This window comes from Eucalyptus grandis, chromosome 7 (genome assembly GCF_016545825.1).
Source record: "Eucalyptus grandis isolate ANBG69807.140 chromosome 7, ASM1654582v1, whole genome shotgun sequence".
Classification (NCBI taxonomy): Eukaryota; Viridiplantae; Streptophyta; class Magnoliopsida; order Myrtales; family Myrtaceae; genus Eucalyptus; species Eucalyptus grandis.
In genome coordinates this window covers 13,311,067-13,429,831 of record NC_052618.1, presented here as the reverse complement: position 1 = coordinate 13,429,831, position 118,765 = coordinate 13,311,067, and the positions used below count along the sequence as shown (strand labels likewise).

At 38.5% G+C, this 118,765-nt stretch overlaps 3 protein-coding genes, 1 long non-coding RNA gene and 2 pseudogenes across 5 annotated transcripts; 1 reads left to right on the top strand and 5 right to left on the bottom strand.

The window, feature by feature from the left end:
• Window positions 1-35,888: 35,888 nt before the first annotated feature.
• On the bottom strand, window positions 35,889-39,289 carry LOC120295290 (annotated as a pseudogene).
• Window positions 39,290-41,070: 1,781 nt separating this feature from the next.
• LOC120295864 lies at window positions 41,071-42,938 on the bottom strand (annotated as a pseudogene).
• Window positions 42,939-47,855: 4,917 nt separating this feature from the next.
• On the bottom strand, window positions 47,856-53,648 carry LOC108953844. 2 transcript variants are annotated; one of them, XR_005552662.1, is made up of 6 exons: window positions 53,193-53,648; window positions 52,677-53,020; window positions 52,016-52,176; window positions 50,740-50,961; window positions 48,866-49,032; window positions 47,856-48,502 (listed from the first exon to the last, which is right to left on the bottom strand). It is a non-coding gene; the product is annotated as an uncharacterized LOC108953844 (long non-coding RNA). The 2 variants fall into 2 exon arrangements; XR_005552663.1 differs by having other exon boundaries at window positions 52,677-53,017.
• A 14-nt stretch (window positions 53,649-53,662) lies between these two features.
• LOC120295863 (disease resistance protein RPS2-like) lies at window positions 53,663-61,203 on the bottom strand. The gene is made up of 4 exons (XM_039317469.1): window positions 60,934-61,203; window positions 60,102-60,818; window positions 54,966-55,448; window positions 53,663-54,049 (listed from the first exon to the last, which is right to left on the bottom strand). Exons 1-4 carry the CDS (start codon window positions 60,946-60,948, stop codon window positions 53,663-53,665), a joined length of 1,602 nt encoding a protein of 533 aa, XP_039173403.1. The 5' UTR covers window positions 60,949-61,203.
• Window positions 61,012-74,841, bottom strand: LOC120286284. Its single transcript, XM_039317468.1, has 8 exons — window positions 71,974-74,841; window positions 68,198-68,786; window positions 68,038-68,102; window positions 65,016-65,604; window positions 64,843-64,907; window positions 62,347-63,048; window positions 61,209-61,655; window positions 61,012-61,089 (listed from the first exon to the last, which is right to left on the bottom strand). Exons 1-8 carry the CDS (start codon window positions 74,839-74,841, stop codon window positions 61,012-61,014), a joined length of 5,403 nt encoding a protein of 1,800 aa, XP_039173402.1.
• Window positions 74,842-117,666: 42,825 nt separating this feature from the next.
• On the top strand, window positions 117,667-117,987 carry LOC120295862 (antifungal protein ginkbilobin-like protein). The gene has a single exon (XM_039317467.1). The coding sequence runs from the start codon at window positions 117,667-117,669 to the stop codon at window positions 117,985-117,987; it is 321 nt and encodes a 106-aa protein (XP_039173401.1).
• Window positions 117,988-118,765: the final 778 nt, after the last annotated feature.

Below are 118,765 nucleotides of genomic sequence, written 5' to 3'. Positions count from 1 at the left end.
TACAAGGAAAGTCTTATCATCTGAATATTCAATGGAGTTTTTGGCAATAAATCATGTGTTGTTAAAAGTAAACCTATTTAGATGATTTGGATGGAAGGTGGCCATCTTCTTAAAGTTCATTATATCTCAAGAACTTTGTATTCAAGACTCAAGCTTTTAAAAAGTCTCATGTAGAAGTTGGTCTGGTCAAGTGGATAGAGTGAATCTAAATTCAAGATCCTTGCACTCACTAAATTCATCTTTTCTTAGGAATATCTTGCACTCGCTAAATTCATCTTTTGTTAGGAATATCTTATCTTGTCAACAAAAATTTATCATCTTTAGAATCTTATGTAACGGGATGCACTCATGATGTTACTAAAACATATGGGTTCCACAAATTTAGAAGTGTGCTTAAGATATAAGAAATACCTTATGTTGTCCGCAAACATATAGGACAGGGGTTCTAGTTTTCTATAGTATTACAATAGGACAACACGACGACTATGAAGTGCACCGGTGTATTCAAAAATACAGTAGAAAATGGTGCACTAAGGAACTAATGTTATTTTTTTTTTTTTTTTTTTAAATTGAATTGATTTTTAGAGTTTGTTGAAGATGAAATAGAGAAGAAAAGTTCAATTGTGTGACACGTGTCCATAATGGAGAGGACCTCTTGTCAAATTCTTATTGATGTTGCCAAGGAGTAGCATTAGGTTAGATTATGAATATATTTTGCTGTCAATAGAATACTGTAAATATTTTGTAACTCTAGGTAATAGCATATCTTTATGCATATCCACAAATGAAAGTATACGTAAGATATTAGGAATATCTTAATGATGTTGACAAACTAATAGGTAAGGGAGATCATGTTTTCTATAACATTATAACATGACATGATATACAATGGATATGATATTAGTGACAACTTTAAAGAACAAAGTAGAAACTAAGGGAGAGCAGCTATAATCATACCCTCCCAAATGAAGAGTGTGCTTCTTGATTTGAGAGGTCTTGTTGATCATCTCTTTGAGCCCAACCATTCATGGATGCTGCAAAGGATAACATGTTCAGTTTGTCATAGTGAGTCACTCATAATTCCTTTAGTAATGGCCAATTCAAAGTGGGCAAGTTAAGACAGAAGCTCTTGAGTTGTGGCATGTCATGTAACACCAAAGAGGTTAGTTTTGGGAAAATATCTTGAGTAGTATTGGAGTGAGGAGTGTCATCCCCACTAGCGACTATTTCCTCGATCTCACAAGACTCCACTTGAAGTTTTTCAAGTTGGGTTAAACTTGTAGCCACCCAATACGGAAACAAATTTTCAAGGCTCTTACAGTTCCAAACCTCTACTATCCATAAACAATCAAAAGTCAAAGTTTCTTGAGGACCATCGGTCCATATTTTGTTTAAATTGTCCATGTGGGAGAGATCCATTGACCTAAGCTTAGGAAATTGTACTTGCCATATTGAGAAAAAAAATGACATAATGAATGTGATTGCATTGAGTTATGACCTTAAAGAATGAATTTCCAGACTTCCCTTGTTCTCACAAATCATGAGAAGTCAAGATTTTGTTAGTAACATAAATAGGGAAGGGTTGATTGATGCTTTTATACAAATTGACTGATGACTAAGGCAAGGATATTGCATTGCAGCAAGCATGGAATTATAAATGCATTTATAAATTAATAGTACGTTCAGCATCGACTTTTGAGTGGCTTAATTGACAATTAAGGGTATGTAGATTTTGCAGTAACAAGACAATGTTGACTTTTCTTGATTACTCGGCAAATCATAAGAATAACTTTAAAGTCCAGAAATTAGTCAGACAAGCCCTATGCACGTGGAACTTGGGCTTGTTCAAATTGTTGCTAAGCAAGTCTCCCAAATTCCGATTTTGTACCTTTCAACTTCATCTTAATCCCCCCCTCTCAAGAGCATCTCATTTTTTATTTTTTATAGTAGCTCTTGCATCACAAGAGAGAGAGAGAGAAGGGCTATTTCCAATTGGATGCAAGAGCATCTAAAGCATAAGAAAACCTACAATGCAAAAGTGAGAGAGAGAGAGAGAAATGATAGCCCTCCTATTTATGTTGATGCATGAATGGAGCCATTGACTAAATATCAATGACAGCTCACTCAACTGTTTCTCTACGCAATTAAGTGAGGACAAAGGTGAAGAAGAACAGAATTTGAATCCCGCAAAACAATGTTGATGCCATGGAGGAGTGACAAGTTGTATTTTTGTAATGAATAAGCACGAAGACCAGCAAAAAGTTTAGGGAGCTTGCTAGGCAGTCCGATAGAACTATTGAAAAGAGCAACATTTAGATTCATCGATACAAACTGAAAATTTCCGTTATGTAAATTTCGTCGGCAAAGATTGGTTATGTTTTAGATTTGTTTGCTTCAAGGTGAACATGCATAACAATTAGAGAAAAGCAAGAGCATGGTGATGATGAGCCAGTCAACTAAGGATATGAATAGATGAAACTAATGCTTGGCTCAACATTATTTCCTTTATTTACTATGGGAATTGCTACTTATTTATACTAAATTGCGAACAGTACTTATGAATCTTCTAATTAATATAGTTCACTAAAGAGAAGAGTCATGAAATTTATATGGTGAACCGGATATAAAAAAATATAGTAACTTCAATTGTTCACAACCTTCTTCTTTTTATGTATGGAAAATTTTTGTATTGGAATTTTTTTTTTTTAATAGGCATGGGCAACATAACGACTTGAATAAATAACATAACGTTATGATCTCAGCAAAAGCAAGTTGGGTCAATTTACTAGTTTTACATTGGACCATTAATAACATCCTTGAAATAATATTTATTCAAATTTGAGGTGGAAAAATAAAAATAGAATCTTGTGGTGTACCGAGTGATACACCCCTTGGCAAAAAGTAGGTGTGCACTCGCTGATCACATTTTGTTTGTATGGAGAAAATCAAGAGTGTTTTTTTTTCACTACATCATGACCTCTGAGGAATTGTCCATTGAAAAGCAAGTATTGATATTTTTCATTTGGTTATAATATAAATAATACAATTATGACTTGTCACCAAAAAAAAAAAGAGGCTTTCCACACTTCCTTAAATCTATCAATATTCTTAATTGAAGATTTTGATGAGTTTTTGAAAGTATCTAATAATGTGGGAGAAATCAATTATTATATGATAGCTCATATTTGACACTAAAATGAAATTAGTGCTATCACAATTTGTCACTACCAAAAGATTAAATGACTATTTTCATACTTCCCTAAATTTATTAGTATTGTTGATTGAGTGTTATAATGACTTTTTGAAATATTCTTAGAATGCGGGGCTAGGTATTATATAACAACTTATACATGCAAATGACATTATAAATAAATAATTAGTGATAACTCTTACAATTAAAAAGTAAACAAATGTGTAGATACTTGTTATAATTAAACATTATATTTGCATAAAACAATAGTAAGAATTGTGCAAAAGTATTAGAATAAGAAAAAAAAGCATTTCCTCAGTCACAGAAAAAAAAAAAACCAAACTTTAATGGAATCTGTAATAAAAAAAATGATATCGCGCATTTTCAAGTGCCTTGGGTTTGAGCCAAAAAAAGAAGTGCGGGAGGAGTTTGTCATTTACTGCGTTTAATCTTCACATGAGGAGAACTTCCTGAAACGGAATGGAGGTGTTGACTGGATGATTGATTCCTATTATTTTTAATTTTTTACGTAGCTACGACATTGACTATATATTGTTCTTTTTTTGTTAGATGACTAAACATAAAAAATCTCAATCCACCTCACTTTCCTTCTCCATCTACGCTTTCTCCTCCATCTCCAGCCACATTGAGCCCAACCTTCTCGCCTCCCTCCACTGTCGCCGCCAGCTGAATTGCCGACTCCGCGTCCAAGGCGACCATTGCCGGGCGTCCAACCCTCTCCGTCGTCTTTGTGGTTTGCCCGTTCATGACGCCGCTTGTCCATGGCTGCGTTCAAGCTCCGACCGTCTCGTCCATGGCCACTCTTCCCTGACATCTATTCGTCTGTTTTTTCTTTAACGGTTTGACCTCATAGTCCATGGCCGTCGGGATCTCAAACTAGACATCAAGGCTCATGGCTATGGACAAGTTGCGGTCGCCAAATCTGTGGAGGAGCCTCCTCACGAGCCATGGACGATCTAGGATTGCGTCCACAGATGATACTAGATCTGGAGGCACGACTCCGTTCTAGATTTGGACGGGCAATGACCACGATCGGCTGTGACGATGGAGGGGTGGCCCAGCCATGGATGGGGCTGACCACGAGCTGCTTGTGGGCGGCGACGGAGGGGACAATGGCAGTCCATAAGCCATTCGTTGCTCGATAGGACTTCCAGATCTGCAGCCATGGCTTTAGTGACAGTGGCTTGTCCATGGCTGCGAGTGATGGTGATCGACTTCCAGATCTGCAACTCCGACGCTGCGAACAACCAAATTTCGAGATTTATGGAATGATGAGACAGAAAAAACAGAGGAAGTCGACTGTGCTCATCTTGGACATAGCGGGGGTTAGCCTAATCAAGGCGCTAGTGACTCCACCATCGGCAACAGCGGAGGAGGGGGCGAGGTCGAGCGGGCGTGGACAAAGTAAGAGGGAAAGAGGGCTGAAGATAATATTTTTATTTTTTATTTTTCTTCGCGGAATCAATGCCCGACCAAATCGACGGAAATCACTTCAGCATCGAGATCCACTTTGACCCGCCATAAACAACAAGCTCAGTTCGCATAATCACTCGGAACCCATGGAAGCACGCGCACGGAGAGGAGGCAAGCTTTAGAGAAGCGATTCCAAAGCAGATTCAACCATCGGACATACGACCCAATCAATCGCCCCCAAAAAAAAACAAAAGGTAAGAGGATGAGGGGAGGGGAGGAAGAAGTGTTATTGTTACTTGACTCTATAGATTTAGTTCACTTTCTTTTTTTCCCCTTTTTCCCTCTCGCGTAAAGAGGAGGATCAAGGTGAAACGAAATGACTAGAGTGAACATTTCTTAGAGGGGGAGAAGCTAAATCATCAAATAGACTTTGTCTAATTTCTTCCTTTTTCTGTTTTCTTTTCTTTTTCCTTTGTCTAATGGCGCACCACAACAGCCTTTCACAACAGATGGAGGCCAAGGCCACCGAGGAAGGAAAGAAAGAGAGAGAGAGGGAGGAGCAAAGCCACACCAGAAAAGAAGAAAAGAGCTTTCCAACGGGCGTTATTGAAGGGAGGGGAGCAAATATTTTGATCGCTCACTGGCGGTAAGTTCGGCTTTACCACATGTCGATTTGCACACTTATCGGTTGAACGATCAAAATATTTGCTCCCCCTCCCTTCAATAACGCCCGTTACTAGAAAGCTCTCTTACCTCTTTCGGTGTGGCTTTGCTCCCTCCCTCTCTCTCTCTCTTTCCTTTCGGTGGCCTTGGTCTCCGTTGCGAGTGCTGTTGTGGTGCACTCACTAGACAAAAAAAAAATAAAAGAAACCAGAAAGGAAGAAATTAGACAAAGTCTATTTGATGATTTAGCTTCTCCCCCTCTAAGAAATGTTCGCTCTCAGTCATTTCATTTCACCTTGATCCTCCTCTTTGTGACGAGGGAAAAAAAGAAAGTGAACCAAATCTACCTTCTCCCCTTCCCCTCATCCTCTTACCTTTTTTTTTTTTTTTTTTTTTTTGGGTGATTGATTGGTTGTTTTGTCCAATGGTTGAATCGGAAGTTTTGGAATCGCTTCTTTGAAGCTCGCCTCCTCTTTGTGCGTATGCTTCCATGGGTTTCAAGTGATTACGCGAACCGAAGCTTGTTGGTTATGGTGGGTCAAAGTGGATCTCCCATGTGGAAGGGATTTCGGTGTCGATTTGATCGGGCCGTTGATTCCAGCGAAGAAAAATTAAAAAATCTTCTCTTCAGCCCTCTCTTCCTCCTCCTTCATCCACAGTCGCCCAACCTCCGCCCCTCCTTTGTTGTCGCCAACGGCGAAGTTACCGGTACCTTGATTAGGCTAATCCTCGCTATGTCCAAGCCAAGCATGGCCGGCTTCCTCTGATTTGTCTGTCTCATTGTTTTATAGATCTCGAAATTTGGCCGTCCATAGTGACGGAGTTGCAAATCTGGAAGTCGACCATCGTCGCTTGCGGCCATGTACGAGCCGTTGTCGTTGGAGCCATGGTTCTAGATCTGGAAGTCCCGTTGCGAGCAATGATGACTTATGGACTACCATTGTCCCCTCCGTCATCGCTTGCGGTTGGCTCATGGTCGGCCCCGTCCATGGCCAAGCCACCCCTCCATCGTCTGGCGCTCGTGGTCATTACTCGTCCGGATCTAGACTAGAGTGGTGCCTCTAGATTTGGTTTCATCAATGTACGCAAGCCTAGCTTGTCCATGGCTCACGAGGAGGCTCCTCCACAAATCTAGTGAATGCAGCTTGTACATGGCCACAAGCCTTGATGGCGAGTTTGAGATCCCAACGGCCATGGACCGTGAGGTCAAACGGCGAAAGAAAAACAGAGGAATTGATGTCAAGGAAGAGTGGCCATGGACGAGACGGTCGGAGCTTGAATGCTACCATGGATGAGCGGCGTCATGAATGGAGACCACAAAGATGACGGAGAGGGTTGGATGCCCGGCAATGGTCGACTTGGATGTGGTGGCAACTCCGCCAGTGGCGACGGCGGAGGGAGGTGGAAGGTTAGGTTCAATATGGCTAGAGATGGAGGAGGAAAGTGAGGTGGACTGAGATTTTTTATATTTAGTCATCTGACAAAAAAAAAAAAAAAAGCCCAATATTTAGTCAATGTCCTAGCTACATAAAAAATTAAAAATATTAGGACTCAATCGTCCGGTCAATACTTCCATTCCGTCTCATGAAGTTCTCCTAATGTGAACAGTGAAGGCAACAAAAAACGACCTCCTCCGGCACTTCTTTTTCTGGGTCGAATCCTAATGCACTTGAAAATGCGCGATACCGACCAAATATGATTTTTTGGCCTTTTCTAATATAGATTCCATGCGAGTTTCAGTTATTGTTTCTCTTTTTTGGTGACGGAGGAAATGCTTGTGTTTTTTCTTATTCTAATACTTTTGCGTAATTCTTTCTATTGTTGCGTATAATGTTTAATCATGAGGAATATCTATACATTTATTTACTTTTTTATTGTAAAAGTTATTGCTAATTATTTATTTACTTCTAATGTCATTTGTATGTATAAGTTGTCATATAATAATAGGTATCCTCACATTTAGAGGATATTTCAAGAAGTCATCATAACACTGAAGCAAGAATACTAATGAATTTGGGGAAGCATAAAATTATTCATAAGATTTTTGGTAGTGACAAGTTGTGATAGCATTAATTTCTTTTTATGTCAAATATGAGCTCTCCATAATAATAGGTTTCTCCCACATTGTTAAATAATTTCAAATACTCATCAAAATCCTCAATTAAGAGTATTAATAGATTAAGGGAAGTGTGGAAAGTCATTTTGTTTTTTTTTTTTTTTGGCTACGACAAGTCATAGTTGCATTAATTTTATTGTAACCAAATAAAAAATATCAGTACTTTGCTTCTTGGACAATCCGTCAGAGGTCATAACATAGTAAACAAAAAAATAAAACATAGTTGATTTTCTCACCTCCGTACAAATAAACATCAATGTACATGCTACCTATTCACTTTTGTTAATAATTTTTGGATTTTTTTCTAAATATACTAGAGATGAAAATGGGAAGTCAATTTCTTTTAATTGATAAGATATATATGTAAAACCAGCTTATACCCATCGTTGGAGCATCATAATCTTGCACCCATCTGCGCGGCATTGAAGCCAAAGTAAGGAAGAGCGAAGGATGATATGTATGTATATCCTCATCGGATTGCAATATGAAGCACGTGCATCAAAGCTTCTTTGAACTGTGCTTCAGCTACATTCATTCCTTGAACCAAATAATTTTAAGAAATTCTTACCTTATCTAATGTTGCATTATCAAAAGATCAGTGCAATCAACTTTGATAATCATCAATGTGAACAAATTTGAAAGTTCGAGAATCCAAGTATTCATCATTGAACTTTCCAAAATTAAAGGGATAAGGCATTGCTAGCATAAAATGTCAATTGAGGCACTTAAAAGTCGATGCTCAACGTATTATTGATTATAAATGCATTTATAATTTCATGCTCGTTGCAATGCAATATACTTGGCCTTAGTCATTAGTAAGCTTAAATGAAAGCATCAATCAGCCGCTCCCTTTTTTGGTCACTAACAAGCTCTCGCATTCTCATGATTTGTGAGAGTAAGGGAAGTTTAGAAATTCTTTCTTTGAGGTCATAACTCAATATAATCACATTCATTACGTCATTTTTCTCAATATGCCAGGTACAATGTCCCAGCTTAGGCAGATGGTTCTCTCCCATATGGACAATTTAAGCAAAATATGGAGTGACGGTATACTCCAACAACCTATCAAATTACCTACCCGTATTAAACAACAAATATTAACTCTGAATTATTATATTGAGTGATAATTAGTGTGATACTGTGCACAATCTATGTTTGGCAAGAGAAAATGCAGATTGGTTTTTCCATAAAAGAAATGGCAAAAAAAAGGAAAAAATAAAAGAGAGAATAGGACAGCTGGACAATAAATAGTAGCAATTCCGTGGGTGGTTGCCGGCATTGCGGGTCTAATTTCATTACTAGATCACAATATTTAATCAATGTCCTAGCTAAAATAAAAATTTTAAAAATCGGAATAAATTATCCAATCAACATGTACTCGAATCAAATAGTTGAAAGTTTTCCTGAATATCTCATTATAGAAAATTAAAATTATTTAAGAAAGTCGATGTATTAATCTTGTGGGAGTGCCCATTTTTGAAGCCTCTTTGGCGGCATAAACAACAGTTTAGGTGAATGGCCTAAATTGCTTTTAGTTTAGTCAAAGGGAACTTGCTTGTAAATTAGTCTATTTCATTTTCCTCTCAAATGTTCTTCCCATATTCACTTTTTTTTTTTTTTTGGTCAGATTCCCATATTCACTTTACAAGTCAGATGGTTCAACCGAAATGGATGATTTGTGAAGTGTATTTTATTTCTTTAGCAAGAGTTTCATAAAATTGGTCTTGTGGTTCATGTAAGAACTAAAAGTGTGATTTCGAAGCCCGGACCTTAGAGATCTTTGCTCGGTTTAGCAACCGAGAGGGCTTAGATTCCTTATGCTGGTACAATTGAAAGAGAGTAAAGCTTCCTTCGAAGGAAAGAGAGAGAGAGAGAGAGAGAGAGAGAGAGAGAGAGAGAGAGAGAGAGAGAGAGAGAGAGAGAGAGATCTTGTAAGTGGTGCAAATGAAATCAAGTAAGCATCTCAAAGGTCCTTCGTCTCAGTCTCTCAAACCTTACTGCTCACTTTCACTTTGTAGATGTGTGCGATGCCTGTCCCATACATGTGAGGTTGATGAGAGTTTTGAGTTTTTTTTTTTTGGGAACATTAGAAAGCTTTTAGAGATCCTATTTGGCAGTCATATTACCATTCATGCTTTTTACAAGTATGATAAAAGATGTTCAACCATCTTTATGGAAACTATTTATAGAGAAATTAATAGTAAGAAATTACAACTCATACATGTCGTTGCAACTCAACACTTATACTTATACGACACTCATTTTCTATTAAAATATTTTAACCAAAATATACATTATAAGTAACTAAGTTTCTATCTTGGCTATGCTTGTCTCCAGTATATTTAATATTTTGACATAATGTTAATCGTGTACCTCTTGATTGAAGAGTGTAGTGGCGCGTGATCTAACGCAATCTTGACTTTGACTTTCTCGTGCACCTGTCATCGGTATTTCATTGGATGAAAAGAATATCACCAATTGCATTGTAGAGATGAATATATTTACAAGACAATCTTCAATGATAAAACCAAAAAACGAATCTTACACTTTCCATGAGAGAAGCACAATTGGTTAACATCAAGACAATCTTCAATGAATATATTTCTTTTGACCATCAACGACCCTAAATTGATAGATTTGTGATAAATTTATCAAAAACTAACTTTTTGAACCTCAAAAACTCTAAATTGGTACATTTGTGACCAAATTATTCTTCCATAGTTTCTGTGAAATTGAATTAATATCACAAAAAGTGACAAACTGGTACACATGTGATAAAAAGAGGCTAAAAACAAAACTAGTACAAATGTGATAGACAAAAGGTAAAAATCTAAATTGGTACACCTGTCAACTGTCATATATTATTTAATAATTTGAGGGTAAAATTTAACGTAAATTAATTGAGGGTAAATTTATCACATGCGTATTAGTTTGGAGTTTTTCATTTTGGGTAAATTTATCATAAGTATATCAGTTTGGATTTTTTTTTTTTTGTCATAGAAGCAACATTATAACTAAGCAAATTATTATATTAGAATGTCAATTGTAATTGTAATATTAGACGTAACTTCATATACAACTGTTAGAGCAAAAACTAAACTAGTTTACTTTTTGGAATAATACTACTCTTTACAGGACACAATTAATGTGGGAAACAATTGAAGTCGCCAATAACATTTTAGATCAAAACTTCTAAATAAACATTCTAAACCGGTTTACTTTTTTTGAATAATGCTACTTTTTATGGGACAACATTAATATGGGAAACAATTCAAGTCACCACTTATATTGTTTTGTGCTCTGTCATTTCAATTGGAGTTTTCCCCTTTTCTTTCAAATGCGTGGATCTATTTTGGGTATTTTATTTTTAAGATTTATTTTTCAAATATTGCAATTATCACAAATCGATTTTAAAATTTTACAAAAATATACACTTATTGATAAATGAAGTTATGTGGCTTTTGATAATTTATAACCCTACTTTTTGTTTCACTTTTAATTTTTTTGAAGGACGAGAGTGTTGAAAAACAACAACATTTTGCAATAAATGGCTGAGTTCTAATACTAGCTATCCGATGATTTAGAAATTTAAGAATGACTCAAAAACCCAAGGAAGAAAGAGGAGATAGGGTATGGATGGAGATCCACTTGGGAAGTTGAGTGGTAAGTAGATTGCCCCCATGTCATCACTGGCCAAAAGAAAAAAATAATACAAAAGGGCCTCTATATGTCGGTTGCCTCCATCAAGACGAACGATATATGTCTTATAAACAACCCAGTGATAGATATAGATGACTCATAAAATGTAAATATATATACATAATTGATGATTTTTCTTTTTTACATTTTATTGTTCCTTGATCAATTCCCATCACTAATGTCCAAGTCTCCACCTCCTTTCTTCCACTGCTCGTGGACAACCATCCAAATATATGAAAGATTGCTTTAATTAGGGTAAGTTGTGGGAGAGGGAGAGAGAGTAATAGAGGGTGGTTGTAAAAGTTGAGATGGATTCCTGCATTTTGCTATTCCTTTCCTCGACTAGTCCCCATTGCCAATGTCTACCTCTACGTCCTTTGGTCCATCGCTATTGGACAAACATCTAGGTATTCGTAAATGCATGAACTCACCAGGTGCCCTCACTTGTCTGGCCTCTTTCCTTTTACAATCGACAAACATTACTTCCCTACTTCACCCCTCTTGAGGCAACGATTCATTAAGCAAAAGAGTTGTCAATTATTAAGCTAAAACCGACAACTCTCTTTATAAGGCCCAAATGAACAAACTTCTCTCTTCACTTCAGTCAACCCTTATTGCATGAGGTATGTAATGTACCTTTTAGAGTTCAAAAGATGAGTGATCTTATGGATTTTCCATTATAGAGATTATATATCGATTAGCAGTTTTTGATAATGTTCTCCTTATTGACACATTAGACTTTGGCTAACTTAGATCCTTATGTCTAACTAATATTAACCATTAGTAAGTCTTGACTTTTCATGTATTATCTTTGCAGATTTGTTGAAAGAAAGCCCTCTAGGCATCCCTTTAAAAAAAAAAAAAACTCAATTCACAAAATAAATTTGAAGTTATCTAATTTTTATGCCCATCCTAATTATTAAATTAGAATGTGAAATAATTATCATAAAATTGCCATATTTTTAATACCTCTCTATTCTTGCTCTTTCAAAAATTACTTATTGATATGATTTTAATGTATCTATATCTATTATTTTCAAACGCTAGATTCAATTGATAATTTCCTTTAACTTTTCTTATGAGAAAGAGAGAGCAAGTCTCGCACCAATAATGGAAAGTGGACTCAATAATGCACGCCTATGAGGCATTGTGCAAGACAAGATGCCTTACACAGCACCCACAGTGAGGCAGTGAGGTGTTTCTATTCACTCGAAGTATTCATTGAGCTATCAAAACTTTCGTCCTTTCCTCTTTCAAATGGATAGACGAGCTGTTCCATTTCGCACACTACAATAGTCTATCCTGATGCATCCACTAGAATCATATTATTGATCTTTTGAATGGACTCGATGCACTTGGATGGTCGCACCTTTTGAGGAGTATACAAACATATCTTCTTCGGCGAAGACTAATAGGAACTTGATGGTATATCAATGGAGCTCAAAGGGACATGTGTTGGCATTGGCCCACAAAGTAGAGGTAGTTTGCAGACTCAACGCATCATGCATGAATTAATAGGGTGACATGTGAAATAAAAGAAACGGTTTTCATTCATTGCATTTTCCAAAAAAATAGATGATGGCTCAAACTAGATTTGGAGCAGGATTTGATAATTAATAAGGAATTTAGGCATAGTAGTAAGTGAATTTTTTGCGAAAATTGTCGGTAGGTCTTTGAACTCTTTTTTCTCGGTCAATTGTGCCTGTACATTGTGTATGTGTGTGTATATATATTTTAATTCTTTCAATCCCTTTTTAATACATGAGATGCAAATCATCTACTGCAGAATCCTCCCGCATCGTGTCTCTACTGTGCCATCAGGATGATAGAAGTAAATAAATCTTGTGATGTCCCATTAAGAATTAAAGAGATCGGCGATCTCGACGACATGCCAATGTAGAGATTATATATTAATAGCAATTTTGGATAATGTTCTTCTTATTAATACCATATGTTGAAAATAAGTATTGACTTTTCATGTATTATCTTGACTTTTAATGTCAAGTTAAATAATTGCTTCTTCTGGGCCTAAGCAACATGCAAATATATTCTCCAACGATAGAGCTCTATAAGACAAAATAGTACATATGGACCCCACTTTTGCATACATGGTTCAATCTTGGACTGGGGAAATTATGCATTGTAGCCTTCTCGGAAATAATAACTTTAATAATGATGCCATAGAAAACGAAATTATAGAGTAAGAGAACTGAATGCCATCATCAAATCATGTGACATAAAATGCTCATCGTTAATAGGGTCTCATATTTTTAAGTACTTGTCATTTGTAAAAGATGCGATTTAACTAAAAACTATGTCAAAAGATAGCAATACGAGAAAAAAAAAACACGGCTTATAAAAGTACAAGAGACACTACCAAACTCTCATGATTATAGTTGGTAGAGAATAAGGTAAATATAATTCAGTCCTCAACTTTTTGACAAGATGTGATGGACCTTCGGCTCCATCATGCACGATTTGTTTAAATGCCTAAGAGTTGCAATTCGATTATTTTTTTAATAGATTCCTTGAATAATGCAAAGAGAATTATCTGCCCACATGCATATTTGAAAAGCAATGTATAAATACAAAAAATCAAAATATAAACACAGACGATGAGAAAAATTAGATAAAATGAAAAAAGATGAGCTATTTCAACTTAAACAATTGTAAAAATAAGAAAATAGAAAAGATCATATTGAGCTTGGCAGATGAGTGAAGGATGTTCCTTATTCCCATCAGAGCCAAATTTTGCAAAAACAAAATGGTTTTTTAATTGCATGAACCCTATCCTCCTAAGCCCAAATGATCTCACACTTTCTATTATGTGATCTTCACTTGAGATCCATATGATAAATGTTGAAACCCAAATATCTTCGAAACATCACTTTATCTAATTACATTAATAGCATAGAGTTTTTCACGTGTGGAAATAGAGTTTCACGATCAAGGGAGGACATCAAATTAGACGATCAAAATTGACAAGAGCAAATTATCAATTTATTTGAGATATTATGAAATCTACGAGGTTAAGATTGTGTCACGATCAATATGAAGACATACACAAGAATCTTCTATTTTCATCAAATTCGAGGTACTAGTGTTTTGGTATGCTGAGAAAATTGCACAAGCAGTATTAAACATATTATATGGAATGTAATCGAGTTTTAAACATTTCAATTGAACCAATTTAATCTTAACTCTTTGAGGAATAGTGTAATCAAGTTCTCTCGGCCAAGTTTTGTCTCATTTGTTTCACATGTCAATCTAATCATGACCGATTATCTTATATGTAAGGGTGATGGTGTGATGTGAACTAAAATTACATGAAACGAGGCTATTTAATCTTAGATAAACGTTATCATTGTTTGGTCGGGCAGCTAAAGCCTCGAATTATCAATGGATGAGGTAGTAATAGCTCAAGCCTCGTCATTATCAAATGTGGACTCGACTGGGAGTGAGGACACCCCAATATCTAATTTCAGTCAAATTATTGGATCTCCTAAACATGAGCCACATGCATAGCTTTTTTCCAATGACCAACAAACGAATACATATGGATCCATTTTTGCACAAATGGTTTAATCATGGCATTGGGGTAATAATGCATGGCTGCTTTCTCAAAAATTTATAACTTTAATAAGGATGTTATAGAAAATGAAAGTATAAACTAAGAGTATTGAATGCTGTCATAAAATCAAATCATTCGCCATGTGATACTTATCGATTAATAGGAACTCATATTTTCAAGTGTCTACTACTTGTAAAGATGTCCTTCAATTCAACACCAATTGAAAGATCGGATGCAACAAAAAAAATGGCTTATAAAATTACAAGTGGCACCACTAAACTCTTGTGATTGCATCTCAGACTTGACAGAGAATAAGTTAAATGTAATTTAGTTCTCATCTTTTTGACGAGATGTAATGGATACTTGGCTTCACGATGCACGATTTGTCTGAACACCAAAGATTTGTATTCAATTATTTCCCTCAATATATCCATGCAAAATTGCAAAGAGAATTGGCTTCCCGCAATCATATTTGCACAAGCAATATATAAATATGAAAGACCATAATATAAGCACATAGAATGAAATTTGAAAGTATTTGCTAAATTTAGGACTTATAATCTGCACCCTTAAGCGTGCATCATTCTAAAGTCATCCATATTAACCTGTCAAAATTTGTGCTCTCAGACTATACATTCAGTACACAATATAATCTCAAGTCTTATTCGTAAAAACATTATCCGCACTGTCGGCAAAGGTTTTTTCCAATATGGTTTGGGCTCCATCACTGTTGTTCATGAGTTTTCGCAGCGTTGGCGGATCGATGACGCTGATGTCGCCCAGCATTCCAACGTCGTCCTCCAACATCCCTTCGACGAACAGGTTACCTTCTCTCCTGCATCTCATCACCATCTTCCCGTCACTCCCCACGACGTGTCTCCCTGCAAATGGATAGAACTTGACCAATACTGCTATAGAGGAAAATAATGATTAGACTCCACTTAAACAAGCTTTCACTACGCACTCTCTCTCATCCCCATGCTCAATTTTTGTCCTGGTTTTCGTGGAAGTAATTAATCTGACCATTAATGTTTAAGGAGTTTCATACCTTAGTTATTGTTTAGTTTCAAAATGCTTCGTGGGTATCAAAGCTAAAGATGAGTTCGCAAGAAGATGGAGGAGTAACAATTCAACAAAAAAATTTCGGTAATGCCAATATAGAATGTAATTTTGATTCCTATACTATTAAATTTGACTAATCTTAAGGAGGGAGGGCCTTTTTCTTTTTATCCTTAATTATTATTTTTGGTTTTGTGGAAAATATTTACAAGGAATGTGTTAATCAATGCATAATACACTTGTTAAACAACAATTTTACAACAGCACTGAGTTTTCCATGGCACTAACTTTAGTGTTATCACATATGTTGTCTACACCTGAATTTTTATCAACAACTCAAGCGTCCGTCCTTGTAAAATTACAAAAATGGAAAATAGCAAAAACAACAAAAAGCAGTTAAAAAGACTGGATAAAAAAATAAATGATAAACTAATTAAAAATAAGAACTCTTAGAAAATGATGGGTGTTAAAAAAGGGGCGCTCTTCTGGTTCGTGGCCCAACTCACTTAGCTCTCCCTAGATGAAATCTCATTGTAAGTGCATCAAGCTTGGTCGGCTATAGCCCCCTTGGCCCACCCTATTTGCTAATAAGGCCACAACCCATTCCTAGCCGAAGATCGCTTAAATCAGAATCCCATCATTTCCTATGCCATCAGTCGTCGTACGCCATTAACCGGAAATGACAATGGGTCAATTTTCCAATGATAGGAAATTTAATTTGAAATCTCAAGCCAATAGACCTGTGGAAATTAAATATATTTCTTTGGAATTGAAATTATGAGAAAGAAAAGTGGAATTTTCCTTTCACAAGTGATATTAAAGTACGGTTCATTCAAGCTAGAACAAGTCACAAGAAGCATACTCTTATAATTTATGAAAGCGAATTTTAAGCTGCAAATTCATTATACGAGCAATCAAAAGTGCCTTCCTAACAATAAAGGGGACAAGAACATCCGACATAATCACCACCAAGGATGTGTAGGAGGGACAGGGTGATGGAAGCTCGGCGATGACCGATAGGGGACAAGTAAAGAGAGATCGATGCATTCTCGATTTTGAGTTGTGATTGATTATTGATGAAGTTGAGAAAAAAAAGGAGGAAAACCACTAAAAATCCTAAAATATGCCCACTGCGACACATCCATCTTAATTTTTTTTATGCCACCAAAGATTCCAAACTATATTTATATGATACATTCATCCTCTGTCAATGGGTATCGTTAAAAAAAAAAAAAAACACTACCTAAATGAACAACGAAATGTAAATGGTGTTGACGTCAATGAAATAAGAACAACTTCGACCAAAAAAATAAAAATATAGAATTCATAAGACAAAATCTTGACATAAGATAAATATATCATATTTGTACAAATTAAGGATTTTTGACATCATAAGAACTAGAGTAAATATGCCATATACATCATTTTGAGCTTTTGCGTAACAAAAACAAAAATAAATGCGACAAAAATAAATATAATTTGGAGTTTTTTGCCGACTTTTTCGGAAACGACGGTGGGTTCATTTTTCCTTTTATTCTCTTTTATTTTCAAATTCAATTCCTTCTTCATCCAAAGAACAACCACTAGCTTCACTCGTTTGCCCCGTTTTCCCACAAAATCTGAAACATCTCCACCCACCCCCTCGCTTCGCTTCGCGCCTTTTTTTTATTTTTTTATTCTCCGTCGTTTTTTCTTCGTATTCACCGCTGCCAATCTTCACGCTCGGCATATCTTCTCGGATGATGACGACTCAGATCGGCCTCAACCGCCCGGTTGAAGGAGCGACGTTGACCGGTGGAGGTGCCGAGAGCGAAACCCAAAGAATCTCATCCTTCGAATCGGCGGATCGTATCCAGATGATGATGATGATGATGATGATGATGATCCATCCAACCTCAGCCTTGGCAATCGGATAAAAGGCTCTTGTAAACAGTGAACACCACCCGGCTTCCCCCTTTCCGCGCGGCATAGATGGGCGAAATAATGGCTCATGATCCATCCAACCTCAGCCTTGGCAATCGGATAAAAGGCTCTTGTAAATAGTGAACACCACCCAGCTTCCCCCTTTCCGCGGCATAGATGGGCGAAATAATGGAATTCGAAAGGCGGCAATGAAGTGGGAGCGAGCAGAACGAAGCAAAGAGTCGACAAGACGTATGCTGGAGTGAATTGGAATTTGACTTGGAAGTTCAATCAGACATGAAATGGTCCTGTTGATGGTTCAACGGCGATGGCTGCGTAAGCCCGAGATGGCCCGGCCACAGATAAATCTGGTCCAAACATTGGCAAGGATAGGAAAGCGAGGACTTGAATCAGAGTGGCCGCAACTCGAATGTGGAATCTCATGGTGTGGTTTACTGTGGGGATGATCTGAATTGTTGGAGATGAATCAGGGGAATACAAAGCTAGAGAGAGATGCGAAAAAAAAAAAAAAATTGGTTGGAGAAAAAATCCGTCGAGTTTGCAAGGAAGGTGTTTGATGGAATGACCAAGCTGGACTCTGTTTCCAAGGATACTCGTTCGAGAGAGAGAGAGAGAGAGAGAGAGAATTAGTGAGCTTTATCTGGCAGTGGGGATGTCACGCCCCGAACCCCGAGCACGTGCACATCCCATTGCAGTCGATCAAATATGTGACATCCCAGATACGTCGCCGACCCATTTATTTCTTTACGCATGCGGAAGCGAAACAAATCCCCTGACAACATTTAACTTGGGATAAAAAAGCAGGCAATCAATCACAATAGCAAACACTCATTTACAAACACATAGGTTTAAATACAATACTGGATTGTCTACAAAATAGACCAACTCGACAAAAGGGGAACTATCCTGAAACCAACAAGTCGGACACGCTCTCCAATCCTTATGACTTCACCTCTACAACTCCTCAAGGCCAACCAAAGCTATCTAGCCGCTCCGTCCACCAAGGACTTGAAATTGTAATCCCCAAACCGGGATGAGACAATGTCTCAGCAAGTTCAACCCCCTAAACCCTTATTAGAAAGAAAATACGCCCAAGGGTGGCCTAGCCACATCACACAGAGAACTTACCTCACCTCAATTCCTTCCTGCAGGTCAGCACAATTTGTATAATTCAACCACGTGCAATTATGATAACCAAACAATTGTGGTACAATCACATCATCATAACAATTCAACCACTTGGATCGTCTCAGCGATCAATCGACTCGGCCGATTATATGTTATTCTAGCAAATCAATCATTTCTCTCAATCACGGCCCCACTCAGCAAAATTAGAATTAGTGGCATAACAGCCCCACTCGGCACAACCTTTAAAAGGTGATAGATCTCGGCCCGATGGGCACGACCTCTAATAGGTGGTAATTCACGGCCCGGTTGGGCGCGACCTTTATCAAGTGGCAATTCACGGCCCCACTGGGCGCGACCTTTATCAGGTGGCAATTCACGGCCCCACTGGGTGCGACCTTTATCAGGTGGCGAATCACGGCCCCACTGGGCACGACCTCTAATAAGTGGTTAATCACGGCCCCATTGGGCATGAATTCTAATAGGTGGTTAATCACGGCCAATCTCCCATCAATTTCGACACTTGGGATTTTATAAAGAATCCCTATTTATCGCAATCACACTCAATTTGCCATAACCAATCATCAATTTCAAATTCTAAATGCACAGCAGTGATCGGCACGAAATTCTGCGCAACCGGGATCAAAAATAATATTTCTGTTTTTTTAAAATAATAATATTTTAATAATTTCGGATTAAATATAATATTATAATTTCCAGAATTTCGAAGCAATTAAATAATTCAAAATTAAAATCCTATTATGTCCCATCAAGGTTTATTATTAAATAAACTCTCTTAGCCTTTAATTAAAATGCTTTAAATTAAACAAACATCTTAATCTCATTCACAATTAAATAAACTAAACTAATTACCCAAGCTTACTTAACTTAGGCTAAGCACACTTAAGGCATCATTAACCGTCTAATCAAGGTTTAGTGAGCTAAACTCACCCGATTAGTGAGCTGAGCAAGCCAAAACGACGGGGATGACGTGAGGATCAACTTTCCTTAAGGCGGGCCGAGCATCCGGGCTCGGAAAGATGGCCAAAACGGGCCAAACACGGGCTGCCATACCCATTTTCTGCAGCTGCTGTTCACGGGCGGAGGAGGGCCAAATGGCAGCTGGTTCGGGTCGGAATGGGCGGAGGAACGGCGGAGGAAGGAGGCGGTAGCTCGGACGGGCGAGGCGGCGGCCAGGCGAGGCCTCACGGTGGCTGGGACGAGCTCCGGTAGCTCTTGGAACTCACGGACAGAGGTAGACGCAGCTGGGCGTCGGCCAAGCGCGGGCGAGCACAGTAGTGGCGGAGTGCGAGACGACGAGCGGCGACGAGCGACGCGAGGCGAGGATGGCGTGCGGCGAGCGACGGCTCCCTCGCGACGTCGGCTGCTACTTCTACCCGGCGTCCTACCAGATCCGAGATCTCGAGCAACAGACGGTGGGGCCGAGCGAAGGAGAGACGGTCGCAGTGGCTGGCGGGCGCGGGATGACGTGGCGGCAACAGCGGCTCGGCACGACAACGACGGACGGCAGGGAAGCGCACACAGCTGGCTGGTCGACAGCGAGCCCCTTCGCCGGCCCGCCCCCCCTCCTCTCTCTCCTTCCCAAGGTTGAAGATGATGGTGATGGCCTCCTTTTTAGAGATTAAATCCCCCACCCTCCACTTGTCAAGCCCTCAATCCTTGGCTTCAATCAGCATGACATCACCCGCATGATGTCATCTTCCACTATCTCCTCTCCACAACATTCTTCAATGGGTGCAATATCATTTCCGCCGGGGTCCAAATCCTTATACATCCAATTTCTTCAAATTTTCTTTCAATTGAACCAAATTGAAATCCATAAAATTAATCAAATATCAACACATTTCAATTTACGTAATTACTTAACCATAGAACCAACTTGAGTCCCAAAAGTACAACCAAAAGCGGGCCTACTAATTTCTCGAGCCAAATTAGCCATTCTCTTTGCTGAAAAACTCGGCTTGCATGAAAAATCTTCCGAAGATTAGTCAATATTCCTAAAATGATTTGTGACACACCCAGACTCACCATTTCTGAATTCGATCTCAATTCCACGGTTAATTTCACTTTGGCACGATGCTAGTGCGGCCCAACCTACCGGGTAGCCTTTAAAAAATTTCCTGCATTTGACCTGTGGTTGATCATCGCAAGCCACAATGTACATCTTTGAAACATTGGTGTCTTTCAATTGTCGGGGTAATCTCAAGGTTTCAAATACGAACACAGGGTACCCAATCGATAAAAAAGTCGGTCCAGTGCCGATCGACAAGAATTGTGCAATCCGGTGGAATCACCCACACCTGATCACATGCCTCTGTCGAGTCGACCTATCTCCGATCTCTAATCGATTTTTAATTGTGCCGTAATGACCATTGCAGATTAGCTCGGTCAAAAAATCGCTTCCTAGTCAAATTCTCGAGTCTGATGCATTAGAATTTCTTAACGGCTTCACCCGATAGACTAGTTTTCAAATGAGTGGCCGACTCAAGGAAAGGAACTATATGTGTGCCAACGAAATGCTCGTCTCAATTTATTGAAAATAGAATTGGAAAATCGGGATGTCACAAGTGAGAGCAAGTTCGAGTTCAAGAGGGCATGATGTTGTCGACTCTAATATGAAAAGCCACTGCTAGAGGCTTGGAAGCTGTGTTGTCGAGAGAAAGGCTGTGGAAGAGTTGTGCCACAGAAATGCCATTACGTAGTAATGCTACTGCAGGCAAATAGATGATTGTGAGAGAGGCTATGAATGCTGTGTTTGATGAGGAAATGTCTGCAGATCCTAGAGTCTTTCGATGTGTCTAAAGGTTCTTTTCTTTGGTAGAAGTATGGACCTGAGAGGGTTGTTGATACTATTATCACAGAGGGTTGTTGATACTGTTATCACAGAGGCTGGCTTCTCTTGAGTTAAAGTCAGCATTGCTTTCTATGGTCTCAGGCCTGTCGTGGATTTTATGACCTTTAATTTCGCTATGCAGGCGATTGAACACATTATAAATTCTGCTGTAAAGATGAACTGCATGTCAACTGGTGATATATCAGTCTCTATAGTTTCAAGAGGAGCTGCAGCAAGAGTCGATGCCCGACTCTCCCAAGCTCTATGAAGATGTCGCAATCCCAACTGGAGGAAGCTTTGCCGAATCCAGCCTCATGAGATTACTCATCACCCTTAGGGTCTATGGAACGTGAGAATTGTCCATGCCATGTGACATGAGAGTCGCTCATGAGCGGTGTGACATCTCCGGTATGTCCCTCCAACCGGAGTTCTTCCTCTTCCTCTGCTTTTTCCAGATTTGCAGTCACCAATTTCTTAATGTGTGTTAGTTGCATTATTTGAAGGCCTTCTCGTCAAGGAGTGGATAGGTTACGTGGTTGCAAATCTAATTGACGTTTACTCAAGTCTCCTTTTCAGTTGAGAATATGACGGTACCATCATGACCCCTATGCTCAATATAATAATGTAGGCCATTGTTATTACACTGATCAACTCAGCTTGTAATGTTTGGTATTAGCCTCAGGAGGCTTCATGTCTCCTTCATCCTTTTCCTGCCTTCTTTTGTTTGACAACGTAAGCAATCATTTGCAAATTCTGGACATGCTTGTCTTGTTCCAAAGTAGTAATTGCTTTTGCTATTCAATGACACTCTTTGCCCTCATAAACTTTGATCGGTGACCTATTGTTGAACTGCTATTCTTTAAATTAGTCCATGATTCAGTCATGTCAAATTCGATTTATTAATTACGTGCGCTGGTGTTCTAGGGATTGAATAAATTTTTATTTGGGTCTGCTTTGCTTCATGGTTATTAGTATTAATACTATGTGTTGCTTCATTCTGTAATAATGTAGTGTATGAAAGTGGCGAACTCCTCAAGTTCACTCCTAGGCAGCATTGTCATTGATGATAGGCCATTTGGGGCATTTGTTTCTCTTGTATACATGTATCTAGTGACATCAGATTAACATAAAGGCTCTCTGGAAATACAGATCATGGAGATTCAAGGAAGTATCTTTGTGGATTTTTAAGCTGCTTCTGATGTGAAATTGAGGTCTCGAAATTTGACATTTGTTGATTTACTTTCGACCGAGGCTAGATTCAATGCATTTATCATTTTTTTCCTACTACTTTTACATGGTGATAATGTTGCTGCAGGATTCGCCATTAGGGTTGCTACAAAACCGGAGTATCAAATCAGATCAGTTGTGCGAGAATTATTTTGTAGCTCATTTAAGTGGCTTCACACACAAACCATAGCGGTTCCTGATCTTATGTCTAGGCTTGTATTTTTTTATCCAATTTGATGCAGAATCTGTAACTCTTGAATTATTCTGCCACCCACCAAGGAATGTATCCATTGTGGAAATGAAATATCATAGGATTTTCACTTTTTAGCTTTAACCAGCTTGTGTTTCATTGTCTTGATCTAGGATTCTAGCGAAATGAAATCTAGTAGGATTTTCACTTTTTAGCTTTAACCAGCTTGTGTTTCATTGTCTTGATCTAGGCTTCTAGCTACACATTTTCATCATCATTTCTCGATATGTAAATTGTGTATATTTAGAAATGTTAAGTGATGCAATTACTTTTGGAGCTAGCTTTAGCCTTTCAAATTCCTGGTTAAGCTCTTTCCAGTTCAACTTGGTGACCATTGAGTTGTCTTCCACACTGACTGGTTTTAATATATATATCCTCAAGTGCTAAGTTCCACAACAACTGTAGAGAAAAATAACAATCAAAGGACTCCACTTAAACGAGCTTTCGCTACACATTTCTCTCTTCTCCTTATGCCCCATTTTTGGCCCATTCTTTGTGGTAGTAAGTAATCTGATGATTAAGTATGTAGTTTCATTCATTTGTTAACTAGTTAACGGAGCATCTGTTGTTTTAGCGAATTTTGATTGAACTTCTCTGTTCGTGGCTTTTCAAGTGTAGGATGGAAATAGATTGTTTGTGTGCTTTAGTAATGTATATCCTTTAAATTTGATACCTTGTCTTTTCTGGTTCTAATGGAATAGTATGGTAGTTTCACTTTTCCTGTATTGGCTTCCCCTCAACAGTATCCATAGTTGTTGTATTTGGTGGGAATGTAGTTACCATTTTCATGATTGCCATGCTAGGCATTACAAATAGGAACAAACCAAGAACTTGTGGGGTATGTTTTGGTTCTCCATGAGTCTCTTCAACCAAGAGGTTGTATCATATAACATTGTTTATGTATATGCTGTTGTGGGGTTTGATTGCTGATGTAGTCAAATCAGAATCATGACAAATAGGGAGGTTCAACGATCCACCAAACATTTTAAGTGTGTGCATTAGGCATATAGCTCATGTGCCTATATGGGTTCTTTACCTTCCTAACATGGCATTGTGGAAGTTATTAATGTCTTTTGACCAACTTGATAGGAACCAAATCACAGGCGAGGCATGTTCTACTCAGCTAAGCTAATCATTCAGCTTTGTTGTCCATCTGAGGCATGTTCGAGAAAGCAGTTTTCTATGTGCTTCCAATCCTCTTAGCAAAGTCTCTCATTTCTTGATATAGCTTTCCTGCTAAACACTACATATTACAGAGGCTTGATTATGTTTCCTTCATGGCTTTTCAAATTTTCTCGGTTTGCAGTCTAGGTGAGTTGCTTAGCTATGTTGATTTTACCTCATTCAATAATGCTGCATTTCCTAGATATGTCTTCCGTAGTTCTCTTCCTTCGCTTTGCAGGCGTAATGATACTCTTTTGGCCTTGAAGTGCCATTGTGGTTTCTTCTATATTTTAAGGATGTCTCTTTCATGTGTAGTTTTTGGATTGCTTCTTGAGGAAGTACTGAGAATACTAACAATGTAGGTATGACGAGGATTATACAAATATCACCAGCAAGAGTGACCACCCCAAGGGCTATGATTTTCTTCATGCTCATAAGTCTATTCTTGCTCAGTTTCAAACACTCTTAAATTAGAAACTGATATAAATAGGAAGAAAAGCAAAGAACGGGGTGGGATTCCACAAGGAGAATGATACATTGGGTGGGAGCTAACGAAATAAAGGAGGGTGCATCACTTTTGTTCATGCAAAGAAAAAACGCACCAATAGTAGCAGCCACCCACGCATACAAGAACCATGGAAAGAGAGAATGAAGTACTGTAAGTTTTCTTAAGCTACTTCTGATGCAAGATTGACGTCTTGGAATTTGACATTTGTCGATTCACTTTTGATCGATGCTAAATTCAATGCATTTATCATTTTTTTTCCTTCTCTTCTTTTAAGTGGTGATGACGTTGCCACATGATTTGACATTAGGGTTGCTGCGAAACCGAAGTATCAAATCACATCAGTTGAATAAGAATCGTTTTGTAGCTCATTCCAGTGGCTTCACACGCGAGCCATAGTGATTCTTAATCTTATGTATAGGGCTGGATTATATTATTCAATTTGATGCAGAATCTGTAACTCTTGAACTATTATGCTACCCACCAAGGAACGTATCATATCCATAGTCGAAATGAAATCTCTTAGGATTTTCACTTTCTAGCTTTTAACCAGCTTGTGTCTCATTGTATTGATCTGTCCTTCTAGCTACATATTTTCTCATCATTTCTTGATATGTAAATTTTGTATATTTAGAAATTTAAGTGATGCAATCACTTTTGAGCTAACTTTAGGGCCAATCATGTGATGCTTTTGCCTTTCAAATTTATAGTTAAGCCCTTTCTAGTTCGACTTGGCGATCATTGAGTTGGCTCCCACACTTACTAGCCTTAATATATATCCAAAAGTGCTGGTTTCACTATAGAGAAAAATAATGACCAAGTTCACACTTCTCTTCATCCCTGTGCCCCATTTTTGGTCCAATCTTTGTGGAAGTTAATAATTTGATTAGTAATGTTCATGTAGTTTCATTCATTATTTAACTAGTTAATGGAGCATCTATTGTATTAGTAGATTTTGATTGAACATCTCTGTTTGCGGCTTTTCAAGTGTAGGATTGAAATAGATTGTCCGAGTTTGTTATATATCCTTCAAAATTTAGTACCTTGTCTTTTCTAGTTCAAATGGAATAGTATGGTAGTTCCACTTTTCTTGGATTGGCCTCTTCTTAACGGTGTCCTTAGTTTTGGCATTTGGTGGGAATGTAGTCACGAGTTCATGATTGCCATGCTAGGCATTACAAACAGGAACAAATCGAGAACTTGGAGGGTATGTTTTGGTTCTCCATGAATCACTTCAACCAAGAGGTTGTATCATATAATGCTAGTTACTAATATGTTGATCTCGTGCTCGGCTACCGATGTAGTTATATTAGAATTATGACAAATAGGGAGGTTCACCAATCTGCTAAACTTTTAAGTGTGTGCATTGGAGATCTAACTCCTGTACATGCACGAGTTCTTTATCCTCCTAACATTGCATTGTGGAAGTTATAAATGTGTTTTGATCACTTTTGATCAGAATCGAATTGTAGAAGCATGTTCTACTAAGAAAAGCTGATCATTTAGCTTTGCTGGCCATCCAATGCATGTTTGAAAAAGCAGTCTTTTACGTGCTTCCAATGCTTGGAGCAAAGTCTCTCATTTCTATATATTGCTTTCCTGCTGAAAGCTTCATATTATGGAGGCTTGGTTACAGATCATTCGTGGCTTGTCAGATGTTCTAGGCTTGTAGTCTAGGTGAGCTTCTTAGCTATGTTGGTTTTACCTCATTGAATATTGCAACATTTCCTAGATATGCCTTTTATAGTTCTCTTCCTTCTGCTTTGTTATATATTTTAAGTATGTCTCTTTTATATGCAGTTTTTTTACTGCTCCAAGAGGAAGTACTGAGTGTACTAACAATGTAGGTATGAAGTGGATTAGGCAAATATCACCAGCAAGAGTGACCACCCCAACGGCTATCACTTCTTCGTGCTCTAAGGTCTGTTCTCTGTTAGTTTCAAATACTCTCAATAGAGAAACTGATATAAATAGGAAGAAAAGCAAAGAAGGGGGTGGGAGTGTAGAGGGAGAAGGATACTTCGGGTGGGATCTAATCGAAGTAAATGCGTATAACTTCTGTCTATGCAAAGATAAAGGCACCAAAACCAGCAGCCATCCACACATACGAGAACCAAATAAAGAGAGATTGAAGTACTAGCACATACAGTCCGCATGTTGCAACAAAATTAACATTTACTAAAATGATAGGTATGAATAGTAGATACCCACCAACAAAGCGCTTAATTTGATACAATGCAAGAAGTGAAGTGACACTAAAAATTGAAGACTGCGGCTGTATCAACACGGTAGAAGACAGCATTTTGATCCAGCCAAATAGGAAGAGAAAACAAAAAGAGTTCGTCCACGGCAGTTCAAGTAACATTTAAAGAGACATTGATCAGAAACAAGGAGACAAACATAATCACAGAAAACAATATAAAAAATGAAGGATTTTAAAATGATATAGAAAGAAAAAGAATGCTAGCGAATCTCCATTCATGTTCTACTTTAGCTTGATAGATGTCAAAATGAGAACATGCTGTGACACCTTCTTTGAGGAGCCACCGCATCCTGTATCTTGTTTCTTGTAAAAAAGTAGCAGTTGGAGCACCTATAAGAATATCATGATGGCATACCAAGGAATTGTATGTATCACTAGCCCTTTCCTCTTACGCACCACAACAAGTTGTGCGGTAAACACTACACGACCATGTCGAAGATAATCTATAGTGGGCAAAAGTATTTCCCGTTGGGTCCATATGCAACTATAGTGAACATCATCCTAAATCTTGAGTGCTAAGACGACGAGTCATGAATACACTTGCTATACCATGTATATATTGAATCCACTACAGCGTTTTGCACCGATAGAGCATGCAAAGGTATACTTCAACACCCAGGCTATGCATTGCTAGAAAATCAACTTAAGCACAAGTTCAGGGACGTTATTGGCGCTCAAATTCAACTCAAGGATTGTAGAGTTAGGTACAAGGACTATTATTTCACTGAATGACGTCGCAGTATTGCATAAATAAAGGATTGTAGTAGAGTTCGGGGTAAAGTAATTCATTGGTGAGATGATGGAATGTTGTCCCTATTGACACTTGAATTTTTGCCGGCAAGTCAAAAACGCGTTATGGTAAAAAAAAAAGAAAAGGAAAGAGATGATATAAAAATGTTTAAAAATAAATAAAAACCCAAATAAAAAAGAGAACTAAAAAGAGGGAAAAAAGAAGAAGAAAGTAATGAAAAAAGCTCCAATTGAGTCATAATCGAAAGAGCTGTGTCCGGTCTGTTGGGCCTAATCCACAAGTGCGGCCTGACCATTCGAAGCCCATGGGAGTAAACCTTGGCCGGTCAACCCATTCGCGCCAGACCACATCAAGCACAAGCCCATACACAATTGTTAGGTCCTTGCCGTTGCCATTTTCGCTTTGCTGTCAATTGAAAATTAGAAGCCTCAATGAAGGGAAGCCGACCAGCGAAACCCGACCAGCGCACTTTTTTTAATGAAAGGCGCATATATATGTACGTAGGACACAACCGCAGTGAAATTATGTAATACGTAGTACAATACGCATTCAGAGGCCAACGAAAGGACAAAAAGAAAATAGACGAGATGTAAAGTATTCACTTTCTTTTGTTGCATTGTTGTTTTTCAATATGATGAGAACCCAGAATCATGTGAATATGATAATTGATTTGTTGGAATATAAGGAGATGTTCAAGTCAATAATTGAATCATTTGTGAATATGCTACATAAGGAAGAGATGCAAACAAGAAAAAGATTATGAATTGCAAATTAAAGGACATAGTTGAATTATACGAATCCAACAAATCAAAGGACATAATTGCATAAATTGCAATTATGTTCAATAATGGAGTAATCTATCTCCTTTTGTATCCTTCTAGGGAACATTTGTAAGGCAGATATGAAGTGGGGGACCTCTAATTTTTTGTCTTCATTTTTTCGATGTCTTTTCCAAATTGCGAGCACATCGGCGAAATTAACTTTGTGAGAGAGTTTCAGGGGGTTTAAGATCATGTATCAATCTCTGATGGGAGAGAGATGAGCAAAATGGGCAAATTAATCTTTACCACAACCAAGAGATTGATTGAATAAATGCGGTACCGATGTACCGAACTTTACAAAGAGGCTAGTCTAGATAAAATGAATATCCAAAAAAAGAACCTCGACTCAAGATGAAATGAGGCGTGATGTGATGAAAATGCTAATCTTGATAATGGTGTCATATGATCCATTTAGCCAAACGTAAATTACAACCAATATCTTTACACGAGCTCGTAAAGGAAGAAGGGAATGGAGGCTTGTGATGAATTCATCTCTAGATATCGACGGAATCCCCCCCCCCTCTCTCTCTCTCTCTCTACAGAATCAGTTTCATCTCTGCGCGCATCACATATAGGCATTCTAGACCGTTTCTTCATCGATTTTCCCTTCTCCATCGTCCTCCAGACACCGTTAGCCACCACTGTAGCTCTGCCATTGCCAAGTTCGTTGCAGCAAGGCCTCCTTTCGTTCTGCTCTATTTTCCGGTTAGGACGCCCGAAAGTGCAAGGACCCTTGGTCGTTCCCCCTTCACTGACCTCGATCATCGACGTCATTGCCTTCGTGAACTTTTTCTCTTATTTGATCACTGACCGAGGTCAAAAATTCACTTTAATCAAGGTAAATTCCACACACTGTTTCTGCCGCTTATGAATGAAACAGAGCCGGTGAGCTTCAACTACTAATGTTTGTTACTAAATCAATTGCCGTTGAAACTCGATTAACAACTTGGACCTGTACTGTTATTGTCATGATGATCTGAATCATTGGTTTGTATTCTAAAAGTGATAATTGTCGCAATCACCCAATTAGACGAGATAAGACAAGTAACCTCAAGTTTATGGATATGTTTTAACATAAATTGCAGTTGACGGTCTTGATGCAATAGGTGCAATTATTCAAGATCATCATCAAGAATGAGCTTGCACCTGAGTTTCATGGCTATCAATCATGGGCTCGGCTTGACATATGTTTGGAGGACGGATTCACAATCTCGAATTTTCAAGAGTAGAATTGCGTTCTTCAATGGCAGAGTTACAAGAGCGATCACAGCAACTTATTAGATTTACTAAAAATCTAAAAATGATAAGATTGCAACTAGCTCTAAAAAGAGAACAAAGACAATGACATGCGGCATATTGGTTTGAACTAATATGCGGCATAAAGCGATGCTTTCAGTGTTCATCTCAATTCATGGGGGTAAGAGTAGAAAAAGATCACGTGCCGGTCACGAGAATGAAGAAAGTCAAGGCACACAAGGATATTCAACTAAATGTCAATGAGCCTATGAACGAAAATATATGGTTCGGCGGTGAAGGAAGAAACTATCATGCATCCAAATATCAGAATGTGCAGTTATTCCTTTGCCGGCAAGTTGAATATGCTTTTTGTAAATATAAATAAAAAAAGAAATAAAAAAGGAGCTCCAACTCAGAATTGAAAGGGCCTAGTCGATCTGTTGGGCCTGAGGCACAAGCGTAGCCCAGATCACACCAAGCCCATCAGATTAAAGCCTTGGCCTAGACAATTTCTCTCGCTAATCGACACCAGAAATCTACCGTTGCCGTCTCCAATCACCAAAACAGCCACCGTCGACCACCATGGACGGCCGCCACAAGTTCAGCGATAACACAACAGAACGCATACGCTGAAGCTGACGAAGCAATTCTCTTTCTCAGGAATTCTAGAGGCTTCTTCATCGGTTCTCCTTCTCCGTCATCCTCCAGACAGTGTTAGCTACCACCGTAGTTACTCCGATCGCCGTTTTCACTGTAGCAAGGCCAACTCTTGTTCTGCTCTGTTTTCTGGTCAGGACGCTCGCAAGTTCACGAACCTTGGTTGTTCCGCTTTCGCCGGCCCCGATCATCGACGTCGACACCACCAGGAGCTTTGCTAGTGATATTATCACAGTCCGAGGTCAAAAACTTAAATGTCATCAAGGTAAATTCCACACACTCTATTTCTGCCGCTTATGAACGAAACAGAGCCCGTGAGCTTTAGGTAATAATGTTTGTGAGTAAATCAGTTGAGATTGAAGCTCAATTAAAAACTCGGACTCGTACTGTTGTTGTGAGGATCTGAAAGTAAATCGTCGGTTTGTATTTGCGTATGAACTCCTTGATCAAAATGCGTATCAGGTGTTCGGTGAAATGCTCGAACTAGATCAGTATGTAAATTCGATTCAATCCTCGAACTGCAAAATCATATTACATAACTTCGATTTGTTCTCAACTTATCGAAGCCTTATTATGGCCGACTTTGTCGGAATAGGATGCTCATTTGTCAAATGGTGTTATGATTCTCGTCTCGTATGCTCGAATAATGACCTGAAAATTGCTGTCTCATGGCATGCTGATCTCTCTGGTTTGAGTTAAAAGTGTTCTGTATGAACAGAATCGAGTTTTGAATGTGTAATCTGTTGTAAAGGAGCGCGAGATCTGCGTGTGCGCATGCAAAGAATAGAGTGTCAGAATCGCCATTGCCCCAAACTTGGACTGGATTTTAATCCTTTGGCGATGACCTTTTCTGATGCTGTGGTTTTCATTTCTTATCTCAAATTTGGACGACATTTGTTTTGTCGTCCAGAATGGACTTGCAGACTTGCTGATAGAGCGGGCCCCATAGTGCCACTTGTCGTCCATTGAATCGACAAATGTATTGATGACGTGGCTATCATTAGTTTACTGAATATTTTCTCGCGAAGACATTAGTGAGACTAGTTCCAGCTTTTGATCCGTTAAGTCTCAGTCGCCACCTTAAACGAGCCACCTCAATGGTGCCAACTTCCCTCCCTCCCTCTGGTCTCATCTCCATCCCATATGCATACGCAACCCTCCTCCCTCCTCCTCCTCCTCCTCCGTCATCGAATGCTCCAGTTTCCCCCATTCTCCTTCGTGCGAATTCCTATTCTTGTCGATCCTTCATTCTCATCTTGCCAAGCGATTGTCGTGCCCCTCTTCAGTTCGATAGGGGATCGATTTCGGCTGAAGCCGATTCCCATCAATTCGTTCCCTGTGGTTAGCGATGGGAGAACTTACGCTCACGGACCTATTGAAGACGGCAACGTCGGATTTCCCCAACAAGAGAGCCGTCTCCGCCTGCGAGGAGCTCGACCTGACGCACATGTGGCTGCAGGAGATTGTCAACCACGCCACCACGCTCATCACTGCCTCACACCGACACCGTCGCGCTCACTTTCCTCAACAACATCGAGGTATGTTTGTGTCATCTCGGTCTGTTTGCGAGTACGGATGATGCTGTTTAAATTCGAGAACACAATATCTGGAAGATTGCGGTGACGATAAATTTTTAATGATGAGATCGATGACTTGCGAAACATCGACTGGGAAATAGCTTGGGAAAGAAAGAGGTAGATGTTTCTTGGAGTTTTACAGTATTTCGAGAACAGAGAGACGGAAATGGCATCGATTTCTACTGAAAAAAATTGCATCTGAGGCATAAAATTTCTGCGAGCGCATGGTGCAAATTGAACAGGAACAAATTGAAATGGGAAAAGCATGAAGAGAATTTTCTGTCGGGTCCAAGGGTTGTTTTCTGGGACGTACAAGCACCGATTCATCGTAAAACAAAGTCAACGCTTATCAAAAGGAGATGGATGGTTTTAATGAAATTAAACGTTGACAAACTAGTTGTCTGCATATCCTGCATATGTGTGTGTATCTCCAATCTGCAGGGACTGGTGTGATAGTTTTCTTATTGGAAAATGTGTTCGTTTTGCAGTTTGTGATCCTGTTTCCAGCGGTAATCCATTGCCGAGCCACTGCAGCTCCGCTCAATCCCTTATACACAGCTAAGGTGCTCGAGTTCTACCTTTCCGACTCAGAACCGAAGCTCCTATTGACACTGCAAGAAGGAAACCGACGGGCTCAATCCGCTGCTTCCAAGCTCAACATCCCCCACCTAACCGCCAATCTTCACTCTGCCGATACCAAAATCACTCTCTCTTCGACCGACGTAGAGTCGAGCCGAGCCTCGACTCGATGTCCACAGTTGTCAATGATCCCTCGGATGTAGCTATGTTCTTGCACACCTCCGACGCTATGGGTCACCCCTCCCCAATCACATGCTGCTAACTCAGCGCAATTTGGCATCATCAGGTGGGGTACAAACTAACGGAATTAGACTACCGTGATTGTGCTTCCGCTGTTCCATGTGCACAATTTAGTTGCTAGATTATTCAGTTGTTTCTTATGGAGTTCTGCCTCAGCTTGCAGCTTCTGTTTTCCTCTTGCAAGCTCAGAGCTTTCTCCTTCTCATTCCTCAAGTCCCTATCGATCTTCTGAATATCCAACTCAACTAGGTCCACAATCGACCTTATATTGTGCTGGAGCTCGCGCATAGGAACATCACTCTCCCTCACCTTCTCTTCCACGTTCAGATTCTCCAGGCTTGCTAATACCCTAACCTGAGGTCCACGCATGTCGTGTACGTTTTGCACAACTTCAACACCCTGTTCCTGCTTGTCGCGACCTACCCTCGGGGGGAGGGAACAGGTTTAGGGGTATTGCCTAAAGGACGGGCCTAAGGCCCATGATTAGGCGCGAGCTCTCCCAAGCCCATACCCCGCGTGACGTTGGGATATTTTTCATGAATTTTGCACAAAAGGAGTCGCCACTAGCCTATTGGGGTCGGCTAGAAACCAAGTGAGGCATGGGAGCGTGCCTCACTTCCTACGCAACCAGAGAATTTAGGTTCGGGGACTTGATTACACTAATTAACCAATTAGTGCCCTTTCGGTACCTAATCTTGTTCATTTTAACAAAATGATTTTTTTGTGCAATTTGGATTGATTTCATATTTATCCACTAACATGTGAGGTGATCATGCAGGTGCGCAATCATTAAAATAAATCATAACTACCAAGATCTTAATTGCAGTAAAATTAACACATACCACTAAGCAATTGCAAACATACTTAAACAAGTGAATTAAACATGCAATATAATCAATATACAAGCAATTTAAGGCCTAAATACACTATAAATGCAATACATGGCCATTCCTAAACAAAACCTACATTTTTTGGATTTTCGAAATTTTTTAATTTAATTTTTTTAAAAAAAAATTTTAAATTTTTTTAAATTTTTTTTTAAATTTTTTAAATTTTTTTAATTTTTTAATTTTAAATTTTAAATTTTTAAAAAGGGCGGACCAGGTCGGGTCCGGTTTGACCCGACCCGGTTAGCTCGGATCGGGTCCGGTCAGAGACCGGACCCGGTTCGGTCCAAATGGAGGGGGCTGGCCGAACCGGCCCGTCCGAAGGACAAGGTCCGACCAGCCTTCGGGCCTTTCTTTGATTCGGATTGGGCCCAACCAGCGGGCCCAATCTGGTCCAATCTCTTTAATTTTTAAAAAAGAAGTCCACAATAAGCCCACAAGTCCATAAATCCCTAAGCCCACAAGTAAAACAACCAAACCCGGCCCGAATAAGAACAAAAACCCTACCCGTTTCTGCCTCCTCTCTAGGGTTTCTTGCCGGCGGCGACGACGGCAATGACGGGCTCGACGGCGGCGGCGACACAACGAGTGGCTCCGACGACGCGGCGGGTGGCAGCGGCAACGGGCCGGTGATGCGACGGGGTTGGACTGGTACTGCGGTGGCGACGAGCGGCTGCGGAAGTGGGTAACGGCGGCGTCGCGGCTCGGACGGCGTCGTAGGGGCGGCGCAGGGCGGCAGGAGGAGGCTCTTGCGCAGGGTCGCGGAAGCTCGGGCCGCAGGGCGAGTCGGGGCGCAGCGGTGGTGGCGCGGCGGCAGATGATGCGGCGGAGGGGAAAGACTCCTGCATCTCGATCGAGCGTGATCGATCCGGGCCTTTGGCGGATCTCCGGCCGCGACGGGGCGGACTGGTGCTAGCTGCAGAGCGGCCGAGACCGGCGGAGGGCGCGGAAACAGCGATGGCGCGGGCGGAGCTTCGCACGGTTGCGGCGGCGGCGGCGCGGCGACCGGTTCAAATCTCGCTAGTGTCGGGGGCGCTAGCGCAAGCGCTGGACAGCGTTGCTGTCACGAGAGAAATGAGCAATGGCGGAGCGGCGACGCGGACGGAGGGCAGCCGCTTGGACGGCAGACGGCAGCCGCCGCCGCCGCCCTCCTCCCCCAGAATTGGCTTGTTCGCGCAGCAACAGCGTCGGCTTCGCGAGTTGCTAGTGTTGCGAGGGGGCTCGGTGACCAGTTCGAGCTACTGGCGTCGGGATGCAGCAGCGGTGAGACGGGCGAGGTCACGAGCAGCGAGCTCGGGGTCGACGTTTCGACGCGGTAGAGCGGGTAGTGGCGGAGGTGGTCCGGCCGGGACGGAGGCGGCGAGCGTAGAGGCTCGGCCCCGGCGACGGAGGGGCTCCCCTCTCCAGCCTCCTGTTTTTGGCTCTGTTTCTCCGTTTTCTTTTTGATCCTCCCCCCTCTCTCCGTCCGGTCTTCCCTCTTCTCCCCGGCTCTCTCCTCCCCTTTCTCCCCGTTCTCTCTCCTCCTCTCTCGTCTTTTCTTCTTTTTCTGCCCCCGTCTGCTTTTCTCTTTTTGCGGGTTTCATGTGCGAAACAAGCGGAGAAGGATAGAGGCCAACGGGGCCGGGCCAAGAAGGAAACGGGCTCGGCCCCTTCCACGTTTTCTTTTCTTTTTTTTTCTTTTCTTTTTGTTGTTTTTGCTTTTGTTTTTTTTTTTTTCTTTTTTTTGATTTAGTGACTAATTCCTAATTTTGCACATAATAAAATTGTAAAATTTAGGTGTCAACTTCGCCAACAGCTCTTTTGCTGTAATGTGTTTCGCTTTGTTTTTCAGCATTGTCTTGTTCGCTTGCTTAGACAAAAGCTTCTCCTTACCAGGCACATCAGGTGATGGCTTCTTTTCCTCTGGCTCCAATGAGGCAGCAGGCGCCTTTGCAGGGGTTTCTTTGGTAGTCGTTGAAACCCATACCCATATTCTTAGGACACAACTTTGCTTCGATGGGTGTCATAATCCCTTGCTGGTTCTTCCCAAGGCCCCCAAGCCCCGCCTATCCTCATCCATAGTGGATATAATTTTGAAATTCTGACATCACAAAAAAAAAAAAAAAAAAAAAAAATCACTATAGATGTGTCACATTCTTAAGCCAGATACTCAGCAATTGTGACCGCCACTCGTGGAGTGATGATGCATTCAACAGTTGGATCATTGGCCTAAAGAAAATAGCAAACTTCGTAAAATGAAATACAGGCATCCGTACAACCCTTTAATCAGCAAGGATATATGTCACGAATTGAATCTACGAACTTGCAAAAATTGCCAGAAAGAAACAATCTGCGAGACAATTAACTATTAGCTCATTAGATATTACCAGATTAAGGAAAAAGGGCCACTCTCTCCATTGACCCATTTTCTTCCAAGTCACGTTTGAGATATTGTGCAGTTTCCATGTACACTCCCATAGCAGCAAATACTATGGCAACATTGTTGGCAAAATTGTCCTCTTCGTCATCCTACATAAATTTGCAGCACATTTTCATAAATGATATTGAAAGAGAGTGTTTGGAATAGAAAGATGAAGACTCATAGCATCGAATTCTCAAAAAAACAACAAATAAAATAAGATCAAAAATCTTCACAAAGAATGCATTTAGCAATTGAGAAGTCTAGCATATAATAGTGGAGCTAGTTAGTCAAAGGATAAAATACATTGTAGGTGAATTCTGAACCTGAACTCCAAAACCGTAGGAAAATTCTGTAAAACTAATGGTAGTTCCTTAAATTATCGAGGCAATAAAACTCATAGAGCAGGGTATTATAACATTGGTATACAACAAAGATGCAACATATATCTTGGTAATACCATCAGCCTTCTCCAATCGCTTCACAAGACTAGCCTGGCGGAAATCTGAGTAGCTATTTTGTTATGAGGAAGACCAGCAGCAAAGAAAGGTGGGATCTTTTGTCCACAAGCTATGGAATTCGTTACATCAATGGAGGAAATTCCTGTTTGTATCATCTCTTCCAGGTAGGTTCTTTCACTGGGATTTATAGAACTTCCTAAAAAAGAGGGAGTTTATCTATTATATAAGACACCACAAGAAAGTTCTTGGGATTGCCATAGGTGCCATGGAGTATAAATGGCTCCATGGCCAATCAAAATTACTATCACAATGACACAACTCACCAGAAATATCCAGGTAAGCCTCTGGCAGAATTGGAGAGCCATTATCAATGGGCTTTCTAGAACCATTAAATATGAACCCAAGAGTATCCAAGGACACAAGTGTTTTCAGAACCTGCATTAAAAGAAAAATGTGATAACTCCACAATAAATTTCTAAAGGTTCTCTTATTTATCCAAGATTAAAGAGAGTAAATGCTGACACAGCTGAAGAGATTTGTAAAGGTAGGAAAACAATGCACTTTTGACAGCCTTTCATGAGGCAGGCCAAGACATATGCCAAATTATTTCTCATGCTACAAGTGAAATCTTGTTGCCAACATGTAGGAGCATTTAGTTCCCAAATATGGAAAAAAAAAAAAACAAATCTAACTCTTTCTTTCTACAGAATGATGAAACATTGTTTTATTAGGAAAACAAAAACAAACAGCATGCATAATTACCTCGCCAATGAATTGCACAATGGTGTATTTGTTTTCAATCCCAGAAGTACCTTTATAAACCTAGCGACAAGAGAGTGAAACATGGATGACCAGAAAGCTTTACGTACTTGAAGTCTAAGATGAACAACCACCGATCACACAAGCATGAGTAGAATACTTATATTTAAATTTTACTAAGATGACAGAGAAACTAGTGAATAACAGAACCTACAGAAGTTTGACAACAATTAGAGACATATAGGAAAGATTATTAGCCTTTTGCAGAGCCAAAATAACCCACACCATGACTAGACTTCCATCACTCGAGAGCAGAGAGGATCTATAATTGCCTAAACGGAATGCTAATTAGACTCTTAACATTGTTCTCAAGAAATTCAATCACATTTCAATTATCATCCCATATGATGTTCTCACATTTCATCACATATACCTAAGATAATACTCTTCATGTTCTGCTTTTTCTAATGCTTGCAATGAATGACAGAGAATTCACTGGGTCATCAGCTGAAAAGTATTGCACACAAAGTTGACCCAAGTATTGCAGTCCAAACAACAAAAATGCAGTATCAAGAGAGCTAAAGGAAAAAAGAAGAGGCTGGCAACTGAGACTGAACCTGCACAGCAACTTTCTCTCCATCAACTTCAAGGACTTGCCCACGTCTAGTCGTTCCATCACCCAAGCGGATATTTACTATCTCTTGATACTTTGGTCCCTGATATACAATAAAAGTAATCCAACATGTTAGCATAGGAGTCCACTGAACCTCATAAAATTATAACCAGTGAAATTTACCTTGACTTTGTCGAGTGTAACCAACGGCCCAGCAACACCAGAGACGGTCCTATCCTCTGCAAGCAGCAAAGCAATTGTCTGAACAACTGATAACTAAGACCCAGCGACTAAGGCATGCTAAACATTTGACTCGGACAAGAGCTAAATCATTCCTCACCTCTCAGCCAATATATATGAAATGATAGAGATTGTGTAGATCTAAGTAATAAATGTATTAACCGTTGTCATAACAGGGGCAGCATAAACTTTTCAGAAACGAGAAAGCTATATGGAAAGCCTCGAAAACAACAATATCCCATGACTAAAGTTCTGATTCCAAGCACGGTGAAATTTAGATGGCGAAAGACATAATAAGCCACGAACAAGGAGACAAAGCTACTCCCCACAATACAGACAAAACTTAATTACGAGATTTAAGCATCCCAGCAGATTTTTATTGTCCGTAGCTCCAAAAAAAAAAAAAAAAATTTGGAAAGCGGAGAGGGCCGAAAGCTCACCCATGCCGATCTCCAGCGTCCCCTCTTCCATGTCATAACTCATCGGTGCTACTCCCATCTCCAAGTCCCAAGCCGCTCGGAAATCTATACAGAGAAAAGCGTTAACCGAAGGACCGATCAGGAACGGCTAGCGAGTCACCCTCGCACCACAACTGAATCCAGAAGTGACTATATAATGCCAAAAAATAGAGGAAAACCGAACCACTGTTCGACCGAGCTTAACTCTGCACAACTTTCGCTCGCTGCGGCGATTTCTCAGGACGTTTTCAGTTCAATCATCGCTCGTTTCCAAGTGGTCTCGGATTCACGGTCGGAAACAAGGAAAAAAAGAAAAAAATCCGACATGAACTCCATTGATGAGCAAAACGACAATAGCATTAAACATCACTCAAGGACACCAGATTCAAACCTCTGTCAAAACACCTAAGAATCCACAAAACGAATGCATGATTCGAACCGGAAGAAGGACAGGAAAAGAGAGAGAGAGAGAGAGGATCACCGAAGTTTCTAAAGACAGCGAGCGACGGAATCGATCACGAGGCGAGTAGATAGCGAGGGTGATGGTGGAGCGACTCGGAACTCACTGAACCGGGGAGCGCATCGGGATGGAGGGACAGATCCAATAAAGGTGCTTGAAGCGAAGAGACGCAATGGCGTCCTTGATAGCGTAGTTTGGAGTTTTTGATGCCTTCTTCAAGGAAAAGAAAAAGAAAATGATGGCTGAGTTATGGGATGAATCTTCCTCTCAAGAATTCCATCTTTTGTGCAAGTCTTTGCTGCTTCTTGAAGCGGCGGGAGGGCCGAGAGTGAACCCAAAGAATCTCATCCTTCGAATCGGCAGATCCTATCCACCAGCCAGACATCCCCATTGTGTGCGGCATAGAGAGACGAAACGAAGGACGCGAGCAACGGCATTTGAAATCCGAAAGGCGGAGATGAAGGAAAGCAAGAATCGACAGAACGTATACTGGAATGAATCGAAATTGGACTCGGAAGTTCAATCGGATAGGAAACGACCCTGATGGAGGAAGACTTGCTGAAAAATGAAGATGGACATAGGGAAGGTGTTCGTTGAGTTGCCCCAAAGAGAAATCGAGAGTGAGACGATTCTGTAACAAAAAGCGGAGGTAGGAAGATCGACCCATAAGAAATATCCACGGAAAGCCGGTTCGTCGCTGACATTCGGACAATGATGATATCTGTCAGGTCAATATTCGTACTCACCACCGGGTCATTTCATCTCCCATTCGACTCTAGAATTAATTTCGATACATACTTACTACGTCTATTGATATCTATTTCATTTCGTTTTTCTCCAATTCTCTTTTCTCCAATTCTCTCGCTGTCTTCCGAATTCCCATTGCCGTCGATTGCACTGTGGAGGAGGGATCGAGTTTGCAATGAAGGCGGTCGATATAATGACGAATTACATTTTTCGTGCAAGTCTTCCTTTTGACCGATTTCTCATGGGCTCTCTATATTTTCCTTTCGTCTTTTATTTCTTTTTCTTTTTATTTATTTATAAAATTTCAACACTTTACTTCCTTCTCATCCAAAGAACCACCGCCGGCTTCACCTTGTTTGCCCCGTTTTCCCCACAATCCCCACGCAAAATCCGAATCATCTCCATCCACTTGCTTCGCTTCGCGACTTTTTATTCTTCCTTGTTTTCTCTCCGTGCTCACCACCGCCAATCTTCATGCTTGGCGTATCTTTTCGGATGATTTTGATGACTCAGATTGCCCTCTGTTGCGGTTGGTTGATGAAACTACGTCGGACCGGCAGGAGTGCCGAGAGTGAACCCAAAGAATCTCATCCTTCGAATCGGCGGATCCTGTCCAGATGATGATGATCCATCCAACCTCACCCTTGGCAATCAGATAAAGCTCTTTTAAGCAGTGAACACCACCCCGCATTCCCTTTGCGCGAGGCGTAGATGGGTGAAACAAAGGAATTCGAAAGATGGTGATGAAGTGGGAGCGAACAGAAAGAAGCAAGAATCGACAGAACATATTTTGGAGTGAATCGAAATTTTGACTCGGAAGTTCAATTGGATATGAAACACCCTTGATGATGGTTTGGCGGCGATGGCAGCATGAGCTTGAGATGGCCCGGCCACATATAAATCTGGTCCAGACATGTGCAAGGACAGGAAAGCGACGACAAGAATCAGAGTGGAATTAGTGTGGCCACGACTCAAATGTGGAATCTGATGGTGTCGTTCACTGTGGGAATCTGAAGCGAGATAGATCTGAATTGGCGGAGATGAATAAGGAGAATCCGGAGCGAGAGAGAGAAAAGATGCAAAAAAACATCTGGTTGGAGAAAATCTGGAGAGAGAGAATCCAACCGCGAACGGAGTACCCACCAACGATTCATCGAGACTGAGCTCTCTGACGATTGTCGCTTCCAGCGCTGATCGAAGCACAAAAAGCGTCGCTACCGGTTTGAAGATGCCGCTCGCCTCGCTGCCGTGGCAGCGGAACTTGACCACGGAGTTTCCTCAATCAACAGTCAACAAATACCGGGACGTTCCATCTCCGATTGAACTCTAGAATTGTCTTCGATTCATTCCAAATTTCGTCCGTTTGATTTCCGTTTTGCTTTCATTTTCTCCCATCCTCTCGCCATCTTCCAAATTTCCATTGCCGTTGATTGCACTTTGGAGGAGGTATTGAGCTCTCGCAAGGAAGAGAGATACAAAGAGAGAATCAGCGAGCTTTATCCAGCAGGGAGAGCAAGTTTGAGTTCAAGAGCGCCGAAGCCACTGCCGGAGGCTCGGCTGCTGTGTTTGTCGAGAGAGAGAGACTGCGGAAGAGTCATGCCACAGCTACGCAAAGATGCCAGCATACTTGCTTTTGTCATGCATATCAACATTCAGTTAATATGAAAAAAATAAATGAATTCCAAATGCCCTTCACTTGAAAAGAAACTGACAAACTTGAATTTGCGCCCACATGCGAGAAACTGATCACAAAATCTTCAAGAAATCGAAGCATTGGTTCCGGATCCATTGCCTTCCAAGTTTTAATGCCTGATATTCTCACAGCAGGCAAGACAACTTCTGAAACCAACTGGGTATAAGGGGATCCCAAATCCCATATATCAAGACATTCCTGTCCTTGCAATAGAGATTTCCACCGTGAAACAACTTCCAACCCATGTGAGGGATTCCAAAGAGGATCCCATCCCTGAAATACTCTGATAAACAGAGGGAGTGCAAATGAGCAAGCAATGTAGGATAAGTTACAAAGTTTATAATCATCAGGAAACCTTCTTAGCATGTCACCAAAAGACTTGGCTAGCGTATTCATTATTTCCTTCATGTATTCAGTTCTTTCTTCTGGAGTTTTGCCTCAGCTTGCAACTTCTCCTTCTCATTCCTCAGGTCCCTATTCTTCAGGTCCCCATCGATCTTCTGAATATCCAACTCAGCCATGTCCACAATCGACCTTATATCGTGCTAGAGCTCGGGCATAGGAACATCACTCTCCCTCGCCTTCTCTTTCGTGTTCAGATTCTCCAAGTTTGCTAATACCCTAACCTGAGGTCCCCGCATGTCCATTACCTTTTGGACAATTTCAACGCCCTGTTCCTGCTTCTTCCCAACAGCTCTTCTGCTGTAATATATTTCGCTTTGTTTTTTCGGCGTTGCCTTCTTCGCTTGCTTAGACCAAAGCTTCTCCTTACCGGGCACGTCAGGTAATGGCTTCTCTTCCTCTGGCTCCAACGAGGCAACAGGCGCCTTTGCAGGAGTTTCTTTGTAGTCGTTGAAGCCCATACCCATATTCTTAGGATGCAACTTGCTTCAATGAATGTCACAATCCCCTGCTGGTTCTTCCCAAGACCCCCAAGCCCGGCCTATCCTCATCCACGGCAGCGGACTCGTCATCCTCATTCTCCCTCTTCGAGTTCTCATCAATCTCTCTGTTCGGCATGACCGTGCCGGTGGACACGAAATCATGGGCTTCGACAGATCGGCCTTACCTAGGAGGTCCCTGTTCTTCCCCGCTTCCTCTTGGAGGAGTCGTCGTAGTCCGAATCGGAGTCCCCCGACGCGAAGACGCCGTAAAGCACGTCGTCCTTGGTCTGGGCGCTTCTCCCTCCGCCGGCGGTAGAAGAACTCCCCGTCGATCCGCTGCCCGTCGTCGTAATCGTTGTCCATCCCGAACCTCTCTATCTCCTGATCCTCGTCCATCTTCGAGCAATCCCGGAGAACCGAAGCGAGGGACCTAGGTTTTTCTTTGGTTGGGGGAGGGGAAGGGGGAGGAGGAGGCGGAGAGAGGGGCGGCGCTGCTGCCAAATGTCGAGGTGGCCCGGCGGTGTAGATGCAGTAGTTCGGAGGCCGCAATACGGCGGTGCAGCTCGGCCCGAGGGTTGGGGGGGGGAGAGAGAGAGAGAGACCAAAGGCAAAAAGAAAGAGTGACCGTAAAATGCTTGAAACGCAAAACTGGAAAGTTCGAAGGGGATCTTTCTTCTTCTGCCCTTTCTAATTTCTCAGATGTAAAGAATTGTTGATATTTTATTTATTTTTCCTATTTACTTCAAGGAGAGGAAATTCATTTATCATGTTTTTTTTTTTAGTTTATGTTGATGATATATATTGATAATTGGGAATGAAATTTGATTTTTCGGCTAAAAACTTGGGAAAAAAAAAAAAAAAAATTCTTAGGATTTTAAGTTGCAAAAATAATAGTGAAACTTTCCTTACAACAATAGGAAGTTTTTGTTAAAAGAGGGAATGACGCAACGCAGATTTAATGATTTCCCAAATAATTTCAAAAGTTAAAATTATCAAGAATCTTTTTATGTACATTCCGAGTTAATTTATGAAAAATAAACAGGAGGATATTTGATATTTAAAATTTCTTATTGGTCGAGGAATTTTGCTATTGTCAAATGGTTATTGAAAATTAAAGGGAAATTGTGACAAAAATTGCAGCAAAAGCCCAGTTTTCAATAAACATTACCAAGTACATGGAACTTGAGTGCCATTTTATCGGATAGAAGTTACAACAAGGATTTGTGAAGCCAAGCTACGTCCCATGGATAATACAGCTAGGACTTCGGAAAAGTGACTTTTGAAGATTTCCTACATTTATTAATGTTCACTTACTTTTATCATATGACCTATCGGTTAATATAGGGATTGAAAATTATAGTGGGATTGAAACTTGCGAAAATCATGAGTGCATCTTGAATAATGAGATTTCCCAACAATAACCTTGCACTCGAATTTTGCACGTTAGAGTTCTTAATCGCTTTAATGAACACGTTGACTCCTATTAATCGAATTGGATGTCAAAACGGCTAGCACCTAGGGGTCTAATCAAGCCACTATAGTGCCAAACTCGAAATCGGCTCAACTCCTTACTCAATGTTTGATTTGAGCTTGACCAAGTATTAACTTCATGCTTATGCTAGAGCTTGATTCATACGAAAAGTCGATACACTAAATATACTTGTGTGTGGATGAGGATGTCTATGTATAATTATAAAACAATCAAATATTTTGAATTAGGCTTACAAAATTTTAAGAGCTTGACTAGATATTAAGCTTTCAATTTGCAAGATGCTCAAGTAGCTCGAGTTAGAGCTTGACTAGATATTAATTCTCGAAAAATCATCAACCCAAGCTCAAACAATTCATGAATAGAGTATGCACCAGGTGAAAGTAACAATTTTCCCAACTCGATTAGCTCGATGAGGGATCATATCTTGTGCTAACACTAGTTGGCTATGATTTGTAAAAACATCAACAAATTTGTCAATTCTTTAACGGAGAGGTTCCTCTTATGTCTCTCAATTTAAATTAACTCAAAAACCCAATTATCATAATAACTCCAATTAAATTTTAAATGAATTCGGGGGCGATTCTCGTCATTTTGTAATTAAAAAATGAAAATCGTCAGTTATGGCCACTCTCTACTGCTCTCCACTGCTCTCCACAATCTAAACGTAACTAATTAATTGTGAAACAAAAATAATAAAAAGGTAATTGCATCTTTTTAAAGAGGGACTATCTATTATTTAAAAATTTAAAATAAAAATTTCAAATAGCATGTACAAAAATCAAAAACCATAAGACATCAAAACAAGCCAGTAAGGCCAGTTTTCTACTAGTAGAGAGCGAGGGAGCGTAAGGGAGATCAAGATGCGAACAAGCATAAAAGGGACTGAGGGAGTGAGTGAAACATATTAGACGGAGGCCATATGGCGAGTGCTGGGGCTTGACCGCGGCGACGATGGCAGCTTGGTGGCAGCCAGATCTCGATCAACGTGAGAAACGAGCGAATGAGAGAAGTTGAGCCCTCAACAGGTGAAAGGGAATTGACATAGGGGGACATGCATATGTACAGTTTCCGATCTATGAATCGGGTTGGTTTTGGCAATCATTCAGGTCCCAAACTCATGGATAGTTTGAGGCCTAGTGGCCGGGCCGGAGACTATTTGAGCCCAAAATTATCAGGCTGGTTCGGGTGGTTCAATCCAGGTGTTTGGGCTTCTTCTTTTTTTTCTTTTTTAATAGACTCTGAGTAGTAGTGTTAGCAGCAACAAAAGTATGGTGTTATTTGGATTATAAAAGCATTACAAACTCCATTAATTACCTGACCTAAGTTTACAATGTTACATATAGAAATATATTCGAGACTCATATGTGAAGCAAACACGTGTGTGCAAAATAGGAGAAGAAAGAAGAAAATAATAGTGAAGTGGGTCATTTAGGGTACTCGCATGACAACAATTTTGTTTTTCTATTTTGTTATTTTTCTGTTATAGGAACGAGTTCGGAAAAAAAAATCTATTTGATAACGTAATTTCATTTTTCAAATTCCGAAACAAATTGTTAGCTTAGAAATACTAAATGAGAAGTAAAAATTTTATACTTTTTTATTTCTGAAAAAAAAAAAATAAAAAATAAAAGTGAAATGGTTTGTTTAGGGCCGCCACCTGCTAGTTGCTTAGGAGGGAGAAATTTTATGTTAAACGAATTTCTATTTCAGAAACTTTATGTCGTTATCAAATGCGTATTTTTGCTCGGAAATTCTTCCAAGGAATGGCGAAAAATTGAATTCTAGAACAAAATGATTATTATTCACTCCCTTATCGTAGCGTAAATTTATTTCGTAAACTTAGAGGATCTCAATTTTGAATTTTCATGCATAGTCAGAGAGAGAGAGGGAAATATTTCTTTGAAAATTATGAGATTATGGTTTGTGAGGATGGCAACAACAAAGTACATTAATGGGTGAGTAATCCATAGAAACAGCCGTTGAAGTTATTAAAAAAAAAAAAAAATCTACGTGACGTCATAAATGACTAAAATTGGGACTGACTTAGCCCAAGAGCAACGAATAAATGGAGTGCGCCATGAAGACGAACCCTTATCATAGCCAAACTCAATTGTGTGTCTCTCTGTAGCAAACCAAAGAGAGCCAAAAGGAGGAAAAAAGGGCTCTAGGATGACCATGGCCACATCACATGCGCTCACCCTTATGTTCACGGGGCTTCTGTGGGGGTCCAAGTCTTGTAAGAAGCAACCCGGACGTGACGCTTATGTCCAAGATATGCAACGGCGTCCGGTACACAGATGATTACGCTTGGATCAAGTCTTGACTAATGTGAGGTCTTAACACTACAACCTGGGGATTTAACTACTGCACCAGTTTCGACCAGGGAGCGTGGCTGGCACAGTCGCATTGCATTGCTTGCGGAGATTTCACTTATGGTCATATTAAAGAGTTGACCATAAAATTGTCGCTATCAATGAGCTCAAACACACGGAAACCCCTTCATTCAGACAAGCTTCTCTCACAAACGTGGGCAAAACCACCAGAGATGTTTGCTGGATAACAGATGTCTTGAGCTGCGCCAACCATGATTTGTTTAAATACCTAAGTCACAATTTGCTGGTTCTTCTAGATGTATCTCTTTATGAATTGGCAAGGAACACTCTTGCCGAGGTAGATATCTGTGAACCAATATATGATGAGGAAAAGAATAAATACAAACGAACAATAAAGAGAAAAGGCAAACAAAATGCAAATAAATGCTTGTATTTACTAGCTTCAGGAGTTTCAATCAACAGTCTTAACTGATCCTCAACCGGCAATCTGAAGTCAAAATGTCATAGGACAGAGCTCATAGACTCTACAATTGTATATACTATATTTGAACTCTCATGATAACACTTCAGGAGTTGCTAACACTGATCCTCTCAACCACATCCTCTTAGCCTATGAATAATAGTGATCTTCTTTACACCTGATTAGTATTAAAAAAAAATACAATCTTTTATTTTAAAATTGGTAATCTTAAGAATCCATAAATTAACAAAATGAAATTTCAAAACCAAAATTTTACACATGTAGCCATTTACACTTAAAGGAAAATAACATCCATGTGATTCCAATGACTAACCAAAACAATTTGGGAAAACAGTGGACTATAGGGCAAGATGTATATGGAATTCACTCTCTGGGTTTTCAATTTCATCACTACTTGGGGATAATGTATCTATATAAACACTTTTATCAAATATAATTACATGGGTATAGAGGCTGTCTCTCCCATATTTGAAAACTATCAAGTGACCATGAGGGATGGTATGCTACATAAATTTCCACATCCTTTCTAGAACTAAAGCACGTCACTTTTGACATTCTCTTGTAATACAAAACCAGGTTCAGTAACCAGGGCGAGTGCTGAACCAGAGATCCTTTCCAAAAAGGCGATGATAAAAGCGCGACAAGCTCAAGAGAGATACCTAAGGTAGAAAATGTGTTTAAGCCTAGAAATGATAAGATCGTAACTAGACCTGAACAGAGCACGGTTACAAATATAAGTGCACTTTTATCCGGTTTCATCACAACAGAATAGTGGCAGAAATTGCTTTCAACTAGTAAAGTGACTTCCAAAATACATCCCAATTCAACCTAAACATTGTCCCTATTAGTGAGCTCAAACACGTAGACATCCCCTTCACTCAAGACAAGTTTGACTCACAAACTTGGACCAACCAACACAGAAGTTCGCTACAACATCGATAGGTCCTTATGGTCACCGCCACAATGTGTCCGAGCACCCAAGAGTCACAATTCGCTGGTTTTCTTGAATGCATGTATTTATGAATTCATAAGAACACTCTACCCATGAAGACATTTGACCAGCCAATATATGATAAGACATAGGAATGTAAGCATACACTAAAGCGAAAAGGCAAACAAAACGTACATTTATGCTAGTAGTTGTTAGTTTCCAAAGTCCATATTAGCAGTCTAAAAGACATGATGAGATGGCCTTTAATCACAACTTGCAATCTGAAATCAAAATATCACAATCCTGTGCTCTTAGATTCTACACTAAGTACGTGTAATCAATATAGAGACAAGTTGAATCTGGTGAATACCTGAGTCACCAATCTTACATTGCGATATGCATTGAATAAACATGAAAAGCTACACATAGGGACCTAAATGGACACACATGCACAGAAAGTAAGTGATCTTCTTTTGCCTGGCCAAAAAGAAGTGAGCTTCTTTTCTTCTTTTCATACCATCGAGTTGGTGGCACTAATTTTTGAGGTCTAGGCCACATTGCCTTCCCTTCATTTTCGATTGCAAGTTTGAACCTGCTTGCAATGGTAGCTCTTGTAAACCATTTGTTGCCAGGGAGCAATATCTGACTAGTGTTGCCATGCTGTTGCAGTGAGCTCAGTCATGCCAAGCCTAGGCCTGTTGCAGTAGCTATGGCTTAAGCTGGACATTTCGTGTCACCTCTTCTTCCCAAGCCTAGGCAGCCTGAGAAAGTACCAAGTAGTCATCTTTGGGAGGAACTTATACTTCAATTAGAAACTATTAAATTGCTAACTTATGGTTGTTATTGCCTTTCCCAACCCTCTGATCCTGTCTCCGCACCCCCCTGTCATTAGGTTATTTCCTGATTACTGTCCCGGCTTATTGTTTTTCCTAGTCCCTTTACTCAGTTGTTAAGATTCCTGTTTTAAACATATAACCATGATCACTTCACGAAAGATAATATGTCCTGTGTTTCTATAAAAACCAAATTAACGTGGGAAAATTTTGCACAGTGGGGCGCATATATAGAATAGGTGGCATGCATAATTGAGACATGTCAGTTATGAATGGAGATCTGGGCCTTACCACCACTTCTTTCTTAAGAAAAGATGGCCACATCACTGTCTGGAAAAGGGATACTCCAATTTGAATTCTCTAGCTTTCTCAAGGGCAGTGAGAGGCCTCGAACACTTGGAATCATGAAAAAATTTCTTAGGAGGGCTCACTGGATATTCAGACTTGTCTGTTCTGACCTGGACAAAAGAAAAAAAGAGAATTCTGATAAGACTATAAGTAGGTCAAGAAAGAGAAGCAAAGCCAAAAGTAAGTGCACTTTCAATTGATTTGTTGCAACTGAATAAGTGAGGCAGGAATTGCTTCACTAATATACAGCCTCAAGTGATGCGTCCAATGTTCATCTCAATCGACCTAAATGAGGTCCTTACAAGCATGATTGGAGATGGAGCCTTTGACCATAAAATCATCCATATCAATGAGCTCAAACACGCAGACATCCCCTTCATCCAGATAAGCTTGTCTCACAAACATGGGCCAACCACAGAGATGTTTGCTAAAAAATGGTGTTGATAGGTCTTGAGTTGCACTGGTCGTGATTTGTTCAAATACCTAAGAGTAGCAATCTAATGGTTCTTCTGAATGTACTTCTTTATGAATTCACAAGGAACACTCCGCCAATGTAGCATGATGAGGAAAAGATTAAATACAAACAAACAATAAAAAGACAAGGCAAACAAAATGTTAATATATGCTAGTATTTACTAGTTTCAGTAAATTCAATTAACAGTGTTAACTGACAAATAGAAGTCTTCAATCCCAACTTGCAATTTGAGGTTAAAATGTCACGATACAATGCTCATAGACTCTACAATAGTGTACACAATTTTTGAACTCTCATGATAACGCTTCAGGAGTTGCTAACACTGATTGTCTCACCACATCCTCTTAGTCAATGAACAAAAGCAATCTTCTTTACACCTGAGTAGTGAGAAAAGTACAATCTATTATTTAAGAATCTGTATTCTTCTGAATCCATAATTTAAAAGAAAAAAAATTCAAAATCAAAACTGCCCTAGTTTTACACATAAAGCCATACACATTTCAAAGAAAACAACATCTCCAATAAAAAGCAAAACCACTTGGGAAAATAGTAGACTACAGGGCAAGATGTAGATGGCATCACGGTTGAGATATGCCGATTATGAAAGGAAATAGGCCCTTACTGCAATTCTCTTTTTAATAAAAGTGGCCAAATCACCAATTTCAAAAGTGGATGCTCAAATTCAAATTCTCTAGTTTTTTCAAGAGCAGTGGCTAGCCACGGACACGTGGAACCATACAAAACCTGCTCAGGAGGGCTACATGACATTTAGACTGTTCAGATCGATAGGCACAAAAGAAAAAAGAGAATTCTCATAGGTACCACTGTCAACATTGTATTGAGTTACAATGATCTACACATCAGTACCTGTGATCATGGTACTAATGTCTACATGTTCTGCATGTTAGACATAACTGATTACTACCCTTAGCACCTCCTAAATCATAATGCCACAAAATCAATATACAAAAAGCTTATTAAGAGAATTTCACAAATTTTGAGAGAGAATAAGAAAAAGAATGTGTTGTTGTTCACATAAACATAACTTAGAAACCAACAAGTCACGCCTCTCTAAATTCTCATGATGAGCATTTCAGGCTTTAACTTTTGCTCTAATCTTGAATCACATCCTTTTTGGTTCATTTAGATTTGGGATGCAGATTAATAAGTGAGCATCTGGATTATTGCGAACCTCACAAACACAACGGGAATGGAAGAAGTATACTTCATTGATTCACCAAGACCACCAAAGAAGAAATGACGATGAATACAGGATTTATTTTGGATGAGCCAAAATGACACTTCCATAGTTCATTTCAATCAATGTAAACCAAGTCCTTACCAGCTCTAGTGGAAATGTAGACTCTGAACACACATCCTCACTATCAATTAGCTCAAAAATACAAACATCTCCTACATGCAGATGAGCTTCTCTAGCAAATGTGGGCCAACCAGCAGAAAAAAAGGCCCCCTGTGTCCACGTCCATGGCTCCTGAGTTTCAACGTCCATGACTTGTCTGAATACCTGAGAGTTGCAATTTACTTTTTTTCCAGATTATGTTGCCTGATGAATTGAACAGGAGCAGAGTCCCCATTTATGGTCAAAAACCAACTTATGGTGAAGAAAGACCAAAACATAAGCATACACTAATGAAAGAATCTAATCACACAATACGAATTTAAGGCAGTAGTTGCTAGTTTCAGGAGTTTTAATTGAAAATAAACCATATAATACTAGTAAACAATCTCAACTTGCAACCCAAGGTCAAATGTCAAGATATACGCCCCTGGAGTGCGATAGCGTACATAACTAGAAAAGGCCTTCCATGTCCTATGTATATTTGAGACCATGAATTTCAGCCACACAAACCACAAGTGCAGGGGAAAAGGCAAAGACATCGATGACTGGAACATGGATGGAAGTGAAAATTTCAATCTAAGCTGTTCAATTCTTTCAACTGCAGCTCGAATTTTATCAAACTACTGATTCAATTCGACAAAGTAAACTCATCTATTTTTTTCATCAAATATCTTATTAATATAACAGAATAAAACAGTATCTCCTGTTTGACATTAATAATAAGAGTCATCAAGATCTACGATCAAACTTCAGAATCATAACTAGCCACCCTTTTATCTTTTAGGTCTTTCCCTTGAGCCACGGAGGGAGCAACATTCTTTGCAATTTGATTGTCCGTATCAACTGGTCCCCTTGTATGATTTATATAATTACTACTTTTACAGCATTGAATAACATTGTCAAATTTCTCCATATAAGAGTACTTGGATTCTAATTATTAACACTTGCTCCAGCAATTGCTTTCCAAAACATCTATCCACAAAAAAGGAGACAATTGTTATCTTTTCAAACCTTGACCACCAGCTTATGTCCCGATAACCGTCCTTTCATTCTTTTCCCTGCTTCAACTACTTCATTGTTAAGATATATACCTGGTTTTAAACATACACCCATGAACAATTCAAGGAAAATAACATGTCATGTGGTTTATTACATTAAGTCAACTTGGTTATAAACCAGAGTATAAGCTAAGATATAAACAACATCCATATGTTTGATTTTCAGACATGAGCTCGACTCAACAAGCTTGGGATCATACCAAGCCAAACTTAACATAAGAAGGCCTCATCACCACCTTTGGAAAAGGGATGCTCCATTTGAAATTTGTTGGCCGATGTAAAAGCAGTGAGAGGCCTTGGGCGCATGGGACCATAAAAACCAGCTCAGGATGCCTCAATCTGCTCGAATGTTTGGACCAGCCTGTACTTAAAAAATGACAACTTTAGAGACAGTTTTAAGTACACTTCATTAGTTTGACTTGCTATGAAAAGATTTTAGCATAAATTGGAGATAAATTTTATCCTTCCAGCATCACTTAACCAATCAAGATTACAAGTGATTTCTCAGACAGTCCAGACTATATTACGATCAAGCCGTAAAAGTGACTTTTCAGAATTTTGACAACGCATAAAATTCTCGGAATATTTTCAAGTTCCATGATTTCTCCCTTTTTCCTGATAGAAATTTGTATATGATGTTACCGAGATATCTCTCCCTAAAGAAATTTCAACATGAGACCTTCAACACGCAGAAATCTTGCCAACGCTCGGGAGGGAAGCACAGAAGATGTAGATTTAAGGGCAATATATTGCTTGTTTGAGTAACTCCTGTTTTTAGACTCGAATGTGGAACGAATTTGAAGAAGAGAGCCCTAATTCACGCACAATAATACACCAAAATCGGAAGAAACATGAACTTACGATTTGTCGGATACAGATGCGGAGAGAGAGTGTGATCTTCTTCTTCTTTGATGAAGTGAGTGGACGACTAACTGTCCAGACTCGGTTGTGCCACCTCCGGCGGTGACGACGGCGACAACGACAGCGTCTGGTTGAATCTACTTGGCTCCGCTCCGCTAATTGCAGCTTCGCTTCTCGCAGTCCTGGCAATTCCTGATGCTTCATTTTTGCTCCGTCCTTTGTGAAGGCAGCAGAGGCTTCCCCCAATTTCGCTCCACGGAGGAGGAAGAAGAAGAAGAAAGATGGAGAAAGAGCCTTTGGCGTCAAGAAGGAGAAGGAGAAGGAGAGACCCGCTTTGCTTCCTACTGTTCAGTTAAGGATGAGCCGAGATCCATCGATAGGGTTGACGGTGATGTTGATTTGACGAAATCAATAATAGAAAAGTCACAAAAAAAGAAAAATTTTAAAAAGTTGCGGCGCTGCCGAAAGACTAAAAAAAAAAAAATGGATGAGAGAATGACATCAATTGGATCTTACCAATTCTATGTGCATTGATTTATGCTGCTAACTTCTGTATGGTTGTATTGAGATCATCACCCTTCTCCCAATTCCCTTCCCACTTGTATCTGAACAGTGACACATAAGATAGTTTTGGTGTGCTTAGTGTACCCTTAGAAAAGGTCTTCATTTTTGGACACTCTTCCACTTCAATATTCCATAAGGATGGGAACCTAAAGATGCAACTTGGGATGGAAGAGAAGCATTCTAAGTTTGGCAGATGTTCAAGTGTCAACCATTCTAGCTTTTCAAAAGAAATCACTTTTCCTTCTCTGTTTCCATCGTCGGCCACTACTTCTTTCATTCTTTCACATCCTATTATAGTCATATAAGTGAGATGTACCAAATTTGTGACTGCTGAAGTCGTTACTAGATGTACCAATCCAGAGGAATTCTTCACCACTAAATTTGTCAGATTCGGAAGGATGTCTCGGTTGGAAATATTGTTGTCAAAACAAGGGACAATCCCAAACCTCAAATGTTTCGATGCTCTGAAGAATTTTCGACACTAAAGAGTCTTCTCTCCACACACACTTTAAGTTGTGTAGCTTGTTCAACTTAAGTTCTCTTAAATTTTCAAGCACCGGATGTTTCCTTTCTTCAACAAGCCCTTCGTTCGGGAATAAATCTTCAAAGGAGCTACAGAAGACTTCAAGGCTTTGTAAATTCTGAAATCTCTCTAGGAGGAATATGGAAGGAAAGGCAGCCTTTTTATCATGAAAGCATGCTAGTGTTAGTGCTTTTAGCTTACTAAACATGTCATCCGAAAAATTTCCATCTTGTATCATCTGAATATTGTTATTGACTAATAAAAGTCTCTCCAAGTTGGGAAAGTCCTGTCGAATTGCCAATACAACAAGAGAAGTAAATTCAACAAAGTTTCGACAATAAATCATGTGCTGTAAAAGGTAAACCTATTAAGATGATTCGCATGGAAGGTGGTCCTCTTCTTAAAGTTCATTATATCTCAAGAACCTTGTGTTCAAGACTCAAGCTTTTAAAAGTCTCATGTAGAGGTTGGTCTGGTCAAGTGGATAGAGTGAATCTAAATTCAAGATCCCTGCACTCACTAAATTCATCTTTTGTAAGGAATATCTTATCTTGTTGACAAAAATTTATCTTCTTTGGAATCTTATGTAACGGGATGCACTCAAGATGTCACTAAAACATATGGGGTCCATAAATTCAGAAGTATGCTTAAGATATAAGAAATATCTTATGTTGTCTGCAAACTTATAGGAAAGGGATTCTAGTTTTCTATAGTATTATAACAGGATAACACGACGACTAGTGTATTAAAAAATACAGTAGAAAATAGTGCACTAAGGTACTAATGTTATTTTTGTTATAAAAAAAATTGTTTGAATTGATTTTTTTAGAGTTTGTAGAAAATGAAATAGAGAAGAAAAGTTCAAGTGTGCAACACGTGTCAATAATGGAGAGGACCTCTTGTCAAATCCTTATTGATGTCGCCCAAGAGCACCATTAGGTTAGATTAGGAATATATTATGTTATCAATAGAATACTGTAAAAAAATTTTGTAACTCTAGGTAATGGAATATCTTATGCATGTCCACAAATGGAAGTGTACGTAAGATATTAGAAATATCTTAATGTTCTCGACAAACTAATAGGTAGGGGAGATCATGTTTTCTATAACATCATAACGCGACATGATATGCAATGGATATGATATTAGTGACTGCTTTAAAGAACAAAGTAGAAACTAAGGGAGAGCAACTATAATCATACCCTCTCAAATGAAGAGTGTGCTTCTTGATCTGAAAGGTCTTGTTGATCATCTCTTTGAGCCCATCTGTTCATGGATGCCACAAAGGATAACATGCTCAGTTTTTCACAATGAGTCACTCGTAATTCCTTCAATAATGGCAAATTCAAAGGCAAGTTAGGACAAAAGCTCTTGAGTCGTGGCATGTCATGTAACACCAAAGAGGTTAGTTTTGGGAAAAGATCTTGAGTAGTATTGGAGCGTGGAGTGTCATCCCCACTAGCGACTATTTCCTCGATCTCACAAGACTCCACTTGAAGTTTTCCAAGTTGGGTTAAACTTGTAGCCACCCAATATGGAAACAAATTTTCAAGGCTCTTACAGTTCCGAACCTCCACTTTCCATAAACAATCAAAAGTAAGAGTTTCTTGAGGAGTGTCAATCCATATTTTGCTTAAATTGTCCATGTGGGAGAGATCCATCGACATAAGTTTAGGAAATTGTACCTGCCATATTGAAAAAAAAAAGACACAATGAATGTGATTGCATTGAGTTATTACCCTAAAGAAGGAATTTCCAGACTTCCCTTGTTCGCACAAATCATGAGAACTCAAGATTTTGTTAGGGACATAAATAGGGAGGGGTTGATTGATGCTTTTATACAAGTTGATTGAAGACTAAGGCCAAGGATATGCATTGCAACAAACATGAAATTATAAATGCATTTATAAAAAAAATAAATATAGTAACTTAAGTCCGGGAATTAGGCTGATAGGCCTTATGCACATGGAACTTGGGTTCGTTCAAATGGTTGCTAAGACTGGTTTTGTACCTTTCAACTTCATCCTAATCCCCCTCCTAAGTCCTAAGTTTTTTTTTTTTAGTAGCTCTTATGTCACAATCACACAGAGAGAGAGAGAGAGAGAGAGAGAGAGAGAGAGAGAGAGAGAGAGAGAGAGAGAGAGGCGCTATTTCCAGTTGGATGCAAGAGCATCTAAACCATAAGAAAACCTACAATGCAAAATTGAAAGAGAGAGAAATGAGAGCCCTCCTATTTATGCTAATGCATGAATGGAGCCGTTGACTAAACATCAATGATAGCTCACTCAATGTTTCTCTATGCAATTAAATGAGGACAAAGACGAAGAAGAACAGAATATGGCAAAACAATGTTGGTTCCATGGAGGCATTGTTAAACCTTTTTCTTTTTTATGCATGGAAAATTTTTGTATTGAAAGAAAATAATTTCTTAATAGGCATGGGCAACATAACGACTTAAATAAATAACATAATGTTATGATCTCATCAAAAGCAAGTTGGGACAATTTACTAGTTTTACATTGGACCATTAATAACATCCTTGAAATAATATTTATTCAAATTTGAGGTGAAAAATAAAAATAGAATCTTGTGGTGTACGAGTGGTCCACCCTTTGGCAAAAAGTGGGTGTGCACCCGCTGATCGCATTTTGTTTGTATGGAGAAAATCAAGAGTGCTTTTTTTTTTTTTTGGCTACATCATGACCTCCAATGAATTATTCATTGAAAAGTAAGTATTGATATTTTTCATTTGGTTACAATATAATTAATGCAATTACGACTTGTCACCAAAAAAAAAAAAAAAAAAAAAAGACTTTGACACTTCCACATCTTCAATATTCTTAATTGAGGATTTTGATGAAATCTATCAATGGGAGAAATAGTATTATATGACAGCTCATATTTGATATTAAAATGAAAACAATTCTATCACAACTTGTCACTACCAAAAGATTAGATGACTATTTTCATACTTTCCCAAATTTATTAGTATTGTTGATTGAGTGTTATAATGACTTTTTGAAATATTCTTAGAATGTGGGGCTTGGTATTATATAACTTATACATGCAAATGACATTATAAATAAATAATTAGTGATAATTCTTACAATTAAAAAGTAAACAAATGTGTAGATACTTGTTATAATTAAACATTCTATTCTACTAGTATAAAACAATAGAAAGAATTGCGCAAAAGAATTATGAGAATAAAAAAAAAAAATTTCCTCCGTCGGGGAATAAAAAAAAACAAAACTTGCATGGAATAGTAATAAAAAAAAAAGTCAAAACAAAAATGATATCGCGCATTTTCAAGTGCCGAGGATTCGACCCAAAAAAGAAGTACCCGAGGAGGTCGTTATTTATTGCGTTCAGTATTCACATGAGGAGAACTTCATGAGACGGAACGGAAGTGTTGACTGGATGATTGATTCCTATTATTTTTAATTTTTTATGTAGCTACGACATTGACTAAATATTAAAAATCTATAAAAAAATCTCATTCCCCTCACTTTCCTTCTCCATCTACGCTTTCTCCTCCATCTCCAGCCACATTGAGCCCAACCTTCCCGCCTCCCCCGCCATCGCCACCGGCGGAGTTTCCGCGTCGCGTCCAAGGCGACCATTGCTTGGCGTCCAACCCTCTCCATCGTCTTTGTGGTCTACCCATTCATCGCCCATGGCCGCGTTCAAGCTCCGACCCTCTCATCCATGGCCATTCTTCCCCGACATCTATTTCTCTCATTTTTTTTTCTTTCGCCGTTTGATCTCGCAGTCCATGGACGTCGAGATCTCAAACTCGCCGTCAAGGCTCATGGCCATGGACAAGCGGTGGTCGCTAGATCTCGTGGGGAGCCTCTCGCGAGCCATGGACAAGCTAGGCTTGCGTCCATAGACGAAACCAGATCTGGAGGCACGACTCCAGCCCAGATCAAGACGGGCAACGACCATGGCGGTTGCCAGACGATGGAGGGGTGGCTCGGCCACGGGACCACGAGCCACCGCGGGCGGCGACGGAGGGGACAATGGCAGTCCATAAGCCGTCGTTGCCCGCGACAGGACTTCCAGATCTGCAGCCATGGCTCCAGCGACAGCGGCTCGTCCATCGCTGTGAGCGACGGTGATCGACTTCCAGATCTGCAACTCCGTCGCTATGGACGGCCAAATTTCGAGATTTGTAGAACGATGAGACGGACAAATCAGAGGAAGTCGGCCATGCTCGGCTTGGACATAGCGAGGGTCAGCCCAATCAAGGCGCCGGTAACTCCGCCGTTGGCGGCGGAGGAGGAGGAGGTCGGAGGTCGGGGGTGTGGACGAAGGAGGAGGAGGAAGAGAGGGCTGAAGAGAAGATTTTTTTTTTTAATTTTTCTTCGCCGGAATCAACGCCCCGACCGAATCGACGCCGAAATCGCTTCCGCATCGGAGATCCACTTCGACCCACCATAACCAACAAGCTCCGGTTCGCGTAATCACTCGGAACCCATGGAAGCACGCGCACAGAGAGGAGGCGAGCTTCAAAGAAGCGATTCCGAAGCTTCCGATTCAACCATTGGACAGACCACCCAATCAATCGCCCCAAAAAAACATAAGGTAAGAGGATGAGGGGGAGGGGGAGGAAGAAGAGTTATTGTTACTTGACTCTGTAGATTTGGTTCACTTTTTTTTCCCCTCGTCGCGAAGAGGAGGATCAAGGTGAAACGAAATGACTCAGAGCGAACATTTCTTAGAGGGGGAGAAGCTTAAATCATCAAATAGACTTTGTCTAATTTCTTCCTTTTTCTGTTTTCTTTTTTCTTTTTCTTTTTTTCCTTTGTGTAGTGAGCGCACCACAACAGACGGAGGCCAAGGCCACCGAGGAAGGAAAGAGAGAGAGAGAGAGAGGGAGGGAGCAAAGCCACACCAGAAAGAGGAAAGAGAGCTTTCCAGTAACGGGGCGTTATTGAAGGGAGGGGGAGCAAATATTTTGATCGTTCAACTGATAGGTGGGCCCGGCTTTACCACATGTCGATTTGCAGATGATTCAATACGGATCCTACATGGTGTATTTAATGCACCTAATATTTTCTTTTCAGTAGTGTTGTTGATTGATAATTTATTACGATTTTTAAAATTTTTATTTTAGCTAGGACATTGACTAAATATTGTCATCTAGTTATGAAATAAGACCAATCAATGCAATAACCACCACCGGAATTGCTACTATTTATTATCCAGCTGTCCTATTCTCTCTTTTTTTTTTTTCCTTTTTTTGCCATTTCTTTTTGAAAAAGCAATATGCATTTTCTCTTGCCAAACATAGATTGTGTATTATCACACTAATTATCACTCAATATGATAATTTAGAGTTAATATTTATTGTATAATGTAGGTACGTAATTTGATAGGTTGTTGAAGTATAGCGATTCAAGTATGATTTACGAACAAATATGATGGACAACTTCATGCATATTGGCCTTTTTATTTTTGTTTATTTTGTTATCAAGAGCTAGCTCAAGCATTGGTGATTATTAAGAAAAAAAAAAGTTGATTGCACTAATCATTATCGAAGTTTAGAGCACTCCAATGAAAAGAGCAATTCTCTCTAATTCCTCCAATTTCATTGATTGGGAAGATGATTATGGTACAAAGAGCTGTAATAGCTAAGCAATTTGTGAACTAGGCTTTTATAATCATGTTTAATAGAACAACGCCAATTTGCTTGTGCACAAGAAAATATGAGGTGGACGATACTTCATATTTTTTTACCATTTTTAAATGCTATTCTATGTTTACTGTTTTGTTCTTTATAGTTGAAATTGCAAAAAGTAAATGTTTTCATATGGTTATTGTCATAACTTTTTTAAAATCCCTCTATAATCAATTTTGAGGTACTGCACACAATATGATTTTATGAGCTCACAAAAATAACACTTCTAAAAATATATGGAGATGGACAATTAATAGTTATATTTGCTGAGGATTAGAAAATTTTTAATCTTTTAAGTAAATATTAATAGATTATGTACATAGATCTGTATAATTAAATGATTTTAAAACCACACATGGTTATCAATGTCTGAATTGTTTTGCATTAATACTTTATGGATGTGATCATGGATTATTGTGGGAAGGCAAATATTCTAGTTATCTTTGTTTAGGTATGAAACATAGAGTCCCGGTCAAATTTGAGCAAAGCATTGATGATTGATATTACAAACAATTATATCTAGCACTTTTGTCTACATACCATGCATTGTCCAATTATACTAGCACTTTTTTTCTGCATACCATGATTGTCCAATTATACACGAATGAATATATTCAAATGAAATGCCATAAATGCATTTGTTTGAGAGACTGACCTGTGGAGTGAAAAGTGAAGGGGTGCCATTGTCAATCTCCATCGAAGATTGCCAAGTTAGACTTCTCATCTTGGGGCAATGGGCAATGCTCAGCTTTGATAAAATAGGGCATTCTAGCGTATGATTCTTCCATGAGAGGAAACTAGTCAAATTGGGCAAGCATTCCAAAGTTATCCACTCAAGATTTGGGAATGTAATCTCCTCCACCGTGCTTCCCTGCCCTTCTTCGTCTGCAATCACTCCTTCCATTTGATCACACTCCTTTATTTCCATCTTCTTTAGATTGGGAAGGCACCGAGCCATTGATGGAACAAAAGCATGTCTCAAGTTGCTGCATTTATAAAGGCTAAGATGCCCTAGAGAATTGAAGCACATTGTTCCTTGGAGATCTCTATTCCATAGTTGCCTCAACTTTGGTAGATTGACCAAGTGCAGATATTGTAGCTGAGGCAACACTTGAGTGCAATCCACAGCCTCAAGCCCTTCAAGATTGAATATTTCTTCCAAAAGCTCACAATCGTGCACTTGCAAGCTTGTCATTCTCTCTAAAACAAGCATCAAACTGGATGGAATAGCGTTAATAAATGATGGACATTTATCCACCACTAGTGATTCTAATTGCCAAGATGACGTGATGGGATTAAGTTCACTATGCCATTTTCCAATCAGCTCCGGGAACTCAGACAACCTCATAAACTTAGTCCCAGCAAATGTAGCCTATTAGAAAATGCATCATTAAATGTAAAATTCTAGTTAGCAAAAAAAAAGCAAGTACTTCATTTGTGATTGAAAAAAAAATCAAATTGCACAGAATTTAGTAATTGAAGCATACCATTTCTTGAAACATATTTTGGATGGTGTGTTGAGGTTTCCCTTCCTAAAATATTGGTACTTTGTTGCTCCATACCTTTCATTCAAACTTGTTTGTACTCTCTCTAGCTTTGGCGCCTCCATTGGTCCCTCGAAGAAGAACTTCATCTTGGGACATCTATTCACAATGATATCTTCCAAGAGAGGGAACATCAAAGTGTATCCACCTGAGCTGAAACATCTCAACCTAGTCAACCCATCAAGCTCCATATACTTCAATTGATTGAAAGTCACTACACACCCCTCCTCACTTTCCTCATCACTAATGACTTCTGTCAATATTCTACAATTGCTTATCTTCAATTTTGTGAGTGCCACCAAATTTTCAGCTATTGTTGGTGTGAACATATTTGATAACCCATCACAGAGTGACACATCTAGAGTTTGCAAATGTCGAATATATCTTGAAAAGGGTAATATCACTTTTAGCTCATGACTTCTGCCTTCTATGGCTTCTTTAATGCTACTTGGGTCTTCTAGATAAGATTCACATACAACTAGCTCTTCCAAGTTGGGCAAACTCTCAACAAAACATGATGTGGATATTGAAGACTCCTGGGAGAGATGACGGAGCTCAAGAAATCTAAGCTTGTTGAAGAATTCTCCATCATGAAAATGCCTATGCCATATCTCCATCCGTTTGGATAAATCCAATTTTAATTCTTGGAGGCTAGGGAATGCACCCTGAGAAAATAGTCAAATTAGAACCTAAAGCCAGCTTAGCTAAAAGAGTATTCATGTATTATGATATAAATCCTGCATATTGAGCTATATTTTAAATTGTTGAGTCTCATGTGATTCAATGGAAAGATATGTGCCTTCAAGAAACAAACATTATCGCTAATATTTTATATTTGACTTGTATCCATATTTGAAATTGATTAACTCCTTAAAATCACTTTCTAAAGATATATCCCTTGTGAAAATAACTTTTGCATCAATTACAGTCACAATTGCATTAATTTCAGTTTTTAACATCAACAATAATGTCCCCTTTTTTCATTGTTAGCATAAGATCAACACTCTTTATAGGGTTCAAATTAGACAACACACTTGTGCCATGTAAGATCACACCACATACCACGTGTTTCCGATCTTTGTGGCACTTAAGAGAGAGCTAAAAAAATTGGAATTAGCCTCTCTTTTTTTTTAAAGGGATCAACAAGTATGCATTTGTTACGCTAAACATTGACAAGAATGTTCACTCAATACTTGAAGAACATATGATGTTTCAATGTTGTAATATTTCTATGGATTCAAGGAGATTTGTATAGTTTATATCTTCGTATGTAAAAGCTACTTGTATGAGATGCTTGGCTTAATCATTAGTTCAAATATTCACCATTGAAGCAAAACAAATAATCTTGCATCGTACCTTTTCTATGAAGAAGAGAGGGTGCTTATGAAGTGGCATCTCATTCTTAGGTTGCGAAACAAGTATCTCCACTTTGTTACAGCCAAGGACCTCCAAGGTCTTCAACGCCGGCCAATGTAAAGCATGTCTTTCGGTGTAGATGCACTTTAACTCTATAAGAAGCTCAAGCTTGAGGGAGGTTAGCTTGGGGAAATCAAACCTGGGAACCGGTCCTTCTTCCTTCTCAATGAGTTCCACAATGCCACATTCATAGATCTCCAACTCCTCAAGTTGGATTAGATCTCTGGCCACTAAGGTTGGAAATAGGGAGGTGAGGCTTTTGCATTCGGAAACACTGATAGAACATAGACATTGAAATTTAACTTGACGGTGTATTTCCTTATCCCATATACACTTTAGCGTTGGTAAATTTGAGAGCGTTAACTTTTTTAACAAAAGAGCAACATGATGTCCATCTAGAGGATTTGGTGGTTGAAGTTGGAAAACAACTTCAAGTGAAGCACATGCTTTTACCGTTAAACTTTCCAGGCACAAGAGCCGTCCTAGAATGTAAGAAGGAACAACGGTCACAAACTTATTGCATTTATCCACAAAAAGAGATTTTAGCTTGGGGAAAGAATTTGCAATAGCTTGATTGTCCCAAATCATCTCAATGTTATCCATGTCATTGATATGTAAGGTCTCCAAGCTAGGAAAAGCAACCTGCAGGTAATTGCTCATGAAATTGGTGATTCAGTTAAATTACAAATTCATAAATTTTCAAGATGTAAATATGGATGAGTGGCAAGATAAAAATTATGAATTCACAGAATTGATGATTCTTTCTTAAGTTGCACAAAAGGACAAAAAGAATAAAAAAAAAAGTTAGTAAAAAATATCTCCGTACTAATATCGATGACTCTAGGATGAGAAGGCCATTGGAATTACTGGAGAAAAATAAATAAATAAAATTAAGAATTATGGTCTAGCCAAATTCTATTGACAATGGACAAAATAGTAATTTGGATATGCTCATATAATAATCATACAATCACATGTCTCCTGTGGATCCCAAAATTAGATAAAATCTCTCCCTCTCTTCAATTTAATTACTTCCCTAATATAATGAATTAGCTAGTATACGTGGCAATAGTTAAATCACTTAGAGAGGAGGAAAATTCTATTTAAAGAAACAAGAATCACGTTAAAAGGGTAATTAACGTTAGAACTTGTAAGTCACTGAATTGATGTGGTAAAAGAAAAATGCAGCTGAGGATCGCTTGAGGAAGAATATTAGCAATTAGAAAGAAAATGATGGAGAGATTGAGATTAAAAAGCCAACCAATCATCCATTGAAAGGTGCAATACAGTAGGAGGTGTGATTTTATCTAATACTAAATGCCTCAAATCAATATTATATTACTCTAAAGCAATTATAAAGTGAGGCTAAGAAAAAGGAATTGTTTGGGTCAAACGAACAAATCTTACTTACATCATTCCCCACTTGAAAGAACTCAATATACTTAATCGATTTAATTTTCCTTTTAAAATTCAGTGATCTTTTATCCATGCTAGAGGATCCAATAGTTAGATACCAACGACAGATTATACAAAAACTCAAGTCAAATAATTGAAGGTTTTCCTGTCTATAGAAAATTAAAATTATTTAAGAAAGTCGACATGTTAATCTTGGGGGAGGGCCCATTTTCGAAGCCTCTTTGGCGGCATAAACAACATTTTGGGTAAACGTCCTATATTACTTTTAGTTTAGTCATAGTGGACCCGCCCATAAATTACTCTATTTCATTTTCCACTCAAATGTTCTTCCAATATTCACTCGACAAGTCAGATAGCTAAGCTGAAATGGCTGATTTGCGAAATCTATTTTATTTTTTATTTTAACAAGAATGGTCTTGCAATTCATGTAAAAACTAAAAAGGGGTGATTTATGAAGCCCTGGACCCCAGAGGCCTTGCTCAGTTTGGCGACGGAGAGCTCAAGTTCCTTTTGCTGGTACAATGAAGAGAGAGTAAAGCTTCATTCGACCAGGAAAAAGAAGACAGAGAGATCTTGTGAGTGCAGATGAAGTCAAGTGAGCGTCTCAAAGGCCCTTCGTCTCCAGCCTCTTGAACCTCACTGCTCACTTTTCTCTCAATTGTTTTTTCAATCTTTTTCAATGTACGTGCGTGCAATGTCTAAAAAGGCTGTACATGTGAGGCTCATGAGCGTTCTAAGTTTCTTGTGAATATTAGAAAGCTTTTAAGGATCCTGCTTGGCAATTTTACTACCCATTCATGCTTTGTGCATGTAACATAAGAGATGTTCAACCATCTTTATGAAAACTATTTCCAGAGAAATTAAAAGTAAGACATTGCAACTCATTCATGTTGGCAACTCTAAACACTTAATGCTTGCACGCTACTCATTTTCTTTTAAAATATTTTGGCTATGCTTTGTCTCATGCATATTTGATACTTCTGTAATATTTGATATTTTGACATAACGTTAATCATGTACCTGTCGACCGAAGAGTGCATTGGAGCTTGATTTGATGTAGTCCTGACTTCGAGCTTCTTGTGAATCTATCATCGATTTTCATTGGATGAAAAGAATGTCACCATTTGCATTGCAAGGATGAATCTATGTACAAGAAGATCTTTAGTGAGGAGAACAAAATAAATCAATCTTACGCTTTCCACAAGAGAAGCACATCAAACTTTCCAAACGTTGTAAGTTTAAGTTGGTCAACATCGGGAATGCCAGAGTTTTTGATGTTTCCAATCCCGACCCTTCTTCCTCCATAATGATTGCCTCCATTTTCTTGCAACATTTTACTGTTAGATCTCTCAAGAGTTCAAGAGATTTAACCATGGTTGGGAAAAACATAAACCTAAGGTTGGGACAGTTATGCACCTCCAACTTCTTTAAATTATGGAAACTCACTATTCCACAAGGATTCTTGTTCCATATGCATCTCAAGCTCCCTAGTCCCCTTAAATCAAAGGTGGTCAACTCAGACAGAGTCTCAACATCTCCACTAGCGCTTGGTCTGTCAAGATCGAAAATTTCTTGCACCGAATGGCAATTTGATATGCTTAAATTGTGTAACTCATGTAGTTTTACCAGCGACTCAAAGCTAATAACCTTTGACAAAGATTTGCACTGCACCACTTTAAGAGATCGAAGATTGCTCAGCCCCAATAGAGATTGATCACTCCATATTTCTTTTATATTGGGAAGTCCTTCCATTGTCAAGGACTCCAAGGATGGGATTGAAATCTAACCAACAAACCCATCAACATTAGCATTTACACATATAAAGGACAGTCGGAAATTTACGCAATATAACAAGTATTATAAATGGTTGTCAAAGGAAATTCACAAGCAAGATATGTACAACCTTTAGTATAATTTTTGCATGTACGGAAATCTATAACAAACGAAGGCTAATTTCCAATCCAAAAAAGAATTTTACGACCCTAAAAGAGAACAAATGAACTTTATCTTTTATTTACAATATAACAAGGGATGCTACTACGATTAGATTTTGTTTGCATTTTACTAGCAATATCAGGAAGTGCAACCATCAAGAATTAGCACTCGTTCCGTTTAAAAATGACAATCAATTAATGCATGAAATATCTAATTGGCAAATTATATTGATTAGATGGAGATATATACAGCTCATGTTGCATTAGTCAAGGCGAGATTGGGCCTTCTATATCTATATATCATCTTGTTACAAGCCCAACTTAAAAAATAAACCTTGGGCAAATGATGACATATGAAAAAGACTTATGGCCAGAGAGAGTTGATAGCCGAACATGACATAATTCCTCATCCATCTAGGTCGGGAGGACTTTTTTTTTGGGTCATAAGGTCAAGAGGACTTGTCACACACTGAAATTGTCTGCTTCTTGATATAATCCTACAAGACGGGCATTTCTTTGTCTTTTCCTTCTTAGATGTCTTCAATTTCTTCGAATTTATTAGGCAAAACGCAACTTATTTTCCCACAAAATAACCTGAAATTGGACATGTTAGCAGTTGTGATATTGCAATAACTGAGTATTGGACTTCTTTTTCCTTATCTTTCATAAATTATCTCAATTATCCCTTTAAATTCAGAGGCATATGTAACGTATCCTAATTAATTATCCTTGTTGCCATAATTTCCTTAAGGTGAGTCTAAATCCACAGTCAAAATGTCTGAAACTATAACATTTGAGGTGACGGGATCCAGCTGTCCTTAATGACAATGGAAAACTTTAATTTCTTTTTCTTCTGTTTTTCCCCAAAAGTTCATTGCTATATAACTCTAGAAAATCCTTCATCTGCCATATTGTTCACAATCTCCCATTTATATCCCATTTATATTGCCGTCACCCTCGCTCCCACCCATACAACAAGTTTTTAACTTTTTTTGTGTTTTGTTCATTAGACTATTGTCATCCCCAACAAACCAACTTTAGACTACTACTTTTGTAGGCTGCCATTGCCTTATAATGTCGGAGGAAATTTATTATAGGTTTAAGAAGCATTTTATAAACCCATAGATCTTTGCATACGTAGGTTTTACAGAAAAAACAAAAATATTAAGAAGTCCTAAATCAGGAGTAACTCTTTCATAAAGGTTTAGAATCCTAGAAAGTTAAAAGCCCCAAAGACTACCGAAAACAAGAAAAAAGAAAAAAAGAAAAAGAAAAGAAAAAGCAAAGCCACAAAGGCGTCCCTAGTTCCATTATTATTAGAAAGCCAGCTCTCTCCACAGGAGCTCAGGGCATGGGTTGAAGAAAAGTCACACTGTGGATATCACAAACTTGTGGGACCCACCACTTATATCTCCACCGCTCTTTATTAACGGGAGAAACTAACGTATAACATGAGCCTTGGGCCCGCGCCACTGTAAAAGAGCAATCTTGTCTAGCCAAATAAAACACTCCAATTGCAGCAGTTTTCCCCCATATAAAATACAGCCGTGAGCTTTCCCTAATTAGGGGCATTGTTAATCCTTAGTTTACTAATTCTCTTTCATGTTAGTAAATTACTATCAATGACCAATTTAACAAGTGGAAAGTTTTTTGTTTTAAATTCAATGACTGATGTTGCATATGGGATTAGTCTCGTAGAAGTGCAGATAGAGGCCATATAATTTATCTATGACGGCGTAACATCACTTTCATTGATAATAACAAATAACAAATCATTTTTCACATGTAATTGCTCCCCTTTTTGAACTTGAATGATTTGTTATCTTCTTTAAGGCTATTGTAAAGATTATACCAAAAGGATCTCCTATTAAATGTTATGGCTAAAGCTAGTTAAACAGTTAACTACGTTTCCACCTACTGGTCTAGAATTTAATATACTACAAATAATTGCCCTCAATTTCAATTGAATGCCATTAATTTTATTGTGATGAGCTAATTTATTAACTTTGCATTCAAAAGTTTTTCAATTACATAGCGCTTGAGACTCTTTCTAAGTCGGATTTCTCGAGATGACAAAAGTTTATTAATCAAAATGATTAATTTTTCATATTATGAATGTTACAATCCATCATATCTCAATTGCCATTTCACATGCTCGAGTATCAACAACATCTTGGCATTATGCTTCTAACTACGGGTTGAGATTTTGCTATGCTTTGTCTCCTACATATTTAATACTTTCATTATATTTAATATTTTAATGTAAAAGTTAATCACATACCTCTTGATTGAAGAGTGCGGCAAAGTTTGATTTGACATAGTCTTGAGTCCGAGTTTCTCGTGAACCTGTCATTAGTTTTTTTATTGGATTTAAAGAATGTTATATGGATGAATCTATCTACAAGATCTTCAAAATTGAAAAAAAAAAAAATCAATCTTACACTTTTCAAGAGAGAAGCACTTCAAACATTCCAAAGAAGTTAAGGTTAAGTTGGTTAACATGGGGAATGTCGGAGTTTCTGATGCTTCCAATCCCAACCCTTCTTCCTCCATAATGATTGCCTCCATCTTCTCGACATGTTGTACCCTTAGATCTCTCAATTGTACAAGAGATTTAACCATGGATGGGAAAAACATAAACCTGAGATTGTCGCAGCGATCCACCTCTAACTTATTTAAATTATGGAAACTCACTATTCCGTAAGGGTTCTTGTTCCATATGCACCTCAGGCTCTGCAAATTGACTAATTTCAAGGTGGTTAACTCATACAAAGTCTTAACATTTCCATTGCCGCTTGGTTCATCAAGGTCAAAAATTTCTTGCACTGAATTGCAATCTCTTATACATAAACTATGCAACTTGTGTAGTTCTACCAACAACTTGGAGTTGATAACCTTCGAGAGAGATTTGCATTGCACCACTTCAACAAATTGCAAATTGCTAAGCTCTAGTGGAGAGTCATCACTCCATATCTCTTTCATATTGGGAAGTCCTTCCATTTTCAAGGACTCCAAGGATGGGATTGAAATCTGACAAACAAACCCATCAAAAATAGCATTTAAAATTACAAAGGACCGTCTATATAGCAGGTATTATAAATGGTTGGCGAAAGAAATTTACAAGCAAGATAATGTACAACCTTTAGGATAGTTTTTGTATGTACGGAAATCTATGATAAACAAAAGCTAATTTACAACCTCAAAAGACAACTAATCAACTTTAACTTTTATTTACGACATAACAAGGATGCTGTCACGATTAGATTTTGTTTCCATTTTACTAGCAAAATCAGGAATTGCAATGAGCAAGAATTAGCACTCGTTCTGGTTACTAATGACAATCTGTTGATACAAGAAGTATTTATCTAATTGTCAAATTATATCGATTAGATGGAGATGTATGCAGCTCATGTCCCATGAGTCCTGGTGAGATCGGGCCTTCTATATCTATATATCATCTTGTTAGGAGCCCAACTCAAAAATAAACATTGGGCAAACGGTGGCATATGAAAAGACTTATGGTCAGAGAGAGTTGATAGCCGAACATGACATCATTCCTCATTCACTTAGGTCAGGAGGACTTTTTTTTTTTTTTTTTTCGGTCGTAAGGTCAAGAGGACTGGTCACACACTGAAATCGTCTCCTTCTTGATATAAACTTACAAGACGGGAATTTCTTTGTCTTTTCCGACTTAGATGTCTTCAATTTCTCTGAATTTATTAGGCACAATGGGACTAATTTCCCCACAAAATAACCTGAAATTGGACATTTCAGCAGTTGCAATATTGCAATAACTGAGTACTATTCCCTATTCTTCACAAATTATCTCGAGTGTCCCTTTAAATTCAAAGTCATATGTAGCCTATCTTAATTAATCATACTTGTTGTCATAATTTCCTTGCGGTGAGTCTAAATCCACAGTCAACATGTCTGAAACCATAACATTAGAGGTGAGGGGATCCAGTGTCCCTAATGATGATGGAAAGCTTTATTTTCTTTTTGTTCTTTTTTCCTCCAAAAGTTCATTGCTATATGACTCTAGAGAATCCTTTTTCTGCCAAGTTGCTCACGATCTCCCATTTATCTCGCCGTCACCCTCGCTCCAACCCATACAACAAGTTTTTAACTATTTTGTATTTCATTCATTAGACTATTCTCATCCCCGACAAGCTAACCCTAGATTACTACTTTTGGAGGCTGCCAGTGCTTTATAATATCGGAGGAGATTTATTATAGATTTATGAAGCATTTCATTATAACCACATAGATCTTTGCATATGTAGGTTTTACACAAAAAATAAAAATAAAAATAAGTACTAAGGCAAGAGTAACTCTTTTATGAAGAATTAGAATCCTAGAAAGATAAAAGCCCCAAAAACTGCAGAAAAAAAAAAAAAAAAAGCAAAGGGTCAAAGGGTCGTTGCAAAATTTCCCAATCTAGCTCCATTATTTTTTTAAAGCAAGCTCTTTCCATGGGAGCTCAAAGCATGGGTTGAAGAAAAATCACACTTTGACATTGCAACCTTGTGGGACCCACCACTTATATTTTCACCACTCTTTATTAATAGGGAAACTAACATATGGCATGAGCCTTGGGCCCATGCCATTATAAAAGAACAATTTTGAATAGTCAAATAAAACTCTATTTACAGCATATTTCCTCCATATAAATTATAGCCATTAGCTTTCTTTAATTGGGCAATTGTTTATCCTCAGTTTACTGTTTCTCTTTCATCATAATAAATTACTATCCGTAGAAGTCCAGATAGGACCATCAAATATATCTACGACAGACTAACATCATTTTCATTGATAAAAACAAATAACAAAGAATTTTTCACCTGTAATTGCTCCTCTTTTTGAACTTGCAGGATTTATCATCTTCTCTAAACTTGGTGTAGATATTATACCAAAAGGATCTCCTATAAAATGTTATCACTAAAGCTAGTTAACTATTAACTACATTTCCACCTACTAGTCTATAATTTAATATACTACAAATAATCACCCTCAATTTCAATTGAACGCAATTAATTGCTGTTGTAGTGAGCTACTTTATCAACTTTGTAATTGCTCCCTCTTGTTGAACTTGAATGATTTGTCATCTTCTTTAAATTCGGTATAAAGATTATACCAAAAGGATATACTATACAAGATTACGATGTTAGGGAAAAAAAGAAAAAGGAGGAGGAGGAGGAGCAAAGCTGCAAAGGCTTTTTGTAAAATTTCCCCAATGAAGTTCCAGTATCTTTGAAAGTGCTCTCTCCATGGACGCTCAAAGCATGGGAAGAAGGTAAGTCAGACACTAGTGTGTGGGACCCATAACTTAAATTTCCGCAACTTATTGCTGACGGAAATGCTAATCTTTTGTGTGAGTCTTGGGCCCTACGATTAACTCCAGTGATAATTGCGTCACTATGAGAGGGCAATCTTATCTAGTCAACTAAAAGGCTCCACTTGGCGGCAATTTTCTTAGTTGGGCAATTGATCATTCTTAGTTTACTAACTTCTCTTTAACGTTAGTAAATCATTATCAACAACCAATTTAACAGTATATTAAACACAAATTATAGATTTGCGTTTGTGATGTCCAAAGTACATAAAAAGATATCTATGTATATAATATGCATGCATGAACATGCAAACATCTCTGTACTTTCATAATTATGGGTTCTATGCAATGACTAACGGCTTATTTAAACATGATACACAAAACACATGCATCAATTAGATTAGCATAGTTGCTTTTATTTAAAAACCCAGTCCTCCTTCCCATTCTTGTTATTGGTTTTTTAGAGTCTCCTATATCATACATTTTGTGGATAATAACAAAGTCTAATGAGTAAATTCAATAGAATCCACATCAAAAGGATAAGAATTACTAATGGAATTACTTTAGTGCTAAAATTCCCTTAAGTTTTGCTTTATGAAACCCTATTGATATAGATATACTTGCAGCATGTAAATCAAAAATAACTTAGAACCAATCACAAAACTAAATTTACATGGATTTCATACAATTAGTTGGATTTGAATACAATGAAGAGAACAAAAGATTGCTTTATCTAATTGCAGAGAAGGCATTAACGAATAAGGTAATTAGGGAAAAAAAAGAACTGAAAATAACAAAATAAATAAGCATCATAATATGCGTAGCATCTAATTAGCAAAGGTAGGAAAAAGTAATACATATAATATTGTTTTGATAGAAAGTTACCTGTTGCCCATTGAAGAATGCAACTTGAGTGCCAACTTGATCATCTAATGTACTACTCGAAGGAGTTGTCCCGGCGGTGAAAAAGTTCTTGATATTTGGCAAGTGACGCAATTCCAATGCATGCAAATTACACAACTCCACTTTGCCACAATCATCAGCTTCTACAATACTGCGCATTAACTTGCAACCTACAACTTTGATCTCTTCTAGCTGTGGAAGTCCTCTTAGTAATGAAAGAGGAAACAAAACTTCCATCTTGTCACAACTTTTGACTTGAATTACTTTTAATGTACTAAAGGACTTGGAGGAGGAAATATGGCTATAGCATATCTTCTTCAAGTTGACAAGATTCTCAAGAAGTAATGACTCCAACATCTCAAAAAAATTAAGAGAACACCATCGAAGGATGTAATGGACAAAGTGACTGTTTTGGACCAATAAATGCTTTAATTTTGGAAAAGCTTGCGGAGATAATGCACAAATACTTTGCTCACTTTTGCTCAACTTGTCCAAAAACAAATCATCGGTTTTGCTTAAGATACTTTGTATGCATCCTGTTCGAAGAACATCGTTTATTAGATCCAACTTGAGGTCCAAAACCCTTGATCCTTTGTGCTTTCTCAGGCGCATTGCATTACCTATTCGGATTTTGTACTTGGTCAATTTCTCGACATCTAGGTCCTTTGGGAGCATACTTGGATCGGGAATGGAGATATGTAGAGTGCAAAGATTTTTCAAGCAATTCAACTCAATCAAACTTGCATTAGTTGGTTGAGTTTGCTCAATGGCATTCCATTGATCAAAGCTATTCTCCATATACAATTCCTCCAATTTGATCAATCTTTCAAGCACACCTGGTTCAATTATTTGAATATGTGAACAATGGTTCAAGTCCAACAACCTCAGCTCCGTTAGTTGCCCAATTTCTTTCGGCAATCGTTGAAAATTGGAGTTCACAAAGCTGAGAACTTGTAATCCTTTTAACTTGCTAAGAATGGCCACATCCTCTAGGAAACAACGCTGAAGACACAAAGTATGTAAGTTCTCCGAGAACTGAAATGACGTCAATGAACGAGTGAGATGAATGCTAGTAAGATTTAAGACTGCAAGTTTCTTCATAGAGTTGAAAAATGAATCTGGAATCTCGAGAGGTTCGTTGTTGGTGAAAAGCAAAAACATGCGCAATTCGGGGCAATCTAACTCTTTGGGAAGCTCCTTTATGTCAATATAGGGAAAGCATATCGCCGAACAACTTTTGAGCCTCTCATTTTGCAATTGTGTTGCCAAGATATCTTTATCTTTCAACACGAGAAGAGGGCGATCTCTTAAAATGAATTGGGCAACAAAGTCATGAACCAAGTCATGTATCTTGAACCCATCTGCGCCTCCATTGTCTAACAAAAGGGATGAAGCTTGAAGAGTGTGGATATGTGTGCTCAACCTATCCCTAGCTTCATTCATGCTGCTATCTTTTCGAAATATCCCCAAACCATAGCCATACCTCACCAAGTTTTCAAGAGAGGGCTCAGAGACGCCATAAGCAACGCACAGTTGTAGCAAACTTTTTGCCTCTTCACTTTCTAAATGATCATAACTTAATTGCAACATCTTATTTATCACTGCACTTATTCCTTCGTTTGAACACCGCTCAATTTGATTCAAAACATCCCTCCATTCAGATAAACCAGCATACTTGAAACGTTTCGCCACTGTGACAATTAGCAAAGGCAAACGTGCGCACTTGCGGAGTGCTTCGTCCACCAAGGGTCTGAATTCGTTCTCGTGAACTTTGTCTCCCACCATGCTCTCAAACAATGTTCTTGCCTCATTCTCCTTCAGCCTATCGAGTGGGAACTCCTTGTCGCAGCCCATTTCCCTTTGCAAAACATTTCGATCTCTCGACGTCAATAACAACTTGCATCCTATGACTTTGTTGTCATGTCCGCAAGGAATGCCGACTGATTTCAAGTCGAGCCGTTCCCATAGGTTGTCCAGTATTATGAGGACGTTTTTTTTCTTCCCATCAGCTTCCAACCTCTTGCATAGAAGCTTCGCTCGCACGCTGACAAACTCTTCGTTCTTGAAGTCTAGGCCCAACTCGTGTGCAATCTCTTCTTGAATCCTCTTGATGTCTGGATTTGCCGACACGTCGGCCTTGGCGACCAAATCGAACAAGGTCTTTTCCCTTATTCTCTTTTCAGCATCCACCAAAAGGGTGGACTTGCCGACCCCGCCCACCCCGTGAACTCCGACCACACTATTGCTGTTATTGGCAAGAGCGTCTATGATGTCCTGTATGATCGAAGCTCTAGATTCAAAGATGCCATCATCCCTCAGCTTAATTGACTCCGAGGCACAAGAAGCGGAGGCCATCATAGTGGTCGACTGGACGGCATCTGTGCCTTCTCTCGTAGCCGGAGTTGGGGCAACGACATTTCCCGGAGCAGGATCGCTGAAGGAGATGTCCCTGAAATCCCTGCCTTCTTGAGCGAGTTGCAGAATGTCCTTGATCTTGTCCTTGGCCTTCCTGCTGAACTGATAGTGGCAACAGGGGTCGGGAAGAGTCCCGTGGCAGCAAGTCTTGCTCGACTCTTCAAATTCGCCCAACAGGTCTCGTGCCTCCTTCAAGGCCTGCTCAGCACTTGCCTCCCACTCCATGACGTGACTGTAGACATTTTGAAGATTGTTTCTGGCCACTTCGGCAGCATTGTGGATCCTCTCAGCTTCGTACGCCAGCTTCCCGACTTCCTTCTGAAGATTCTGAGCGTAGCTCTTGGAGGATATCACGTATCCGAATTGACGCTTGATGGGAACAACTACCATCTTCAAGACATCCCATACAATTGCAACAGCGGGATCGATCAACATTTTCTTTGATTTTTCTTTTCCGAGAAACAAAAAGCAAGAAGACGATCGGAAGAGATTTGAGTGCAAAGAAGATCGCCGAAGAGCAATCAATGGAGAAAAAACACAAGTGACTTTTTACTGGAAGATTTGATCATCAACGGTCGAGATTCAGAACAAGCAAGCTAACAAACTATGGAGTTCGCCTGAACTAAATCCCAATCTATTCCTCAGAGATCCGACAGCTTAAAGTCATCACTAGGCAACAATAACAATAGAAAATGACCGCTGGGAACCTTTTAAACAATCGAGTCATAGAAATAGGTGGCGTGCACATATGTATCCATATTATAATACATAAGGGTTTTTTTTTTTGGTAAGAGATAATACATAAGGATTAATACCATGAAAAACCCAAACTCATACATTTATGATGAATTTATCAAAAATTAATTTTTTTATCACTAAAAACTCTAAATTAATATATCTTTCATAAATTTACCATAAACTAGTATACTTGTGATGAATTTACCCATGTTAATTTCTGTTAAATTTTCTTTGCCAAATTAGTAAGTTGAATGAAATGTGACCAGTTGATTAGTATATCAATTTGCGGTTTTACTCTCCATTTGCCATAATTATATAATTTTTATGATTTTTTGTGGTATTAATCTAGTTTAATGGATGGTATATTTATTACAAAATCTGGGTTTAGAGTTTTGACAAATCAATAAATTAATTTACAATAAATTTATTACAAGTATATTAGTTTGTGATTTTTTATGGTCAATTGAGATAAATTTATTATAGATATATTAATTTGAAATTTTTCATAATTAAAAATTAATTTGAAGTGATTTTATCACACATATATTAATTTAGAGTTTTTTAAAAGCTTTATTTTATTTTTTTTATTTTTTTTTAGCAAGCATTACCCCAGTAGAGGAATGGATGATTTCCTGCATTTTGCTTTATATAAACTGTAACCCCGGACAAGAGGACAAATAAGGACGGCTCCACCCACGTGACATCTACTTTGTACACTCTGCCATCAACTCAATTTTAATGTGGACCGCACACCAAGGCGGAAGCACATGTGGATGCTTGGAATTCGCAGAGTACTTAAGAAAATACGTGGAAAGACACTTTATTATTTCTTATTATAATAATATTTTTATCGACACTGCACGTGAACGCTTGGGTGAATCGACACGGTGCCAATTAGAATTTGAAATGCGTATGCCACCGTTGCAATACCTAGTTGATTAGACAATGTTAGCATTCAGCAATAGAAGTTCTAATTGGTGCCCGATGGATATTACCCTGACTTCGGTCGAACTAAAGTCCAGATACTTTCGAAGGTATTCGTGCAACGCATGGTAATCTAGGAGGACTTGGAAAAAGTATATATAAAAAAAAAATCATAAATCTATTACATTTGTATTCTTTTAGTTCTAAACATTTTAATTAGACAAATTTTAGTTCTAGACTTTTCACATTAGTACTAATTGACTCAATTCGGTCAATTTATGTTAGAAATTCTTTGACATAAATGTAAGAGTCGTCATACACGGGCGATTGAGGGATGTGGCGACATCTTATATAATTTTTGATTATTTTTTCACATTTTTTATTAATTTTTTCATCTTTCATTTTCTTTTTCCCTTCTCTTTTCCTTTGTTTCTTTTTTGCCTTTCTTATTTTTCTTTCTTTCTTCCTTATCTTCCTCCCCCCACCTTCAATCGGTGGAGGTTGTTGGCTATTAGTGAGGCCAAGGGTCGGGACACCCTCGCTGGCCATAGGCGAGATCGGTTGTCGCCAACCTTTGGTGAGGGCCATCGAGGGCTAGGCAAGGCTGCCCCTCGCTAGATTCATCAAGGGGACCCTCACCCAGCCTTTGCCCAAGGCTAGTGGGCGCTAGGAAGCCCTTGTGCAACCTCACCTGGATGAGGTTGCCCTTATCGCCAGGTCCTCTCTCTAGCTAGTGAGGGGCCTCATCTAGGCGAGGCTGGTGAGGGCTTCCCAGTGCTTGCCAACCCTTGCCACCCCTCGCCAAAGGTCGATGATGACTAGTCTTGCTTGTGGCCGATGAGGGCATCCCAATACTCACCCTCACTCACAGCCAGCGACCTTTGTTGATTAGAGGCGGGAGAGGAACATAAGGAAGAAAGGAAAAAGGGGAAAAAAAGTGGAAAAATAAAATAAGGGAAAGAGAAGGAAAAAAAAAGAAAAAAATAATGAAACATTTGACAAAATAATTAAAAATATATAAAAATGTCCGCGTTAGTGCCACTCATGCCATGTAGGATGATCGGGATCCAAATCAGCAATTTCCAACATTAATTGGCCGGATGGACTCAATTAGTACTAATATCAAAAGGTTTAGAATTCAATTGATACAATTAAAATGTTTATGATTGAATTGATACAAATGTGATAAATTTAGGATTAGTACTTTTCCCATGAGGACTTCTCATGCTACTAAACGTCATATATCAAAACACTTGAATAAGATAAAGCCGCAATTAATATGGATGGCTCCTTATATGTTTGGTATTGTTTATGTGTAAATTCTCCTAGGCCAACAGTTGCCCTTTAAGAGCACGCAAACTACTATAAAAGTGAGTCCTTGTAGACTTTTTAGGAAGATTCTCCGTGATTATGTCGACTTGTTTTTAGTTATAAGAAAGAGATGGATTACCAACTCTTTCCGGAAAATGCAGTGCAGTAATATTCTCTACTCGAAAAAAAAAAAAATATCAAATGTATTGTAAGATCTTTTACTAGGCGAGTTTCTTGCTTATATTGAGAGCACCTCACAATTTGATTTTTTTTCTTTAATCTCACGTAAGACTCACCATGTCAAAATTTGTGATTGACCCGAATACATAACATGTTTTTTGCTATTGAGCATCCTCATTGTATTTAGATGATAGACAAGCTGAGTCATTTAATTAAATTCATTTAATTAGGAAAACATCTATACATATGATAAACTCTCTTGAGGTTTGTCGTGACCTTCCCAAGTGTAGTCTTCCCAAAGGGGAGCAGGTTTAGTGGATTGTTGAGCGGAGTTGAGGTTTACTTGATCTCACTCTGCATAGATTTTCCCAAACTCTTATCCATGCGACGTTGGAAAATTCAAATTCAATTGATCAAGAGATGGGATTGTATCATGTAAGAGAGTAGCCATAAACATGTTGGGATTGGCTAAGAGCTAAGAGCTAAGTACAACGTGAAAGAAGGTTCTATTTTCTGCGAATCAAAGACTTTAAGGACTGGATCATACTAATCGTCTAATTATTGCCATTTCCATACCTAAACTTGATTGTTTGCCTATAAGTTGGTTCATGTGTCAAATTATGGAATCCTAAGATTCTTTCCACTAAGTGTTCTTGCACAATTATTCAAATTCATTTGTTCCTAAAGTGGGTCATACTCGCTGAAAGAAGCTAAAGAAATCAAAGCGTAAAAACTATATAAGGAATTTAAAACAACACATGGAAAGGATAATGAAAGACAAGTAAGAGTAAAGTAAGGAAAAGTAAACCCAATATGAGTTGCGCAAAGATTATTACATGATCTTGTTATTAAGCCCCGAGACAGGAACCTCTGTAATGTAAAATTAAAGCCTCACGTCACTCAAACATGATGAAATAACAAGAGTATAAAATGTGGTAAAGTAACCCAATATGAAATAGGTAGAGAATATATACTATCTTGTTATTAAGCCTCGGGACATGAATCTTTGTGAGATAAAAATTAAAGGCAAAGTCTAATTTCGGCTAAAGAGAATTCCCTACTAAAAAAAATTGTCTAACAATATTAAAGACAAAGACATCCATATATATATATATATATATATATATATATATATATATAATCCTATTATAAACGCAAATTAGATTTATTTATCTTTTTTTTCTTTTTCATCCTATTATCTATTTATCTAAAAGAAAACACAATCTAAAAGCATATTGATTCTGATAGTCACTTTAACAAGTCCCTAATTCTTAAGCATATATTTTTTGTGAATTCTATTTTGCACTTTAGCAAATCAGTTTTGAAGATCACTTTAACATAACTCTATATATAGTTCTTAGAAGAGCTTAACAATGCCTAAGGAAATTGTCCGATTAGTCCCGATCTTATTGAAATTGTCCGATTAGTCCCGATCTTATTGATCAGATGCTAATCTAGTTCTAAACTTTCATAATTTGTCAATTTAGTTATAAATTTTTGCCCAAAATTCCAATCGAGTCTTTTCAGCCAACTTTCCTAGGAAACCACTGATGTACAATGTGCCATAAATGATGGCAACAATAACTAGATTACCATGTAAGTGATTTCTAATGAAAATTGACCGGGAGGACTACCTTGGAACTTGGCATAAAGCTTTTGGACTAAATTGGAAAAAAATTAAAAGTTTATGATTAAATTGGCAGAGTTGCACAATAAGTTTGAGATTGATTAGGTAATTATCTCCTATAGATACTCGTCATTAAAAAAGGTAATTTAATATCTCTAGAGAGAGAGAGAGAGGGGGGTGTTTTGGACTGTAGATATTTCAAAAGATATAAATAAATATGTAATAACTTATGAATTTTATAATTAAATAATTGCGTGGTTCCTCATTATGACAAAATATTTTGTTGTATTTTACAAGTAAATCATTAACATTCGATAGAGAGAATACATAACGTGATAGACCATATTTAACAAAATGATGATATAAACATTAATCAAATCTCTGACAAATAAGAGGCTTGATGTCCAAATATCTTTTATGACATAATTATCCATATTTGACAGTAAATGATGGTAGCAAATTAAAAGAAGTATCTGTCATCATAAAAACAAAATTATGGTACATGCTTTGCAAATAAATAAATTTTAAAAATTAAAAGAAACAACTGATAGCAAATCAATAGGATAAACAATTATACATTACTAGAAAAAGTCCATAAAACGAAAATAATAAATTTGTATAGGTCAAATAACACGATGATGCATGTATCATAAATAACTGTAACTAAATGCATAATTGTTGATGACACCTTACTTATGGTGTAGAAGTCAAGTAGCATCACAGCATGCAAGGCATGAAAGGTTTACAACCTTCAATGACGAGAGTTTAGCCTACATAGATACCTAAATGAACTTAGTTGTTGTTGGATACTAAGCATTTTAGTCATTATAACAGTGAAAGTCGAGTATCATGCAATACATGATGAGTCCATAACCTTGTGCTTTCATTTGAGAATTTAGCCAATGGATATATTCAAGTAAACTAAAATTTACAATTGGCAACTGCACAAACAAGTAGACCAGCATATATCATTTAATGTGTAATACATTGTTCTGTAATTTTAGATTAAAGACTGTATTTAGATCACATGCTAGTTACTTAACTATTGAATTCGATTTGTTTGGCCAAATGTAAAATTGTTTACATCGAAAAATGACCAAGTCTTTGTAAAAGAAATAATGTCAATATAATTGGGTATGGAGTTTGTAACGATTGATATGGTTTCCGGTAAGTTAACAATAATAGAAGCGCTTATCAATGGCTAAAAATATAGATGACTGAGAGATACAGCTGCGGACGTACGATACGATGTTGACGATTATCAACTACTAAATTCTGCTAAATGTTGGACAATGGGAAAAGAAGAAAGGAAATAGTGAAGATGTCGATTGAAGACAACGGCACCAAGAAATGGTTACCCAGTAAAGATTGTAATTGCTTGTGGACAGGATCCATACGCAGATAGGAGGCCTAAAATCTTGAGAATGCAGCTACGACTGCATTTGGAATAGTTGAGTCTTAATGAGCGGTTAGGGCTATGTAATTATTGCAAAGGATTGTCATGATTACTTTTTTTTTCCTTCTATGACCTTTATCAATTTAATGGCAACTCCTGTTTAAGATCGCCACTACACCGCTTCCATTAAATTCAAAGATATATTCTTTGGTGAAATGTAGTTTACTGCTCAGGTTAGAACCCATTTTGAGTTAAACAATAATACAATTTGTGGATGATAATTTCCAACATGATTGATGATATCGGACGTAGACTAATCCTAGGACATATGGATCAATTATAAAATTGATTTTTAAAGGGATATGAGAAGCTAAGCTGCAACATTCATAGCTCGTTATACCAACAATAAATAAATAGTTCACATATCATATTTTATGGATCTGAGCAAGTCCTTAAAAAGTTCAAGAGAGAAGAAATAGACAGAGGACCCGCCTTGAGTTGAGAAATCATATCCCCTATTTTCACTCATCTAGGAAGAAAAATAAAGGATGGGAATTGAGGAGGAGGGGTGGGCGGGAGTGGCGTTTGGGTACCGGGACAATTAAATAAGGCGTTGGCTTGGCTGAGCGCTGGGGTCTTCCCAGACTACCGCAGGCAACCACTCTAGGAGCTCGCTCCCTGCTTAGTCAACCTGTTCTTCGCACAGTTGTTGTAACCAACTTGCTGACTGGGTGCCCTTGCCATAGGGATCGATTATAAAATTGATTTTTAATGAGATATGAGAAGCTGCAAGATTCATCAGTCGTTATATTAACAATAAATAGGAGTCCACATGTATCATTTTTTGAAGTAGGTTCTTTTACTGGGAAGGAAAACCCAACTTGCAAGACTCATGAATGGTCCACTAGTCACGTGGACAACAAACTATAGATCTTCGTAAAATCTAATCTTAGTTGAGGCCTTAATTAAACACTATAAATTCCTTAATTAAGGCAATTAGCCGTCGCATCATAATTGTGGAGTAAATTGAATTATACGAATACTTTATAAAGTAAAAAACAAATTATTACCAACTGCTAAAGTAACAAAATGATCTGACTTGAATTATATGAATACTTTATACACTCCGTCACATTGATATAACAAAATGTAATTAAGAAAGAGCAACAAATAGAAAGATAGGTGGCACCCACGTGATAAGGACAGGCCACACCCACCCATGCACGCGATAAGTAGCATCTTTAAACTTTTTCATAATATTAATATTTTCATCGATATTTCTGTGTGGGCACTTTTGTGAATCAACACGGAGTGACAATTAGAATCTGAAAAGCATATAGCGCCTTCAATCAACACGCAATTATTAAAATGACTGGACTTAAATCATTGCTTATGAGCGATAGCTACCTTATGTAGTTTGTCATTCTTCGATATAGAACATGTAATTAATGAAGAGAACAAAAGGACGAGGACATATCAAAACCACGCGACCTGTAGTTCTATCTGGAGGTGGCGATATGTGTTAGAAACCCATTTTCAACTCAATTTTAGTCTCACGGGGGAGTATATAAGACGCTCTAAATTTTTTAGCTAGTTGAAATGATATTGAAAAAAAATCATATTTTGATTCCATGTGAGTCTAAGTGGGTTTGCACCAGACTCATTTTCAACCCATTGTGAGTCTAGCAAAATGAGCAAATAAATTTGTTACTAATATCATGGGGAGATCTCCTTTCAGCGTCCCCAAATAATTTTTAATTAAAAGTTGAATATGGTAATATAAATGGTTTTCTTGTTTCTTTACCTGACTAGTCATCATCACCAGTGTGTAACTTTCCACATCCTTACCTCCACCTCTACTAGAAAAACATTGATAAAGTACTAGTCCTAAATCTGCTTCTTGTGCGAATCAATGAAATCACATTTAAAATATAGAAATTATATTATAATTAATCAAATTGATAGATTATAATGTCAAATGTAATCGTTCCATTATATGTAACTTCAATTGGAATTGTTAGATTCAAACTTATAAGTAAATTAAACATTTTCCATTCTTTATTAAAATTTTAAATTAGTTTACTTTCTTAAGTATTGCTACTCTTTACGGGACAAAATTAATATGAGAAATGATTCCGAATCACCACTAACATTATTTCGTGGTCTCTCATTCTTATTGGAGTTTCCTCCTTATTTTTCAAATGCTTGGGTCCATTTGGAGTGTTTTACTTTTAATATTTATTTATCATATATTGGAGTTATCACAAATCAATTTTAAAAATTTTCAAAAATTATAATTATTGACAAATAAAGTTATGTGGCTTTTGATAATTTATGACCCTCAATTTTCTTTCTATATTAATAATTTGGAAGGATGGGGAGCATCGAAAAACAGCAACATTTTGCTGGAAAAAATTTACAATAAACGGCTGAGTTTTAATACTGGCTATCCAGCGATTTAGAAATTTAAGAATGACTCAAAAACCCAAGGAAGAAAGAGGAGATGCAGTATGGCTGGGAGCTCCACTTGGGAAGTTGAGTAGTGAGCAGACTAGCCCTGCGTCGTCGCTGGCCAAAAATGAAAATACAAAAAGGCTGGTAGGTGCCGGTCGCTCCATCAAGACAAGATCAATAATAGACTGATACACCATTTGATCATAGAAATAGATGACTCATAAAAAGTATATGTATAGAAATGGATCATTTTTTTTTTGTTACATTTTGCTGTCCCTGATCAGTCACCATCACTAATGTCCAAATCTCCGCGTCCTTTCTTCCACTGGTCATGGACAACTATCTAAATACACGAATGATTGCTTTAATCAGGGTAAGTTGTGGGAGAGGTAGAGAAAGAATAATTGACGGAAGTTGTAGGAGATGAGATGGTTTCCTACATTTTACTGTTCTTTTACTTGAGCAGTCACCATCACTAATGTCTACCTCTACGTCCTCTTGTCCGCCGCTACTGGACAAAACATCTAGGCATTCGTAAATTGACCGGCTCCTCTCCCTTGTCTCGTAGTATTCATTGAGCTGTCAAAATTTTCGCCCTCTTCTTTTTCAAATTTCCTACCGAGCTGCTCCATTTTCCACTATTGATGGATCCGCTAGAATCATATTATTGATCTTTTGAATGTACTCGATGCGCTCGGATGGTCACACCTTTTGAGGAGTATCGGACAAACGCATCTTCTTCGGTGAAGACTGATAAGAACTTGATGGTACATCAACGGAGCTCAAAGGGACATGTGTTGGCATTGGCCCACAAAGTAGAAGTAGCTTGCAGACTCTGCGCATCATGAAGGAATCAATAGGGCAACATGTGAAATAAAAGAAACGGTATTATTTTTTTTTTTTTGGGTAAAGTAAAAGAAACAGTATTCATTCATTGCATTTTCCAAAAAAAATAGATGATGGCTCAAACCAATTTTGGAGCGGGATTTGATAATTAACAAAAGATTTAGGCATCATAGTAATTGAATTTTTTGCAAAAATTGTAAGTAGGTCTTTAAACTCTTTTTTTTTTTTTTTTTTTTGTCCATTGTGTCCGTACATTGTATATTTTTTCCATTTTGTCAAACATGCAAATGGAGTTCATGATGTAGATAGTCTATTGCGAAATGCACCCACGTTGTATGTCTACTGTGCAATCAGGATGATAGAAGGAAATAAGCTTTGTGATGTCCCATTAAGAGCTAAAGAGATAAGTGATCTCGATGATATGCCAATGTAGAGATTATATATTAAATAGCAAATTTTGATAATGTTCTTCTTGACACATTCGATTTGGGCCTAGATCCTTATATCTAATTAATATTAACCATTTGTTGAAATTTCATGTATTATCTTTTGTAAATTTGTTGATAGAAAGCTCCTCTAAGTGTCCCTTTGAGCAAAAAATGTTTTTTTCATAATATATGAACCTATTTTCTACCAATTTTAATTTTCTCAAGGAAAAGCAAAATGCAGAAAAATGTTTTCTTTAATGTAAGTGCAAACAAAGAGAACTAGAAGTTGATAAAAGTGATGATCAAACATCATGTGGAATCTTTTCAGAATCAATCTTGTGTAAAAAAATTAAGTAATCGATTGAAAGTTCTAACTCACAAATGAATAATTTAAGATTGTAACCGGTCCTCTCAGTTCGATTCCCAAATTCCAGGATTGAGAGCTGGACCAACTAGTCTTGGAAGCAGGAATTGGACCGATTGACCCAATTGGTAAATTTACTATTTTGGACCCCAAAAATGAGAAAAAAATAGGAGAAATTTAGAGGATTTAGAATTTTTCTTAAAAAAATTATATATATAATTAATCGGTTTGGAACTGGACTGACTAACCATCGATTCCAAAAGCCAAAATCGAAAATTAGACTGCCCTCTTTGAGAACCACTCAAAACTAACCAGGCTGGTCCGGTCCGAGCGTTTCGCGGTGCAGACCCCTACCAGTCATAGATGATTTTCTAGCAAACGCCCAAATCACAGGGAAAAAAGAGGAAATCGGTAGATGCTACGGAGCCCATTAACCTAACTTTAGTTAGGCCTTAACTATACACCAGTCAATTCCTAGAGCATGAAAATGTATGGTTTTCTATATTATTGTTCCTTTACTGACAAGTCACCATCACGAACGTCCGTATCTCCATCATTTTCTCCATTGCTAAATGGACAAACGTTGATGGGTTATCCATCCTTTCCTCCTTTCCCACGGCTGATGTACTAGTCTTGATCCATCGTTTCATCCTTTCCTCCATCATTAATGGAGAAACACAAATTAGGTACCAGCCCTAAACCCTCTCCTGCGGGGAATGAAAATCATATTTTAAGAAAATTAATATAACGAAAAATCTCAAATAAATTAATTATTAATTTTTTTATTATCAAAAATATCAAATTAATACACTTGTCATATATTTATCTAAAGCTAACTTTTTGACCTCCAAAAATCACAAAATAATACATTTGTGAAAAATTTACTTTAATTAGTTTCTTTTAAATTTGATTAATATCATGAAAGACCACAAATCAATACACATATAATAAATGGAGGGTAAAACCTCAAACCAATACGTTCGTTAACTACCACGTGTTATCTAACTTAACGATTTGGTAATAAAATTTTAACGGAAGTAATGAAGAATAAATTTGTCACGTATATACTAATTTGAGATTTTATTTGGGATAAATTTATCATATGTGTACCAGTTTATGGTTTTTTGTGATATTAACCATATTTAAAATATAAAAGTAATACTATAATTAGGCAAATTGTTAGATTAGAATGTCAATTGTAATTCACATGAGATGTAACTTCGTGTAGATTTGTTAGATCAAAACTTCTAAGTAAATTAATTATTTTAAACCAATTTATTTTTTGAATAATGCTGCTCTTTACATGACACAATTAATATGGGAAAAATTCGAGTCACCATTGGCATTGTTTCGTGGGCTCTCATTCCAATTGGAATTTCCCTCTTTCCTCTGAAATGCTTGGGGTCTATTTTGTGAGTCTTTTGCTTTTAACATTTATTTTTCAAATATTGCAGTTATCACGAATTGGTTTTAAAAATTTTCAAAGCTTACAATTATTGCCCAGTTACGGGGGTTTTCATAATTTATAAACCCAATTTTTCTTTCACTTTTAATTTTTTTGAAGGACGGGAAGCGTCGAAAAATAACAACATTTTGCTCGAAAAGTTTATAATAAACAACTGAGTTCTAATATTAATTATCCAACGATTTAGAAATTTACGAATGACTCAAAAACCGAAGGAAGAATGAGGAGATGTGATATGCCTGGAGCTCCACCTAGGAAGTTAAGGGGGCTCCTGACAACATTTATATGTCTCTATTTCTCTGTTTTTCTGTTCCCGAGAATAGGTTTGGAGCAATCCGTTTGATAAACGTAATTTCATTTTTCATTTTTGGAACGGATTTCTATTCCATAAATAGATTTAGAACAAAAATCGAAGTTAAAATTTTTAACTTTTTATTTCTAAAACAGAAATGAGAAATCAAAATTTTCCTTATTGTTCACTCATCACACCCGTGGGATGCCCGACTCCCGCCACGGTTAGGCCACCCTCCCTCCACCGACCTCGACCATCGACCGCCGGCCATCGGACGTCGGCCGCCAATTGCCAACCGCCGGTCGGCTGGATGCCGACGGCCACTGGATGTCGGCCGCTCATCGCCAATCGTTGGATCCGGATGCTCACCACCAACCATCGGATGTCCGTCGCCAATCGTCCGTTGCTCGCCACCGACAACCGAATGTGTACGGCCCGTCACCCGTCGTTGGACTTCGACCACGGCCACCCACTGCCAGCCTCAGTTCTTGGACTCCGGATGTCGAATGTCGGACGTCGAACTCCGGACATTGGACGTCATTGCCGTTGCCGAACTTTGACGTTGGACTCGGACTTCGGCCACCCACCGTCGGTCATCGGACTCGTGCTGGACACCGGACTTCAACCGCCTGTCACCAGTCACTAGATGCTAAATGCCATCGCCGAATGTCGAACTCCGACCACCGGATGCCGGTCATTGTCACCCCTAGAAATAGAAATTTTATTCTGTCATCAAACGAATTTTTATTTTAGAAAATAGACATTTTGAATTGTTATCAAACGTGCTTTTGCTCAAAAAATTGTCAATATAAATTGAGAAATCAATTTTTGCAAGAAATTAATTTTTATTCTAGAAATTTTATCATGCGCGCCTTAAGTGATGAGCAGACTGCCCCCATGTCATCGCTACCCAATAACAAAAATACAAAAAAAGGCCGGTCGCTTCATCAAGACAAGAACGATAATGGACTGATAAACAATCTATTTGATAGATATAGATGCCCACAAAAATATATATATGAAAATGGATGATATTTTTTTGCAATTTACTGTTCCTTGATCAGTCCCATCACTAATGTCCAAGTCTCCACATCCTTTTTTTTTCATTGCTCATGGACAACCATCTAAATATACAAAAGATTGCTTTAATTAGGGCAAGTGGGAGAATGGGAGAGAGAGAGTAATTAAGGGTACTTGTAGGAGCTGAGATGGTTTTATGCATCTTACTGTTCCTTCACTCGACTAGTCACCACCATCACCCATGTCTACCTCTACGTCCTTTTGTCCGCCGCTACTGGACAAACATCTAGGTATTTGCAAATGCATGACCGGGTGCTCTCACTTGTCTGGCCTTTTTCCTTTTACTGCCGAGGGGAACGTTGCTTTCCCACTTTACCCCTCCTGAAGCAATGATGAATTAAGCAAAAGAGTCCCTAATTATTAAGCTAAAACCGACAATTCTCGAGGCCCAAACGAGCAAGCTTTCCCTTCACTTCAATTAATCCCTTATTGCGTATGGATATGTGATGTCCTATTAAGAGTTTAAGAGATGAGTGATCTCGATGATTTTCCATTATAGAGATTATTTATTAAATAGCAATTTTTGATAATGTTCTCCTTATACATTAGACTTTGGCTAATTTAGATTCTTATGTCTAACTAATATTAACCATTACTTAGAATTAAGTCTCGATTTTTTCATATATCATCTTTTGCAGATTTGTTGACGGAAAGCGCCTTTCGGCATCCCTTTCAGTGAAAAAAAATAAAAACTCAGTTTGCAAAATAAAATTGAAATTGCTTAATTATTATGCCAACCATAATTATTAGATTAGAATGTGAAATAGGTATCATAAAATTGCCATATGATGATATGGTTGGAATTTTGTTAATGTCTCTCTGTTCTAGCTCTTTTAAAAGTTACTTTTTGACATGAGTTTAATGTAATTTTTCCTGTTATTCTCAAATGGCAACATCAATAGATAATTTTCATTGATATTTCTTTTGAGAAAGAGAAAGCAAGTCCCACACCAATAATGGATAGCAGACTCAATAATAGAGGCCTATGGGGCATGGTGCAAGACAAGACACCTTACATAGTACACATTGTGAAGTGTTTCTATTCACTTGAAGTAGTCATTAAGGGTGCGTTTGTTTGCGTTTGTTTAAAAATTGTTAGGGGAAGAAATAGAAAAAAGTGTTTATGTTAAGCAATTTTTGAACAAAAAAATGTGTTTGGTAAACATTCGGGAATAAAAAAAGCAGAACACATTTGGTAAATTTGTATAATTTTTTTTATTTCTTTTATTTTTCTATTTTTTTCTTATTTTTTTTTTTTTCCTTTTTTCTTTTTCCTTTTTCTTTTTTTCTTCTTTTGGCCGGTCGCCGGCCTCGGCCATGGCCGGCGCCGGCCGACGAGGGCCGGCGGCCTCGCCAGCCCATGGCGAGGCTCGCCGGCCCCGGCGAGGCTCGTCGGCCTCCGCGAGGCCGAGCTCGCCCACGGCTGGCGAGGCGCGGCCTCGCCGGGCCACCGCCGGTGACGCCGACTCACCCAGATCGGCGAGGCCGAGCCTCGCCGACCGCCGGGCGAGCTTGGCCTCGCCGGATCGAGGCGAGATCGAGCTCGCCCGGGCGGCGCGAGGTTGGCCTCGCCATGGCGGGCGAGGCCACCGGCCTCGTCGGCCGGTCGCCGGCCATGGCCGAGGCGGCGACCGGCCAAAAGAAGAAAAAAAGGAAAAAGGAAAAAAGAAAAAGAAAAAAAGGAAAAAAAGAAAAAATAGAAAAAATTAAAGAAATAAAAAAATTATACAAATTTACCAAACGTGTTCTGTTTATTTTTATTCCCAACAAGTTTACAAATGCATTTTTGTTCAAAAATTGTTAGAATAAAACATTTTTTTCTATTTCTGTTCTCTGAAACAATTTTTAAACAGAAACACAAATAAATGCACCTTAAGCTGTCAAAACTTTCATCCTTTTGTCCTTCAAATTTCCTGACAAGCTGTTCCATTTCCCACTCTTGAATGGTCTGTTTGGATGGATCCGCTAGAATCATATTATTGATCTTTCAAACGTACTCGATGCACTCATATGGTCGCACCTTTTGAGGAGATAGGAACTTGACGGTACATCAACGGAGAAGGGACATGTGTTGGCATTGGCCCACAAAAAGTAGTTTGCAGACTCTGCGCATCATGCACGAATCAATAGGGCAACATGTGGAATAAAAGAATCGGTTTTCATTGATTGCATTTTCTAAAAAAATAGATGATGGCTCAGACCAGTTTTGGAGTGGGATTTGATAATTAATAAGGAATTTAGGCATCATAGTAAGTGAACCTTTTGCGAAAATTGTCTATAGGTCTTTAAACTCTTTTTTTTTTTTTGTTGCCAATTATGTCCATACATTATATATATTTTTTATTCTTTCAAATCTTTTTTGTCAAACATGCAAATGGAGTTGATGATGATGTGGACTATATACACGAGATGTGGATAGTCTACTACAAAGTGCCATCAGGATGACAGAAGAAAATAAACTTTGTAATGTCCCATTAAGAGTTAAAGAGATGAGTGATCTCGATGATATGCCGATGTAGAGATTATATATAAATAGCAATTTTTTATAATGTTCTTCTTATTGACACATTTGATTTGGGCTTAGATCCTTATATCTAATTAATATTAACTATTGGGTAAAAATTAAGTCATGACTTTCATGTATTATTTTTTGTAGATTTGTTGATAGAAAGCTCCTCTAGGTGTCCCTTTAAGTGAAAACCAAAAAAAATCACTTCACAAATAAAAGTGAAGTTGTTTAATTTGTATGCCGACCATAATTATTATATTAGAATGTGAAATAAGTATCATAAAATTGCCATATGATGATATGGTTGGAATTTTGTTAATGTCTCTTTGTTCTTGCTCTTTTAAAAGTTACTCACTGATATGAGATTAAAGTAATTTTTCCTATTATTCTCAAAAGAATTTTCTTTGATTTTTCTTACCAGAAAGAAAGACTGAGTCTCACACCAACAATGCACAGTGGACTCAATAATACAGACTAGTGGTCAACAACAATAATGATTATGTGGACTATGTACATGGGATGTAGACCGTCTACAGTGAAATGCGCGCGCGTCATTTGTCTACTGCGCCGTTGGCACGATAGGAGGAGAAGGAGTGAAATGGAGCAAGAATGAAGAGAGACGAAGAAGGTGAAGAGGTTTGGGGGCAAAAAAGAACGAAGGTCGGCATCAAAACACTGCAACTCTTTGCTGGAAAAATTCGATAATGTCTGAGTAGTTGCATGCTGCATGAGGCGTGCTTGGACCTAACAATCAAAATTTCATGATATCTTTGCATATTTTGCCGCCAAAGATCTCGTTATAATCACCTTAGTTTGTCATTAATCTATTGATTTATTTCCACAATGTAGCCAAAGCTTTCATCTATTTAGTTTTTTCAAAAAGCATCTTGGACTCGCGAGAGACATGAGACATCCCACTATTTAATGTCTAGTTAAATTATTGCTTCTTTTTGGCTTGAACAATGTGCAAAGCTATTTTTCAACGACAGAACTCTATCAGACAAAAGAGCAGATATAGACCCCACTTTTGTACGCATAGTTCAATCATGGGATTGGGGTGATAAGGCATTGATACCTTGTTGGAACATGATGTCATAAAAAGAGAAAGTATAGAATATGAGTATTGAGTGCTATCATCAAATCATTTGCCATGTAATGCTTATCGTTAATAGAGACTTATAGTTTTGAGTACTTCCCATTTATATAAGATGCAATTTAATTAAACACTAGCAAGAAAAAACATGGCATATGAAACTATAAGTGACCCTACCAAACTCTTGCAATTGGAGCTCAGACTTGTGAGAGAAAAAGGTAAATGCAATTTAGTCCTCATCTTTTTTAGAAGATGTGATGGATCTTCGGCTTCATCGTGCAAGATCTGTTTGAATGCATAAGAGTTGCAGTTTGATTATTTCCCTTAATAGATCTCTTGAAAAATGCAAAGAGAATTGTCTGCCTGCATGCATATTAGAACAAGCAAATGTGGACTCGACGGGGAGTAGGGACACCCTAATATCTAATGTCTAGTTCAATTATTGCATCTTTTGGACTTGACCCACACGCATAGCTTTTTTCCAATGATCAACAAAAGAATACATATAGACCCCATTTTTACATGAATGGTTCAATTATGGGATTGGGATAATAATGCATTGCTACTTTTTTTTTGGAAATTAATAACTTTAATAAGGATGTCTTAGAAAATGAAAGTATGGACTAAGAGTTCTGAGTGTTATTGTCAAATAATTTTCCTACTTAAGGAAAAAAAATTATCAAGATCCCATTATGACCAACTTGGCTTATCATTTATCTATTGATTTATTTCCACATTGCGGCCAAAATCTCTCTTATCTGATTCTTTGTTATATGCTAAGCCTTTTTCAAATAATCGAAAAGCACCTTTATTAAAGGTGGACTCAAGATGAAGGAAGGACTTCCCACTATTTAATGTCTAGTCAAATTATTGCATCTTATGAGATCGGTTTTATCACTCCCTTATCATTTACCCTTTTAAGAGTGGACGAACTAGGCAAGCTCGAGCATCGTCATAGCTTTTTTTTTTTTACCAACAATAGAGCTCTATCGGACAAGAAGAGTACATAAGAACCCAACTTTTGCGTGCATGTTTGAATGGGATTGTGCTAATAATGTATTACTACTTTCTTAGAGATAATAACTTTTAATAAGGATTTCATAAAAAACAAAAGTATAGACTAAGAGTTTTGAATACTAACATCATATCATTCACTGGAACTCATATTTCCAAGTACCTCCCATTTGTAAAACATGTGATCTAAATAAACACCAGTTAAAAGATCGCAAAGTGAGCAAAACATGGCTTGTAACTACAAATGACACCACCATGCTCTTGGGATTGCAATTCCAACTAGGCAGACAACTAGTAAATGTAATTTATTCCTCATCTTTTTGATAAGACGTGATGGATCCTCAGCTTCATTGTGCACGATCCGTTAGAATGCGTAAGAGTTGCAATTTGATTAATCCAAGGGGAATTATCTGCTAGCATACATATTTGAACAAGGAATGTATGAATATGAAAGACCACAATATAAACAAACAAAATGAGAGAACACATAAGATGTATATTCGCGACACTTCGCAGTATTTGCTAATTTAAAGAATTATAATCAACAACCTTTGATTGTATAATATGCTGTAAAATCTGAAAGAAATAAATCTTAACCTATCAAAAATTGTGCTTTTAAATTACACATAGGGTACATAATATAATCTCAAGTCATAGCCAGACATATCAAGGATAAAGTAAACAAAGTGAAAACTCAAAAACAAACTAAAATTATGAGGCAAGCTTTTCGATTCGAAGACATGCCACTAATGAGTTAAGCTTAGGATCTTTCCACGAATCTCATCATATCATATAGCTGCATCACCACTTTGGAATAAACCAACGCTCTGATTCAAATCCGCTCTGATTCAAATCCATTGGCTAATTGAATCCGACTAAGCGTAATACGTTTGGAAATGATTGACAAAATGATGCGATAGTCTGACCAACTAATTCACGTTACTTTTATAGGTCAATTTTATGAATTAATTCTTATAGTTGTGGTACTACTCTTTCTTGATAATATTCAAACTATATGTGTAAAAATATTAAAAGCTTTTATCTTGTTTGTTGCCTGACTAGACACAAGTTTACTCTAAACTCTAGATAGAGAAGATGTTACGACTTCAAAAATAAGACTACTCGAAAAATATGAGCTATTTCGGCTCAGGGAAGAATAGAAAAGATTGGCTTGACCTTGACCATAACCATGGCTTTAGGAAAATCCATCAGTCATCAGGGAAGAATGTTCCTTGTTGCCATCGAGCCAAATTTTGAATAAACAAAATGGTTTTGAAATTGCATAAACCTAGTCCTCATGAGCCCAAATGATCTCATTCTTTGTACGACGTGATTCTCACTTAAGACTAAAATGATATGCCTTAAACCCAAATATGTCCCAAATACCACTCTATCTAGTTAATTAATAGCGTAGGTTTTTAACGTGTAAATATAATTTCATGATGAAGGTAGTGGATAACATCAGACAATCAAAATTGACAAGTGCAAATTTACTCAGCAAATACCGTCATGATTTACATGACACACAAGAATCTTCTATTCTCATCAAAGTTCGGGGTTCTAGTGTTATAGTATTGCTAGAAAATTACAGTCATTATTGAACATATTGCACAGAATTAACTCTTTGAGGAAAAGTATAATCAAGTGTTCTTGGTCAAGTTTTGCCTAATTTATCTAACATATTAGTCCAATCATGTTCGATTGTCCTTAGTGTAAGGACGATGGTGTAATGTGGACTAAAATAACATGAAAAGCTGTTTGTTCTTAGATAAACAGCTTCGTGCTTGATCGAGCGGCTAAAGCCCCAAATCACTGAATCTTTAGCTCTAAAGTTCGACTTAAACAAAAGGGTCAATGGTATATATAGCAGCGAATAGAAGTAAGCCCCAACACCCCACCACTAAGTTAGTAACATGACCCGTCTAAAACAAGACTATTACACAAATACGCCTAAACAAACTCACCACAAAAGGGGCATGGAACAAAACAGAAGTGATTTCAATGGTAAAAATGAAAATTGCCAACGGATGCCCATTTTTTCCCAACAGTGACCAACTTGGCTTATCATTAATCTATTGCTTTATTTCCACATTGTAGCAAACATCTCTTGTGTGTTGTGTCACTTGTGCTAAGCCATTTCCGAATGATCAACGCTCGGTCTTTTCAGCTTTTTTATAAAGCAACTTTATTAAAGGTGGACTTGAGAGGGAGATGGGACACCTCACTATCAAATGTCTATTCAATATTGCACCTTTAATTACGGGATGCTAGTGATAATGCATGGCTACTTTCTTGGAAATAATAACTTTAATAAGGATGTCATGGAAAAGGAAGTATCGACTAACATTTGTGAATGTTAAAGGTACTTTACCTTTTCTTTCTTTAAGTTATTAAAATAATCAACACTTCTGTCTATAAAGCTTTTTATTTTTTTATTTTATAAAGCATGTTTGTTAAAGGCGGACTCGAGAGAGTGGTGGGATGAAAATAATAAACGCTTTCAACTTTCTAGCTTTTTTGTAAAGCATCTTTATTAAAGGTGGATCAAGAGAGAGATGGGATCATGATAATCAATGCTATCATATTTTTAGTGTTTTCATCAAGCATCTTTAGTAAATGTGGACTTGAGAGGGAGATGGGACACCCCACTATCAAATGTCAATTCAAATAATTGCATCTTTAATGATGGGATTTTAGTGATTAGTGGATGATGCTTCTTTGGAAATAATAACTTAAATAATGATATCATGGAAAGTGAAGATATGGACAAAGGTTTTTGAATGTTAAGACACTTTGCCTTTTCCTTTTTTCTGCTTTTTGCTTTGAGTGGCGTAAGGAACTAGCATCAAATCCAAATCTGAGCATTCACATTTTTGCTTTTTGACGTGCCCAGGCTTTTTTATCTACCGCTGTGCCAGTAATTGCCATATAGAGACTTCGTTCATGGCGTACATTAGACATGTTTGATGTTCTTCTTTCAATGCCATAATCAATTGGAAACTTCTATGTTTATTCACTTTAAATTTCAGAGCAATATAAATTTCTAAATTAGCAATAAGTAAAACGCTCCATTAAATGTAAAACGGCCATGTTATATATGCAATTGAATAGCAAATTTCGATAATGTGCTACCTATTGACATATTAGACTTGGGCTAACTTAGAGAATTAGAACTAATTAATGTTGACCATTAGTTAAAATTAAGTCTTGCATTTTCATGTATTATCTTTCGAATTTTCACATGTGTTGACAAAAAGCCCTTCAAATCATCCCTTTTAAGTGAAAAAAAAAAAAAACTCAGTTCATGAGGAAAATTTGTAATTGTTTAATTTTTCTGCCGATCAAAGTTGTAAGATTAGAATGTCAAATGACTTGTAAAAACTGTATATAATATGACTATTTAAAAAGATTATGACTAATTTAAAAAACAAAAAGTTATGACAAAACAAAAATTTCCAATCTGAATAGTCTCACGTCCTCATTCTTGAAATGCATTCTTGCACATTTAAGACTAAAGGAATTTTTTTAGATTGAGAACTTCCTTTAAATCGTTAATTTAAATTCTAACCAGTGTCCTTGCATTCTTGTTAGATTGAACAGTTGTCTCTTATTGATGAGCTTTTCGCGCATAGGAGTCCAAGAACTTCCTTCAAATCATGACGATCACTGAATAGAGCCGAAACTAAACAGAGCCTGATTCGTGACCTGGACTGGGCCTAGCCCGTGATCGAGATATGCCCTTGTTCGTTGCCGACATGCGCCCTGGTTTGCTACTGGGCCTAACTTGATCCATATCTGAAAATTTCTTACTCGCCATTCCTCTAGTTACGACACTTTCTTCTTCTCTGTATCTTGATTAATTTTTTTCGTTTCCCTATCCGCCTAGTCCATATTGCTATGTATTGATATACTAATATGACCTTGCAGGGAAGTAAAATTGAATGATGGGGTGCCATAATTTTGGAACTACATGTCAATCTAGGCGAATCTCACTTAATAAATTGCCAACGCCATGCCGATGTTTGATTGGATCAATGCACGTATTAAGTAGCCTTCGAAAGGTTCACAATTTCATCAAATTGCAAGCTTAGTTTAAATTAGTGATTGCATTTTTGTACAATTATGCATCGTCATAATATCTCCGAAGCACTCTCATTGAATAATATTAGGCAAAAAGATGAGTTCCCTTTATATTTGAAAACTATGAGGTAACATGACCAATGTCGTATTGCTCTATGAATCCCTGACACCCTTTTTCACAACAAAAAGATGTTATTGGTTTCCTTTTCTAGTTCTATGGTCCAGGTTGAAGAAGCCGGAACCTTGAGAAGCACCGAGTTCAAGAGATCCTTTCCACAGCTTCTCAAGGAACTTCTTGGAATTAATTATCTATTATAAAAAAAAAAAAAGATTAAGACTGCAAGTCCATGACAACAATTCATCATGGTCAAACCGAAGTGAATAAAGAAAATAAAGAAAACTAAGAAGTTTTATATTCTGCAACATGGATGAAGATCAGTTTCCATAAGCAGTGCAATGGCGATATAGCGCAGCTCATGATCAATTTATCTTGATCACACGATCAAGATGCCTTGTCATCCAACAGTTGACATCAATTTTCTTTAATTTGATGATTGAGATCGTGCACATAACTTGAAAGGACTAGTGAGATCACATGTTGGATGCTCCGAATTGATAGACTAACCAATGACTACTTTGGTCAAATGTGCTGGCTCTCACTCAACAACAAATGCTGCGATGAAGTGGCACATGGAAGTTGCTTCAGGCAAAAACTTTAGGCTGGTTTTCATACGGGCGAGCTCGTAATTAATTTGCCTATCAAATAAAATCAGTACACCACTAGTCTTGTATTCCATCTATTAATATTTCCATTTATTAGTTTAACTATAAAAATAAAACAAACAAACATGCTACCAGATATAGTTAAATCACTAACGTAAAATTCATAAAAAAAAATGTGCAATCAAGCAATGAGTGAGTACTAACTAATTCAAAATTTCAAGTGGTACAGCCAATTCCTAAATTTTGTTAAAAAGAAATTATCAATTACTTCCCGTTATCTCCATTTTCAGTGAACAAAATACAACGTGGCATTTCCAAAAAAAAAAAAAAATTATGTCATTTGAGATTGATAAGGCACCAAGTAAATGCTAATCTGGTGCCCAAAATAGCTAAAAGAAAAAAAAAATTCTGGCGGTGCCATCGTCACCCTTACTTCGGCGTCGAGCACAGACAAGCCTCACCGAGCTATCACGAGGGTTACTTGCTCTCGTCTTCATGTGCTAGTGGTGCACCAATAAACACAAGGACCAGCCAACCCCTACTTGTCTGACTCTCCATCACTAGTGCGGTACCACTACATGAGGGCAAGCGGCGGCTGTCGTCAACCCTCGCCAGCGCCTAGATCTCGACAAGGGTTTGGTTACACTTTGCTTCTGTGTGCTTTGAGAATGTGATGTTGAGGGATGATTAGCGAAACAAGACAATAATAAAAATCGATGTCTCATTAGCAAAAACATCAAAATTCTGATCTTCAAAAGCTGATGCCAAGATAAAGTTAGAATCTACTATTCTTTTCAACTACAAAGAAACTCCAAAGATCCTAATTTTTTAAAGTAGCAAAAGGAGGATAGAAGAAACTATTAATTTTGCTCTCAAGAAGATTCTGCATAAATAACTTGCCCGCCTTTTTCACATCCAGAGGGCACAAATTTGAATATTCCGACAAACGTAGAAAAGCTATCAAGAGAAAGGAATTGACATTCTTTGTGCTTTCCTATTTCTTCTTGATTCATAGCATGTATGTATATTATAATTCGATGAGTATTGCAATTTTATATCTTGCTAATTGCTTAATATAGAGGATTGAGTAATTTGGGAACTTAAAAGTTGCACAACGAAGATCACCACCAAATCGTGATAATGTGATTTCTCAACAAGTGTGTCGCACTCGAATTTTGCATGGGAGAATCCTCAATTGCTTTGATGAACATGTTGGCTCCAATTACCTGAATCTAGTGTCAAAAAGGCTAGGCTTTGAGTGTCTAAACAAGTCGCCCAAGTCAAGATAGACTAAAACTCCCATACTTAGTGTTTGGAATTCAATTTGAGCTCAATCAAGTATAATTTTCCTAATGGAGCTTGACTCAAATAAAAAGTCGAGGTACTATTGTACTCTATGCATATATCTGGGCAAAAGTACACCGTAAGTGCCAAAACATGGCACGGGTGGACACTTAAGTGTCAAAATTTCCAAAAGATATACTTAAGTTCCACTTTTTTTATTTTTAAATTGAATACCTAAGTGCTAATTCCGGCAAGGTTAACTGAAAATCTGACGTGGTGTTTTTTATTAATAAAAGTAGTATACGTGGCTCGTCGGAATGTCTATTCAGCAATCAATTTGTAAAACGACGTCGTTTTGCCTCCGAATTTAGTAATTAAATATTAATTAAATTAATTTAAAAAAAAAGAAGAAGGAGGCAACATTCGATAAAAGTGGTATACGTGGCTCGTCGGAATGCCCTCGCCGCTGCTGCCGCCCCACCATTGCTGAAAAGGGTTGGCGACAGTGGGGGCAGCAGCAATGAGGGCTATAGAGGCCCTCGCTGAATGCTGCCTCCTCCTTTTTTTTTTCTTTTCTTTTTAAATTTTAGTCTTTCAAATTTGATTTAATTGATATTTATTAAAAAATCAATTTCGAGGGCAAAATGACTTGTTTTGGGCTTATAGCACCATATGGATAATTTTTTTTAAAAAAAGAATTGCTATGTGAGAAAAAAATGTCGTTGGAAAAAGCCACATCAACAGTTTGGCTAGAAATTCTTGCCGTTGGCACTTAAGTATTTTTTTTCTTTTTTAATTTTTGCACTTAAGTGTACTTTTTGAAAGTTTTGGCACTTAAGTGTCTACCCGTACCAAGTTTTGGCACTTGCAGTGTTCGGCACTCCATATATCTATGTGTGTGGTTACGGATGTCTATGTCTAATTTTATAACAATAAATTTTTTTGAATTAGACTCACAAGTTTGTTCGGCTAAGTATTAGCAACCTCAAGTTCAATTTGACAAGACACTCGAGAAGTTCGTGCTAGAGTATGACTAGAAATTGATCGAGCCCTTCTCAAATAATCATCAACCCAAGACCGGACAACTCATGAGAGCTCAATTTAGTTTCACTCCGAGTAGGTCTCGACATATGCTTGTTGTGAGAGGAACAGGGTATACATTGGGGGTAGGTAGTAATTTTCCTAGCATGATTAGTATGACAAGGAATCATATCTTACCAGCACAAGTTGGCTATTATACATGAACTCTCATTTTAATATGCAAGATTCGAGAAAGTATGGTTTGCAAGGACGTCAAAGAACTTGTATTCTATGGTATATATGCCAAATTCACCAGTTAGACAGAGAATCAAAGGCCTTCTGATCCAATGAAGATTTCACCAAGATCCTAAGAAAGACTCTTGACCTAATCAATTAATGACTGAGGACCCAATGAGAAATGAGCCCTTTTTATACCTAACTCAATTCTTGGGTTTTTGTATTCTAAACAAAAGAGAATTAGAAGGAAAGACCATCTTTATGTTTACAGCACCGACAATCGCAGTCCTGCTCATAGTACTCTCTCAGTGTCTTTGCATCATTAGAAGTGACCCGGACATGATTTCTGCGGAAAAGGTTGGAATGGAGGGCAATACTACGAATGGGACGATTATTCCTCCGCATGGGACAGCGTCCTGGTCGATCTGAGGTACGCAGTCGCAGAAAAGGGATTTGACTACTACAACCATGCTTCTTTCCGCCATGCAAGTGCTTCGGCTACGGTGTGTACAATGGTGTATTGACACATGTGGACTTTATTAGCTGCATGGATATCGCCCACAAGGAATTCAAGAGAGTGCCCCTATAGTATTGGTGCACAGTTTCAGCTTCGCGATTGTGGACATAGCTTGCAATATAAACTCAGGGGATAACCTAAACTTATATTGGAAAAATGTACAAAATCAATGGTGGCATGTCTATGAAAATCTATGAGTTCAAGAAGGTTTCATCAGAGCGTGGTTTAAATGTGGAATGTGAGTGGCTTTGTCAGTGCCATTGGTCTTTGTATATGTTTGAATTGATTAATTGTCTACAAGCATGGATCAATTTGACTTGACAATGTTTGAGTTTGACCCCACATGAAATTGGCAGTGTTGGATCTTGACAAGTACAAAGTTATCTCAATTGAATAGAAAATATTAAAATTGGAAGTGTATAGATATCAATCTCATACTTTCGTTTAAAATGTCATGAAATGCTAATGTCTATCTTTAAAATGTACTATAGGATTATGGTATAAAGCAATTGATGAATTAGTCAAGATTAGATCAACAACAAGCTTGTTGAGCAAAGTCTTGGCGAGTTTGAATAATTTGACGAGATCCTCGAGCAACTCGAGTTTAACTTGAAATCAATCAAGTTGTTATGACTCGCACAAATCCTTATTAGTCAGACCTCATCTGGTTTTTTTTTTCATTAAAGTTGAATTAGACCACATTATCACTTTTCTTCAAAAAATGTTCGCCCAACTTAAGTTTTGTTTAGTAGTTGAAGGGTGATACGGTCTTTAAAGTTATCTAATATGCGAATTGGGAATGTTAAACTTAGTCTCATGTGTGAGCTTAGTATAGGTCTTCTCTCCTTTAATTCAAGTACCCTTCTACATCAACATGTCCCAAACTTTAATCTTCAACACTCATCTTCATCCCTGCTCTCTTCCTCAACCGAATTACGAAAGCTGTCATTGTGACCGCATTGTTACAATACAATGTTCAGCTTCACCCCACGTCTCTTCTGCTAGAATGAACCATCAAGGTTGTCTGGAAGTTGCATTGGTCATGAAATTCCTTTTTTGAGATATTTACCAAATATAGATGTACACAGGGAGTGGGCCACCGATTAACCATCGGTAAAGAAGGAGAAAATGATCTTATGGAGCTATCTACCTCTGATTTCCCGTATAGGTCCACCTCTTGGCAACTCCTTATAAGATGCCAAATTACAGGCTCTATAAACCGAGGTATGGCCAGCTTCTGACTTCGAGAAATCAGTCAAGCAGGAGGCTACCCAAGACGGACGCCAACCGAAAGGCGCTAGACAGACTAATGACAAGTGAGATAAACAAAGCAGCTAGCCTTATGGGTAAAACCTTCTGCAGTCAATTCATTTGCTAATCGGGAATGAAATTGGGTTAATTCTCCAATTAAAGACCTTGGGAAATTTAAAAAATTATATTTCTTAAAATTGAAGTTGCGAGAAAGAAAAATGGATCTTTCCCTGGAACGATTGTAAGTATTTACTAGATATTATTAAGGACGAAAGGATGACACGATGCAAATCTAACAATTTCCTAATGAAGCCTAAAAGTTAAAAGTAACTAGGATTTCTTTGTAAACGCTCCAAGACAATTTATGGAAAAACCAAAAGAAGGGCATTTGGTATTTAAAATGCCCAAAGGAATTTTTCTATGGTCAAATAGCGATTCAAAATTAATGGTATTATGTGAAAAAGACATATTGACTCCTATTAATCGAATCGGTGTCAACACAACTGGGGCCTAGGGGACTCTAATCAAGCTACTACAATGCCAAACTTGAAATTGGCTCACCTCCGTACTTGGTGTTTGATTTGAGTTCGACCGAGAATTAACTTCATGCTTATTTTGGAGCTTGTTTCGAACAAAAAGTCGATACACTAAATATACTTGTATGTGGATGACGATATCTATGTATAATTATATAACAATCAAAATTTTGAATTAGGCTTACAAAATTTATTGAGCTAAGTATTGGCGAGTTCAAGGTTTCAATTCGTAGGATACTCGAGTAGCTCGAGTTAGAGCTTGACTAGATATTAGTTCTCGAAAAATCATCAACCCAAGCTTGAACGATTCGTGAATAAAGTATGCACCGGGTGTAAGTAACCATTTTCCAAACTCGATTAGCTCGACAAGGATCATATCTTAAGCTAGCATTAGTGGCTATTTTACATAAGTTCTCATTTATAAATGAGAATATCGAGAGTATGATTTGTAAAAACACAACAAATTTGTAAATCCTTTAAGGGGAGGTTCCTCTTATGTCACTCAATCTAAATTACCTCAAAAACCCAATTATCATAATAACTCCAATTAAATTTTAAATGAATTAATGGACGATTTTCTTCATTTTGTACTTGGCAAATGAAAAATCGTCAGTTATGGCCACTCTCCCCTGCCCTCCACTGCTCTCCACGATCTAAATGTCACTAATTAATTGTGAAACAAAAATAATAAAAAAGTAATTGCATCTTTTTAAAGAAGGACTATCTATCATTTAAAATTTTAAAATAAAAATTTAAAATAGCATGTACGAAAATAAAAAACCATAAGACATCAAAACAAGCTAGTAAGACCTGTTTTTCTACAGGTAGAGAGCGAGGAAGCGTAAGGGAGACCAAGACGTGAGCAAGCATAAAAGGGACTGAGGGAGTGAGCGAGACATATTAGATGGAGGCCATATGATGAGTGGTGGGGCTTGACCACGGCAGCGATGGCAGCTCGGCGGTGGCTAGATCTCGACCAGCATGAGAGACGGGAGAATGAGAGAAGTTGAGGCCTCAATAGGTGAGAGGGAATTGACATATGGGGACATATATATATATATGTATAGTTTCCGATCTATGAATTGGGCTGGTTTGGCAATCATGCTGATCTCAAACTCAAGGATAGTTTGAGGCCTAGTGGCCCGGCCCAATGTTATTTGAGCCCAAAATTATCAGGCCAGTTTGGGTGATTCGATCCAGGTTTCTGGGGTTTTTTTCTTTTTTTTTTTGTTAAAATATAGACTCTAAGTAGTAGTATTAGCGGCAACATAAGTATGGTGTTATTTGGATTCTATAAGTATTACAAACTCCATTAGTTACATGACCTAAGTTTACAATGTTACATATAGAAATATATTCAAGACTCGTATGTAAGGGAAACATGTGTGTGCAAAGTAGGAGAAGAAAGATGAAAAAAATAGTGAAGTGTGTCATTTTAGGGTACGTGTATGATAACAATTTTATTTCTTTATTTTGTTATTTTTTCTGTTCTATGATCATGTTTGGAATAAAAATTTGTTTGATAACGTCATTTTCATTTTTCTATAACTAAAACAAATTGTTAGCTCAGAAATACTAAATGAGAAGAAAAATTTATACTTTTCTATTTCTGAAAAAAAAAAGAAAGAGAAATAAAAGTGAAGTGGTTCTTTAAGGGCCGCCACTTGCCGGCCGCTCATCTTTGCGAGACTTTTGGTAGGAAGAACTAAACAAGAATCGACCATCTAACGGACAAACACGCATTGTAGTGAACGTTGATTTGTGATTCAAATTATTAATATGGACACTTCACAGTGAGCACTTGAGGCGATGATCATTCAAAGCACTTAGAGCGCGCATATAGACACGCCAGCAGTGAAATTGACAACAAAAATCACACAAAAATGCTTGAGCCTCTCTTCATGAAGCTAAGAATGAAGAAGAAGATTACAGTGTTCATTTTGTCCGATGCACGAAGGATGATCGGATCATAGGAAGAGGTCATCCGAGACAATGGTGCTAAGGATCAGAGCCAGCGAAGGAGAAACGGACAAGTTCAGAGCAGTCCAAGCAACTCACTAGAAAACAAGTGCTAATAGAGTGTTGGGAATAACGGATCCTCGAAAAACCGGATTCGACACTAAATCGAACCCCTAAATCAATGCGGAAGACGAAACCCGGGAATAACACGTATCACCGATCGTAAAGCACACCACGGATTCAAGCGCACCTTGTTAGCCACAGATTAGACACCGACGCCGATAGAGGAAGAGATTTGGCCCTGTTCGATCCCATGATGCCTTGAAAGGGAGAAAACAGTGGCCTTGTGCTTACTGTTCTTCTTTTGAGGGAGAGTGCGCGGGAGAGGAGAAGACGTACGTCAATTCTGCCAAGATGTGTCTTCTCTCTCTCTCTCCCCTTTTATACCTTCCCCATCCACGGGCCCTATTCCCGTGGGCCGGGCCTTTTGGGCCCAGCATGGGCGGACGGGCCTTAAGCCCATCACCAATTAAAACCATCATCTCCCACTCGCACATGGTGGGCTGAACAGGATTCTCTTTATCTCTCTTCAACATTCATACCGGTGAATAATCCGTGCGACCAGCATACTTTGAGAGCTCGTTGCTATACATCTATTAGGAATATATAGCAGCTCATAATGGGCATCACACTCCGAATAGATTTAGTATGCAGTACCCTAGAACGATCGATTACATTTATATCTCTCTTAATCTCTTTTAAACAATGATATATATATTGTATTCACAATTATGATTATCCCAAAGACAGTCATAATTGGTTAACCGGTGAATACAAAACTACAATGTGATTCTCCAAAATCGATCTTCCTCTTTCCTTCAAGCTCTCAATTTCAGTTCAGCTTGCTTTTCTAGAAATGTCCCATTAGATCGAATCAACTCATGACCATTGGCAACACCCTAAGATAGCAAACACTAAATAGAAATCTTGAGAATAAGTAAGAGTCATGAGGGGACAAAAAAAAAATTGAGGAACTCTTTTCCTCAAGAGTCTCACGCGTCATAAAAAGTTGAGATCAAACTTTTTGCCACTCTTATTGGTCGTCTCATGCAGACGTAGTATGAAATACGTATTACGGTATTAACTCATTTCCCATGGAGTGTATGTCTACACTTTCAATACCGTACAGATGATAGTTCAGACATACCCAATGTCTAACTTGAGTTCACGTATCTACTCAATCATAAAATTTATCAGAACTCACATCTGGCATCATAGACAGATAAAGTAAAATATGTGGGTTATTTTACTTTCGGATATAGTTAGTATTATGTCCTCATCTTAACACTTAATTAATGCGACATACGTATTTTAAGCTTGAGCTCTCGATTATCACCTAGATAATAAGCTTAAAAATAGTCTCATCTCTATCTATCACACAAGAAATAGAGGCGATTACCCGTGTGAGTGGGCTAATCTTATATCTGTCCGACATACTTTCTCAACTTAAAGTAATGCACCGAGCATTAAGATGCATAAAGATCAAACAAAGATTCATAGGCATTAATGATGAAAACACAAATTCATCAAATGTGAACTCTTAGGGAAATTACAATATTCAGTACATCATCCTCTACGCAATCCTAGAGATTTCATATGGCCACAAAACACATCTCTAGGTATTGGCTTTGTCATAGGATCTGCTACCATTCTATCCGTAGTATGTACTCTAAGTTCACCTCTTTTCGTGCAATCATATCTTTGACAAGATTATACTTGGTATCTATAGGTTTGGTCTTGCCATGATATTTTGGATCTTTGGTGTACGCTTTTGCTGCTTGGCTATCACAGTTAACCAACAATGAATCTGCAGCTCTTCAAATAACACCTAAATAATCCAATAATCTCTTAAGCCAAACATCTTCTTTTATTACTGCTGATAATGCCACGAACTCAGTTTCCATCGTGGACAAGGCTATACACTTTTGTTTCTTACCGTTTCAACATATGGTGCCATTATTAAATAAGAAAACAAATCCAGAGGTAGATTTTCTTTCATTTAAATCTCCTCTCCAATCAGCATCAGAATAGCCTTTAAGTTGCAGATCATTTCCATAATAACTCAATGTATAATCAGCAGTCCCCTTTAGATACCTTAGTATACATTTAACGGCTTTCCAACGTGCTTGACCTAGATTGGATTGGTATCTACTCACCATTCCAACTGCATAACATATGTCAGGTCTTGTACACTTCATAGCGTACATCAAGCTCCCAACAACACTAGCATAAGGAACATGTTTCATTTGTTCCTTCTCTTGTGGAGTCCTTAGACACAGTCTATGGCTCAATCCTTCACCTTTTGCAATAGGAGTGTCAATGGGTTTACAATCCCATATCCTTCAATTCAAAATTGGAAGACAACCAACTCTTGACAAGTTCCATATTGCTTCCGGCAATTAGTATATCATCAACATATAATGATATGATCACAAATTGATCATTGGATCTTTTGATATATACATAATGATCCTCATCTATCATTGTAAAATCATATGCCATTATGACATTATGAAATCGTATATACCATTGTCTTGACGACTGCTTAAGGCCATATATCGACCTCAAAAGTCGACATACCTTTTCTTCTTGGCCTTTCACTATGAAACCAGCAGGTTGTTCCATATATGTTCCTTCCTTTAATTCTCCATTGAGGAGAGCAGTCTTTACATCCATTTGATGTAACTCAAGATCCATACTAAACACTATTGCCAGAATTATGCGAATCAAGGTAAATCTCACTACAGGAGAAAATGTATCTTCATAATCAATATCTTCTTATTGATTATACCCCTTCGCCACAAGGCGAGCCTTATGCATTTCGATCGAGCCATCAGCCTTTCGCTTTATTTTGATAACCCACTTGTTCCCAATAGCTCTGCGGCTCTTTTGGAAGATCAACCAGTTCCCAGACTTGGTTTGACTTCACTGACTCCATCTCCTCTTTCATTGCATAAATCCATTTTGCCTTACTAGGGCATTTCAGAGCATCATTAATATTTCTTGGCTCATCCTTATCTCGTGGAGCAATTATAAAAGTTTCCCCTTCAATGTCAAAACGTCGACGGGGAATACTTTGGCGACTTGTTCGCTATATGGGAGATTGTACACTTAGCACATCATTCCCCATCATGCTCCCACTCGGATTAGATAATGATGATATCATCTCATCATGTGTTGTAATTGAGAATGAGTTGAATTCAATTCATCACTTCTCATATTACTCCCACTTGGATGAACTCCATTAATATCATTATCTTGATCCAAGGTTTCAAATAGGAGTAATCTTCCCCTATTTCGCCATTCTTAGGAAATTCATCCACTAAGAATGTGACATCCCGTGATTCAAATTCGGTTATACTCCCACTTTCCTGCTCACCTACGAACACATACCCTTTCGAGTGTTCGGAGTATCTCATTAAAATACTCTTCTTTCCTTTATGACCCAATTTCCCAAACTTATGAGAGGACTCATGAGTATAGACAGTACAACCCCATGACTTAAGAAAACTTAAGTCCAGTTTTCTACCTGTCCATAACTCATATGGAGTGGAACTAACTGATTTGGAAAGCACCCAGTTAAGTATATAGGCAGCAGTTAACAACGCATCACTCCAAAAAGTGATATGTAAGTTAGCATGCGCCATCATGGACCTAACCATTTCCAGTAGGGTTCTGTTTCTTCTTTCCGCAACACCATTTTGTTGAGGAGCATATGGAATAGACAACCGTCTTTCTATTCCTTTTTCATCACATAATTTTCTGAACTCATCAGATAAATATTCTCGACCTCGATCAAATCTCAATGCTTTTATTTTATTGTCTAATTGATTTTCTTCCAAGTTCATAAACCTTTTGAAACAACTTATGCTTCAGATTTATGAGAAATCAAATAGACACATCTGAATCGAGTATAATCATCTATTAAAAGTGATGAAGTAAACAGTCACATGCCTTCCTCTCACATTCATTGAACCACAAACGTCATAATGGATTAAATGCAGAGGAACCTCAGCTCTTTTACCTTTTCCAAATGGTTTCATTGTCGTTTTCCCTTCTAGGCAATGCTTACATATGGACAAATCGACTTTTTCAATATTGCCCAACAAGCTCTCTTTGGCTAGTCTATTCATATGTTGTTGGCCAATATGACCAAGTCTAGCATGCGACACATTCACATCATTATCACATGAAGTAAAAGACGTGAAACAAGGAAATAACATATTGACATCACCACAGTCAACATTCAGTACAATAAAACCATCCAGAAAGTGACCACAACCATAGTAGTTTGTATCTAAACACAAATCTACATCGCTATTACGGAAGTTCACATTAAAACCAAACTTAACCAACATTAAAACAGACATTAAATTTCGACGAATCTCCGGAGCATTTAGAACATCATGTAGGAACAAGTTGCGTCCACCACGCATGTTCAATTGGCAGGTGCCAATCCTTTTAACTTCAGCTCTGGAGTTGTTTTCCACATAGATCCACTTAGTTCCAGTTGGTATTCGTCGGAATTCCACGAAGGATCCTCTATCCTTCGCTACATCGTCTGTTGCTCCTGAATCTACAGTCCACAAAGGATTGGATTCAGCTAATAATGCAGAACTTGACACATAAGCAAAGTTCTCAAATGTACAAGAGGTGTTTACCTTCTTTGGCTCACGACAGTCGCGAGCATAGTGACCCTTCTTGTCACAGTTGTAACACCTCACCCTTGACATTTTCTTCACTTGAGGACGTTTTCCTCTCTTGTGTTGGTTAACTCTTGATCTCTTGCAATAAGGACTTGATCCTTTGCATTCTCACATATTGAACGAATCAATACGCTTGCGCTTAGAGCTCAAAGCCCTTTCGAGCTAGAACCAGCATTGCAAATATTTATTTTCAGCTCACATGCCGTTAAGCGGTCCTCTACCAACTCAAGGTGGCGCACAGCATCCTCAAGATCTTCCATAACATGGTCAAGAGCTTCTAGTGCTTCTTGCTTTTTCAGCACATATTGAATCTTCATATTCAATATTTCACAATTGTTCTTTGTTCATATCAGCAATTACGTTCTTAATTGCTGAAAACATCGATCTGAACACATCAGACATACATGCACGAATAATTAATGCCTATCATTTATGCATCCCTATTTGCACAGACCCATCATATCAATGAATAATTTCAAGTAAGGTTTCAGAATCAAAAGGTCACTACGTTTCCAATCATCCTCCAAAAATCCTAACTTAAAACTATTATTAATATAATTGTTTTATGCAAAATAAATTCTATGAAGTTACAAAAACTTCTATGAACTACCCACACTAACTACCCACAAAGCAATCGGCAATTAACGAGAAAGCAACAGATAATTGACATCCAATAAAATAATAATGCTTTCAACTAATACAACAATTCATTACACTAAGTAATATGTCCAAAAAGAAATATCAACATATAAAGAGATATTCATACTCAATAACATCTCAAACTAATCTAAGAAATAAATAGGGAATGTCCCTTCTAATCTATCAGTCAAAACATCTGAGAAAATTGAAGGCACATTTGCCAACCATGGAAAAAACTTTTGGAGAGCTCTCATGTCGCCACCAAGGCGCATTCACTCTGCGCCATGTGGCGCTCAATCTAAGAGTTGAAGTTTTGGCCAACTCAATTCTATAGTACTCTCTTACAAAAGCTTCCACTAGCCCCCTGTAATCCAGGACAACGTTGACCTCCCATAGCCGATCTAACACTGCTTGCCATTCGGGTGGAAGAGTGTTCATCAAAGCCGGCATTAGATAACCATTCCAGATGATTTCTTGTATCATCTGATTGACCTTGACCATGTGTGATATCAAATCACCATCAAGCCACCGATAATCAGCTAACTCTTTCATCAGCCTTTTCAGTCTAGTTCTTCCTTCGTCCGTTCTCGGGATTGCAGGTATCCGTGCATAACGCATCATAGTTCGCAACAAATGCGAGAACCAATAAATGGATCACTTATAATCCACAATAAACAAAATGGAAAATACATAATTTTCCATGATTCATGCAACAAATGCAGAATAAAAAATGGATTACCTCTAACCCACACAGACATAATTGAAAAAGAAACAAATTTTTTTTTTTTTTTTTTCGGGTCAACGGTCAAAGTCAACGGTCAACGGTCGTCGGTCAAAGGTCAACGGGTCAACGGTTAGGTCGTCGGACCTGTTGGGCCGTCGGGCCGGTCGGGCCGTCGGGCCAGTCGGGCCGGTTCGCGCGAACCGCCCTCACGTGCGCGCGCGTGCGCGGCGCGAGCCGTCGGCCCGGCACGTGCCGCGCATGACGGCGTCCGCGATTCCCCAGTCGGGTCGGGTCACCGGCCGGTGGACCGCCCGGCCAATCGGCGTCATTGCGGCGTCATCGATGACGTCACCCCAACGATTTCTGGCCGTTGGGTGACGACGTCACGCCGTCGCACGCGTCGGTCCGCCGACCGGCGCGTGCGGTGCCGGCTGCCGCCGCCGCGCCACGTGCCGGTTCGCCACCGGCGCGTGTGGCGCACGCGCTGGGCGAGCCAGCGCTTCCGGGCGCGTCGCACCCACGCGCAGCGCCTTCTGGCCGCGCGTGTGGGCGCGTGCGGCGTCGCCCGACGACGCATGACATGTCGCCGGACTCGCCTCGACGACCTCTTTCACCTAGTGCCTTCATAATTCGATTTTGACTTACGAAAACTCAGAAAAATGGCCGAACAGCGCTCGGGTGTCGGGATTTCTCGCCCTGATCCGTACAGCCGAAATTTTTTTGCGAAAAATCAATCAAAAACATCAAAGGGGTCGGGAAAAACGTGAACTCGGGCTCTGATACCAATGTTGAGAATAACGGATCCCCGAAAAACCGGATTCGACACTAAATCGAACCCCTAAATCAATGCGGAAGACGAAGCCCGGGAATAACACGTATCACCGATCGTAAAGCACACCACGGATTCGAGCGTACCTTGTTAGCCACAGATTAGACACCGACGCCGATAGAGGAAGAGATTTGGCCCTGTTCGATCCAATGATGCCTTGAAAGGGAGAAAACAGTGGCCTTGTGCTTACTGTTCTTCTTTTGAGGGAGAGTGCGCGGGAGAGGAGAAGACGTACGTCAATTCTGCCAAGAGGTGTCTTCTCTCTCTCTCTCCTCCCTTTTATACCTTCCCCCATCCACGGGCCCTATTCCCGTGGGCCGGGCCTTTTGGGCCCAGCATGGGCGGACGGGCCTTAAGCCCATCACCAATTAAAACCATCATAGAGCTACGGCCTGCCGGTGGAGCAATGATCGGAGATGATGCTAGTGGCGCCAGGAGGTCTGTTGGAGGTCACTAGACAAAGCAAGAAGCCGAGAGAGATGATTCTCTGAATGTTCGGAAATCTCTGAGCCATCCCACCGTGTGCTCCGTGCTGAGTGCATGAGAGTTGTCGTGGCCGGCGATGGTGGACAAGCGCGATGGAGAGAGAGCGAAGATGGAGAAGCGTCTGGAAATGGGTTGATCCGATAGAGAATTTTCCGCTGCGCTCCCGTTCGTGTGTTCCTCTTCCCGAATGCGTGCGCCTCATGAGCATCGATGCTCTGCGGCCCACGCGCCTCGTGAGCGTCGATGCTCTGCTGCCAGGACGCTTGACTTTTGTGGACGAGGTATGCAGTGGAGGGCAGTGCTCTGATCGGGATGATTATGCCTTGGCATTCTACACCGTCCCGTGCAATCTAAGGCCCACCGCGGAAAAGGGGTCGACTACTGTACGCATGGTTCCTTCCACCATGCCGAGTGCTTCGGCCACGGTGCATGCAGTGGTGCGCGGGCACATGCCGACCGTGCGCAGACACAAGTCCAGAGAGTGTGTGCATACATCGTGTCAGTGTGCAGCTTCGTGATTGTAGACTTTGGTACGAGCAGTATTCATTTACGGAATAACCTGAGCTTTTGTTGGAAAATATCCAATGTCATGATGTGCCATGTCTAAGGAAATCAGTACTTCAATAATATCTCATTACAGTGTGATTTGAATATGGAATGAGTGGCGTTGTTGGCACCACTAATATTTGTATGCGTTTGAACTAATTAATCGTTACTGACAAAAAAAAACTAATTAATCATCTATAAGTATGGATGAATATAATCCGACATTGTGTGGGCTTGACCCCACTCAAAATTGACCGGTTAGATCTTGACAATACAAAGGTATCTCAATTAGAAAAAAATAATAAAAATTGAAGAAGACAGATTTCAATCTCACATTGAAGGCCTGCATTTGTTGTTTTAAAGTGTATTATAGGAATGTGGTGGGTAGGTGAGCACATATGAGTGGGATTGGTGATGAGAACACAATCAATAGTGAAGGATCTCTTAGTTCTTAGAGAAATTTTCTTAGGCTTAGATCTATAGCGAACTCGCATGATTTAGTTTTTCCACACCAACATTTGCAAGTCGTCTTCTTTTGCCTGATTCATAAGGTCAATTTGGGCATTGTCTGATGTGGACATTCCCCGAGACGTGTTTTCTTAAAAAGAAGAGAAAAGTAATATAACTTACATGAAGCTCCATTAATCGTGTGTCATTTAGAATTTATTTATTAAAGTTTATAATTACACTGAACTTTCACTTTTCTCTTATAAAATGCCCCCCCACTTTTCTCACCCCAACTCGAGTTTTCCACATTAGTTGAAGGGTAATTCAGTCTCTCAAGTTAATCTAAGCCACAAATTGAAAATTTTAAGTATCGATAGCATGCAAGGTGGTGTGTGAATCAGGAACCAATCGTGAGGACGGTATTGGAATTTTATACAATTAAATTTATGGGGAGATCCTCAGTCATGGAGTATGCAAGCAGAGTACTAGAAATCAACTCAAGCATGAGTGTAGCACGCAATTGGTACTCAAATTCAAATTAAGGATTATAGAGCTAAGTATGATAACTATCCTCACCGAATAACGTTGCAATTTTGCACAAATAAGGGACTGTGGCAGAGTCAGTTGTGAAATTATTTTTTTGCCAGCAAGTTGAACATGCTTTTTTGTAAAGGTAAATAAAATAGAAAAAAAAAGCAATAAAAATGTTCCAACTCAGTCAGATTTGAGAGGGCCGGTCCGGTCTGTTGGGTCTGATCCACAATCGTGGCCCAGATTGTGCCAGGCCCATTAGAGTAAGCCTCGGCCCAGATAGTTTCCCTCACCGCAGCCCACGATCCACAGTCTCTCTCTCTCTCAGCCAAGTTCCAGAAGACACCAGGAATCCACCGTCCGCCATTTCCAATTACCAAAACAGCCACCGTCGAGCCACCATTGACGGCCGCCTCAGGGTCAGCGATCACAACAGAACGCATACGCTGAACCTGACGAAGAAACTCTCTTTCTCGGGAATTCTTGAGGCTTCTTCGTCAGTTCTCCTTCTCCGTCGTCCTTCAGAGACCATTAGCCGCCACCGTAGCCGCTCCTCCGTCGCCGGTTTCGCTGCAGCAAGGCCAGCTCTCGTTCTGCTCTGTTTTCTGATCAAGACGCCCGAAAGTGCACGAACCCTTGGTCGTTCCCCCTTCGCCGGCCCCCCCTTCGCCGGCCCCGACTATCGACGTGGTCACCACCGGGAACTTTGTCACTGAACGAAAGAGAGCCAGTGAGCTTTAGCTAATGTCTGTGAGTCAATCAGTTGCGGTTGAAGCTCGATTAGAAACTCGGACTCGTAAGGTTATTTTCGTGATGATCTGAAAGTGAATCGTTGCTTTGTGTATGGGTTCGAGCTCCTTGGTCGAAATGCCTATCACTTGTTTGATGAAATGCTCGAACTAGATCAGTATGTAACTTCGATTCAATCCTTGAACCGCAAAATCATATTGCATCAATTCAATTTGTTCTCGACTTATCACACCCTTATTATGGCCGAATTCGTTCGTGTGCTCAACAAATGATGTGAAAATTTCCTCTTTCGTGGCTTGCTGATCTCTCCGGTTCGAGTTAAAGTGTTCTATACGAACGGAGTCGAGTTTTGAATGTGAATTCTGTGGTGAAGGAGCGCGAGATCTGCATGGTCGTGTGCAAAGGATGGAGCGTCAGAATCGCCATCGATCTTCCTTGGGTGTTGTTCTCTTCCTCATTTTCTGCTGATTTGTGCACAAGAGGTGGAAAATTTTTATTTAGGCTTGGGTTTAATGTTTGGACTCAACTCATGGAGTTTTTTGTCCCGAGGCTTGATCATGAGGCAATATATATTCTTTAGCCAACATCATATTGGATAAGTTTCTTGGACTATACTTTCCGTATTTTAGTTACTTTTGATGCCTTGATTATGAGCTTGGTTTATTAGGTGATGTTTTCGTTTACTATATTTCAATTATGTGATTTAAATCCGAAAGCAGTCATTGTTGCAAGGATCCCACCACATTGTTTTCTTCAGGTATATTCGACTCACTGCAAGTCATATATAAATTTGCTGACTGGTTCAAGGGCCTGCGCGCATCTAACTCTTTTAGCTTTATCTGCGTTAATTGTAGACATAACATGAAAAGAAAGCTTTCACTTTCTAGGCATTCACCGATATGCGATACTTATATCTACCAATGTAGTGACCTTAAATCAATAGATTGAGTCTTTTTAATGGTCTAGCTTTCAAGGCCTATAAGCATAACACCAATATCATTTTCAGCACAATCAAATCTGGAATGACCAGTTCGGTTTGTTTCCATTGGCATGACATTTATGAGGTTTCCCAACACATACATATGCTCTGAGCTACGGATAGGGAAATATTATGTGGATCAATATGCTCTCATATAGTCTATCTTTGCCTAATGACGTGGGCAATTTCTGTACTGAATTTGAATCAAGCAAGAGAACACGGTCGTAGAGAGAATGAGCTTGTAGATTAAGAAATTCACATTTGAAAATCTCGCGATGAGCAATTCGAGCCTCGGTCTCTTCCAAACTCGGGCCGAAATTGATGCGAATAGGAACTGCTATGAACTTTGCAAACTTACGAAGCTAAGGATGCTGCTTAGGTGAATGCAATTCATCCCCGAAGACTTCAAGCTTAGACGGAAGCATCATGGTCATCGTCGGCATCTTCCACCCTCAATAACATTTGACATTTGGCGGCGGATATTCTAATTCGGACACGGCTTTTATCAAATATGATTTCATGGAAAATGGAGTCCCCCTTCTTATCTGGAGAACAAAAATTGGCCCTCGTAGATTCATTCCAACCCTTTGATAACCAAACCATCTCATCGCAATTTTTTTCCAATTCCACAGCACACTCTCAGAAGCCATTTTATTGAAGTCCGTCAAAGAGAACGGTCTTGAAGATATGGAGTGTTTTCGGCACGAAACATAAAATCATTTTCTTTTGCAGTTGACCATAAATTTTGTTTCTCATTAATATAATGAAACTTCCAACAACTAAAACCATTTGAATCAAGTTGTAGCATAAATGATTTAATTTTTAAATTTCTCAAAAATATCAATATGGATTTTGAAAGATATATAATATCTTGATGTACAATCGGATACCTACAATTTCACGAATCCCAATTTGTTGTTAAATCTCATTCAAACAGAATATAAAAATATCACATGGCAAAACCCATCCATGAGATGAAATAGCCACATATTGGGGTTTACCATGTTTAGTTGAGAATTGAGAATAAGAGATCTTGGATTTTTTTTTTCTTTTTAATTAATTTGGATCGAATTATCATTATTAATAGTTATAGTAACATCTTATTCAACGTTTCGGTTGTGCTAACAAGGTAATTTCCAGTTAAAGCAACGTAAACATGAATAATATATCACAACAAAGATTTGATATATTAAATGCTCATAAACTTTTTCGGGATTGGTTAATTGAATGCTTATGTTAAACATCAATAAGATCATAATCATGCAATTAAATTCTATAGCTTTTCAAGGGCAATGAGAGCCCTTGGATGAGTAGAACAATGAAAAACCGACTCAGCAGGGCTCACTCGATATCGTCCCTTTCAATGCATCTCGAACACCACCTTCAGAGGAGTTTCTCTCATGAATGCGGCCCAACGGGCAGATAACTTTCCAAAATGTTCGTGGCCGATAAGCTTCAACAGCCATGATTTGTCTTGAAATACGAGAGCCATGGTCTGCCGTCTTTTCTTAACGTGCATCTTTCTGAATGAACTGGGAACTCTTTGCTCAAGTATAGAAATTTTGCAATTTTATCATCAGAAAGAAGAAAACAACCAATGATTTCTGAGGAAGACAGCATGAGGATCCTTTTCAAAGCATGTGAAGGATAAAAAAGAAACTATCGATCGACACACGATTAATCTAGTGCTAATATAGTCTAGCGACTCCATGTGTTTTAAATCCAAGAGTTGTTATTGTCATGAGAATCTTACTATATTGTTTCACCTCACCACAATTTGGAAGAATAATAATCAAGTATAAATTGGCTGGCTAATTCAAGAGCTTTGCACAAGCCCGGCTTTTTTAGCTTACCAATAGCAGTCGCAAACAAAACATGAAGAAAGCTTTTGCTCTCTAGGCATATACTATTCTTGCTTTGTGAAACTCATAACTACCAACATTTTACACCTTGGACCCCAATTACTTGCCTTTTCTAGTCTACTGAGTTGCCTATTTTAATTGATGACATTTTACACTTTTTAATTAATAAATGGTGTGTTTTGGCTATACTGAGAGTGGAAACAGAGGCAGTCTATATGAAATTGGAAGCGGATCTTGAATAATTAGCAAATGGAGGAAATAATAAAAAAAAAAAAACATTAATTTTGCTCTCAAGAAGGTACTGCATAAATAACTTGCCGGCCTTTTCCACATGAAGTCGTGACATTTCTCTAAATGTCTTGACAAATTTAGGAAAGCTATCAAGAAAGAGGAACTTCCATTTTTTGGGCTTTGATGTTTCTTGTTAATTCATAGCATGTACTAAAATTATGATTTGATAAATATTGCACTTTTACATCTCGAAACTACATGATAGGCTTCAAATCTACTTTATTAAATAAAAGTAGAGATAAACTTTAGTAGAGATTTTGATTGATGTGAATATTCATTCTGTAATAATTTTCTATATATCATTTCTCTTGCAAAAATTTACGTCAACACCAACATTAAAATAATATAACAAGTATCACATTTGCATGATGAAAATTGCAATAAGATCGTGAATAATGAGATTTCTCAACAACAACCTTGCTTTTCAGGTTTTGCACATGAGAATCCTCGATAGCTTCAGGGACGCGTAGTCATCAATTAATCCGGTTTAGTGTCAACATGGCCGGGCCCTAGGGATCTAAACGAGCAGCTACGGTGACCATTGACGGGACTTGTGAGAGCTCGACTTAGTTTCACTCCCGGCGGAACTTCATATTGAGCGTGGGTAATAATTTTCCCAACTTGACTAGCATGACAAGGGATCATAACTTGTGTTGGCATAGGTTGGGCATTGTAAAATAAATTCTTATTTTTATGTGTAAAGGATACGAGAGAGTGTGGTTTGCTAGGATGTCAACAGACTTGTGTTATACACTATATATGCCGAATTCGTTAGTTAAATAGAGGGGCAAAAACCTTCTCATCCAATGAAGATACAACCAGTACTCTAGAATGGGAAATGACCAAGATATTCTATTGAATTAAAAAATCAACATTAAAAATGAATTACTGACTGAGAACCCTACGAGGAATGAGCCCTTTTTATACCCAACTCAATTTGTGTGTTCATCTACACCAAACAAAAGATAGTTTTTTGAGAGGGAAAGACAGCGAACGTTATCATGATGCCCGCAACACGCGAAACCGCAATCCTGTTCATACTACTTTCCCACTGTCTTTGTATCACAAGAAGCGATCTAGACATGACTTTTGTGGACAAGGTATGCAATGGAGCGCGGTACTACAATAGGGACGATTATGCCGAAGCATTCCACGCCGTCTTGCAGGATCTGAGGTCCACCACGGCTGAGAAGGGGTTCGACTACCACACCCATGCCTCTGTCAACCGTGCCGAGTGCTTTGGCCACGGTACGTGCAACGGCATGCCGACACAGGCTGATTGTACTAGCTGCATGGATTTTGCCTACGATGAAATCCGGAAAGTGTGCCCTTTTAGTGTCGGCGCACAACTTCAACTTCGCGATTGTAGGTTTAGTTATGAGCAATATTCGTTCATGGAATAACCTAAGCTTTTATTAGAAAAAGCTTATTAGAAAGTATCAATTATCATGATGTGTCATGTCTTAGAAAATTGATAATTCAAAAAATTCTCATTGAAGTGTGATATGAATGTGGAATGAGTGGCGTTGTTGATGCCACTGATCTTTGTATATGTTCAAACTGGTTAATCATCAACAAGAAGGATCAATTTGATCCGACGATGTTTGGGCTTGACACCCCCCCCCCCTTCTCTTCTTCTCTCGCACCTTTTCTGCTTCTAGCATGTCCGGCCCGACTTGGACAACCATTGACTCCAGCCACCGTCATCTATGATAGAGAACTCCATCGCACAATCCCTAGCTTCGCTGATCCTCGAGCTTCTCTCTCTCTCTCCCCAATGTGCCGACCGTGAACTCATAGCAGTGTTGAGTCCGTCGATCGTGACGGAGCTCGGTGCAATGTGTCGAGCTCTGTCTAGTCGTTGCCAACAGATTAGTTGTTGATGGTGACAGAGATTTGGAGGCCCTTCTTCCAGATCTGTTTATCCTCGTCGTATCCCGGGATATCTCACTTGAGATGGCTAGATGTGGTGCACAGAGAGAGAGAGAGAGAGAGAGAACTGAGCATGCGATAAAGCGAGCTAGAAAGAGCCGCAAGATGATGGCGTGATGACTATGGAAGCGTGGTTGAACGCATATCAGATGAGTGGAATAGGTGATGAGAACACAAACCGGATCGAAAGATCTTTATCCCTTAGGGTGCATACGTAAGAAATTTCTGAGGTTTAGCACGGCGGCGACT

Coding starts and splice junctions, on each gene's coding strand:
- LOC120286284 (XM_039317468.1), bottom strand. CDS start 74,841: ATGTTGATCGATCCCGCTGTTGCAATTGTATGGGATGTCTTGAAGATG. Junction 68,787..71,973: donor CATTCTTCAATGGGCAACAG/GTAACTTTCTAT, acceptor TTTGTTTGTCAG/ATTTCAATCCCATCCTTGGA. Junction 61,656..62,346: donor CTCTCTTCTTCATAGAAAAG/GTACGATGCAAG, acceptor CTATTTTCTCAG/GGTGCATTCCCTAGCCTCCA.
- LOC120295862 (XM_039317467.1), top strand. CDS start 117,667: ATGACTTTTGTGGACAAGGTATGCAATGGAGCGCGGTACTACAATAGG.
- LOC120295863 (XM_039317469.1), bottom strand. Junction 55,449..60,101: donor CTTCACTTTTCACTCCACAG/GTCAGTCTCTCA, acceptor TCAATATGGCAG/GTACAATTTCCTAAACTTAT. Junction 54,050..54,965: donor CACACTCTTCATTTGAGAGG/GTATGATTATAG, acceptor GCAATTCGACAG/GACTTTCCCAACTTGGAGAG.